General features: G+C 38.5%; 1 protein-coding gene and 1 non-coding gene across 2 annotated transcripts; both read left to right on the top strand.

The window, feature by feature from the left end:
• Window positions 1-32428: 32428 nt before the first annotated feature.
• Slco1b3 (solute carrier organic anion transporter family member 1B3) lies at window positions 32429-93772 on the top strand. Its single transcript, XM_057782978.1, has 14 exons — window positions 32429-32512; window positions 55346-55487; window positions 57898-58030; window positions 61668-61777; window positions 63025-63171; window positions 64156-64254; window positions 65085-65327; window positions 67043-67207; window positions 67993-68188; window positions 69100-69271; window positions 70672-70853; window positions 87677-87741; window positions 91537-91654; window positions 93556-93772. Exons 1-14 carry the CDS (start codon window positions 32429-32431, stop codon window positions 93770-93772), a joined length of 2073 nt encoding a protein of 690 aa, XP_057638961.1.
• On the top strand, window positions 57070-57203 carry LOC130889832 (small nucleolar RNA SNORA40). Its single transcript, XR_009058649.1, has one exon. It is a non-coding gene; the product is annotated as a small nucleolar RNA SNORA40 (small nucleolar RNA).
• Window positions 93773-122907: the final 29135 nt, after the last annotated feature.

Raw genomic sequence — 122907 nt, 5'->3', positions numbered from 1 at the left:
GCTCCCATGGGAAGTCAACAAAGTCTGGCATATTAAGTTGGAGTAAGACCAAGCCCCTCCCCAATGCATTAAGGCTGACCATGGCATCCCACCATAGGAAATGGGTTCTAACAAGCTAGCTCATGTACCAGGGATAGATCCTGGTTATAGTGTTCACCACTGTCTCCCACTTATGGAGGGCCTAGTTTGGTCTTAGGGAGACTCCACAGCTGTTGGTCTAGAGTTCATGAGTTTCCATGAGCTTGGAAGAAATAAAGAAACTAAAGACTTCCTAGAATTCAGTGAAAATGAAGGTACAGCATATTCAAACTTACAGGACACTATGAAAGCAATGTTAAGAGGAAAGTTCATAGCACTAAGTACCTACATAAAGAAGTTGGAGAAATTCCCCACACTAGTGAATTAACAGAACACCTGAAGGCTCTAGAACAAAAAGAAGCAAACTCACCCAGGAGAAGTAGATGGCAGGAAATAATCAAATTGAGGGCTGAAATGAATAAAATAGAAACAAAGAGAACAGTTGGGCAGTGGTGGCTCACACCTTTAATCTCAGCACTTGGGAAGCAGAGACAGGTGAATTTCTGTGAGTTTGAGGCCAACTTGGTCTACAAGAGCTAGTTCCAGGACAGGCTCCAAAGCTATAGTGAAACCCTGTCTCGAAAAACCAAAACCCAACCAAGCAAACAAAACATTACAAAGAATCAATGAAACAAAGATTTAGTTCTTTGAGAAAATCAACAAGATACCCAAACCCTTACCCAAACTAACCAGAAAGCAGAAAGAGATTATTCAAATTAACAAAATCAGAAACTAAAAGGGGTGTGTGTGTGTCATCACAACAGACACTGAGGAAATCCAGAGAATCATCAAAAACCTGCACTTGACAAAAGTGGAAAATTTAAAAGCAATGGAAAATTTTCTTGATAGGTTCCACATACCAAATTTAAATCAAGACCAGATAAGCAATTTAAATAGACCTATAACACTTAAGGAAATAGAAGAAGTCATAAAAAAGTCTCCCAAACAAAAGAAGCCCAGGACCAGATGGATTCAGTGCAGAATTTTACCAGAATTTCAAAGAAGAACTAATTCCAATACTCCTCAAATTGTTCCACATAATAGAAACAGAAGAAACATGGCCAAGCTCCTTTTATTAGGCTATAGTTATTCTGATAATCAAACCACACAAAGATATAACAAAGAAAGAGAATTACAGACCAATCTCTCTTATGAACATTCATGCACAAATACTCAATAAAATACTGGCAAACCAAATCCACATATATGCAAAAAGAATCATTCATCATGACCAAGTAAGCCTCATCCCAGACATGCAGGATTGGTTCAACATATGAAAATCTGTCAATATAATCCACCATATAAACAAGCTGAAAGAAACACACACACACACACACACACACACACACACACACACACACACACAATCATCTCTTTAGATGCTGAAAAAGCCTTTGACAAAATCCAACACCCTTTCATGATAAATCTCTTGGAGAGATCAGACATAAAGCAAAAGATGACCAGACTACAATTCAAAGCTCCAGAGAAGCTAACAAGGAAGACACTAAGAGGGACACAGATTGCCCTGGGAAGGGGAATTAGATGAGATCGCCTGGGTAAACGGGGGGGGGGGGGGGGGACAATAAAGGGAAGGGGATAGGAGAGAGAACATGAGGGAATGGAATGGTTTAGGGGGGAGAGAGATGGAGTGGGAGAGTAAGAAAAGAGAGGTCTTGATAGAGAGAGCCACTATGGGGTAGGGAGAAATCTGATGCTAGGGAAATTCCCAAGAATCCACAAGGCTGACCCCAGCTAAGACTCCTAGCAAAAGTGGAGAGGGTGCCCCAACTGGTCTTTTCCTGCAATTAGATTGATGAATTTCACAACTATCATTATGGAGCCTTCATCCAGTAACTGACTGACACAGATGTAGAGATCCACAACCAAGCAGCAGACTGAGGTCCAGAAACCTAACTGAAGAGAGGGAGGAGGGAATATATGAGCAAGGGCAGTGAAGATCATGTTGGAGAAATCGACTTGTCTTTCTTAAATAGCATGCCCTTGTTACTTACTTCGAGTGACATGTATTGACTGCCTCTGAAGATTAAGACTAAAGTCACTTGCACACCTTCTGTTCTGTAGTCTGTAGCAATGGTGTAATGAATATGGATCAATACTGGTTTTGAGGGACCTACGTGACTTAGTAACTAAGGCACATATATAAGCACAACATGGAAGATTTGCTATTACTATGTTTCATGCGACCTTAAATTTCATATCACACTGACCAAAGCTACTTACTGTCCTCCAGGGAAGCTCTTTCCCTTGTCCTGTGACATACAGGCATCCTCTGTGGTACATTTTTAGGTAACTTGACCACTGACTGCCTTTTTGGGCGCTTTCCTTAACAACATTGACCTAAAACAGGGGTGTCCCTCTCTGTCCCACTAGTCTGATCTCTTCTTAGTAGCAATGTTCACTCTTTCATGTCTTCCTTTTTAACAGTTTATTCTCTGAAAGTCCCACAACGTGCCAAGGGATGTCTATTCCTGAAGTACAATTAATAAAAACTCAGAGAGAGAGAAGGTTCAATCTAAAGATCCGAAAAGCAAAGCAGCCAGCCACTGGCTCTTATCTTGACTTCAGTCCAAAATGGTGATCTTGCCTCCAGGAGTCTCAGAATGAGACTGTGTCTAAGAGTTGTCTCCTCCCATTTCATAATCCTCTCTAGAGTTTTCATTAAAGGTGTGCACCTCTGGGATTAAAGGCATGCACTACTTGGTTTCTATGGCAACTAGTGCGGCTACTTGGATTAAAGGTGAGTGTCACCACTGCCTAGACTATAAGGCTGACCAGTAGGACTGTTTTATTCTCTGATCTTCAGGCAAGCTTTATTTATTAAAATACAAATGAAATGCCACCACATATTTCCAGTTTAGAAATCCAGGAATATGGTGGGAACAAGTGGATGACTGAATGAAACACCCAGGCTGGGAAAAACTGGCCAGTGAGGAAAGCTCCAGGACCTGGGAGATATTTTCATTACTGAACCACCTGCCTTCCCTGAATAAAACTCACAGATGGTGACTAGTCAGCTAACCCCAAAGTTTTGCAGGACAGGCTCTTCACAAAAAGACTTCGTTTGGGTTTCATTAAAATTAATTGCTGAGGTAACCTGGGCGCCTGCACATTTGATCCTTTAGTGAGTGGCATTTTCCAGCATTCTGTCTCTGATCCAGAGACATCTCTAGCTTCCGTAATTCAGTCTTCCAAGCCAGGTCGGACTTGGAGTAAATACATCTTTGAAAAACCACACATCCGATCTATTGGGAGCTCACCAAGGCCAGCTGGACTGTGACTGAAAAAGCATGGGATAAAACCTGACTCTCTGAACATGGCGGACAATGAGAGCTGACGAGAGGCCAAGGACAATGGCACGGGTTTTGATCCTACTTCATGTTCTGGCTTTGTGGGAGCCTAGACAGTTTGGATGTTCACCTTCCTAGACCTGGATGGAGGGGGGAGGACCTTGGACTTTCCACAGGGCAGGGAACCCTGACTGCTCCTGGGACTGGAGAGGGAGGAGAAAAGGAGTGGGGGGAGGGGGAGAGGGGCAGGAGGAGGGGGAGGGAAATGGGAGGCGGGGAGGAGGCGGAAAATTTTTTTTCAATAAAAAAAAAAGAAGAAAAACCACACATTGATTTATTTCTGGCCTAAGGCTAATGACACTGACAAGCACCTTGTCTCCTAAGCATGATACAAAGAGCATAGCCCTCTAACTCTAGGACAGACAGGGAGCCTGACTCGTGCATGATTGCCTTGGTTCAGAAACACGTTGAAATAGAAGAGCGTCGGAATCCTGGCTGTTTGAAAGCAGGAGCTTGCTGTGGGTCTGCCAGTGTGGAGTGTTTACTGCTGCATGCATGTATGTTCTTCTGCATTTTCAGATGCAACTGCTGGTGTTCTAAGTCTGGAACTGGGTTTCCTGCGATCTGGCAAAAGGTTTGGTCTGAACTTGGCACTGTGCGCAAGAACTCCACTCAGGACACTGCTCCTTGACTTGTTGCTCTAATTAGAACATTCTGGAGTTCCTAGGAGTTGCCAAACTACCCGAGGACCCTGGGAACTGTAGATTCACCCTCATTCTGAGGACCTTCCTAATTTGCACTATTCTCACATGTTTTCCCAGCTTGCAGGTTCAAAGGACCTTCAGTCACTGGTGCTTTCTGCAGAGAAAGCATTGAGTTTTGTCATTTTTTTTCCCCCAGGGCCCCGAATCTGCAATAAAATTCTCTAGTTTTCAACTCTCCTGGTATGTCTCATACCCACTAGATAGTGAATTTCCATCTCATGCTAATCTACATGAAAGTAGACAACAATGAAAGAAAATGACTTTTTTGGTCTTAGAGTGCCACCTAGTGTACTGTATCTTTCTGATTTTAGGGTGACAGGTTTCAATTATTGTCAATCACCATGCATGAGACACTAAATGTAGCCTCTGTTCTGTCATCATGTTTGTTGATTCTGTGGTTAGGCATACGCAAAATTACTGTACATATTACTCACCAGGTTGCTGAGGCCCACAGAGGTTATGCAATTACATGTAACCGCAGACATGGAATTCAGTTTTCACGTTCACGTTGTATGACATTTCCTGATAAGGCATGAACAAATGTTTGTTGACCCCAGATAGGTCACCAACAACAGAGAAAAGGAATGATACATCTTGTATGGGCAGACACTGGCCAATTGGGAGTGGGAGGCATTATGTGGTAATTTTCTAACAACTGAGTTACAGAAGGCCTTCAGACCAGTATAATAATTGTATATGTCATAATTTACAACATAGCCTCCTAAAAGGTAAATGCCTGGTTTGTTCACAGTTTCAGATGTTCAGCCCATTATCATCATGATGGAAAGCATGGCAGTATGCAGGCAGATCTGGTACTGCAGTAGCAGCTGAGAGTTTGACATCTTGTAGGAATCGACTGAGACATTTAGAGGTATCCTGAGACACTGGGAGGTAAATGTCCAAGCTCGCACCCACAGAGACATATTTCCTCCAACAAGGGCACACCCACTCCAACAAAGCCACACCTCCTAATAGTTCCACTTCCCATGACATTATGGGGGCCAACTCCACAGAGGGCCTCAAGTCACATAAAAGGCAGTGGCAGTGCAAAAGTCCACTAATGTCATCTAGAAAAATACCAGGCTGGATAAAGCAGCCATTGGAATGAGTTAAGGCTGTAGTGGCGTTTCAATTGTGCTTTAATAACTAAAGCCTGCCTGAAGATCTGAGCGTTAAACTACCCCACTGATCAGCCTTACAGACCAGGTAATGGTAACACATACCTGTAAGCCCAGTAGCTACACTAGTTGCCATAGAAACCGGGTAGTGCACGCCTTAAATCCCAGCCCTAGAGAGGATTATAAAATGAGAAGAAACAGCTCTCAACACACAGTCTCATTGTGAGATTCCTGGAGTCAGGATCACCATTTTTTGACTAAGGTTGAGGTAAGGGTTACTGGCTGTTTTGCTTTTCAGATCTTCTCTCTGAGTTGTTATTAATTGTGTATCATAAGGCTTATGTGACTGAGGATCATAAATAAGCCCTCCCCATTCCATGTATGTATTGGATTGAGGAGTGGGTTTCCAGGCCCCTGTGGGGACATCCCATATCAGAAGGCTCCTGATACTTAAAGAGGATGTGAGAGCCTACAGAGCCTGGAAGCCTAAAGAACCGACAGAGGCTAAGAAATCACACCACGTTGACAACTACCAGTAGGCCTGGAAGCCAAAAGAAGATGAGAACCTGGAAACCTCAGAGTCTGAAAGCCTACATTGTTGAGAGAGTTGGTCATGGGTCTAATAGCTTACAAGGTCAAGGAGTCTAGATGACTCATGATGCCTAACAAACTATAGACCATTTTGTAGAGTATTGTTCTCTGTACCTTCACTATGGATTATGAGCTAAGACAGCATCCCTACAAAGTACTAGTTATCTAAAAAGCATGGTGTCTTAGGTGCTTTTCTATTGCCATGGAAAAACACCATAACAAAGGCAACTAGCAAAACATTTAATGTGTGACTTACAGTTTCAAAGGGTTAGAATCCATGACCATTACGTCAAGGAACATGTCACAAGAGCAATAGCTGAGAGCTTACATCCTATTCACAAGTACCAGGCAGAGAGCTAACAGAAAAGGCCACGAGTTCAGCAAAATGACTGATCCAGATGTCCAGGAAACCTAAAATTAAATGATGCGATCTATTTTATGGTTATTTTAGAAGAGCGCCACTTTTGTGTGACTTTGTATTGATTTGACCTTGAGGTCGGAGGCTGGGGTCTTTGACTTTGACTTCATCTTTGCAGTCCTTCCTGTGAGTGTCTGTGTCTAAGTCTTTCTGCCTTCTTCAATGCTGTATGCTGATCCATAGGTGTATTTATGTCTATATGTGTGTTGTTAGTATGTCCCAGAATACATCTTGGTGCCTGCACAGTTGGTGAGTTCTTGCGCAGTGGCCTTCATCCAAACTAAATTACTCTTGTGGTTTGAAAGAAAATAGCCCCTAAAGGGAGAGAAACTATTAGCAGGTGTGGTCTTGTTGGAGGAAGTGTGTCACTGTGGCAGTGGGCTTTGAGGTCTCTTTTTCTCAAGCTTCCTTCAGTGAGATGGTCAGTTCACATCCTGCTGCCTTTTAGTACCATGTCTGCGTGCCTGCACACTGCCATGCTCCCTGTCATGAAAATAATGAACCGAAACTCTGAGACTGTAAGCGAGCTACTTCAAGTAAATGTTTTCTTTATAAGTTGCCATGGTCATGGTATCTCTTCACAGCAATAAAAACCAAACTAAGACAGTTGCCTATGCCTTTTTTAAAAATAATTTTTCAAGGTTTTACTATTTATTTATTACTCTTAAAGACTGACTTTGCACTCAGACTCAGAAGTAGAAGCACTCAGTGAGGGCAGCCAACTACTCGTGGTAATCCATTCCTGGCATTTTTCCTTCGCTTCCTTCATTCTCTTTGCCAAAAATCTAGAACAATTGCCACCTCCTCCTTGTTCCTCTTAGTGTGTTGTTTCTTCAGAGCAATATGCTGGCACTTGTGTTGCAAGACACCGTGAGTAGCAAGATGCTGAATCTTGGGTGCCTTAGTCCTGGGCTTCTTGCTTTCTTTGTTAAGGGCTTTCTGACAACATATAGGCAGACATCATCTTCTTTAGAGAGACTGAAAAGCAGTTTCTGTTAACTTTGTCCACAAGGTACAGAATTAACTGTTAGCTCAGAAATATCTATAAGGGAGGACTCCCCCTTCCAGTTGGTATAGTGCACACTCAGACACCGAATTCTCAGAAAAAATGATATTTATTACCTCGGAGAGGCAAGGTGGAGGGCTGCCTCTGGAAGCAGCAGACTTCAGGCAACAGTAGCAGCAAGCAGCAGCAGCAATCAGAAAGCATGTGTTTTGTTTTGTTTCAGAAAAAAATGTTTTTTTTAAGGAGGTAAAGGGGGAATTTGTGTTAGGGTGAGTATAAATCCTGATTGGTCAAGTTAGCCGAATAATAAATTTTGATTGTTGGCCCATGGTGTTTCTCTCAGGAATGACTCAGTGGCCATATAAATGAACGGACCATGGAGGGAGGCTACCTTTAGAAATGTATTCTAAAGGAGTTTTAGCAAGGGGGAGGGAAAGGAGGAAAAAGGTAAAGCCAGTCAGCACCATGGTTGTCATGCTTAGCCTGCTAGAGAGCCCTTCATTCCTCCATCAAAGGTCAGGAAGAGTAAACTGTTTCATTTGATGTCCAGGGTCTGCAGGACCATTTGGGGCTAGGAACGTGCAGGCAGTAGGGGAACAATTATGAGGCTGGGCTAATTGGGCTGACGTGCTGTGGAGCTTTCTAGGAGGCAGATTCAAGGGAAACATCTGGGGCTGGTTAGTTGCTGGAGCAGTGTGTAGTCAATTTGAAATCTGAGACAACGGGCAGGAGGTAAAGATAAGGAGCTTAGGGAAAAATTTAATATTCAGTGTCCATTTGAAACTTTGAGTTTTATGGTTCTGGTAATTGGGAGAGGGATGTCCCAAGACCAGCAAAAGTGGGGAGAGAACACCCACTCTTATGAATAGACAGGTAGGGAAATTTAGGCTGTTACTTGACAGAAGTACTTATCTAGAGTCCATTTTTCTCTGATAGGAGAATTAAAGGCTATTTTTTAAAAATGGTAAGAATTTTTTTATGTCTATAAAAGTTTTAGACCTGTTCACTTTACCACTGTTTTCTGTACTAAAACTTATATTGTAGAAAGAGTAGTAGACTCATATCTTTGAGTCACAGGAAAAGTTTGGAGACCCAAAACTGATTCTGGGCGAAAATCACTAAGATCTTTGTAGGACGATAGAGATAGATTGGACAGAGATGTAATGATAAAATGTATTTTTTCAATCTATTTTTAGAAGTCAGCCAAAGGAAATTTATAATCTTAAGCTTGTGACTGTGATAACATTAGTAGTGTTTTATTAGGGTTAGATTAATAGCTTATTGCAATTCTATTGGTTAATGTTAAGATTATGAACTTTTGAAGTTTTAGTATAACAATAGCACAGAGGGAGGGAAGACACCTGAAACAACTTTTCATATCCCTGATATCTCTTTTTCAGATCCTGAAAACTTACTTAAGTTTTTATGTCCTAAGACCTTAAACCATTTTCTTATAACTTGCATTCACAGACTTTTATAATTAATCCTTTATATCAAACCTTTATATCTTATATTTATATACCTTAAAACATTTTCTTATTCTGTAATAACTTCAGACCTATGTAATGTGGTGAGAGGGAAAGGGAGGGCTTGCACACTGGATGTGGGGTTAGTTTGCTGACATCCATTGTAGATTTGGGTTTAGTTCTGTAAAAAGGTTTTATCTGCTGGGGTGAGAGTCGGGTGCACTTGGAGAAAGGATAGAAGGGATTTAGTATTAGAGCAAAATACTTGATGTAAGTAGTGGATAATGTCCTGTGTGGAAGGAGGTTAGATATGTTGGTATCTGGGTTATATAGTAGGGCATAGGTAGGAAAGTGGGGTGTGTTATATGGAATGAAAGGGCAAGTTGGCATCCTGTCAGGATGGCATGATTATTGTGTTTGCAGGTAAGAAATGTAAGTGGTAAGTTCTTGATAAGAGAAGTTTGGAGGGATAAAAACAGGACAGTGGGAATGGATTGGAGTCCTCCATAAGTTAGGAGTTGAGAGAAATTGGCCATTCCCCCCACCAAATAAAAGCAGTTTGGATTTTGCTAAGGGCAGAGATAGGGAACAGAGATGGGTAAGGGGGTCAAAAGAGAGGTGTTTATGGATTGGTGTAAGAGATAATCAAAGATTGATGATTTGGGGAGAGGAGAGTGGAGCTTTGAAAGGTGAGCTCTGGTAACTCCTGAAACTGAGGAAATTGAGCAGTGCGACTGTCAGATCAGCTATAGGTGTCCAGGACTGTAAAGGAAGGGGCCATCTACTTACTAAACAGGTAGGAGGGATAAGAGGGAAGGCAGGCCAGCTCTGTGAAGTCTGAAAGGCAACCTTTTGGATGAGGACCACAGGGTGCAGAGGGATAATAACAGTGCCTATGTAGCAAAGTTCTTGGACTAGGCTAAGGTTCTGTTAATTTTGACTGTCAATTTGGAAGTATGGTAGGGCAAAGAGGTGGCATATAGAAGATGTTTGGAGAACAAGGATTGAATTATATGTTTGAAGTCTTTGAGACTGGTTAAGGGTTGGGGTACATTGGAAGGGAGCAGTATGGGTCAAAGGTGTGGGCTCAAAGAACCAGACTGTCTGTCAATTACAGTGTTCCCGTGAGATTTTGATAGCCAATAGGAGTACAGAGAGTGCAAGGGAAAACCTTGGAGAGGCAGAGAAGCAGGTGGTGACAGGCAGGCTGAGAAACAAGCTTGGACAGGTAGAGGCATAAAGGTAAGGAGAGGAGAGGGAGAAGGAGAGGGGTACTTCTTGCCTCTTTGTGTCCACAAAATTGTAAAGGTTGTCATTTTCTGTGTTTTTTTTAGGGAGTATAAAGGCTATTTTTGAGTGCTAAATTGCATCAGTAATGTTGGGTGTGAGGTGAACTTTTCAGTCCGGATGAAGAGAGCAGATTCCCTTTGCCAATGGTGGCTGTAAGTCAGGGTTGAAAGCCAAAGATATCCCCAGCGGTCTCAACTGACCTCAAGAAAAGGATGGTCATTATTTAAGTTTCATCATCAAGAGAGGGACACAGTGGGTCCAAGGAGAAATCCAAGACCTATCTACACAAGTTTTGAAATGTTAGGAATAAACATGGCTGCTGAAGGCCATGGTGGGGTATGTTCTCCCCACCCCCACAAGATAGAGTGGGGATACCAGACACTCAACAATTTTTACCCAGTTCCTTGGGTGAATGTTTACGACTGGAAAACATGGGAGAACTCACCAATTAGCCAATGTTGGATGAAGTGAATGGGCACCAGCTGGTCTGGAAAGTGCTAGAACTGGATTGGGAATCCTGTAGACCTTTTTGAGTTATGATCTTCTTCATGATCAGAGTTACACAATCAATGGAAAGGAGGAGTGAGTCCCTCAGAGTTGGTACAGGACACGCCCAGACACGAAATTCTCAGCACAAAGGAGATTTATTACCTTGGTAGGGGGAGCAGGAGAGGGTGCTGCCTCTGGATTGGGCAGAGTCAGAGAACAAGCAGTAAACAGCAAGCAGATGATATTTTATTAAGGAGTAGGTTTTTAATGAGAAAAAGAGAGAATCTGTGATAGGGGGAGCTGGCAAATTCTAATTGGACAGGCTAGTCACATAATGAATTTTGATTGTTGGACCTTGGTATTTTGTCTCAGGAATGAGTCAGCGGCCAAATAAGGAAATGGGCCTAGGGGGGCAGTTTTAGAAATGTAACCTAAGGGTTTTAAGCAAGGGAGAGGGACAGGGGGAAAAAGGCAAAAACAGTCAGTGCCGTGTTTGCCACGCTTGACCTGTTAGAGAGCCCTTCAGTATCCTTCTCTCTTTTTATACAATGATCGAGGTGAGAACACGCAGAGTTATCATCCACAGTACATCTGTAAATAGACTTGCACTTCTCTCCAGCTCTCCTTGGTCTATAACAAGAATGGCCCTTACTCAGCAACAGGTGCACTCTGCCATGGGTCAAGACACCTTGCTTCATGGAAAAGCCTTGTTTGTCCTTCCCACCACTGATTCTGACCATATAACTCTTTCACATAAAAGCATGCTGTGGCTCCATGCTTTTCATGGGATGTTTGTGTTAATTGCCCACTTCTGTGAGTTTCTAATAGTCAGTATCTGGGAAGGAGATATTCAGCTTCACCTTGACACTGTTGGCAGCCCAGGAGGTGCCATGAAAAAAGGCCAATAAACTATGTCTTACCTGCTTGTGATTCCTTACATCTTCCCCAACCTTCCTGCCTATCCCTCCCCATAAATCTCTTTGCTTCCTGTATTGGAGTTTGGACCTCACAGGGAAATTATGACTTCTTGCAATTCTGCCTTCTTACAAAAATTTCATAAGTTCTCCTTCTTTTTCTATTTTGTGGAATAGTTTGGGTAGAGCTGGTATTCTTTAAAGATCTGAGAGAATTCTTTAATAAACTTGTTTGGTCCTGGGCCTTTGTTAGTTGAAAGAATTTTTATTATTGTTTCAACATCATTGTAGTGTCTGATGTGTTTTAACTATTTATGTCATATTGGTTTAGTTTTGATAAGTTATAGGCTTCTGGAAACTCATCCATTTCTTTCAGATTTTCCAATTACATTAAATATGGATTTTAAGGCATTTCCTCATGCTTTTCTGAATTTTACTGGATTCTGTTCTAATTCATTTTCATGTCTAATTTTGTTAATTTGAGTCTTCTCTCTTCTTTTGATTAATAGAACCAATACTTTATTTCAATGTTGATTTTTATTTCTATTTCACTTATTTCTATCCTGGTTTTGATAATCTCCCCCTGTCTACTACCACAAATGCTTATTTTGTCCTTCTTTACCAAGACCTTGTAGTATATCCTTAAGTTATTCATTTAGGTTCTCCATTTTTATAATAGCATAATTCTCTATTAATTTTTTTGATATTTCATATTATGTACCCCAGTCCCACTCATCTCCCAGTCTATTTATATCCTCCTCTCACCCCTATAATATCCCCATCAAGAAAAACCTACTTCCAAAATCAATTAAAACAAAACAAAGAAACAAAACCCCACCTTGTTTTTCCATCATTCCATCACCTCTTCAGACATCTTAGTGGCATTGGGCATTAGCTCCACCCACAAAATGTTCATTGCAAGGGGTCAGTGCTCTGGCTCAAAGCCTCTGGCACACCATCACCACTGGATCCTCACCGAAACTCCTCTCAGTTATCTTTCCACAAGACAAGTCTCATCGTACATTCCAGCAAGTCACAGATGGGGTAAATGTTAGCGTTGGCCAACCCAAGGTCCAGGATGTGGGTCTGGATGGTAGATGACCTGGTCAGTCTGGGTCACTGGGACTGCCCCCATCAGGAAAACAGGCATCAGGGTCACTTCTCCCATGCTGCTGGTAAGGGGTGGGGCTATCTCTCCCAAGTTCAGAGGCCAGCTCTCCTGCTGCAATCTTCAGTGAAAGCCAGGGAGGGGTGAAGCTAGTTCAACATGGCCCTCAGATTTCAACATGCATAGTATCTAGCATGCTCTGTGTCAATCCAGGCCATTGACATCATCAAAGACCTCAGTCGCAGCAGGAAAATGGACTCAGAGATAGCTCAACTGGGATGTCACCACGGCTCCAGTAGTAACATAGGCCACTGGCCACCCAGATAAGTATAGCTCCAATAGCAGCAAGACCCTCAAACACCAAAATGATCTCAGGTGGCTGTCCAGATCCCAGGCATCTGCACAGCCCTCATTGCTAATAGGAGCCTTGAACATCAACACAGACCCTGGCTGCAATAGGACTTGGATCCAGACATAGCCCTTGGCAGTGGCCCTATTCCAGACGGCACCATGGCCACAGGTGACAGCGCAGGTCACTTAGGTCAGCATGACCCTGGCAGTGGCGTGGCCCTCGGGTGCCAACAGGGCCACAGGTTGTGGTTTAGACCCTGGACATCCACGTAGCCTTTGATGGCACTACAGGCCATGGATATCAACACTGACCCAGCTGTGGTGGAACTGCAGGCCCAGAGACGGTCCTCAGCGCCATCCTAGCCTCAGATGATACCATGGCTCCAGGTTGCAGTACAGACCATTAAGATCGGCTTCGCCTTTGATAGTTTTAGGAGCCAAAGACATCAACACAGACTCTGGCTGCTGTAGAGCCACGAGGTTCTCCCTTTTTGATGTAGGCTTTTCACACTATAACTTTGGCCTAAGGAATGCTTTCCTTGTACCAGTAGATTTTGATCTGCTGTTTCATTCATATTTAATTCTAGAATATTTTTCTTTCCTTACAAAGTTTTATTTCAATGATCTTCTCAGTCAGTGGTGTATTGTTTGATCCCTATTACTGTGTATTTTTTGTTGTTTCTACGGATGTTGATACTTAACCTTAGCCTGTTGTAGTCAGGTACAAAATAAGGAGGTGTTTCATTTCACTCTATTTGCTGAGACTCGTGGTGTTGCAGTGCACTGTCTACTTTGGAGAATTCCCCCGGATAGGAATGTTTACTTTCTTCATTTGTGTTCAAGTAAACAATTCTGTATATCTCTTTTAAGTCCGTTTGATTGATGAGTATTTCTCTGTTCGCTTTTACTAAATGACCTGTCCATTGGTGAAAGTGGAGTACTGAAGCTTCCTCCTGATACTGTGTTGTGATTGTAATCTCTTCAGTTCCCAGTCTGTATCTTTTGAGTAAAAAAATGAGACCATTAATATTTAGAGTTATTACTGAAAATCTATGTTGATTACTGTCATGGTGTTGATTTTGTAATATTTATTTCCTTGCCATCCTTTCATTATCCTTTGACATAACATTGTTTATTTTTTCTCTGTAGCCCTTTGAATATTCACATCCTTATTTTCAGTCTAAAGCATTTTTCCAATATATTTATTTATTATTTCTTTTTATTCATTTTATATACCAACCATCGTTCCTCATCCCCTTCTCACAGGTTCTGGTGATTATGACTAATGCTGCTATGAATATAGCTGAGCTAGTTACCTTGCGGTATGATTGAGCATCCTTTGGGTATACGCCCAAGAGTGGTACTGCTGGGTCTTATGTAGACTGATTCCCAGTTTCCTAAGAAACTGCCATAGTTATTTCCAAAGTGGCTGTACAAGTTTGCATTCCCACCAATAACGGAGAAATGTTCCTTATTCCACATCCTCTTCAACAAAAGCTGTTCTTAAAGCTATCTTGTTGCTCACAAATTCTATTTGCCTCCTTTTATTGCAGGGCATTTTTCTTCCTCCTTCACTTAGTACAGACAGTTTTCCTGGGTATAGTATTCTGGGCTGACATCTTGGTCTTTCGAAACTTGAATTACATCTGCTTAAGTTCCTTATGTTACTATTAAGCAACTAGTAGCATACTGCTCACAAACCCCTTTTAAGTGCAGGACCTCTCAAAAGAGCCAGAGTTTGTGCTGCCAGCACGAACCAGGATGCTGCTGTTTCTTAAAGAAGCTGTACAGTTTTTGAGTGACTGCTGAGTCAGGAAGCCTTCTCTTAAAGCAATCATGTCTCTGTTTGCCTCTAGCAAACAGAGTCCGCCTGAGTAAATGTTGCTGCCAAGAAGCTGTACTTTGTTCTTTAGTGTCTAGAATTCCTTCCCAAGCTCTCTCAGGTTTTATATGGATGTAGTTATCTCGTGTTGGCAGCATTTTGTAAATGGAGGCTGCTTGTTTATTTCCTGCCCACCCAGACCTATATAATCACACAGATGCTATATTAATTGCAACACTATTTGGCCTATTAGCTCGGGCTTCTTATTAACTAATTCCTACATCTTAAATTAACACATTTCTATTAATCTATATATTGCCATGAAGCTGCAGCTTATTGATAAGGTTCTGGCAGCAGCTTCTTTCTCCTTCGGCAGTACATGGCATCTCTTTGACCCTGCCTACTCTGTCTATATCTCTTCCAACCTTGCTATATTCTGCCCTGCCATAAGCCAAAGCAGCATTATTCATTAACCAATAAAAACTATATATATATATATATATATATATATATATATATCCCACATGAAAGTGTCACATGCTTGTCCAAATATCAGGATAAAGTACAGTTCAATGCAGTGAAAATTGGAGCGGTGTTTGGGGTGAAAGATATGGATACCAGTATAGAAAGGGCTATGTGTGAGGTTCCTATTAACTAATCACAGGAGCAGTGCATCCGATACAGTAATAGTAAAATGTAGTGTTTAGAAGTAAATCAAAATCAGTGAGCAGAATAATAAATGAACATAAATTGCATTTTAGGACATGAAAATTATTGTAGCCACCAAAATCTAGTGGCTTAATTTCAATTAAGATACTAAAGATATTGAAAAGACCATGTAAAGGAGATAGGCAGTGAGTGAAATAAGAGGAACATTATGAGAGATGTGTACTAAAAAATATTCTCATTATGGATGATGATCATCTCTGAAGACACTAGCAACATTCCACATCAGACAAGGAAAAGCACACCTAGCATTGTGTGTATGATCTAGGTCTGAGTAGTCGAGGGGCAAAGTTGGGATAGGGAAACAAGATTAGACCATATTCAAGAGAAAATTTGAAAAAAGAAAATTAAAACAATATAATTACATCAGCCTTCAAAGATTTTTCCACTGAGAAACAAAATAGAAATTAATCCTTTCCTTTTTAAAATTTATTTATTTATTTAAAAAATAATCTTTCCTTTTTTACCTTTTCCCCAGTTCCCACTCTCTCCTTTTCCTGTTCCCTCCACCTTTCCCCCACCATACCCCATTATCTCCTCAGAGAGGGTAAGGCTTTCCTTGGGGAGTCAACAAAGTCTAGCATATTGCTTTGAGGCGGGACCAAGGCCCTCCATACTATATCTAGGTTGAGCAAGGTATTTCTCCAAAGAGAATGGTCTCCAGAAAGCCAGTTCAAGCAGTAGGGCAATATCCTGGTCCCACTGCCAGTGTCCCCATAGACTGCCCCAGCCATATAACTGTCATCCACATTAAGAACATCCTATGCTGGTTCCCTCACTGTTAGTCTGGAGTCAGTGAGCTCCCATTAGCTGTTTCAGAGGATGTCCCCATCATAGTCTTGACCCTTTTGCAGCTCTGCTCAGTGCTTCACTGTGGATCTCTGCATCTGCTTTCATCAGTTGCTGCATGAAGGTTCTATGATGACAAGGTAGTCATCAATCTGCTTACAGAGGAAGGACAGCTCAGGCATTCTCTCCACTATTGCTCAGAGTTTTAGCTGCGTTCATCCTTGTGGACACCTGGAAATTTCACTGGTGCCAGGTTTCTTGCTAGCCCCATAATTGTTTCCTCAATCAAGATATCTCTTTTCTTGCTCTTCCTCTATGTCCTTCTCCCATGTCAACCATCCTGTTCTCTCATGTTCTTCTCCTTGTCCCGTTTCTCTCCTTCTCCTCCTCTTCCACCCTCCCTTTCCCCCACCACACTCTCAATTTTATCATTGGCAAAAAATGTTTCCCTTTCTGTGGGCAGAGTCTCCACTGTTGATTGATTTCTTTGCAGTGCAGAAGCCTTTTAATTTCCTATAACTCTATTTGCCAGTTCTTGGGATTATGTCATGTGATATTGGCATTCTTTTTCAGAAAGTTCTTATCTTGCTGTCTTAAGTGGCTTATTTTTTTCCTCTAAAAGCTTCCAAGTTTTAGATCTTACATTAACCACTTTTAAATTAGTAGACAAGTTTAGAATATTTACTATAACAATAACTGAGAACTATTGGGAGAATCTTTACTTGTTTTTGTGCAGAGTAAGGAATATAAATCTAGTTTCATTCTTCTGAAGTGGATGTAGATTTTCCAGAACTATTTATTGATAAGACTATCTCTTTCCTCATGTACATTTTTGCTACTCATTAAAAATGAAATGTTTGTGATTATGTGAGTTTTTTAGTTAAGAAATGGATTAAATAATCAGGAGATTCTATAGGGGAAGATTGGTGCACTGTGTTACATTTTAAGGTGTTTAGAAAGAGCTAAAATGTTTATTTCTAACATGCTGCTCTTTTCCTCTCCCAGCATACATAGAATAAGGTAACCAAGCAACCTACATGAACAGTCATAGGGAAGCTAATGGTTACTGAATGCACCAGATGCTCCAGTTTCTATGGGTTTAGATCTGGAGTTTTGCTCTTGGCAGTAGAAACAAAGAAGGGACCCAGGCCTCTAAATTATCAGTTCTAGGGTATGCTATTATCACCCATTCAGATCAGGGGAGTGGTGGTTCTTTCTTTAGGTTGCAGTTAATTACCTCTTCTGCTGTCCTCCTTGAGAGTAAAACAAGTAGTAAATTTTCTGAACTAAAACCACCAGTAAACTGAGGTGAAAGTGAGCTTAAGGAGTAAAGAATCTTTTAAGTGGGGTAAAACCAGGGCAGCAGCTTGGGTAGGTAGTAATTCTATGTCCTTGGAGATCTGTGCATATTTTAAATGAAATACTTTATGTCTGTACCCTAAGCACTGACCAAAAGCTGCTAATAGAGATAACTGCAGCAAGGCAGATCTCTGCATTTACGTAGGGGAGAGGAACAAGTCCTGGCAGTGGGAAACTGTTTTCATGAAACAATTCTGAACTAGGGATTAATTCTCAAACATGCAACAGAAAGGAAGTTAGCTACAGTGAAAAATCTACAGCAAAGGACACTCACTTTATTCATAAAGCAATAATGCCAAAAGCCTTACTTTTTGATTTAGCCTTTATCAGATCCCTTGCTTCTGATAAATCACTCATGAAAAGATGGCTGAGCAATTACTATATAATGTTGCGGTTTGTAGCATGCAACTATAGAGTCATGGTATCTAGAGATGGGGGATACTTTGACTTCTTTCATATATATATGAATCCATCCAGCCCTGCCTATACTTTCTTCTGCCTTGCTATTGGCTGTTCAGCTCTTTATTAGACCAATCATGTGTTTTAGACAGGCAAAGTAACACAACTTCACAGTTAAACAAACACAACATAAAAGAATGCAACACAACTTTGTCTAATTAAACAAATGTTACACAGCATAAGTAAATGTAAGACATCTTCAACGAATAGACCACAAAAAGGGAGATCTTAAGAAAGGGTAGTAGAATACACTGATAAGCAAGCAGAGGGGGCACTATTTAGTGTAGTAAGGGAATCACTAAGAGGAGGTCTGAAGTCAGGTGGAAAGTCCAAAGAAGAATAATAGCAATAAAAATACAAGAAGTAAAATAGCATAATAAATAAAATAACAATAAAACATATAAATGTGAAAGTATCCTAATGAAACCCATTATTCTATATTTTAACTTAAAAACGAATGAAGATAAAACTATAAAATATAAAAGAGAAAATTACAATACCTAGAATTTGATACAAATATTTGTATCAAAAAGAAATGCTGAAAAATGAGAAAGTTAAAGAAAGGTTATGTGCTGATGGGGGTCTCACTGGGAGGTCTGGAAAGGGAAAATGAGATGCTTGCAAACACATGGCAAGAGATAACCTGTAAAGAAGTAGAGGGTGTTCTTAGCTGGTGCCCAAGTTACTCAAGACAGAACAGAGGAATCTGTTGCTGTAGATTCACAGCTATAGTGGCGAGCAGTTTTCACATTTACTGGTGAAACTGGTGATGGGTCCCAGCTGGGCTTACAAGCAGATACTTTAGAATTTTGAAGATAAAAATGAATGTACAAAATATTAACTCAGAAGACAAGAAACCATGGATCAGGAAAATACATCTAAATTTTGTTTAAATTCAAGGTCAGAATAGTTGAGATGTATTTCTTCAGTGACTCATGGCTTTACAGAGGAATAGGCAGAGTAGTGTAAGAGCTGAATCTAAACAGCACTATGATTTGAAGCAATTAAAACTTACAATAAGACTAGAATGATTTGTTTATGTGCAGAATAGCTCGTTCTCATGACCATGAAACCTCATGCAGATATGAGAAATAAAATATGAGAAGAAATTGTGAAATATCTGACAAAATAAATGCGTGACTTTTAGATAACAGCATAATTTCTGAGTCTAGGGAGCTGGTGATGCTGTCCTTGATACTGACACAAGGAGTTGCAGGGATGGTATGACAAAGTTTACAAAATGCCCTTAGGAGTCAGTAGACACCAAGCTTTTCCGAGAAAAGAAGATTGAAAGACTAGGGGTCAAGATATTAGGACTGTCTTAAAGTTATGGAAATCAGCAACTGGACTAAGGAGATGGCCCAGTGGGTCAACTCATCAGGCACCGTGTTGATTCTCTAAAACCCATGTAAAGTGTCATAGTGGCACATATCTGTTACCCCAGCACTGGAGATGTTAAGATAGGAGGATCCCTGGGTTTCTCTGGCCGTCCATCAACCAAAATTATAAGCTCTAGGTTTAGTGGGAGACTCTGTCTCAAAAGAAAAAGGAAACAACAACAAAAACGAAGGAAGGTGGAAAGTGATTGAGGAACATCCAATGCCAACATCTGGTCCACATACATCTGTGTGCACCAGATACACATGCAAAGAAAGAAACCAACAGTTGTAATATAAATCACACTTCCATATATTAACTTCATATCAAGTTAAAATTGTCATATGAGTGGGGATGACTTAAAGCTTGCAAATTATTTCAACAAAGGAAAAATGAATTATACTTATTTCTTTATTCATTTATTTGTTTGTTTTATATCCCAACTGCAATTTCCCCTTCCTTTTCTGCTCCCATTCCCTCTGTCGCCTCCCCTTCATTTCCTCCTCAATCTACTCCTCTTCTCTTTCTATTCAGAAAGGGTCAGTCCTCCCATGGGGCTCAACAAAGCATGGTATATTAAGTTGAAGTAAAACTAAGCAACTCCCCTTTTATTAAGGCTTGTCAAAGTAACCCAAGAGTCAGCCAACATGTTAGGGACAGCCCCTGCTCCCACTGCTAGGAGTCCCACAAGTGGACCAAGCTACACAACTGTCACATATATGCAGAGTGCCTGGGTCAGTTCCATACAGGCTCTCTGGTTGTTAGTTCAGTTTCTGTGAGCCCTTTTGAGCCCCTGTTAGTTGTAGGTTTTTATTGTGATATCCTTGACACTTCTGGCTCCTACAATTCTTCCTCCCTCTCTTCAGCAGGATTCTTTTAAGATGAGATTCAAGTCTAGATTCCCAGGGATGTAAAGGGGAAATGGAAAGAATGTAGCAGAGTGATGTAAGTTTGAAAACAGGCCATCTAGGTCTAGTTTCAAATATTACAGTGAAGAGTAGTAGAACAACATCCACCCCAGCAATCACAGTGTGGAAAACGTGACATCTTCAAGGAAGGGCAAACTTTAAGTACCAACAGGAAAATGATGTGAAAAAATTCTGAGAAGAGGCTGAAGATAAAAAGAATTTTACTTATGATTACCCATGAAGATGGGAGACACAATCAGAACTATGAAGCCCCTAGGGAGATTAGAAAAGATGAGTGGACAAGCGGCTCCTTGCTTTAGTGGTGATTACTACAAGAGATAATTGCTGGTGATAAGCTTAGCCTCAGTGACACAAGAACTTTGAGCATCAGTGCTGGATGGAGGTATAGGCTACACATACATGTAAGAGGTAGTTTTCAGGAGATTGTTGCAAAGGTGTGTTGAGTTAGGCAGTGGCAACTTTTCTCTGTACCTGGAAGCTTTCTCTTAAGATGTCTTAGCTGCCCAAGACTCTGAATCCAAATGCTTCTGAAAAGAAATGCCCTGGGTACACTTTTATATGTGCATTTTGTGGAAACTGGCTGCTTTGACATTTGTCTTACATAGCTGCAAGGGAAGGAATGTGACAATGTTTTGACTGCAGAATGTGCCAGGTATGCCAGTTCCTCACTTCAGACATTGGCTTGTTACTTGAGAGACATGGAAATTCCTAGGCAGGTGCAGTTTACTCAGTTAAGGCCTTAATTAAACATCAGACACCAGTTCTTATTCAAATATATCAGACTTCAAAGTCTGGTATTTCATCACTGCTGCTGGACTGCTCTTAAATAAATATTGATAGACGTTAAGGAATGTTTTTGCAACTCCTTTGATCTGTGGCTATTACCACAATATTGATCTCAAAAGGACTTGTGCAATGGTTCTCTCCTGTCCACTACTATTTTCTGCAATAGAAATTTCATGACTTGAGGACTTGAGGAGAGTGAAACAGAGGAAAATGCTCTTTGACCTCAGGGGGAAAAATTCTGGTATTTCACCAGGACAGCTGTTTTTTTTTTTTTTTTTTTTTTTTTTTCTGGAGTTGGGAAGGTTCTTAGTTAATATGTCTTATTTGATTTTCATTCTGTGCACATATTTTGTACAAAGCAATTTTTTTTTGGTTTTTCGAGACAGGGTTTCTCTGTGGTTTTGGAGCCTGTCCTGGAACTAGCTCTTGTAGACCAGGCTGGTCTCGAACTCACAGAGATCCACCTGCCTCTGCCTCCCGAGTGCTGGGATTAAAGGTGTGCGCCACCACCGCCCGGCTTCAAAGCAAATTTGTGTGCCCTAAATGAAACAGATGTTTGAGGACACCAACATAAATTTGCTCAAGCCATCTCCCCATGCTGAATGAAAACATATCCTTTAAAATTGTGGGACAGACTCTATAACTCAGCACCAGAGCCCTCAGAAGCCTGCATTCTGCAGAAATATTTGCATGTTTGTTTAAAATGAGAATCTTTTTCAATGTGGGATGCATGCTTTGTCATCCCAGCATTTGGAAGTGTGAGGCAGACTGACTCCACATTTAAGAGCTACCTGGAATACATAGGTGGATCTCATTTAGAACAAATAAAAGCTGTCCAATGACTTGTTGGATCTGAATCTCTTGTAAGGACCATTTTGTAATAAAGACCACACAAAAGTTCAGGACTCAGAGAGAAGTATTTGGACCCAGGTTTACAGCCTTTCCTTACAGACTCCCCACATACTTCCTAGTCCTTCTCCATGCTTTACCTCTTCCTAATATTCATATGCTTCCAAAAATTAACAAGGGATACTAAAAATAGACAAATGACTGAGAAATGGAGACCAATTAAATGCTATTACAGTTTTTTCAAGTGTCATGCAAGAACGATCCAAGGTAACATTATATAAAAGGGCACATATGCACACACACACATGCACACACAAACGCATGAGAGAAGGGGAGAGAGGCAGTGGAGGGGAGAAGATATTATTATCAGTACATTTAAAACAGAAATCCAGACTTGAGTTATTTGAGAAAGAGAAGTGTTCATGTTATTGAACTGATCATACCTTGAACTTTGTCTTTACTCAAAAAACAAAACACTTAAAAGTGAATGACCATTCTTTTCCTGATTTTGATACAAGAATTCAATTGAGAAAACTAGTATTGATTATTGTTGTCAAGAATGTGTTTGTAATCAGGGAAACCTTAAAAATTCCACATTGGAGAGAACGTTTGGAGACTAGGCCCCTGGCTCCAGACTAGAGAAAACTTTGGATAACCAAACTCTCAACTATGTGTGAATCAGCAAGTACCATATAAGCACAGGCCTCTGGCTCCATTGAGACCAGAATCACAGCAAGCAATATACTCTATATCCCAAGTGTCTTCAAAGGTCAGCCCAGGGCTGGAGATTCAGCTGCAGTGGACCCAGAGTCCCCTGATAACTGAAGCTTTGGCTCAGTCAATCTCAAAGGTCAGTGTGAGATGTGGTCTTTGACTTCTGAGGTCCCAGGAGTCATTGCAGGGCAGAGTCTATACTTCTGTATAGAGTCTCCCTGAATGCACATACACACACATAAAAAAACACAGGTCAAAGGTTTGGCCTCTGGTTCTCAGCATAACTCTAGACAATAAATAGATTTCATCAAGGGTATCTTATATTTGACCTCCTGCCTCCCAGTGGGGTCACATAACCCAAAAAGTGACCAGTCTTTTAACTCTCTCAGGGGTACTTAGAATTCAGCATATAGCCTTAACCTAAGTCCTATTGCCACATAACCAAGACTAGCCCACTTCAGCAACTCCATCTAATTATTAACACCAAGTTTTCCTGGTCCTTATAGCTTAACTTCATACATACATTTCTCTAAGGAAGATTCATCGAAAACCAAAAATCTAAGTAGAGTCAGAAGAAAAGCAAGTTGATGACATCATTCTAACAGACTATAACACAATGTAAAAGGAGCCATGACAAATATTGTGGTGAGAAATATGAAGTCACAATTATTGAAACACAAAATACTAAATAGAACACAAACATTAATACCAATAATCAACAACATGATGACCTATTTGACACATTATATTAATAATTTTAAATATCAGTGACTTTAGTTCTCCAACCAAAAGTCACAGGTTGAGTGAATTGACTAAGAATAAAAATCCACTTTTCTGCTGCCTGTAAGAAACACAGTTTTAAAGTAAGGCACTCTCTTAGAGTAAAGCGATGAGCAAAAGAATGCCAATCAGATGAGGACCAGGAAGCTATCAAGCTTAGCTCTTCTAATAGCTCAGAGATTAGACTACAAACCAAAACTAATAAGAAGTAATAAACAATACCTCATGCTAATCAAGGGGACAATTAACCAAGAAGTTATTGCTTTTCTAAACACATATGCAACTAACTGTAGGGTGTCCTGTTTAATTAAAAAATCTACTACTGGATTTAAAGACATAGATTAACATCAATCAATTAATAGTAGGTGATTTCAATATTCCACTTTCTTGAATAGACCGGTCATCTGGATAAAAAAAGAAAATCATCAGAATTAATTTGCATTATACATCAATTGGACTTAATGGATATGTACAGAATATTCCACCCCAAAGCAATGAATGCACATTCTACTCAGCATCATATCGAATTGTTAAAAATAATCCATATCCAGAGATGCAAAATAAGCCTTTGCAAATCTAAGAAGACTGAAATAATTCCAAGTATTCCTTCCTATCCCAATGCACTAAAACTTAAAATTGCCTGCAAGCAAATCTCTAGTAAATGCACAAACTCATTCAGATTAAACAGCTCAACATTGAGGGATGAATGGGTCAATGCATAAAGTAAGAAAGAAATAAACAGTTTGCTGGAACTAAATGTGAATGTAAACACAACACAACAAAACCTCTGGGACACACCGGAAGCAGTCCTACTAGGAAAATTTATTGCTCTAAGTTTCTATGTTAAAAAATCAGATAGAACACAAAAATGACTTAATGATAAAATTCAAAAAAATTGAACTAACAAGAACAAACCAAATCTACACCAAATTAATGGCAAGAAATAATAAGAATCAGTGCTGAGATTAACAAAAGAGAAACAAATACACTAATACAAAAAAATCAAATAATCTTTGACCTGGTTCTTTGAGAAGATAAACAAGATTGACAGACCTTCAGCCCAACTAACTAAAAGAAAAAAAGGACTCAAATTAACATAATCAATAAATGAAAAGCCGGGCAGTGGTGGCGCACGCCTTTAATCCCAGCACTCGGGAGGCAGAGGCAGGCGGATCTCTGTGAGTTTGAGGCCAGCCTGGTCTACAAGAGCTAGTTCCAGGCCAGGCTCCAAAGCTACAGAGAAACCCTGTCTCGAAAAACCAGAAAAAAAAAAGAACAGAAAAACAAAATTGTCATTATACATTAAATGTACTTAATGAAGCAGAACAGACACCAAATAAATTCTAAATATTTGAAGGGAATTTTTAAAATCCTGTATCCCATTAATCTGGGAAACCTAAAAGAAACAGATAAATTTCTAGATTCAGCCAAACCACCAAAATTAAGTCAAGTCTAGACTAACAACTTAAACAGACTCATAACAAATGAGGAGACTGAAATAATAATAAAAAGCATTATAGCTATAAAAAAGTTTCCAGAGGCATATGGATTCACAGAAGAATTCTACCAGACTTTAAAATAACATCTATAGCCAATTCTTCTGAAACTATTGAAAAGAATAGAAACAGAAGGATCACTACCAAGCTCCTTCCATGAAGCCAGCATCACTTTAATACTAAAGTACAACCAAAAAAGAAAACTGCAGGCCAATATCTCTGATAAATATAAACTAAAATGTTTAATAATATTTGTAAACAGAATACATAAATAGGATTATACACCATAACCAACTTGGTTTTATCCATAAAATGCAGAGATGGTTCAACATACACAAGTCAATAAATGTAACAAACCACATAAATGGACTTAGAGATAAAAACCACATAATTATCTCAAGAGAAACAGAGAAACCTTTTGATAAAATCCAATGTGCCTTCATGATAAAAGTTCTGGAGAATGTAGAACTAAAAGGAACAAAGCTTAACATAATAAAAGTTGTGTATGGCAAAACCCTCTCCCAGAATCATCCTAACTGGAGAATTGAAGCAATCCTTCTGAAGTCAAGAATGAGACAGGAATGTCCACTGTCCCCACTCTATATCCCATACTTGTGGCTTGGTAGAATTAAAATTGTGAAAATGATCATTTTTTAAAAAATAAAATCTCTTTATATATCCAGTCCTAATCCAATCCAAATCCTAATCTCATTCTTGATAGACATAGAAAAAAAATTTCTAAAATTCATACCAAACCACAAAAGATCCCAGATAGCCCAAACCATCCTGAGATAAAGGAATAATGCTGGAGGGATAGCCATTACATACCTTAAGATATATTACAGAGCCATAGGAAAAACAGAACAAAACAAACAAACAACAACAACAAAAAAAACAAAGAACAAAAAACAATATAGTATCGCCACAAAACAGACCAATGGAACAAAGCAGAGGACCAAACATGAGTACACATAACTTCAGCTACTTAGTATTTGACAAAGATTAAAACATTAACTTGAGAAAAGAATCTTCACCAAATAGTGCTGTAAAAACTAGAAGTCCACATAAAAAGGGTGAAATTAGACTCATATCTATCATCTTGTACAAAAACCGAACTTCAAATAGATCAAAGATCTAAATATGAAACCTGAATACTGAAATTGATAGAAGAAAACATAAGGCATACCTTACATGATACAGGCAGAAAAAAGGAACTTTCTGGATAGGATTCCATTTGCTCAAGAATTCAGGACAACAATAGACAAGAGGGATTTAATAAAATGAAAAAGATTCTGCACAACTAAAGAAAGAATCAACCAGGTGGTGAGGAAGCACAAAGAAGTAGAGAGAAACTTTGCCACCTATACATCTGACAGATATACTGAGGATTAATATCCAGATTATATTACACTGACAAGCTCATCCTTTAAAGCCAGTATTAGTAATGTAATGGTACCATGGAAAAGAAAAATAACCAAGTTTGATGAACAGAGATGCAAAATTTCTCTACCAAACACTTGGAAATTGAACTCAGGTAGACATTAAGATCTTACATTATGACTAAGTGGCTTCACTCCAGAAAGCCAAGGGTGGTGTCAACAAATGTAAATCAATAAATGTATTACATAATATAAACCACTTAAGAACAGAAAAGATACAATAATTTCAATTTCTGAAAAGACTTTGGCATTGTTTAATGTGCCCTCATGATGTGCATCCTAGAGACATTAGGAATAGAGAAAGCATGCCTCAGAACAATAAAGGCTATATACAACAAACTTAGGGCCAACATTAAACTAAATAAAGACAAACTGGGAATATATCCTCTGAAACCAGTAACAATTGTGCCCTCTCTTATTTAATATAGTTCTCAAAGCCTTAGCTATAACAATTAGACAAACAGAAGACCAATGGGAAGAAAATAGGAAAGGAAATTGCCAAATTATTTATATTTCCATATTGTATAATTTCTATACTTTAAGATCCTATTGAGTCTACTAGCCAAATCTTAGATCTAATCAAGACTTAAAGCAGAGATGCAAGATACAAAATCAATATAAAAACCAGAAGCCTTAAAGCACACCAGCAATGTACTTTCATATAAAAATAGCAAAAATTCATTCATTATAGCTCCAAAAATTAATAGATGTATACCTAAGTATATATCTAAACAAAGAAATGATAAAATGATGTTATAATTACTTAAAATATTTCAACAACTCTATCCAGATACCAACCAATGGTATAATTTTTTTTTCAAAATAAAACAACCTGGGTTCATTTTTTTCAGAATTCCACTGGGCTCTTTTCTTTTGGGAAGAGTTTTAAGTACCCCAGATAACATGTTGTATTTATATCCCCAAAGAAACTAATGTTTCTTTGTGTTTTGAATAATAATACCTTTGAATAAAACTGCAGGACACTTCTAAAAATGAAGTTTATTATCTTAGCATCAGTGTAAGAAAATGTATAAAACTTGAGCAGTTTTTAATACAGTCTTGAAACACAGGAGTCAGGAACGAATTTCTAACCCAATCTTTGTTTGTTTTTTGCAATTTGTGTAGGACAGTGACCTGAAAAGATAGTTAATCATCATTGGACTGATAGAAAAAACAGCTAAGTGACTTTAAAGAGGAACTTACTGGAAGGATAAATGTTGGACATGCCACAAATGCTGTTGAAGACAGAGTTCAGGTAAGACATTTTGAGACTGCTCTCAATATTACTTCAGTGTACAATATTTCTGTGAAGTACAAAGGAAAGATATGGGGTGTTTATGGTTCATGGAACAAGTTATATGGCCTTGTATCTTCTGTGCAGCTCCCCAAAACAGTTATCAATCCATCCAGGGGAAAAAAAAAGTTATCAATCCATTCTGAGACAGAAATGACTCAGGTTTCCACAGTCTCTAGTTATAGAAAGTAAAAGATAATTGGAAAATAAGAGTTGGCAAATCATTTCCCAGTTCTGTCTGGATAAATGGAACTTCAACCATTTAGAACGATGAGTTGATTCCCCCTTATTTCCTCTCCTCTCCTCTCCTCTCCTCTCCTCTCCTCTCCTCTCCTCTCCTCTCCTCTCCTCTCCTCTCCTCTCCTCTCCTCTCCTCTCCTCTCCTCTCCTCTCCTCTCTCTCTTTCTTTCCGTTCTTGACTTTCTTTGATCTGGGAAAAGGAGGGTGCAGAGCTAGATGGTAGCCAGGAATAAGCAGAGTCTCTGAGCTGCTTCAGTCTCTGCTGCCAGATGAGTGTGTGATTCTTCTGCTGTGTGACTTGGGAAAAAGGAATGTGAGATTTTCCTGGTGCCTTTATCTCCAACTTAAAGATTTTCAATTTCTAGCTAGTTTAGCTCCTAGCACAATGGAGAGCTCCCAGTATGCCACTTTCTGCCCTCATTTTGCAAAGATGATGAGAAAATTGTTACTCTCAATAGAGCACGGGGATCCTCGGGTTACCAGGAAAGGTGTAGGCAGTCCTGTTTTCCTTCTCCTCGGTTCCTTGGGCAGATGGGCTCTTGTCAGTGTTGCATGCCTGTGGCCCATGAACAGTACAACACAGACACACATCAGCAGAGGCCAGATAATTCTGACCCTGCTTCCCCCATCTATCAGGGAAGACTGTGCTCTCCTCAGGGAAGACTGGCAAGGTACATTCAGATGCCTGTGGTCACCTGTAAACTTTGTTTGAAATACTCTTCTTAGTCATTTAGAACCAAGAAACAACACATTCAGATAAAGCATATTCCACGCCCTCAAATGAGTCTTCAAATTCCAAGGTACAGAAAATTGATGTCATATGATTCAAGCCAGAGTGACCATCTCACCTCCACTTTAATTATAAATCAGTTTACAGCTTAGTGTTTATGAGAAAATGAGACCAACGGTTTATCTTTCCACTGTTTGTGTTGCAAGTATTTACCCCCAATATCTAGAAGTATGCCGAGTTAGTTTGTCTTAGAAGAGAGGGAGAATACAGAAGGTAATGCTCAATTAGTGCACACATCCCCAAAATATCAGAACTGCAGCTATTGTTTTCGTGGAGGTAATGGGAATATTGAAAGGAGAAGATTGGGGAAGATACACAATCTATAAGTGAGGAAGGTTTGGGGTGAGGAAGAAACTTCCAAAGGGAGGAGCGCAATCTTCTTGAAATGGTGGCGCCATGTGTGGAGAGCTTTGCAAGTGGATTGAAAATAAAACTTCAAACAATAACTGGGCTTAGTTTGTGAGGACAGAAAGTGGGAACTATAAATTATGTTTTGCATGGTCTAGGGATCTCTGGAAGATTCTGAGGCCAGATGGACTGTGCACGATGAGGCAGGCAAGGATGGAGGATAAGAATTTCATTCAGTCACTGTAGGATGAACCTGGATCGGAGGGTTTGGATGGCTGCCTTTAGAGGTTTGAGAATGTATGTGAAACATTAGGTGTGAAGCCAAGCAAGACAAACTTTACAAACCACGCCAACATGAGATTACCTTGTAAAGGCTGTTTCCTAATGTTAAATATCGAACAGAGACAAGCCTGGGGAAATGCTGGGAAACTTACTGTAGGATTTCTTACAACCTCAACACAACACATGACTGATTTTCTGCTCCTGCCATGCCACCCAGGCACTAAGTTGGCTGGAACATGTAAAGAAAATGAAATCGCTGGAATTCATACATAGGCACGCTTTTCTGTGGTCTGCATGAGCTTATATTTTGCCCAAGCTGGCCTTGAATTGCTAGGCCTACTCCTCTGCCTCATTGCTGCTGGGATTACAGGCATACACCACCAAGTTCAGTAATAACCATGTGGTACGTAATAACTTGATAGAAATAAATTTCAAAATATATGGTCAGTAGAGAGCTAGCTCAACTGGTAAAGTGCTAGGCCTGCAAGCACAGGACATTAATTAATTCCACAGAACCCACATTAAAAAAAATCTGGATGTAGTGGTATGTGCCCATGATCCCAGTACTTCATGGTAGAGACAGATAGGTCCCTGGGCTTGCTGGCCAGCTAGCCTACTTTGCTTATTGAGTTCCAGGCTGGTCAGAGTTCCTGCCAAAAAAAAAATGAACAAACAAACAAAAAACATCTGAGGCTGTCCTCTGACCTTCACATGCACACATGCATGCATGTGCATGTACACACACATGCCCGTGAACTTGCACACACATGCATCTACAGATATTTGAACATGCCTTTACATGCATACATACACTCATAGAAAAACACATGCACTTGCACATAGATGACCATGCACACATTCATACACAAGAAAAGGAAAAATGAAAAATTAATGGGTAATTCACCCAGTTGACCCTCCTTATTTATAAATTGTGTTTCGACAAATTTCCTAATACTGACCTCAAAATCAAGAGTGCTGGTGTTTTGTGGCCAATGGCCAGCATAAACCACATGATGACAGCTTGGGCCATCAGTTGGTCAGTGGAGGGGATAGTTGAGTTCTTGGAGGAGGTCATAGGAGGTGAGGCCACAGTTTACTGTTTGAGTGTGACCTGTTCATAGTGTGTTTGTAGATACTGTGCATGTTGTGGTGTTTTATTGTTTCCAAATTCGCGACTTAAAATAAGACAAACTGTAGTTAAGAGTTCTTTCATGAAAACGTGCATGACAGAGACCAAAACTATATGAGAGAGAGAGAGAGAGAGCATGACAGAGACCAAAACTATATGAGAGAGAGAGAGAGAGAGAGAGAGAGAGAGAGAGAGAGAGAGAGAGAGAGATTGTGTGTAATAACCTTCAGGCTAGTTTGACCTAACATTTTATGCTAGTTTGACCTAACATTTTATGCTCTGCTACTTCAATGTTAATGATGTGAACATATACTCTAGAAAGTACTTTTCAACAGAAATATGTGTGAAAGGTTACTTATTAGTTAGTTGGTTAAACTGTGTGAAACAAGGTGCCCAGGAATCTGCCCTGATATGTCCTTTAGAATCAGTGTTTAGATGTTTACTAATTCCATGTTCTAATCAATTTTGCAGATTGTAAGTAGCATAAGATAACAATCAAACATACGCTTAGCATGGAGTAAACATACTGTGTAATGGGCACATCCACCAAATCATGTTTCTATTTCTCTTTATCTATAGATATTTTAGATACACAAATATGCCTTCATGCACACATGTGTAAATAAGTGCATATTTTCTAAATTTTAGTAAAAAACACATTAGTTAACATAAATGAACTGAAGGAAGAAACTTGTTTACTTTCTTACTCTTAAGAATAGACACTCATGCTTGGTGGTGGTGGTGCATACTTTCAATCCTAGCACTTGGGAAGCAGTGGCAGGTGGATCTCTGTGAGTTCAAGGCCAGCCTGGTCTACAGCGTGAATTCCAGGACAAGCTCCAAAGCTACACAGAGTAACCTTGTCTCGAAAAACCACCACCACAACAAAAAAGAACAGACACTCAAGCTGGGTGGTAGTGGCCCATGCCTTTGATGCCCACACTCAGGAGACAGAGGCAGGAAGATCACTGTGAGTTTGGGATCATCCTGGACTACAAAGGTAGTTTCAGGACAGCCAGGGCTACACAGAGAAACCCTATCTTAAAAAAAAAAAAGAATAGGTACTAGAAAACACTTAAAATATAATTTTTAGTATATTTGACACCAAACACTTGTAGGAATTTACTCTGCAGGTATGACAATTCATAAATATTGTTTCTAATGAAGTAATTAAGTGCATGTCAGTTGCTAATCCACATGGAACTAGTTAAATATAGCATAGACAGCGCAGCCCTTATTCCTGTACAAAAGGACAAGAAGCCCCTTTATACAGATAACATTTAATGTGTTCAGCAAGAGAAGGAGCACAGAATGAAGCTTATCTTACAACACCATCCATGTAATAAAGGAAAAACACTATATATTTAATCAAAGTCTCTGAATACAGTGGCAAAGCCTAGGGAAGGGATCTGGCTGTTTTTAATCTCATGTGTTTTCAATTACCTTTTCTCCTGGGGAATACATGACTTCTCAAGACAAGTCACACGTAACAAGGGTCTCTGATGCACTTGGAACATACCTTACACACACAGTTCACAAAATGTAAACTCTACTGGTTTATCCCATGGTGCTACTCCTCTGTGAAACCATCTTAACAACGTTCTTGTTAGAAGTCATAGTATGATTTCTTCCTGTTCATTTTGAGTATCTGTTATTATGCAAGGCACTATTTGGCACTGTATAAAAATTTAAGGAGAAATTTAATGCACATTTTCTTTCCTTAGACTGTATAATCTACACAGGCAGAATGATATCAAAATCCTAGTTTCTATTATTTAATGTTTTTGCTCATTTCAAATATAAAAAATCATGTACAAGTTTAATAAATGCCACCTTTTCTCTCTTGGTAGGTGATCATTTCAACTGAAGCATTTATCAACAGTAATTACAGACAGTCCCATCACATCCACTATCCAATCATGGACCAGACTCAGCATTTAAGCAAAACAGCAGAAGTCCAACCTTCAAGACCAAGGAAAACAAGGCGCTGTGATGGATTCAAGGTGGGATGGGTGTCAGAGTTTCAAACAAAGATTAGTCAAGAGGGAATTTTTACTTAGAATAAAGGAAACAAGTCATTTGAAAGAACATTGTTTCAAGTTAGAACTTTCATTGAAGTATAAAACTTTAACAACATTATCTATATCTTGACCTAAGTGTTTTAAATTTGGGTAAGGTTTTCCTTTGATGATATTTTTGATGTTTGCATATTTATTAATATTGGAAAGCTAGATGTATTTTGATATTTCCTCTGGTTCTTGATGGGTCATGACATAACTATAAGCATAGTTAAAATAAAATAAAAAATGTGTGTGACATGTAAAATATTCTTAGAATCAATGTAAAAATCTAGAGGCTTAGTATCTATAAGATATTTTATCTTATATATAAGATATATATCTCAAACTATTGAATTATTTTCTCAGTATTTTTAAAAATTCTGTAATGAAAGAACATAGTCTGATGAGACAGAATTTGGCATTAATAAAAAGACCTGACACAAAGATCTAGGTGAAAACTTAATAAAGTCTTATTTTTTTTATCTGAAAATATGATAATTCTGACCTTTGATTTTGTCACAAAACTATGGGTAATTGATGACATCGTCAACTTTAAACACAGGAGAAAGGATTCCCTTAACAGTGTGATGTGAAAAAGTCAAGGAAGGAAAGGGAAGCAGTTACCCCAATCACCCACCTTATAAAATAAAGATGTTGAGCCCATAACAATCTCTCAAAACCTTATAAAGGATGAGACATCAAGCATGGATGCCTTTTCCAGCACATTAATTTCCTGACCTAGCTGACTTTGAGGTCTTAAGTAGCTGAATGCAAGCGACAGAGTTAATAATCAATTGCAAGAATGTTGTAAAAAACATACTGTTCATTTTAACTTTGTCCGGGGAACATAAAGTCTATTTGTTTTCAGTGACTTCTGGCAAAGTCTGGTCTGATGAAATACTGAGTAATGTTTAAACAGAAAGACAGTTCTAAGAAGGTACTGGTTAACATAATACAGTGACAGCTTATCATTAGGGTGTTATGGTGGGTGATTTCATGTGTATAGTGAAATGATACCTCCTACAGAATCTCAGGAAAAGAACCCAAGAGACAAAAGTTAGATGTTTATGTAAAACATGTTACCTGCAGCCTAGTAAAGAAGACAGAAAAAGCAATAGTAATAGTTACTATCATTTATTGACCTCTTACTGGATGTCAGGTGCTAATCTGATCAATGGACTTGTTCTTTATTATAATTCCATCAACTAGATATTACTGTCACCATTTTATAACTGAAGAAAGAAGCTATAGGTGCACAAAGAGAGAATGACTTTCCTTATATCTTGATTGCTTAGGTTTCTATTACTGTAATAAAGACCATGACCAGAGCAGTTTGGAGAGGAAAGGGTTTATTTCATCTTACATTTTCAGGCTATAGTCTATTACTGAGGAAAGACAGCAGAATTTAGCAGGACAGGAACCTGGAGGCATAATTGAAGCAGAGACCTTGGAAAAGTGATCTGATTTGGTTTACTCAGCCTGCCGAAAGATTGTACCATCCCCAGTGGCCTGGGACTCTTGGGTCAACCATCAATCAAGAAAATGTCTTACAGACTTGTAGACAAGCAATCTAATAGAAGCACATTTTTTTTTTACATGAGGTTCTTTACAGTAACTCTAACTTATGACATGTTGACCAAAAACTATCCATCCTAGGATTCAAAGACTGTAGTTGATTATCTTGGTATCTTAGTTACTATTCTACTGCTGTGAAAAGAGGCCATGGCCGAAGCTACTCTTACAAATGAAAAAACGTAATTTGAAACTTGCTTTCAGTCTTAATGTTAATTCATGATCACCATAGTGGGAAACAGACAGGCATGGCACTGTCTCAGTAGTAGCTGAAAGCTTCACAGGCAGCAGGAAGAGAGAGAGAGAGAGAGAGAGAGACAGAGAGAGAGAGACAGAGAGAGAGAGAGAGAGAGAGAGAGAGAGAGAGAGAGAGAGAGAGAGAGAGAGAGAGACTGGTCCTGGCACGGATTTTTGAAACATCACAGCCCACTCCTAGCGACACCTACTCAAGCAAGGCCACACCTACTTCAGCAAGGTCATACCTCCTAAACTTTCCCTAGCAGTTTCACTGACAAGGAAAAAGCATTCAAATATGTGAGGCTATGGAGGAACATTCTCATCTAAACCATAACAATTAGGGAACAAAGGGTGACCTGAGGAAATCTTATATACCAAGCCATTGTCTCAACTCTGTCCCATATTACTAAAGTAACCAGGTTTATATAATGTTAGTACCTGCAAGAGTTTGTGGAAAGTTTAGGATTTGTCACTGGACTGTTTCCTTTTGCTTTCTTTATGTATTTGAAATTTTATCTTCATTGCAAACTTCTCAGCATGAAACATTCATCCGGTTCTCACACTTAATCAAGCCCATGTACACAACCGACATTCATGATTGACACCCACAGATCTAGTGTGTACATATGTCTAAGAGTGAAGTGGATAATGAAGTCACACAGCCATGTGTTTTAATCCATGGCAATATTCTCTTAGTCTTTGCTAGGTTGTAGAGAGTTTGCCACTTGTCATCTCTCTCTTTAAATTCTTGTACCTCTATACTACAATAAACATTCCTCAACACTACAAAACTATTGTATTGTCACCACAAACCAAAAGAAGACAACAATAAAATTCTCCTTTTTTTCCTTTATTCTCAATTCCATTTCTAGATCAGTGTTTGTGAAGGATGCAAATCTTGTTCTTTTTTTTTTTTGAATTTTTTTTTTATTCTTTTTTAATTAAAATTTCCAACTGCTCCCCGTTTCCCATTTCCCTCCCCTCCTCCCACACTTCTTATCCTCCCCACAACAGAATATAATCTTCCACTAATTCAACAGCCCTTACTTGGTTAGTACTTCTTTTGAAAACAAATGCATGCATCTTGACATAATATGATTGCTCAGAATTCCTAGTTGGCATTTGAATTTCTTTCTTTTTTTTTTTTTTGGATCTTTTTTTTATTCTTTTTTAATTAAAATTTCCACCTGCTCCCCGTTTCCTATTTCCCTCCCCTCCTCCCAAATATTGCCCCCTCCCCCCACTCCCCTCCCCCTATCCCCACTCCTCTTCTCCTCCCCCCACACCATTCCCCCTCCCTCTCGATACTGAAGAGCAGTCCAAATTCCCTGCCCTGCGGGAAGACGAAGGTCTTCTATCTAGGTCCAGGAAGGTGAGCGTCCAAACAGGCTAAGCTCCCACAAAGCCAGTTCATGTATTAGGATCGAAGCCTAGTGCCATTGTCCTTGGCTTCTCATCAGCCTTCTTTGTCCGCCATGCTCAGAGAGTCCAGTTTCAACCCATGCTTATTCAGTCCCAGACTAGCTGGCCTTGGTGGGCTCCCAATAAATCAGTTCCACTCTGATTTATTATCAATATTTATTATCAATAAATCAGTGCACCTCTCGTGGTCCTGACTTTCTTGCTCATGTTCTCGCTCCTTCTGCTCCTCATTTGGACCTTAAGAGCTCAGACCGTTGCTCCAAATTGAGTCTCTGTCTCTACCTCGATCCATTGCCAGATGAAGGTTCTAAGGTGATATGCAAGATATTCATCAGTATAGGATAGGGTCATTTCAGGTTCCCTCTCCTCAGTTGCCCAAGGTACCAGCTGGGGACATCTCCCTGGACACCTGTGAGCCCCTCTAGAGTCAAGTCTCTTGACAACCCTAAAATGGCTCCCTTAGTTAGGATATATACTTCGCTGCTCCCGTATCCACCCTTCCTATATCCCAACCATCCCAATCCCCCAAGCTCCTCCCATCCTCCCCTTCTCACGTTTCTCATCCCATTTCCCCTTTGCCCCATGCCACCTTACCCGCAAGTTCCCAGTTTTTGCCCGGCAATCTTGTCTACTTCCCCTATCCAGGCGGATGACTATACGATTTTCTTTGGGTTCACTTTCTTATTTAGCTTCTCTAGGATCACAAGTTATATGCTCAATGTCCTTTATTTATGGCTAGAAACCGATTATGAGTGAGTACATCCCATGTTCCTCTTTTGGGGTTTGGGATACCTCACTCAGGATAGTGTTTTCTATTTCCATCCATTTGCACGCAAAATTCGAGAAGTCATTGTTTTTTACTGCTGATTAGTACTCTAATATGTATATATTCCACACTTTCTTCATCCATTAGGGAATTAAACTTTCTGCAAATTTAAGCATACATATAATGGCATAAATAATTTTTGTATCTAAAAATTCAATTTGCTCTGCCACATGATTTACCCAAACATGGCAGTAATCCTCCTACAATCTGCACAGTTACACCTTTACAGAATGTCACATGATTGAATTCAACCTATCACAGTGGTTACTGTCATCTAACAGCATGCCTTCAGGTTCTTTGGAGAATTCTTTATGAGTTTATAGCACATTTGTTTGTAGTAATTAACAACAGTCTATAGCTACCTCATTTTAGCTTCGTTTGTACTGGAAGACATCACAGTTGCTTTCACATGTTAGAAATTACCAATAAAGCCGGGCAGTGGTGGCACATGCCTTTAATCCCAGCACTTGGGAGGCAGAGGCAGGCAGATCTCTTTGAGTTTGAGGCCAGCCTGGTCTAGAAGAGCTAGTTCCAGGACAGGAACCAAAAAAGCTATGGAGAAACCCTGTCTTAAAAAAAAAAAAGAAATTACCAATAAAATTGCTATTCACATCTGTGCACAGGATTTTGTTTAGATACAATTTTTAGTGCCCTTGATCAAACATGAAAATGTGATGGTTGAATTCTATGCTGAGAGTATTAGTTCTGTGAGGCATAGTTTAGCCATCTTCTAAAGTAACTGTATTGATTATTTTGTGACATAACAAATGTACACTTTCACCAGATAGGGAGCCAACATCTTAAAATAAAGATACCCAAGATACCCAAGTCAAATTTGGTTGATGTTATTTATTGGGGTTACTTACAGGAATATGGGTGAGGAGTTATTTTAGAAGCAGAAATGTTTAAAAAACAGCTGCACCACCAATGCCTACTCACAAAAACCTGAAACACAGAACAAACTGCACAGCCTCATTGTAGGGAGGCCACTTGTTGGTTCCCGGCTGCTCAGCCCCAAAATAATCACACAGAAACTATATAATTTGCAATACAGTTTGGCCAATAGCTTAAGCATCACCACAAGGTCATGGCCTATTAGCAAAGTTTCAGCATGTTTGTCTCTGGTGGAGGTTCCATGGTTTCTTTGGATTCTGCCCATCTTTTTCCCATCATTCACTTTAGTTTTACTTGCCTACGTAAGTTCTGCCCTATCAACAGTCCCAGGCAGTTTCTTTATTGACCAATGGTATTCACAGCATAGAGAAGGGAATTCCACATCCCCTTCCCTTTTCTGTTTAAATTAAAAGGAAAGTTTTAACTTTAACATAGTAAAATTACATATAACAAAACAGGTATCAAGCAATAATTACAATTACAATATTTAAATATCCTTTATCTTTTATCATAACTAAGGACAACTATAACTATAACTATAAATTCTTCAACTCCATTAAATATTCCAGAAGGATATACTATTACCTAAGTAAACAGAAAGTACATTGTAAACAAATTCCAAAACTCTAGAATTGACAGAGACTTCTTGCTGCCTGGATAGTCACCCAAAGTTATTCTGTACCATTGAGGCATCCACCTTCAGCTTAACAGGCCCATAGTATCCAGCAGACTTTTCCATGAAGCAGTAAATTTCAAAGACAGCTCTGCTTATATTGACAGTTTATCTGTCACTTTCTTCTGTGTCCTGCAGAATAGACCTCTAGCAGACTCTTTTATGAAGTAGGAACCCCAAAGGATTGTCTCGTCTTCTTTAGAAAACTTCAGCAGTTATTTTTCCATGGGTCCCGCATGTCCAGTTCACACACCATACCATTAAGCAGGCCAGGCAAGAGCAATTTATTGCCCAAATGGCTAGTAAACTCCATAAGGAGACTCCATGATGCCCATATTCCTCTTGAAGTAATTGGTGCTGCCAGGAACAAATGTGTCTCATTGTCATAAAAAGTCCTAAGTTCTTATACATTTTAAATGCAATATTCTGTAGTCTTTGAAAGGTTTAAAGAACACCTATCCATCTGAAATACATATTTGTCTGTCTAGAAAATCTAACATATCTACATGCTTGACTATTATAGATGACTCTCTATTAACTAATATTTCTTAATTATACATTATATTTTTAAGTAAACTGTATAATCACAATACCTTAATCAAGAGCAGAAATATACAGATACACAGAACAACAAAATTGACCTTAAATTTGTATCAATAAATCAGTATCCATACCAATGCAAATCTATATAGCATATCCCCCTTTAAATGTAAACAAACATTTATAGACAATATTTGGGAATGTGGGTGTAGTTCTTTCCATACTGCATCCTGCTTTTTGTTGGGCAAAGTATTTTGGGGGGTATTTATGACAAACTTTCTGGGGGTTTTGGTACATTAAATCATATTAGTCTGGAATGATCCCATAGGTTCTCATCTTTTGTGGAAACAAAAGTAGAACCTCTTTTTCAAAACAACACATCTATAGACTTGAATTTTGAAGACAAAATACCTTTAAAGTATATATGTTGGTTACTTAGCTCCTTCACAGTCAAAAAAATTCAAAGAAAACACAATAATATACATAATTTAGACTCGCTTTTTATATTCCATCTTTACATGGCTTATTCTTTCTTTATTCCTTTTAATTTATGACTGTCTACACTCTGTCTCTTTAAAAACTTTGTTTTTTTTATAAACCATTTACTTCCCTTTATAACTCTCTATACTCTTTTTCTTCTCTGTCCCAAGTCTGCATATATTTTTTTAAACACTCTGTGTCTTGTTTAAAGGTCTTTTATGTCTGAATCTGTCCTATTGTGTATTTGAAATTATTTTCTGACCAGAAATGCTTCTTAAGATGCTAAGCCTTCCTTCTGCTCTTCTACTGGATCTTGGAGCAGAATATGAGCAAGGAAGTCAGGACCATGAGGGGTTGGTTCACCCACTGAGACAGTGTGCCTGAGCTAACGGGAGCTCACCAACTCCAGGTGGACTGGAAACAAATGAGGATGGGATCAAACTGGACCCTCTGAACATAGTTGACAATTGGGACAGACTAAGGGGCCAGTGATAATGGCATTGGGATTTATCTAGACTGCATGTTCTGGCTTTTTGGGATCCTATTCTCTTTGGATGTATACCTTCCTAAGCCTGAATACAGCGGGGAGGGCCTTGGACTTCCTACAGGGCAAGTTGCCTTGCCCTCTCTTAGGACTAGAGGGTGTGTGGGGGAGCAGAGGGAAGTGGGAGGAGGGGAGAAAAAAATAAAATGCTAAGCCCTTCTTATGAACTAAAGCGACACCATTGCAAGGGTATATATGGCAATGCCTGCTCTCCCTGCCAAGTCCAGCATGACAGAGCTGTTTTCTGACTCTGATAGCCATGCTCACAGCCAGTCTGTGTTGCCATTTTTAGGCACACAGGCAGTCTTTGTTGCCATTAAGCAAGTTGTAGTAGTCTGCTCACAAACCCTAGTTAAATGCTCATTCTCCTGAAAGAGCCAGAGGTCACACTGGCAGCATGGCCCAGAAAGCCAGCATTTCAAATCACATGGCTTTTTTTTCTGCTACTGCTGAATCAGTAAGACCTTTCTTAAAGGTACCACAGCATGCTGCCAGCAAAAGTTCATTCAGGAAAATAAATGCAGCCAAACTTTGTTTTTTAGTGTTTAGAATTCCTTTCTAAGTCCTCTCAGGTTTTACATGGATTTAGTCCACCATATTGGAATGCCAATTTGTTGTTAGTGACCGCTAGTTCATTTACTAGCTGCCCAGCAGCTCAGACCTGAAATAATCACACAGAAACTATATTATTTGCAATACTGTTTGGCCAATAGCTTAAGCATTACCATGAGGTTGTTGCCTACAAGCAAAATGTCAGTGTGTCTGTCTCTGTCAGAGCCTCCATGCCTTCTTTGGAATCCAATCTGTTTTCTTCCAGTATTCACTTTAGTTTTCCCTGCCTACCTAAGTTCTGCCCTTATCAACAGGACAAGGCAGTTTCTTTATTCACCAATAATATTCACAGCATATGGAGGGGAATCCCACATCACAGCCAGTAGGCAGCTTAATTGGTTAGAGGGTAAACTTTCCAGGTAGTTCAGTGTGTCTGAGCCTCTTCCAGATTGTTCAGGTGCTCATTGCTACTTCCAGGCTGCTCAAATTATCTGAACATGCCTCTTTGTACTTACTACCAAAATAGACTTCAGGGAGAAAGGCCTGACGAATCTGGTCATTTTCAGGGACTTCATGAAGACCTTGAGTTGTTTATTTCCCAAACTTAATGAATTTTCCTACAATATGGAAAGTTTCCCCTCCCCTTAGAACATCCTGTAGCTTTACCTCCCTTTTGACATTCTGTCTTTAAGCATACCATAGTTTCACCACTCTTTAACATCCTGTGTCTTAATGAGCATCCCTCCAAGATAAAGGTTTTAATCTCAGAGGAAATGATTCATGGTAATCATCCCCAACAGCAATTGTAAGAACTGCCTTTGGTCTTCATCTTTAGTAATACTTGCCTTTTCAGTGGCCTAGATTTTAACTATTGGAATAGTTTAATCTATGTTTACATCTCTTTTCCATGTGTCTTTCAATGGTAGTACAAACTGTGAAACATTTTGTATGGTTCTCACCGATATTCCTTCTTTAAGAAAATGTGTTTTGTAGCCTCTTTCTTAAATGCCTTAGTCACATTTTTGATGTTTTGAAAAAAAACACAAACAACAAAGGCAACTTAAAGAGTAAACAGTTTATTTTAGTTTATGCCTTTAGAGGGCTAAGAGTTTATCATGATGGGTATGCATGGCAGATAGCCAGAGACATGGTGGCAGGAACAGAAAGTTGAGATGCTGGGGCCAGTGCCAGTGGTGGCCAGGTCCCACAGAGGAAATATGGAGTTGGTGAGGGAAGGATGAGCCAGGCAGAATGGTTGGGAGAATCTTGCTGCCTTACTGACTAGCAGTCAGAGTATTTCTTTATTTATACAGAACTAAGTAAGCATGGATAGATTCATGTTGTTCCACAACATAGATCATACCATTTCTGATTTTGGACATGTGTTTCACTTTTTCTTACATATCTTTTAGTCATCTTGATAAACCATAACATAATGGAATTATCTTTTATAATTGTTCCCCATTAAGTGCAATCATCATTGATAAAGTTGTCTTTTATAACCATCTTTGCTCATTAATCCCATGACACAATTTTAAGAATCTCAAGTAATATGACAGCCTGTTCTCAGGCTGGTAGCTTTTGTGGCTTCAAGGACACTAGATCTAAACAAAATTTCCAAGCCAGTCTGTGCAGATTGCCATGTCCTAAGCAGTGTATTATTAACTCTTAATGGTGAGCATGACCAAGAGAAAGTCTCAGACCAAAGCTGCTGAATTTATTATTCAAATTCTGGCATAATACAATGTTTATATTTTATATCTTTATGAAATTTGTTTATATGTCTAATCCTATCATCCTTTCATTACTTAATCATATGATACCACATTGGCTCTGATGAAAGGTCCTGATACTCATCCTCTTTTCATCTTTACCCTCCATACTTTGCTCATCAGTATAAGTCTCTGTGTAGGGCAGATGTAACTTCAGCTAATCTAACCTTGCTGCTGTATATGCCACATAGTTTCCTGAGTGTATAGTGGGAAGAGGCTTCTGATATGATATGTGGTCAACTGCTGTAGCCCACCAAAACTTGTTGACCTTTTTAAGTTTACTTTTCTTTGATTATCTTGTTCCAGAGTAAGTGCAAGGGCAGACAATTTTAAGAATATCTCATAGTTCCATATAGTCTCTGAGTTATTTATGTGTGCCACAGCTTCCTAAGACACTGCCAAATCTCTGAAGTAGTAGGCTTTCTCCAGAGTCACTTTTGTGAGCAATATCATTTGTATTCTTTATTTAAGTCTGTGGTCCATTCTGAGTTAGTTGCTGGGAAAGGTATGAGGGACAAGAGTCAATTCATTATTTTAAAATTATCTCTTCCTAATTGTAAACAGAGACTGTGCTTTCATTTCCTGGCCACCCAGTCCTGAATAATCACAAAAAACTATACTAATTACAACACTATTTGGCCAATGGTTCAGATATATTCCTAGATAGCTCTTACATCTTCAATTAACCCATTTATATTAATCTGTGTATTGCCATGTGGCTGTGTCTTGCTAGTAAGGTTCTGGTGTCCTTCTACTTTGGCAGCTATTTGGCATCTGCCTGACTCTGCCCTTTTCTTCCTGCATTCCCCTTAGTTTTCCTTCCTAGCTATATTTTGCCTTGCCATATGCAAAGTAGATATTTTTTTATTGAAAAAAATTTTCCCACTTCCTCCTCGCCTCCCATTTCCCTCCCCCTCCTCCCGCCCCTCTCTCCCTCCCCCCACTCCTCTTCTCCTCCCTCTCCAGTCCCAAGAGCAGTCAGGGTTCCCTGCCCTGTGAAAAGTCCAAGGTCCACCCCCCTCCATCCAGGTCTAGAAAGGTGACCATACAAGCTGTCTAGGCTCCCACAAAGCCAGAACATGAAGTAGGATCAAAACCCTGTGCCATTCTCCTTGGCCTCTCATCAGCTCTCATTGTCTGCCATGTTCAGAGAGTCCGGTTTTATCCCATGCTTTTTCAGTCACAGTCCAGCTGGCCTTGGTGAGCTCCCAATAGATCGGCCCCACTGTCTCAGTGGGTGGGTGCACCCCTCATGGTCCTGACTACGTTGTTCATGTTCTCCCTCCTTCTGCTCCTCATTATAACCTTGGGAGCTCAGTCCGGTGCTCCAGTGTGGGTCTCTGTCTCTATCTCCATCCATCGCTAGATGAAGGTTCTATGGTGATATGCAAGATATTCATCAGTATGGCTATAGGATAGGTTCATTTCAGGTTCCCTATCCTCAGGTGCCCCAAGGAACTAACTGGGGACATTGCCCTGGACACCTGGTAGCCATTCCAAGTTCAAGTCTCTTGCTAACCCTTAGGTGGCTCCCTTAACTAAGATATGAGTTTCCCTGCTCCCCTATCCAATCTTCCTTTATCTCCAGTCACCCCGATTTCCCCAGTTCCCTTCATCCTCTCATTCACACTTTTCTCTCCCCATCTCCCCTCACCCCCATCCCACCCCACCCCCAAGATTCCAATTCTTTGCCCGGCAATCTTGTCTATTTCCCATAGCTGGGAGGATAACTATATGTTTTTCCTTGGGTTTACTCTCTTGTTTAGCTTCTTTAGGATCACAAATTATAGACTCAGTGGCCACTATCCATGGCTAGAAACCAATTATGAGTGAGTACATCCCATGATCTTCTTTTTGGGTCTGGGTTACCTCACTCAGGATAGTATTTTCTATTTCCATCCATTTGCATGCAAAATTCGAGAAGTCATTGTTTTTTACCGCAGAGTAGTACTCTAATGTGTATATATTCCACACTTTCTTCATCCATTCTTCCATTGAAGGACATCTAGGCTGCTTCCAGGTTCTGGCTATTACAAATAATGCTGCTATGAACATAGTTGAACAAATGCTTTTCTCATATGATAGGGCATGTATATTGAAGAGGTATGGAGAGAGTGGACAGCCTTGGCGTGTTCCTGATTTTAGTGGAATGGCTTTAAGTTTCTCTCCATTTAATTTGATATTAGCTGTCAGCTTGCTGTAGATAGCTTTAATTATAGTTAGGTATGACCCTTGTATCCCTAATCTCTCCAAGACTTTTATCATAAAGGGATGTTGAATTTTGTCAAATGCTTTTTCAGCATCTAATGAAACGATCATATGGTTTTTTTCTTTCAGTTTATTTATATGATGGATTACATTGATAGATTTTCATATGTTAAACCAGCCCTGCATCTCTGGGATGAAGCCTACTTGATCATAATGGATAATTTTTCTAATGTGTTCTTGGATTTGGTTTGCCAGTATTTTGTTTTTTTTTTTTTTGTTTTTTTTTTTTTGTCAAAGGTTGATTTATATGTATGCATATCTCTCTTTGTGAAATCTGTTAATCACACATGTATTATCAATATTTGTATCAATTTATCTCCATTTTCTTTTTCTAATATCTGTTGATGGATTTTTTTTTTACTTATTTATTTATTTTTATTCTTTTTTAATTAAAATTTCCACCTGCTCCCCATTTCCCATTTCCCTCCCCTCCTCCCAAATATTGCCCTCCCCCCACTTCCCTCCCCCTATCCCCACTCCTCTTCTCCTCCCCCCATTCCCCCTCCCTCTCGTTACTGAAGAGCAGTCCAAATTCCCTGCCCTGCGGGAAGACCAAGGTCCTTCTATCTACGTCCAGAAAGGTGAGCGTCCAAACAGGCTAAGCTCCCACAAAGCCAGTTCATGTATTAGGATCGAAACCTAGTGCCATTGTCCTTGGCTTCTCATCAGTCTTCATTGACCGCCATGCTCAGAGAGTCCGGAATCAACCCATGCTTATTCAGTCCCAGACCAGCTGTGTGCCAGTATTTTGTTGAGGATTTTTGTGTCGATGTTCATGAGTGAGATTGGCCTGTAATTCTCTTTCTTGGTTGAGTCTTTGTGTGGTTTTGGTATCAGAGTTACTGTAGCTTCATAGAAGGAATTTGGCAATGACTCTTCTGTTTCTATATTGTGAAATACATTAAGGAGTATAGGTATTAGGTCTTCTTGGAAGTTCTTTTAGAATTCCGCATTGAAACCATCTGGTCCTGGACTTTTTTTGGAAGGGAGGTTTTTGATAACAGCTTCTAATTCTTCGTGACTAACAGGTCTATTTAGGTTGTTCACCTGGTCCTGGTTTAACTTTGGTATATGGTATTTATCTAAAAAAGTGTCCATTTCTTTTACATTTTCCAGTTTTGTGGCATACAGGCTTTTGTAGTAAGATCTAATGATTCTCTGAATTTCCTCTGTGTCTGTAGTTATGTCCCCCTTTTCATTTCTGATCTTATTAATTTGCAAATTCTCTCTCTGCTGTTTGATTAGTTTGGATAGGGGTTTATCAATTTTGTTGATTTTCTCCAGGAACCAGCTTTTTGTTTCATTGCTTCTTTCAATTGTTTTCTGTGTTCTATTTTGTTGATTTCAGCCCTCAGTTTTATTATTTCCATTCTTCTACTTCTAGGTGAGTCTGCTTCTTTTTTTTCTAGAGCTTTCAGGTGGGCTGTTAAGTCTCCAATGTGTGCTTTCTCTGTTTTCATTAAGTGGGCACTTAGTGCTATGAACTTTCCTCTCAGGAGTGCTTTCATAGTGTCCCATAGGTTTGAGTATGTTGTTTCTTTATTTTCATTGACTTCAAGGAAGACTTTAATTTCTTTCTTTATTTCTTCCTTAATCCAGGTATGGTTCAGTAGTTGACTGTTCAGTTTCCATGAGTTTGTAGGCTTTCTGGGGGTAGCATTGTTGCTGAATTCTGGCTTTAATCCATGGTGATCTGATAAGATACAGGTGGTTATTAATATTTTTTTGTACCTGTGGATGTTTGCTTTGTTACCGAGTATGTGGTCAATTTACGAGAAGGTTCCATGAGCTGCAGAGAAGAAGGTATATTCTTTCCTATTTGGGTGGAATATTCTATAGATGTATGTTAAGTCCATTTGATTCATTACCTCCATTAATTCTCTTATTTCTCTGTTAGGTTTCTGTCTAATTGACCTGTCCATTGGTGAGAGAGGAGTATTAAAGTCTCCTACTATTAATGTGTGCGGTTTGATGGCTGCCTTGAGTTTTAGCAATGTTTCTTTTACGTACGTGGGTGTTTTTATATTAGGGGCATAGATATTCAGGATTGAGACTTCATCCTGATGAATTGTCCCTGTTATGAGTAGAAAATGTCCCTCTCCATCTCTTCTGATTGATTTAAGTTTGAAGTCAACTTTGTTAGAAATTAGTATGGCCACACCTGCTTGTTTCTTAGGTCCATTTACTTGATAAGCCTTATCCCAACCGTTTACTCTGAGTAGATGCCTGTCTTTGTGGTTGAGGTGTGTTTCTTGTAAACAGCAGAATGTTGGATCCTGTTTTCGTATCCAATCTCTTAGTCTGTGCCTTTTTATAGGTGAGTTGAGTCCATGACCAGTGGTTGTTAACTCCGGTCACTTTTTTAGTAGTAGATTTTGTGTGTTTCCCTTCTTTGAGTTGTGCTGGTGAAGGGTCTCTAGATGTCTGAGTTATTGTGGTCATTGTTGGACTCCTTGGTTAGTGATTTTCCTTCTATTACTTTCTGTAAGGCTGGATTTGTGGCTACGTATTGTTTAAATTTGTTTTTATCCTGGAAAATTTTGTTTTCTCCATTTATAGTGAACGAAAGCTTGGCTGGGTATAGTAGTCTGGGCTTGCATCCATGGTCTCTTAGTTTCTGCAGTACATCTATGCAGGACCTTCTGGCTTTCATGATTTCCATAGAGAAGTCAGGTGTAAGTCTGATAGGTTTACCTTTATAAGTAACTTGGCCTTTTTCCTTTGCTGCTCTTAATATTTTTTCTTTATTCTGTATGTTTTGTGTTTTGATTATTATATGGTGAGGGGATTTTTTTTTTTGATCCAGCCTATTGAATGTTCTGTGTGCTTCTTGAACCTTCATAGGTATATCTTTCTTTAGGTTGGGAAAGTTTTCTTCTATAATTTTATTACATATATTTTCTGGACCATTGAGCTGCACTTCTCCTTCTTCTATTCCTATTATTCTTAGGTTTGGTCTTTTTATTGTGTCCCATATTTCCTGAATGTTTTGTGATGAGAATTTGTTGGCCTTGCTGTTTTCTTTGATCAGCGTGTTTATTTTCTCTAATGTATCTTCAGAATCTGAGATTCTTTCTTCTATCTCTTGTATTCTGTTGGTTATGCTTGATTCTGTAGTCTCTATTCGTTTACCTAGATTTTCCCTGTCCAGCAGGCCTTCTGTTTGTGTTTTCTTCTTTGCCTCCATTTCAGTTTTCAAGTCTTGAACTGTTTCCATTATTTGTTTGATTGTTTTTCCTTGGTTTCCTAGGGTATCATTCACTGATTTACTCAGTTCTTCAAACTTTCTGTTATACTTCTCATCCATTTCTATAAGGGCATTTTTTACATGCTGTTTAAGGGTGTCAATCACTTTCATAAAGTCAATTTTTTCTACTTCTTCATGATTAAAGTGTTCATGTCCTCCTGTTGTGAGGTCGCTGGGTTCTGGTGGTTTCATATTGTTTTTCAGATTGTTGGGTGAATTCTTGCATTGGCGTCTGCCCGTCTCTTCCTCCGAATGCTCCCCTATGGATCTTCTTTTACTGGATCAGGTCTCCTTGCCTACTGATGTACCTTCTCAGTGATGGCACTCCTGGTGTTCCAGTGATGCCTCTCTTGGTACCAATATCAGATCTCTGTGCCCAATGATGGCTCTCCTGGTGCTGAATATTCTCATATCTTGGCAATCCAAGAAAAGTTAGTTTTTCAGTTCTCTTCCTTATTTTAAGGATAGGCTGGCAACTTCTTCCTACTGATGCATGTATGATCATGCATGATGATGATGATCCTAATGTCTCACTCCCCAACATTTTACAGTTAGGTTCACTGTCAACCTCTTGTCAATCCAAGACTTATTTTTAAATTTTTATTATTATTTCCTTAGTGTACAAACAAGCATATTATTTCTACATATGTGAGTATTTTCTTAGTCACCTTTTGCTAAGTTTAATCATAAATTTGTTGTAATAGGTGGTGTCTTCCTTTTGAAAATTTCTAAAATTTTCTGATCTGTTGTTATATCATCAATCATCTTTTTGAAAAATTGCATGCTTTGACATTTTGGATGCAGAATTCTATGCTCAAGAGAGAAACCTTGTTACTAGTGTTTCTTAGCAACATGTGCAATGCAGGATCTACTGGAGTTGGCAGAGATGTGATAAGATTTTCTTTTATGCATGTAGATCTATTAATTTTCTAAATGTTTTGAAGCTACTGAAAGAATTATGGGTGTTTTTTGCTGTAGGCCTCTCATTTGGGGAATATCAGTCAGAAACCCATGTTGGGACATCATATGTCAGGGTCTAGTCTTGACAGGGTTCATATCTTCCAGGGGTAGGAGCACATGGATTAGAAATATTAGGCAGAATGAATGGAGATACAGAGATACAGAATAGAATCTAGATGGCGATTCACTCAATACTGAATACTGAATAAAAAAAACATTTATTTTCCATATGCTTATATACCCCAACCCAAAGAGGGGGGAAGAAGGTAAAAGACTGGTTTAACATGATACAAAGAAGAAACAGAGCAATTTACTCTTTAATACCATGAGTTAAGTATTCTGTTGTTTAGGCAGGACATGTATCAACCACAACTTAGGCTAAGCATCCTGTAAGAAGTCACTCCCTGGATCAAACCCCTTGTCATATCCTTGATGGAGCAGGAATAGGCCTGAACTCTCTTACCTTTGGTCAAGGTGGAACAGATGCACCTCTGTGGGCCATCTTAATACCCAAAACACCAAAGTAACTACACCCTAGGTCAAGGTATCTTGTTAATAGTTACACCTTAAATTAAACCGTTCATCAATAATCACGAAGGAGCAGAAATAGGCCTGAACTCTCTGACCTTTAGTCAAGGTAGAACAGACTTCTGTGGGCTCCCACAATTTTTATTTTCTAGGCTTTTATATGTGTATCAATAAGTAGATTTCTTCTCTGCCCTAATGATGATTTGTAAGTCTGTTTAGCTTGCATATCTTCTAGAATTTTTAAAAATATTCAAATTATTTACTTTTATGTTTATAAATATTTTGTTTGTCTGTATATCTGAGCACCACATGCAAACAGTGGCTCAGGAAGCCAGAGGAGGACATTGCATCCCCCAGAAATGGAGTTAGATTGTTGTAAGTCACCATGTGGGTGCTAGAAACTGAACACAGAACCCCTAGTAGAGCAACTAGTGCTCTTAAATGCTGAGCCATCTCTCAATTCTGCTGCAAGAACTTTTTGGTAATTCTGTTTTTATACTCTTTAATAATGACAAAGTCATAACACTTCTGAGTATCTCTTGGGAAAACTTGACTTTCTGCTTTGTCATTCAAAGCATGATTTTCTACTTTTACTTACTTTATAGGGTAATAAAATTAGTTAAGTTTTTGTATAAATTAATTAGGGACTTTTTTCAGACAAAGATTTCATAGAAGGCAAAAAACTTTAGTCACCAGTCAGCCAAAGGCTGGTCTTTCCACATATTTCCAAATAAGCTTTAGTCAGAGTTTCCTGTATTTGTGAGGAACAAGCCTCTCTAGGAGCATAGGAGTGTGGAGAGTGTTGCTTCTAGAAGAAAAATTCCAAACCTCATGATCACAAATCTTTCTTCAGCTGCTCTGCTGAGCAGGACCCTAAGATTTTGGCATTTTATCCTATGAGGTTATGGCCCTCAACTCTGAGCAGCCCAGTAGTTGTCATTAACCTCACACTGAGTAGCAGAGACAGACATGTATTAATACTAGTCAAAATACTAAGTAGCGATGCCTATTAATGGACCAAGTGTGAAGCTATTAGAAGAGAAAGCCAAGACCAAATTAACAGGCCTGGAGTCTAGGGATGAAGGGAAATGTGAAGACAGGCTTATGCAGATTTGATTGAGCAGGTCTCTGGTTACTAAGATTTTCCATATGAGTCAAAAAGTAATAACTTATGCTCAGGTCAAGCATGTTGACACATGTCTGACATCTTAGCAAGTGACAGACAGAGGCAGGACAACTCTAGATACATGGCCAACATAGTCTGTACAATGAGGCCTTGTCATTATATGTGTTTTTTTTTTCAAATCTGCAAATCTAGTATAATTTTAAACATTACATTAAAATTATTATATTAAGGAAACAATTTATAACCAAAAATTCCCATTGTAAGTAAAGCTCTTAATTGTAGGAGGACTGGGAGACAGCTCAGGAAGAAAGGTTCTGTTGAGTAAAGTTGTTGCTACCATGCCTGAGTCTAATCAAATCACAGGAGGTACATATGTACAGATAAGGAGAAAAGGGACTCCAGCAGGTTGTCCTCTGAATTCTACATACACTATGGCATATATGTACCAACATAAACACAACAAATAAATAATAATAAAATTAAAATATAACACAAAAGCAGCGAGAGTTGATGGCATGGGTATTGGTTAGAATTTCACTGAAGGATAAGAATTATGTCCAAGAACACATCAAACATAGGTGAAACTCATCAAATAAAGTGTCTGGAAAGTAAAAGTTAGAAATTTTGTGGTAAATGCTCCAGGAATTAAAGATCTTTATTTGGCTACTTACAAAACACCCCTACCAAAACTCTGTAGCGTCAGATCTGTCTGCAAGACCCCTCTCTTTCCCTGATTTCTTATACCAACACTCCACAGGCAACTCTGGAGAGCAGAAACTACAGAACAAAATCTGCCCTTGCCTGTCTCTATATTACCTTTGTTTCCCTCTGTAACATTCTTGAAACTTATTCATGATTATTTATTCTATTTAGCTATGAGCTCAGCTTAGCAAATAGTTCCTTGCTCATCTCCATTATGGCTCTCAAAATTGACCTACAATATTTTCTCTTGTAAGACATATTATTTGTAAACTTTTTATTTATTGTATATGCATGTATGCGAGATATATGTGCTGTGTGTGTATGTGTGTGTGTGTGTGTGTGTGTGCATGCATGTGTGTGTGGCTATGTGCTAAGGAGTGCATGCCATGCTACACATATGAATGTAAGAGGAAAATATGAAGGAGTTGGCTCTTGCCTTCCTGGAGATTGATCTGAGACCATGAGGTTTGGAAGGAAGTACCTTTGCCTGCTGAACCATATCACATCTTTATGTTACATTTAAAATATGCACTGGCCTCCTGATGCTAGGCCTCGTTGTACCTTCCTACATTCTCTCTTCCTCCCTCCTTTCCTCCTTCCATTCTCTTTCTTTCTCCCTCCCTTCCTATTACCCCATCTCTGCTTTTCAACAGCCCCATGCTCTTCAGTGGCCCAGAAGCTTTCACCTGCTGCCTGTTTCACCCTAAATGCTGTTTCTTCTTTAATGGGTAAATTTCTTTGAGCTCCTAATATTTATTTCATAAATTAATGGCTACATTATAAAAGCTTCACTTGGGAGGGGCTCAATCAATCACTTTTTCCTGAGTATTTCATAACATAGATTTATGGTGGTGTTAGGACTCAGTCCTCATTACACTGTTTGCCTCTGACTCTTTGTCCTCAGGTGATTTTAATTTTCTTAGGCTCCCACAAAGTCATTACATGCAGTAGGATCAAAACCCAGTGCCATTGTCCTTGGCTTCTCAGTCAGCCCTCTTTGTCAGCCACGTTCAGGGAGTCCAGTTTGATCACATGCTCCATCATCCAGCTGGCCTTGGTGAGCTCCCATTTGATCAGCCCCACCATCTCAGTGGGTGGATGCACCCCACGGTCCTAACTTCCTTGCTCATTTTCTTCCTCCTTCTGCTCCTCATTTGGACCTTAGGAGCTCAGTCCAGTGTTCCAATGTGGGTCTCTGTCTCTAGTTTCATCCATTGCCAGATGAAGTTTCTATGGTGATATGCAAAATATTCATCAGTATGACTATAGGATAGGGCCATTTCAGGCTCCCTCTCCTCATCTGCCCAAGGATTCTAGCCGTAAATAAAGAACATTGAGCCTATAATATGAGATCCTAGAGAAGCTAAATAAGAAGGTAATCCCAAAGAAAGACATAAAGTCATCCTCATGATATTGGAAGGAGACAAGATTGCCAGACAAAAATTGGAAACTTGGGGGTGGGGATGGGGTGAGGGTAAGAGGAAATGGGGAGAAAAAAGTGAGAAGGGGAGGATGGGGATGGTTGGGATGGAGGCAGGGTGGATATTGGAGTAGGGAAGTATATATTTTAATTAAGGGAGCCATTTTAGGGTCGGCAAGAGACTTGACTCTAGAGGTATTCCCAGGTGTCCATGGACATGTCATCCCATTATTTCTGAAATAGTGTTCTTTTACTTCCATTTGTTTCTAGGCATTTTCCAAAATATTCTGAAATTCCTTCATGACCCATTAGTTTTTTTCCAAATGTGTGGTTTAAGTCACATATGTGTGATATTTTTTGTCTTTATTCTGCTCTTGCTTTTTTTTTTTAACCTATCTTGGTAAGAAAACTAGTTCATATATTTTAATCTTTTAAAAATTGCTTTTGGCTGGGAGATAACTCAGTCAGTAAAGCATTTTTATTGGGAAACCCATGTTTGAATTCTAGAACTCATGTAAGGAGAATGGTGTGGCAGTGTGCTCTTTTAATCCCAGAGAGATCAGGTTGAGGCAGACTTCCCTGTACTCTCTTGTCAGTTTTCCTAGAATACCTGATAAGCTTCAGGTCTATGAGAGACCTCATTTCACACACACAAAAAGTAGACAATAGCTCAGAAGTAACACTCAAATATGGAGGTGTGGCCTTGTTACAGGAGGTGTGTCATTAGGAGAGGGTTTTGAAGTTCAAAATGTCCATGCCATTCCCACATGGTATTCTCTCAGCCTCCTGGTTGTTGTCTCAACATATGGGTGCTCAGCTACTGCTCCAGAACCATCTTTTCCTTCCTGCAGTTCCTGCAGTCATGTTCCCCACCATGATGATTATGGACTAACTTTCTAAAATTGTCAATAAGCCATAAATTAAATTATTTCCTTTATAAGTTGCCATTTATCATGTTAACTCAACATGACAATAGAAAAGTAGTTAAAACAACATCTTACATTAAATGTCAGTCATTCTTGTTGTCTGCACCACCTCCATTAATTTCCAAGATTTCTATTTACATCCAGCTTCCCCAAAACATGGCTTTGAAAGTATCCTGCCCATCCCTAGATTTGGAATGTACTGCAAATAAGATTAAGCTAAAGTGATACCCCACAGAGATTAGAAATCAGTTTATGATCTCTCAGTTGTAACCAGATATTTTTCTCCTGCCAGACATTGTAACATTGGGGTTTCCTTCTTTGCCCTATGGGCCTAATATGTCTGAAAGACTTTTTTCTGTGAAGCAGGGAATTTTGTCTTGGAAAAGTTCATCAGTTATCTTTGTGTCCTGATGGTTCAGTTTGGGCAGTAATTGTCAGCAATTTGAGGCAAGGGCAATTTCTTTGCCCATAGGGCTAGCTTTTGCCATGAAGAAAACAAACTCTATGTGGAGTTTCTATGACGCCCCTAATTTTCTCTAAATATATTTAAGATTAATTTGTCATTGTTTAGGGAGGTTAATTACAAGTTGTTATTGGTAATGATCAGGAAAAAAGCAGAATAAAGGAGATTATATTCTGGGATCCCATTCTAAAAAGAAAAAGGGAGTATATGGAAATAGGATAAAAGTATAGATTCTTGAATCTACTTTAATCCAAAAACAACTATAATCTTAAATATTTTACATCAGTATGGATTTTGATGTATTGATAAAAATTTAAAGTTAGTTCTGTTATATTGTATGTATATGTCTACTTTTTTAAGGTATTAAGTTTATGCCACTTATTTAAATGTAATGTATAATTAAGAAATACAGATTAATAGTCATCTATAATAGTAAAACTTATAGTCATGTTAATTGTTTGCAAGTCATACACAGATATACTTAGAGAGATGGTCTTTAAATACTTCAAAGACCTATAGAATATGACATTTAAAATGTTTAACAACCTAAGCCTTTTTTATTACAATGAGACACATCTGCTGCTAGTAGCACGAATCTACTCCAGAGATAAAACATGACGGAACAGTCCTTCAAAGTTCCCTACTTCACAGGAAAGTTTGTGAGACATCCTAGGCCTGTAGGCCAGAGTTGAATTCCCCAGTGTTGCAGAGGAACTTTGGATAACTGCCCAAGTAGCTTGAGGTCCCTGTTATTAGATAACATTTTACTCTTCTGGAATCTTTGATGGAGTGAGTTGAAGACTAGATATTTTTAGTTTTCTTCAATTATGCTAAAAGATAAATTAGATACAAAACTTTAAATTCACAGACAGAAGACAGATAACTAAGTATTGCCTCTAGTTTTGCCAAATGCAAATGGATTAGATATTGTTTCTATACTTCTTAATAACTTTTTGTTGTATATAATCTTACTATGTTAAAGTTAAGTCCTTATTTTTTAATTAGATGAAAAGTGGGAACTACTGTGTAATAACCCTCTTGTACACTGTAAATATTAGTCAGTTGAACTGGTTTAATAAAGCATTGGTTTGCCAATAGCCAGGCAGGAAGTATGGACAGTGTGACCCATCTAAGGATGATGGGAAGGAGAAGGGTGGAGTCAGGAGTCTCCAGCCAGATGCAGAGGGAGCAAGAGATGAAAATTTCATGTTAACAATGGTACCACCACATGGCAAAGCATAACTAGAAATATGGGCTGATTTAAATGTAGAGTTTGCTAATAACAAGCCTGAACTATCAACCAGAATTTATAAATATTAAACTTTTGAGTGTTTATTTGGGACTGGGAAGTTGGGACAGGAAATTTTCATTTACAATGTTAACTTTGCTGCTGTAATGATAATCAAGTTAGGAAGTTATGTCAGTTATGTGTTTATACAATGATAAAATGAAAAGAGCTAAGGGAATGCCAAATGCTACTGGGGAAAGACTGATAGGTTGTCCTCAATTAAAAAATAAAATAAAAAAAACAGAAAAACTGTATTTGTAAGGAAAGTAAAAAAGTATGAGTTCCAGAAATAGTATATCCTACTTTGATTAACCTTCCCCATTTGCTTTTCCTTAGATGTTTTTGGCAGCCCTCTCACTCAGCTATATATGCAAGGCACTAGGTGGAATCATTATGAAAAGTTCTATCACGCAAATAGAAAGGAGATTTGACATACCATCTTCAACTGCTGGTTTGATTGATGGAGGATTTGAAATTGGTAATGTTTATTTCTATTTAACTAATAAGACTTAAAGAGGAAAAATATAGTACAGACATGTTCTGTGCCCAAGCGTCTCAAGCAGGGATAACTCTGTGCTTTCTCCAAAATATAGCAATATCTGGAGTCATTTTTGTTGTCATATCTTGGGAAGAAGTGACACTCATGATGTGTAGGAGTTAACATCAGTTATATCATTAAAAATGGTACAAACTGATTGCCAGTCACGATGGAAAGAAGATTTTGGAAGATTGACTCTACACAGATACATTGCTTTCCTACTAATTCCTATCCAAGTACTATCCAGGCCTTACCTTGCATAGCATCTGGGATCAGATGAGACCAGGCTTGTTCAGGGTGGTATAGCTGTAGACTCATATGAACTCCTATGAGGCTCCATCTTCCCTCCCTCAAGAAGACCACACATGAAGAAAAGTTGAGAGAGCTATAGTAACTTTGATTTACGGAACAAAGAACAGCTTGGGAATAATAATATTTGTTGGATTTTTGCTTTTTAAATCTTGTGGGGGTGGTGAAGGTAATTTTGCAGCATTAAGGATGTTACTTTTATCTTCATTTTGACTTTAATATCTCTATTCATCACACTCAAGCTTCATTCAGTTACTCAAAGGGATTCTTATCTTATGAAGCAGCAGAAGCTTAATGCCTCTACTCCTTTTCTGTCTGTCAATTAAATTTGTTCACTTATTTCATAACTCAGCTGTAGTTTCTCCCTCATCCTTTCCTCCCATTCCCTCTGCTCACCTCCCTTCTGTACCTAAGTCCCAAATATAGTCTTTCTCTTTTTCTGTTCAGAAAGGTGCAGGCCTCCAATTGGTGTCAACAGAACATGGCATATCACGTTGAAGCTGGACTAAGCTTCTTTCCTCATGTTAAGGCCGATAAAGCAACCCAGTATAGGGAATAGGTTTCCAAAGGTCTGCTAGAGGGTCCAAAACAGGCTCTGCTCTCACCACTAGGAATCCCATAAGTAGATCAAGTTATTATCATTGTCACGCATATGTAGAAAGCTTAGGCTTAGGTGGGTCCCATCCTAACTTCTTAACTGTCATCCAAGTGTCTGTGAGCTCCTCTGATCCCAGGTTAGTTGCCTATGTGGGTTCCCTTGTGATGACCTTGACTCCCTGGCTCACACAATCCTTACCCCCCTACTTCAATTGAATTCTCTGAGCTTGGTTTAGTTCTCCATTTCCCAACATCAAGCTAGACAATTTGCAGTCAACATGACATTTCAAATAGTTTTTCCTCTTAGAAATTTTACTAAAGCTCTTTGTTCATTGATGTTTTCCTCCCTGTGCTCTGCTCACCTGTTTTCATTTCTAATGTTTTTTTATCATTTGTTTATAATCATGCTCATGGTTTATTCTTTTATAATATTTTTGCCAGGAAATGCCATGACAAGTACATATTAGGACTTTAAAGAATGCCAGGAATGTATAAAATCTGCATTAAGTAATGTTTTTCTCTCACATTAAGAAGACTTTTCTCCATTTGTTTTCATTTATTATAATCTAGTCTGCTTTAAGTTCCTTAAAAGGAAAAAAATATGCTTTAACAATATTGCCATCCAATTTAAGTATGTTTTATTGCTTTCAAAACATATTCCATAGACTGGTGCAAAAATAAATAAATTCTCTTTCGCAACCCAGAACTCAGTGTCCCCTATGAATTTTCATACAGGTCAAAAGAAATATGATGGTATCTAGTTTAAAGTGACTAGGTATTGATGACCATTCCAAAAATAAAATGTTATTCAAAACAAAGGACTTGGAAAATGATCCAATGGTTAAGAATTCTTTTTTTTTTCAATGCAGCAATTTTTATTGCTATATTTGAAAAACAAATAAAACACCCACACAATTATTGTACATGTAAAATCACTTCTCAAGCAAATAAGAATCATGAGTTGTTTGATCCTAAGTAGTTCATGTAGTCATTAGGAAAATTTGTAGAATTTTAATCAATTCAGACTATTATTTCAGAGGAGTATTCTGACTGCTTGTTCTGAGGACTTAGTTTCGTTTATAGGAGCCATATCTGGTGGCTCACAACTAACTGTAACTCTACCTCTATGGGATCTGACTCCCTCTTCTGGCCTCTGTGAGCACTGCACTCATGTGTACACACACACATACATAATTTTACAAAATTAAATAAATAAATCTTCAATAAATAAATGAAACAAATGAAATTGCCTCTGAATATTATAAATCCTATAATTTTCTATGGTCAGTTTAATTAGGGTAAATTTTCCCTCATCATTCAATCTGAGGAAAGGGCCAAATGTTTTCTCTATTTATACTGTTTGAGGCATTCCATTCTACTAGACACATTGACCATCAGCATTTGCTCTGACAAATCAGATTGATATAATTTGGTTTTGTTTTAGGGAATTTGATGGTTATTGTATTTGTGAGTTACTTTGGATCCAGACTGCACAGACCAAAGTTGATTGGAATTGGTTGTTTAATCATGGGCCTTGGGAGTATTATGACTGCAATGCCACATTTCTTCATGGGATAGTAAGTATGCCCTGTGCCTTTCCCACTGACTTGTAACTTAGTAATGATGTTTCATTTATGTCTCTTGGTTTGAGAAACTTCTTAGAGAACTTCATACATGTGTACAATGAAATATAATCACATATACCCACATTTCCCCTCCAACTCCTCCCACACAGCATACACCCTCCTTCAAACTTGCAAATCCCCTTCTTCATCCTCATTTTAAACTTTCTTTTATAACTATCTAAGTCCCATTAGTGCATGAGCATGTGGGCCATCCACTGAAGCTTGGCCAAACTACTGATGGCTACAATGTCAAAGTATAATAATTCTCTTTTCCCCAGATGTTATCAACTCTTGCTATCTCCCCAATAACAACTGGGGCCTGGAAGTCATCTACCCTATCCATGAAGGGATTATAGGAATTATAACTGACTTGATCTTGTGCTGAAAAGAGACTGAGTGCTCACCCCTAAATGGGACTAAAGCTAGAACAGGGGTGCTGAGATACCAGGACCCATTTGTAGCACACACAGACAGAGTTACTTAATCTTTGCTACATTTGGCATCCACATTGTCACCATACTAATGTCATATTCTTCTTACAGTCAACCATTCAAGAATCTTTCCCCCCGTTATTTTCATCATTTTATGCTCTTCAAACTTATTTGTCTATGTGTGACCTCTTCATCATGGCAATACTTTGCTTTCATGGCTAGCACCAAAATGTTCATATCTCTGTTGTCCTATCTTCAGTCAAAATCCCTGTAATAACTCAAATCCAGTCATTAGTCCCACTGTCTAACTGTTTCTAACTATTGGTGTCTACTTATTCATTTACCATGTCTATATATCCATTGGACACTCAAGACTTTCCCAACCTTGTATTACACCATGAACTCTGGTTCATAACCATTCGTTTAGTTGTTGCTCTCACAATTGCAAAGCAATTCAGGCCAAAGCCATAGACTTTATCTTAAGCTCTAAATTTACTGAAATGCAGATAACCAGCAGTTCCCAAGATCTTACCCTTTTTACATACTTCAGTCAGTGTGGACATCAATGTTCTTATCCTGACTGAAGCCAGTCATCTAGATATCTTGCTTTCAGTTCCAGTTCTACTATTTTAGAGACTTATTTATTATTTTTATTTCATGTGTATGAATGTTTCACTTCTGAATAGTATGTGCACCATATGCACATGAAGCTTGTGAAAGACAGAAGAAGGCAATAGATCCCCTGTACCTTGAGTTATAGGTAGTGATGAGCATCCTGATGTGGGTGCTGGAATCTAAACTGGGAACTTCAGGAAGAGCAAGCAATGCTCCTCACTGATGAGCCATCTCTCCAGTCCCTCAGCTCTGGTTTGATCTACATTCAATACAAGAACTAAGTTCTAAATACAAATCAGTTTTCTTAATTTTGTTTAAAACTCCAAACTTTCTAGAACAGGGTTTCAAATTTCAGGTCCCAGTTTATCAGTGGAGCAGCAAAAACTCTTCAGGTTATTGAGAAAACCATGTATTGTAAGATAGACTTGAATAGTATGCAGAGATAGATTCTGTCCTTCCAAGGCATCATTTGAGCTATACATACATTTGTAAGTGTGCATATATATTGTGGTAGGGACACACATTGAAATTATTTTAAGTCACAATAAAAAATATTTAACGCTCTCACCTATGCATCAATTATATTTAAAATTGCTTGTAAATGCATGCTGGTCACTGAGAGGGTCCTTTACTTTCTTAGGTGACCTCACATACAGTTGCTGAGCAACTGAAAAAAAACTGTAGTTCTCCACATGTGAAAATGCTTTACCTTTATTTACAGTGCCTCTGCGGTCTTGTGCACTTTCCTCTGAGGTCTGTCTCTTAAACTCTTTTTCATCACTAAGTTTCATCTCATATGTTCTATACATGGTGACATCTCTAAATATCCACCCCATGCTCAAACTTCCAGCACAGCTAATGATTTTCCCTCATGACAACCTAGGACCTTGGATTTGAACTTACATGATAGAGAGGATGAAGGTTCTTAAGTACAAACACTGCATTTTGATTCTAGCTTTGAACTGGAGTAGAGTGCTCAGCATGCACTGGGTTATCCTGCATGGAGTTACAGGCTATATTAGCATTTCTTGAGTTGTGACATATGTCCCCATTCTTATTCCAGCCCCTTTGTTGCTATTAAATACACCTTGATCAAGTTGAAGTGGATTAGAATTTATTAAAGTTTCAGAATGAGACATTAGCTCATGTATACATGTACATCCATAAAAGAAAATAATGTTTTGATAGAAAAAGTTGATAAATTAGCATACATTTAAGACTGATTAAAAAACATGACTCTCCTGATTTGGACCTTGAGATTTCAGTCTGGTGCTCCAATGTGGGTCTCTGTCTCTGTCTCCTTTCATCACCTGATGAAGGTTAATATTCAGGAGGATGCTTATATGTTTTTCTTTGGGTTCACCTTCTTATTTAGCTTCTCTAGGATCATGAATTATAGGCTCAATGTCCTTTATTTATGGCTAGAAAACAAATATGAGTGAGTACATCCCATGTTCCTCTTTTTGGGTCTGGCTTACCTCACTCAGGATAGTGTTTTCTATTTCCGTCCATTTGTATGCAAAATTCAAGAAGTCATTGTTTTTTATTGCTGAGTAGTACTCTAATATGTATATATTCCATACTTTCTTCATCCATTCTTCCATTGAAGGGCATCTAGGCTGTTTCCAGGTTCTGGCTATTACAAACAATGCTGCTATGAACATAGTTGAGCATATACTTTTGTTGTATGATAGGGCATCTCTTGGGTATATTCCCAAGAGTGGTATTGCTAGGTCCAGGGGTAGGTTGATCCTGAATTTTCTGAGAAACCGCCATACTGCTTTCCAAAGTGGTTGCACAAGTTTGCATTCCCACCAGCAATGGATGAGTATACCCCTTTCTCCACAACCTCTCCAGCAGAGGCTATCATTGGTGTTTTTTTGGGCTGACAAGGGAGGGAGACTTGATCGGGGGAGGGGGAGGGAAATGGAAGGCGGTGGCAGGGAAGAGGCAGAAAGCTTTAATAAATAAATAAATAGGAATTAACTGAGAAGATCAAATAGAAATGATGTGTCTGGCCTGCAAATAGGGTCAATTTTGTATGAGCTCAAGTAAATTCAACAAGGATTTCTAAAATTTGTGCTGCATAAGCCATCATATTATTTACCTTCTGTGTTTAATAAATGTACATTTAGCAAACTCCATGCATTAAAAAAAATAAAAACATGACTCTCTAGCTTTTTAAACATAACTCATAAGGAAGTTTATATTACTGTCATAGTTGAAACTAATTAAGAAGAATTACTGCACTCAGCAGTTCACAAAACAGAAAGGCGAATCCAGGAATGTTTCCATAATAATTAGAGTATCGTCTGTCATATCATCTACCTTGCCTGAGTGACACTGAATGACCTTACTTACTAGGCCTTCCCCCCATTTTACTGTTACTAATTAGTTTTCCTAAATTTGAGGTTGGAAAGTTATCAGGGAATTCTTATTAACCTGGAAAAGAGAGAAACACAATTAAGAGGAAAATAGTTTCTTGAAAAAGTGAAAATACTTGGTAAATAAACCAAATGTTAAGTCTAATGGTGTACTTATAGTTACAGGTACTCAGAAAATGACATCAGCTCTTTAAGCAACTCCACATTGATGTGTTTAGTTAATCAAACTACATCAGTCACTGGAACATCACCTGAGATAGTGGGGAAAGGTAAGATAATAGTAACACTGAATGTCACTTGAATCTTTGTATATATATCTATATAAATTTTTATAAAATATATCAGCAAAATTGATCAAAAACAATATATATTTGACCTTGACATATAAACATAATCATAGTGTGAACATGTGATACAGAATGAGTCTTTAGAAGTGTCTGAGGAGTAGCTAAGGACTGTTTCAATTAGAAGTTGGGAAAGGATGCTTGCAGTTAAAGTTACAAGAACTGACTGTATAAATATCTGTAGTCCCAGAACCCAGTGGTTGAAACAGGAGGAGTGTGACTTTGAGGTAGACCTGAGCCATATACTATAACCCTGTCTCAACAAACAGCTCAAGCAAGCAAGAAAGCATGAGTATGCAAATAAGAGAGAGGTGCCTTATAAAAACATAATTACTCCAATTGAAGATTTTTTTAAAAGTATTCTCATGCAGCAATATAGACATAACACTCTAGATAGTTCTACCTAGTATATCAGATAAGGGAAGATTAAAAGTAAAAGAAATGAGAAGTTAATTCTTTTTTTTGTATTGTTGAGATTGTATAAACTTATCACTGTTTCTAGAAGTCACTTTTTAACATCCATTTAACTAAAGAATACTTACCTAATTCTTTGTAATTATATTGTTATTAATCAACTTTAAGAAAATAATTAGTGAGATGCTTAGAGACTTATTTATAATTATAACCAAGATATCTCTTTGTGACTGAAGGAGAGATTTTAAGTATTTTCTAATTATAAAGATAAAATTAGGGACCAAAAAGATGACTCAACAGTTAAGAGCCAGTGCCAGTGCTCTTAACTGATATGGTTATTTCTCACAACATTGTGAATGTCCTGACACAAAATACAACAAAGGAAAAATAAACAAGGAAGTTGTCCTAACAGAGTTAGCTATAAAAGTGATATTTACTTGCTAGACATTTAATTCTATATTATCTATAAAATATGTATATTTTATTCATGTCCAAAGTATGGAAGATGAATAAAAAACATTAAATTATTTTTTGTGCAAAGATATTTTAGATCATGCTGCTTTCTGTATGTTTTCTGTGCTCTTTTATGTCATTTTCTATTTTCAAATATTGTAGATTGAATAAGAATTATGTAAAATTCAAAAAAGCAAAAGCAAGCAAATGATACATCCCAGGACCAATTAAATATCTGAATTTGTAGAGTTCTTGGTATTGGTGCTGTAATTGATGCTTAAAATAAACACATTTTCTCTACACAGGTTGTGAAAAGGGATCCAAGTCACGCATGTGGATTTATGTGTTAATGGGGAACATGCTTCGTGGCATAGGAGAAACACCAATAGTGCCCCTAGGAATTTCCTATATTGATGACTTTGCAAAAGAAGGACACTCTTCTTTGTACTTGGGTAATATACAGAACTTATGAAGTTCAGTCCTTAATTTTCCTAGGTCTAACCTGGAAATGGTAGCATTACTAAGTTTTTGTTAACTCCTTTCTTCTCCTCTAGTAGAGCTGCCAGTACTCTTCACCATTGAACTGACCTATCTTAACACCTCCTTAAGTAAATTCATATCCCTAAAAAATATTAGAGAAAAGCATTATGTAACATTATACTGTAAAGCCTACTATATAAAAAAAAACAAATAAAAGTTCAAAGTGGACAAAATCCCTACATGGAGACAAGAGTTGGACACAAAGTCCCATCCCTGCATTTGATTGCCTCTGGAAGAGGGAGAGTAAGTTTTCTTTATTAGTGTGGCCTGTGATGGGTTTACCATGCTCTGGGCAAGGCCATACCCAAGAACATAGTGGCACAAGCTATAGCTGATGAGATTTACAAAAGTAGAAGGTGATGGAGGTGGGTCTTGTATTAATCTGTTGCTTTCATTGGTTAATTAATAAAGAAACTGCCTAGGCCCATTTGCTAGGCCAACCCTTAGGTGGGTGGAGTAAACAGAACAGAATGCTGGGCGTAAGAAGCCTAGTCAGTGAGTCGCCATGAATCTCCCACTCCAGACAGACGCAGGTTAAGATCTTTCCTGGTAAGCCAGCTCGTGGTGCTACACAAAATATTAGAAATGGGTTAGATCAATATGTAAGAGCTAGCCAATAAGAGGCTGAAGCTAATGGGCCAAGCAGTGTTTAAAAGAATACAGTTTCCGTGTAATTATTTCAGGGCATAAGCTAGCCATGCGGGCGGCTGGGTGCCAGAGACGCAGCCCCACTGCTCTTATTACAACAAGAAGGCATAAATTTGGGTGGGTAGGGAAGTGAGGATGGATCTTGGGTGAATAGAAGAAGAACAAATACAATGAAATATTTTTGGATGAGAAAAAAATATCACTATATGTTCTTGGACTCTGATTGAATGGTTTTGATATGTTCACAGGTATTCTGAATACAGTAGCAATGATTGGTCCAATCATTGGCTTTATCATGTCATCTGTGTTTGCCCGGTTATATGTAGACATTGGATACGTAGACCTGAGTAAGTAGAATCAGTAAGGCGACCAGGAGAGTGACCTTCAAAGATCAGCCTCTATACCTCCAAGTTACTAGTTTAACTCTTTCAATAGTCTCTTGATTTTGTGTTTTATAAATTATAAGTGGAAAGGATGCATTTATACTGAAAACAAAGTTTATCTCTTGCCTAAACCAAGCTATTGCAAATCAGTATAAAATTGGACATTTTGACCAATCTTATTTTAGACAACTAAATTGAATACAAACTGGTTACATAGTCAAATTAGTTGCATGTTCACAAGTTGTACATTTGATTTAGAAGCACAGGAATTACAGATCGAAGCTTCGGGAAGATGCTGTGAGGTTGTCCACTTGTATTTGGCAAAATTAGAGAAAATACTCTATTATTTATCTTATCACTTGTTTTCAATACAAACCCTTAGTCAAATTACTTCTCATTTGAAACTCTTACAGAGCTGGAGAATTGATTTTTATTGATAATGGAAAATGTTTAGCTATATTTAGAAATAATTATCCATTTTGTTTTAGAATTTTTGGAAATTTGATGGCTACAGATGAATATTCAGATCTCTCTGCATCTCCTTTTATTCAGTAATGGGTGATGTACATTTTATCTGTTTTTGACCCCATAGGTCAAAGGGAGTAGCACTGTTAGGGGTTATGGCCTTGCTGAAGTAGGTGCTATTAAGTTGAAAAAAAAACTAAAAAACAATGATTGCATGTTAGGATTTATAAAACATACTTTGGTTTCTTCATCTGTACATGCCATCTGTCATTATCAATATTGTCTTTCAGGATCATTTCTGACTGGCTTGTTATAATTATTCATTCCAGGCAGCATCCGAATAACTCCTGGTGATGCACGTTGGGTTGGTGCCTGGTGGCTCAGTTTTCTTGTGTCTGGATCATTATCCGTTATTGCTTCCATACCCTTCTTTTTTCTACCCAAAATTCCAAAGACATCGCAGAAGCAAAGGAAAAACTCATCATCTCCAAATGTACTCCAAACAGATAAAGAAAAGAATCACATGACTAATTTGATCAAACAAGAGAAAAAAGCTCCTGCCAACATTACTGGTAAGGATTTCATAGTTAGTCTATGTGAAGATGTTAACCCCACTGAGAGCTGAGAATATTTAAAAACAATATGTTTTATGAAGGAGCCATAATCAAAGTTACAATTTAGAAAAGGTGGATAAAAGTAGCCAAGACAATGAGATCTTAACAGCTCTTTTCAGATTGGAGGAAAGAGAGGGGAAAGATATAGGGAGAGCAAGGGAGAGGGGAACAAATTAGAAAAAATGATATAAAAATATATTAATATAAATGCTTTAATAAAAGTCATATCTTTGAATCCTACTCTGAAACTTTAAAATGGAAGGAAGCAGAGGTAATTGGTGAAATAACAAAATCAAAAATTAAAGCCATTTATATAAAATGGTTCTGGGGATCATGAATTCCATTTTAGCCTGGACTATGAAACCAAGGTAAATTGCTCTCAAAAATACCAGCAACAAAAGCTAAATCAGTAGAATATTTTATGATGGTTTATGTTTATTGTTAATTTAACAGGACACAGAATCACCCAGAAAGCAAGTTCCTGGGCATGTCTATGAGAGTGACATAAAAAAATCACATTACCACATGTTAATAAATAGGAAATATCACATGCAAGATTCATATTTCAGAATATCTCCTAGTACTTAATTCAAAACTAAATATTTGTTGAATGATCAGGAAAAGAATATTAGAATGTAACTTATACTAGGCAAGGGTTCTACAGCCCCAGGGTTTTAAAACTTAACATCGACTTTAAAAAGAACATGTCAGGGGATGGCTGAGATAGATCACTGATAAAAAGCTCTTATTGCTCTTGCAGAGATCCTGTTAGGTTCGCAGACCTCCCACTGTGGTTGATAACTGTAACTCTAATGTAGGGGATCCAATGCCCTTTACACACACACACACACACACACACACACACACACACACACACACACACACACACACCATACATTTGCATGCACGCATGCTCACACACACACAGATATGTCTCTTTTCTTTAAAGCATATCAAGAAAATTATAACCAGGTATGGTTGCACATTGCTCAAATCCTAGCACGTGGATGGCAGAGATGTGTTAATGTGGCCTGCTTCATTATTATCCTCTGCTTCTTGTTGTTTTACCCTATGGTAGGTGACTTCAATGACATCATATTTGCTTGGGCAGTGTTTTGTAGACAAGCTGCATTTCAGGGATCAATGAGTTAGAATCATCACAAATTAAACATGCTTACAACTTCTGAATGTCAGTGTTCTTATCCCCATGGTCAGAGATTATTTAAATTTCTGTTTAATGTATTACTTCCTTGACATAAAATTACATTATTACAACTGATCAATAGGAAGCATCACTTTCAAGATTCATATTTCAAATTATCCCCTGGTACCCAACTCAAAACTATATATTTATTGAATGAACAGGTAATTGTATTGATAGGTATGAAAGACTAAGAGTATGGAGAACTACCAAGCATCCACTGGACAAATCAAACCAAAGAACGGGAGAGACCAAAAACTAATTTTCATAAAAAATAACCAATACATAATATAAATGTGGAAGTTTTGAAGAGATACATTTACAAATCTGTATAGAAAAAGATTTAAGAGTACCCTCTAATTTACTGTTCTGTGTATTTGTGACTTTAAATTACATGTATAATAAGTAGATTAGGATGTAAGGAATGTTTAAGTTGTATTACAATACTTTCTTCACTCTTGTTATTTTTGAGGTTTTCTAAAGTCTCTGAAAAGTATCCTTACCAACCACCTGTATGTTATATTCTTGGTACTGACATTACTACAGTTCAGCAGTTTCATTGGCTCCTTTACTTACCTCTTCAAGTTTGTAGAACAACAGTTCTCCCGGTCAGCATCAGATGCGAACTTTGTATTAGGTAAGGCAGACTGTTTCCTATTTTGTTTTATTGATGATTGATGACGAGGTAAAAAGGGCTAGAACTAGCATAGACTTCGAAATGTACAACAGGTAGTTGTGATACTGAGAAAACATGGATGTTGGTGTGAGCTTTGATATGCTAATAGTCACCACAGATAGCCAGCTATGTGTTTCTTCTACCAGTGCTAAGAGAAATGACTCCTCTTGATAGAGGGGAACCAGCTTCACAAGTTCCCAAGGAATGCCAGGTTTTATCTTTCTTAATCACCAGAAATCCATCTATAGTCCAGGTTGAGCTTATTTCTGGATAGTTGGACTGCCTTTTGGAGTTCGAGGAATGAGAGTTCCCTTAGAATCTGACAAGTATTGCAGTACCAAAGCACACCTGTACCCACGATCACCCCACTCATGCAGACACACACACACACATCCACATAAATAAATAATGAAATAGTTCCAATCTTAAAAGACTTTTAGGTGGCGAAGCTTAAAATATATTTTCCTTATTAATTTATAGAAGGGAGTGTTCCTCATAAAATTCACCTGTTAAAAAGACAACTTCTGACTTCTTTTACCAGGAAATGAGGCCCTTCTTTTAGGCAGGAAGATATTATTTTTTTTTATTTTTCCAAATTGGGGATGGTTTTCCATCTTTATTCTGGTCATTAATTTCTACTTAAGAAGCAACAAAAATGAAGGGCTTATGTAGGCACACTGTATTTCATTATGTAAAGACAACGGGCAAACTTTATTTATATAATGACATCTTTCTCTTACTTACAGGAGTTATAACCCTACCTGCTATGTCATCTGGGATGTTTTTAGGAGGATATATCATTAAAAGATTCAAATTGACTGTGATTGGAATTGCCAAGTTTGCATTTTTCACCACTTCAGTGTCTTATGTGCTTCAGCTGTTAAATTTTCCTTTAATCTGTGAAAACAAATCATTTGCTGGTCTAACCTTGACTTATGATGGGTTTGTATATATCATTTTATCAACAGAGTGATGCATTGAATCCAATTAGAAGACTGCATATGAAGAAAAAAAGGGCTGAAAACAGTTTCCAATAACTTCACTTAGTCAGTTAGCAAGAATTCAGTTAGTTAACAAGTTAATAACAATTAATTACAATTCATAAATTCCCCCAAACAATCACTTTTTTGAGAGTTCACAAAATCAGTTTTTATTTCTTCTTTAAAGAAAAGCTGGGTTATGGTGATCATGTCATTTTTAGAGTGTTTACAATCTGTCTTGGGTACCTTTGTCATGGGCACATTTTCCCCTTAAACAAAGTTTATACAGCCAGCCATGCCTAGACAATTACCTTGCTGGCTGTTATTGACTCAAATTTGGAGTTTTGGACTTCAACACTCTTGGTTTTCCCCACTGCATCTTGGCTAGGATGTGAATATAGGTGGAGGGAAACCTCACAGCCATGGCTGTGCAACCTACATCTAGTGTTCATTTTAACAGACACCTGTACGAGCGACCAGTTCCTTACATTGCTTTCCCACTGTTACCACATAGTGAAAAGTATTACTGATACTTTATCTGCCCTAAGGCCAGGGCTTGGGGTCTCTTGCACAGCTTATCTCTATCAGTATCTAGCAGCTTAAATAGGCTCACACGCCAGTAACATGCACAGAATTCTCATCAGTTCTCTTTTGGGTAGGAGTTTTCAGGCTCGCTAGTCTTTTCCTTCTTCATTTTCCTCCCCTCTGCACTGGCTTCATCATTCCCTACCATTTCCCCTCTTGCTGTTTTTCTATTCTTCCTCCTCCTCTTTCCTTTCTTCTATATCATTTTCACTCTTTCCTTCCTTCCTTCTGTCCTTCTCACTTCATCTCTGTCTTCTCTTTGACGTGTCTCTCATCATGTGTCTCCAGAATGAACTCAGTGGACTCTCACATAGATGTACCACTTTCGTATTGCAATTCAGACTGCAGTTGTGATATAAACCAATGGGAACCCATCTGTGGGAAGAATGGAGTGACCTACATTTCCCCTTGTCTGGCAGGATGCAAATCTTCTAGTGGTAATAAGAACTCTAATAGTACGGTGAGTATCAGTTTTCATTTTGTCACTTTCCTTACTCATAACTGCACTACAGATTTCACGGTTACTTATCAAATCTTTCTAGAGCTAAGATATCCAATAAAAAGATTCAAGAATAGGTTAATATATGATCTCTGTTGTGAAGGATGGGTGATTAACAAGTCTCCACATGAAATCCTGCTTGGAACAGTATCCTAATTATCTGTTTCTCAAATTATGATTCCTTAAATTCTAATACTTCATTTCCAAATTCTCATTTTCAAGAGTCTGAATATTGACTTTGGAAACCTGGAAATAGGCTTTCTGAAAGCACTTTTATGACTCAAGCAGTTAACTGTCATCCGTGAGAATTCCTTAAACCTCAGACATTGAAGAAGAATCTTAACTAAAAACATGAACAAAACATACACTGTTCTGCAGACTTTTATGATTATGACTCTGGGCTCCTTTCCCTTTTGACTCTGAAAAGCAGTGCTGACTTCATGCTTACTTGACAGTCCAAGTCTAACCTGTCAATTGCGAATTTCCCAAAGCTTGTGTTTCTACCCAGAAATTATAATATCATTTTCACATATGCCTAATGTATCCCATAATAATCCACTTTGTTTAAAACATCCCCTTCCCTATTAACTATGAATTATCCTTAGTCAATTGCTGACTACCAATCATGAAAATTGTTATGGTGTTGTACGTATTGCTAATCTATTTAAAATCTCAGAAAGTTGGGCAGTTTTATCCTTTTACCTTTCCCTAATTCAAACATTGGATATACAATCAGTTCTGACTTTCTGTGATGAGACAGGACCTTAGTATGTAGCCAAGGCTACCCTTACACACAGGATCTTCTTGCCTCAGCTTCTTAAGTTCTGGAATTGTAGACATGCACTCCCATATATGGCGTGATCCCTGCTTCCGACCCAACCCTGTATGGTTCAACATGTTTGTGTAGGTGGTTTTCATTTCAGATTTTGGCCCCATGGAATCTATCAAATGCCTTTAGTCTCTGGGAAACTCTTCCACAAGGCATGTGACTGACACATTGTAGGAAGTATTAAATGGAGTAAGTAAATGTAATACAGAAGATAAAAGTTAGAGAACAACAACTATGGAAAAGAACTTGTCTGAATGAAGAAACTATAAACAGTTTCAAACATCCTTTTTTCAATTCTTTCATAACTTTGACATTAGAAATGAATTATTAGGAACAATTAAATTTTCTTGTCTAGAAATAAATACAGAGAATTATATTGTTTTTCAGTTGTTAAACAGCTATGTTTTAGAAGTTTTAAAACTGTAAACACTCTTTAAGAATGGAAGAAACTTTAAAAAATATAATGGGACATATTTATAACAGTTTCACATTTTGCAAGCATGTTCTGTAACTTTTCAAATCTGTCTCTTAGGTATTCTATGACTGCAGTTGTATCAGAGATTCTGATCTCCAGAACAGCAATTTCTCAGCCCGTTTGGGTGAATGTCCAAGAAACAAGTGCAAAAACAACTATTACTTTTATATAGCTTTGCAAGTCTTGAATTCTTTCTTTCTTGCATTGGGAAGCATCTGTTTTATGATGATTCTGATGAAGTGAGTATATTTTGTTTTTTTCATACATGTGTGTGCATTTCTGTGTTGAGTGCACATGTGGAACAGGCTCATGTGTGGGTGCCCATTTACAGTTCAGATAATTATGTCTGGTATCAGTCTTCAAGTACCTCCCACTCCTACCACGGAGATTAGGTAAGTTGCCTATGCTTTCAATAACCTGCTGTTACCTATATGATCACAGATGGAGACACACCCTCAGATCCTTACATTTACTTTTGTCCCCTCAGTATTAATATTATCTTTATTTTACTAACAATATAAAGGAAACATAAAAAAAGTTGAGTATGATTTTTACAAGGGTCAAAACTGGGTATTCAAGTACTGACATGAGGCTCTTGGTCAAAAAAAGCAACCATGATGTCCCATGTAGTCTTCCAGTTTTTCAAGCCAAGTGTGGGCTGAAACCTTTGTACCATAGTCAAAGCAAAGTTTCCTGGAACTTGGTCTAGGAGGGTACTTCTAGGTCATGAAGTATATGTGAGAAACAGAAGCAGTCTTGTTCCATGTGCAAATCTCCATGCTGCTGTACTCTGGTACTGACGTAAGTCAGTCAACATGCCCTTGACCATTCACTTCAAGCACACCTTAAACAGTTGCTCTGCCCATACTTCCTAGCCTGTATTTTAAGACATTGTGGTAAACTGTGTTATTTTTATTCATCATTTTTTTATTTATTTTACATACCAACCACAGTTCTCCCTCTTTCCTCTCCTCCCACTCCCTCCATCATCTCCCCTCCACCCCCCATCCAATCCTCCTCTATCTCCATTCAGATGGTGTAAGGCCTCCCATGGGAATAAGCAAAGCATGGTACATCAACCTAATATAGCTCCTCCTTGGGCACCAAGACTGAAGAAGGCATACCACCACAGGGAATAGGCTACAAAGGGACAGCCCTTGTATCATGGACAGGTTCTGTTTTGCCAGTCGCCCCATAAGAGGATAGGTCACACAACTGTCATCCAGATGTAGAGGGTGAACATGGATCCCATGCTAGTTCTCCAACTGTCAGTCTAGAGTCTGTGAACACCAACATGCTTAGTTCAGCTGTCTCTGTGGGTTTCCCCATTATGATCTTAACCCCCTTGCTCATATAATCTCTCTACTCTCTCCTCAACTGGAATCCCAGAGCTTGGCCCAGTGGTTGGCCGTGGATCTCTACATCTACTTCCATCAGATACTGAACAAAGGCTCCATGATGTCAATTAGAGTTGTCACCAATCTTATTACAAAGAAGACCAGTTCAGGCACCCTCTCAACTCTTTGTTGGAGGGAGTGGGTTGCTTGTTGGTCCCCGACTAGCTTAGACCCAAAATAATCACACAAAACTGTATTATTTAACTCACTGCTTGACCAATTAGCTCTAGCCTCCTAATAGTTAACTCTTACATATTAATTTAACCCATCTCCATTAATCTGTGTATTGCCACATGGCAATGGCTTACCAGCAAAGTTTTGGCATGCCTGAGTCTGGTGGTGGCTCCATGGCTTCTCCCTGACTCTGCCCTTCTTTCTCCCAGCATTCAGTTCCATCTTCCCTGCCTACTTCTGATCTACCCTGCCATAGGCTCAAGCCAGCTTTCTTTATTAACCAATCATATTCACAGCATACAGAGGAAAATCCCACAACAACTCTTTCCAGGAATCCTAGTATCATTCTTGTGGACTCCTTAGAGTTTTCCTGGCACCAGGTTTCTCCTCAACCCCCAAATTGCCCCCTCTTTTAAGGTATCTCTCCTGTTACTCTCTCCACTCCCAACTTGACTCTCTTTATCCCTCTTTCTTCTCATCTACTCTCCCCACCCCCAGTTTACCCTGGACATTTTTTCCATTTCATCTTCCCAGGGATATCCATAAGTTCCTCTCTGGGTCTTCCTTGCCACCTAACCTCTGTGGGGTTGAGGACTGCAGACTGGTTATCCTTTGCCTAACATCTAATATCCACTTGTAAGTGAATATATACTGTATTTCTTTTTCTGTGTCTGGGTTACTTCACTCAAAATTATTTTTCTAGTTTTACCCATTTGCCTGCAAATATCATGATACCATTGTTTTTTTTTTTACAGCTCAAAAACAAGCCATTGTGTAGATACATCACATTTTCTTTATCCATTTTTTGGTGGAGGACCATCTAGGTTGTTTCTGTGTTCTTGCTATTATGAATAATATTGCTATGAACATAGTTGAGTAAGCATTCTTGTGGTATAGTTGAGCATCCTCAGGGTATATGCCCAAGAGTTGTTTTGCTGGGTCTTGAGGTAGATTGATTCCTAATTTGCTGAGAAATGGCCATACTCATTTCCAAAATGACTCTAAAAGTTTGCACTCCCACCAGCAGTGGAGGAGTATTCCCCTTACTCAACATCCTCTCCAATATAGACTGTCATTAGCATTTTTGATCTTATCCAGGTGTAATATTGTATCTCAGAGTAGTTTTGATATTTGCATTTCCCTAATAGCTAAGGATGCTAAACACTTCTTTAAATGTATCTCAGCCTTTTGAGATTCTTCTGTTGAGAATTCTCTGTTTAAGTTTGTATACCATTTTTAAATGGGATTATTTTGTAATTTGATGTCTAGTTTCTTGAGTTTTTTTTATGTATTTTGGAAATCAACCCTCTGTCAAATGTGTGGTTTGTGAAGACCTTATTCCATTCTGTAGGCTGCTGTTTTTTCTTATTGACATTGCCCTTTGCATTACAGAAGTTTTTCAGTTTCATGAGGTCCTATTTATTAATTGTCAATTTCAGTGTCTGTGCTATAGGTGTTATATTCAGGAAGTAGTTTCCTGCACCAACATGTTCAAGGATACTTCCTTCTTTCTCTTCTATTAGCTTTTGTGTAACTGGATTTTTGTTGTGGTCTTTGGTCCATTTGGACTTGAGTTTTGTGCGCAGCAATAGATATGGATCTATTTGCTTTCTTGTACATATTGCCATCTAGTTATGCTAGCACGATTTGAGAAAGATACTTTCCTTTTTCTGTTATAAATTTTTGAATTCTGTGATGTGGGAGTTCCCTCTGTGTGTTGTGATTGCCATTAATGAATAAAGAAATTGTCCTGGCCTGTTGATAGGGCAGAACTTAGGTGGGCAGGGAAGATGGAACTAACTTCTTGGAGGAAGAAAGCAGAGTCAGGGAGATGCCATGGGTCCTCCACCAGAGTAAAATATGCTGCCGAAACTGAGCCGGTAAGCCACTGTCACATGACAATACACAGATTAATAGAAATGGGCTAACCTAAGATGTAAGAGTTAGCCAATAATAAGTTAGAGCTAATGGGCCAAGCAATGATTTAATGGATATGGTTTCTGTGTGATTATTCTAGGACTAAGCTAGCCAGGCTAAGCTAGCTGGGTTAAATAAGCAGGCCCTCCTCCTACAATTCTGTGTCAAATATCAGGTGTTCTTTTATTTATGTGGGTTTATATCAGGTTCTTTGATTCAATTCCATTGATCTACTTGTTTGTTTTTATGCCAATACAAAACTGCTTTTATTACTGTAGCTCTATAGTAGGGCTTGAAGTTAGGATGGTGATGGCTCCAGATAGTTCCTTTATTGTACAGGTGTGTTTTAGCTATCCTGGGCTTTTTATGTTTCCATATGAAGTTGAGTATAGTTCTTTATAGGTCTGTGAAGAATGATGTTGGGATTTTTATGGGGATTGTGTTAAATCTGTTGACTGCTTTTGGTAAAAAGGCTATTTTTACTATGTTAATCCTACCTATTCATGAGCATGGGAAATCTTTCCATTTTGTGAAATCATCAATTTCCTTTTTCAGTGACTTAAAATTCTTGTCTTATAGGTCTTTCACTTGTTTGGTTAGAGTCACCCCAAGATATTTTATATTATGTGTGACTATTATAAAGAACATTGTTTCTCTGATTTCTACCTTGTTCCATTTATCATTTGTACATAGGAAGGCTACTGATGGTTTTTGCTTAATCTTGCATCCAGTCATATTATTGAAGGAATTTATCAGTTATAGGAATTCCCTGGTAGAATTTTTGTGGTCATTTATGTATACTATTGTCAACTGCAAATAGTGAAAGTTTGAATTCTTCCTTTTCAATTTGTATTCCCTTGATCTCTTTTTGTTGCCTTATTGCTCTAGCTATAACCTTAAGTACTATATTGAGTAAATATGTAGAATGTGGAGAGCCTTGTCTTGTCCCTGATTTTGATGGAATATTTTTGAGTCTCTCTCCACTTACTTGATGTTGGCTAATGGCTTGCTCTATGTTGCCTTTTATTATGTTTAAGTATGCTCAATGTATACCTGTTCTCTCCAGAATCTTCATCATAAAGGGGTGATTGATTTTGTCAAAGGCTTTCTCAGCATCTAATGAGATGATAGTATGGGATTTTTTTCCTTTCACTTTGTTTATTTTGTGTATTACATTGACATATTTTTGTATGTTGAACCAACTCTGAATCTTTGGGATTTAGCATACTTGGTCATAGTGGATGGTTTTTTTAATGTGCTCTTGGATTCAGTTTATCAGTATTTGCTGAGAATTTTTGCATTGATGTTCATGAGTGAGATTGGTCTGTATTAACTTTTCGCTGTATCATCTTTGTTTGATTTGGGTATCAAGATAACTGTAGCCTCATAAAAAGAATTTGTCAATATTCTTCTCATTTTTATTGTGTGGAATAATTTGGGGAGTATTGGTATTAGCTCTTCTTTGAAATTTTGATAGAATTCTCCACTGAAACTTCATAGTCCTGGGTTTTCCATGGTTCAGAAGATGTTTAAGTCTGCATCTTTTTCCTTAGGTGTTTTAGGTCTGTTTAAGTTGTTTATCTAGTTTTGATTTAATTTTGGTTTGTGGTACTTATCAAAAAAGTGATTCATTTCTTTTATATTTTCCAATTTTGTGGAGCACATAACCTGATAATTCTTGGAATTTCCTCAGAGTCTGTTATTATATCTCTCTTTTCATTTCTGATTTTGTTAATGTGGACATTTGCTCTCTGCCTTTTCCTTCATATAAATAAGGGTCTGACTATCTTGTTGATTTCCTAAAGAAGCAACTCTTTGTTTCAATTTTATTGATTTCAGACCTGAGTTTGATTATTTTCTGCCATCTGTCACTTTTGGGTGAGTATGCTTCTTTTTATTCTAGAGCTTTCAGGTGTGCTGTCAAGTCACTAATGTGAGATTTCTCCAAATTCTTTATGTAGGTACTTAGTGCTATGAACTCTTGTAATGAGGCTGCTTATTAGTTTCTGGCTGTTCAGCCCCAAAATGACCATGCAGAAACTGTGTTAAATAAATCACTGCTTGGCTCTTTAGTTCTAGATTCTTATTAGCTAACCCTTACATCTTAATTTAACACATTTCTAGTAATCTGTTTATCACCACGTGGTTGTGGATTACCGGGTAAAGTTCCTTCTGGCTTCAGTGGGCATACATGACTTCTCCCTGACTTCACCTCTTTTCTCCCAGCATTTAGCTTAGTTTTCCTTGCCTAACTAAGTTCTGCCCTGCTATGCATCCAAAGCAGTTTTTTATTCATTAATGGTAATCACAGCATATAGAAGAAGATCCCACATCACTTCCCTTTTTCTGTTTAAATAAAAAAGAAGGTTTTAACTTTATCATAGTAAAATTACAGATAACAAAACAAGTGTCAAGCAAGAATTACAACTACAACATTTATATCTACATTATCTTCTATCATAACTAAGGAAAACTAAAATTATTACTATCTACTCTTCAACTCCATCAAAGACTCCAGAAGGATATAATATTATCTAAGTAAATAGGAAATGTATTGTATGCAACTTCCAAAACTCTATAATTGATAGAGACATTGTGCTGCTTGGACATACACCCAAGGCTCTTCTGTAACATTGGGACATCCATCTTCAGCCTACTGGTCCTTAGTATTGGGCCGACATTTCCCTGTAGTTGGAAATTTCAGCCACTTTCTTCTGTGTCCTGCAGAATGTCTAGCAGACTCTTTCACGAAACAAAAATCCCAAAGGATTGTCTCCCATTTAGTCAAGTTCAGCAGTCATTTCTCTGTGGATCCTGCATGTCCCAAGCTGTTCAGGCAAGAGCAATGTTTTGCCCAAATGGCTAAGCAATGCCATAAGGAGCCGCTTCAATACCCATCTTTCTCTTGAAGTAATTGGTGCTGCCAGGAGGAGATGTGTCTCACTGTCATGAAAAGTCTTAATTTCTTAAAACATTTAAATGCAATATTCTGAAGGTCTCTGAAAGATTTGAAGAATACCTAACTGAAATACATCTCCATGTATCTTTAAAACCTAACATGATTATAAGCTTGAATATTATAGATGACTATTTATTAACCTATATTTTTTAATTATACATTTCATTTTTAAATGAAATATACTATACTTTAATCAAGAGCAGAAATATACATATAACAGAATTGAGCTTTAATTTGTATCATTAAACCAAGGTCCTAACCAAGGTAAAGTATCCATCTCTATAGTCTATCCCCCTTTAAATATAAACAAACACTTATAAACAATATTTGGGATATGGGCATAGTTTTCTCCAAACTGCTTCCTACTGTTTATTGAGAGAAGTAATTTTTTGAAGAAGGAGTGTTCAAGGTAACTTTTCAGGGGCTCTTGGTCCATCAAACCATACTAATCTGGAAGCAATCTACAGGTTCTTATCCTCTGTGGAAACAAAATAAGAGCCTCTTTTCTAAAGCAACATATCCTTAGATCCACATTCTGAAGTCAAGATACCTTTATAATATATATGCTGGTTTAGTTTAGCAGCCTGTACAATGAAATATCTCTCTGTACTTTGCTACTTCACAGTCAAGAAAAATCAAAGAAATCACAATAATATATACAATCTAGACTCTGTCAATTTTCCATCTTTATATGACTTATTTTTCTATACTCTTTTTAATCTAGGACTATCTGTACTCTGTCTCTTTAAAGACTTTGTTTTATTTTTTTAAACTACTTCTTTTTCAACTCTCTATACTTTTTTCTCTTTCCCATGCCTACATACTATTATCCAACATCATGACCCATTTAGAGTTGTTTTTTAAATCTGGATTTTTCTTTATTACATATCTGTAGTTACTTTCTGACCAGAAACCTTTCTTAAGATCCTAAAGAGCTTAGTCTCAGTGGCCTTGGGAGCTGGCTCTACGTCTCTCAGGCATTAAATATGGTGGAGGTAATTCACCTCAGGCTCTAGCACTGCTGGATGGGAGCCATCCTTACCACCTAAACTTTGGTTAGCACCATGCAGCATATAAACCTTTTTTTCTGAGTAAAAGCTAAATGTGCCATGCAGCACACTACATGGCCTGATAATATCTCTGTGTATGGTGGCAGAATTCTGCCATGCTCTCCTGCTTGTGCATGCCTAGTAGACCTGATTCTGCCGCCTGCTCAGGTGGGGAGAGCTGAGCTATGGGCATGATTCCAAACACCTTGGCCCAAAAATACCATACAAATGCTTCATAGCCAGAGTTTGTGCTGGCAGCATGTCCCAGAAAGCTGTGTTTTAAAATGCTGCAGCTTTTGTTCTGCTATAGCTGAACCACTAAGACCTCTCTTAAAGGAGCCACAGCTTGCCACCAGCAAGCATAGCCCACTTGGAAAACCAATGTGGCTATACTTTGTTTTTTTAGTGTCTAGAATTCCTTTGCAAGCCCTCTTAGATTTTAAGTGGATTTTAGTTGGCTACATCAGCACTGATTTGTTGTAATGAGGCCTCTTGTTGGTTCCCAGCTGCTTAGTCCCAAATAACCACACAGAAACTGTATTAATTAAATCACTACTTGGTCCATTAGCTCTAGCTTCTTATTGACTAACTCTTACATCTTAATTTAACCCATTTCTAGTAATCTGTGTATTGCCATGTGGCTGTGACTTACTGGCTCCAGCAGGGCTATATGGCTTCTCCTGACTCTTCCCCCTTTCTTCTAACATTCAGTTTAGTTTTCCCTGCATATCTAAGTTCAGCCCTGCTATAGGTCCAAAACAGTTTATTTATTCATTAATGGTAATCACAGCATACAGAGGGGAATCCCACATCAATGAACTTTTCTCTTATCACTGCTTTCATTGTGTCCCAGAAGTTTGGGTATGTTGTGGATTTCTTTTTTTGTTGAATTCTGGGAAATCTTTGATTTCTTTATTTCTTTCTTGACCCAGCTGTGGCTCACTTGAGAACTGTTCAGTTTTCATCATTATTTTGTAGGGTTTTTTTTTTTTTCATTTGTGTTGTTGTTGAACTCTAACTTTATCCCATGGTGGTCCAGTATGATACATAGTGTTGTTCCAACTTTTTAAATATATGTTGAGATTTTCTTTGTGACTGAGTATGTGGTCAATTTTAGTGACAGTCCTATGAGGTGTTGAGAAAAAGGTATATTCTTTTGTGTCTGGGTGAAATGTTCCATAGATGTCTGTTAAGTCCATTTGAGTTATGGCATCTGTAGGTTCCCTCATTTCTATATTCTATTCTATACTCTATTCTATATTCTATTCTATTCTAGCAGAATGTTTCATTGGTTGAATGGGGTATTGAAGTCTCCCACCATTAATATGTGGGGTTTGATTGTGATTTAGGCTTTACTAATTTTTTTTTTTTTTTTACAAATGTGGGTAACCTTGTGTTTGGAGCATATATGTTAAGAATTGAGACTTCCTCTTTTTTTCTTTCTTTTTTATTAATACTTAAAAAATACCAATCCAAATTCCCACTCCCTCCCTTCCTCAAGTCCCCTCCCTTTCCCTCCACAAACCCTTACCCCACCCCTAAAAGAGTTCCATGCACCCCATCCCATAAAACGTCCAAGGCCCTCCCTACTACACTTAGGTTGAAAAAGGTTTACATCCAAAGAGAATTGAATCTCATGAAGTAGAGACACATCCCAGTGTCACTATCAGTGGTCCCTCAGTCTTCCCCAGTTGTCAACCCCCTTCAGAGGGACTTGGTTGTACCCATGCTCATTCACTTTCAGTCCAGTTGTAGTTGGTGGGCTACTATTAGCCCAAGAAAACTGTCTCAGTGGTTGACCCCCTCATGGTCTTGAATTCCTTGCTCATACTCTCACTCCTTCCTTTCTTCAACTGGATCTTGGGAGCTCAGTCCAGTGCTCCAATGTGGGTCATTGCCTCTGTCCCCATCTGCTGTTGGATGAAGTTTCTATTGTGATATTTTAGATAATCATCAGTCTGAATACAGGATAATGTAGGTTCAGAACCCTCTCCTCTATTGCTTAGGGTCTTAGCTGGGGTTATCCCTGTAGGTTCTTGGGCATTTTTATAGAGCCAGGTTTCTTGCTAACTCTATAATGGCTCCCTCAATCAAGATATCTCTTTCCTTGCTCTCATATCTGTCCTTCTTCCATCTTAACTATCCCATTCCCTCAAGTTCTCCTCAACCCTTCTTCTCCCCTTCATCTTGCCCACTAACACCTGCTCCCAAATTTTTGTCTGATTCTTATTTCCAGGTGGGTCTATATATGTTTTTCTTTGAGTTCACCTTATTACTTAGTTTCTCTAGGATCCTAAACTGTAGGCTAGTTGCCCATTGTTTATGATTAGTATCCACTTATAAGTGAGTACATCCCATGTTCATTTTTTTGGGTCTGGGTTACCTCACTCAGGATAATGTTTTCTAATTCTGTCTATTTGCATGCAAAATTCAAGATGTCATTATTTTCCTCTTGGTGGATTTTTTCCTGTGAGAATATGAATGTCCTCTATTACTTTTGATTAATTTTAGATTGAAGCCTAATTTTGTTAGATATTAAGATAACTACATTGGCTTATTTTTTAGGATCATTTGATCGGAAAAAATTTTTTCATAACTCTTTACTCGGAGGCAATTCTGTCTTTGAAGTTGAGGTATGTTTCTTTTATGCAGTAGAAGGATGGATACTGTTTTTGTACCCATTCTCTTAGCCTGTGTCTTTTTATTGGTTAATTGAGTCCATTGATATTAAGATATGTTACTGACCAGTGATTGTTAATTTCTGTTTTTTTTTTTTATTTTGGTGGTGGTGACGGTAGTGTGTGTTCCTCTTCTTTGGGTTATGTTGTTGTGAGATTATCCCTGTGTTTTTGTGGATATAACGGAGCTTCTTGGTTTAGAGTTTTCCTTCTAGTACTTTCTGTAGAGCTGAATTTGCAGATAGGTATTGTTTAAATCTGGTTTTGTCATGAAATATCTTGTTTTCTCCATCTATGTAGATGGAAAGTTTTACTGGATACAGTAGTCTAGGCTGGCAACCACAGTACCTTAATTCTGTAAAACATTTGTCCAGGACCTTCTGGCCTCCAGAGTCTCCATTGAGAAATCAAGTATAATTCTGATAAGTCTGCCTTTATATGTTACTTAGACGTTTTCCTTTTCAGCTCTTAAAATTATTTTTTATTCTCTATTTTAATGCTTTGGTTATTACGTGTTGAGGGGACTTTATTTGGGTCTAGTCTATTTGGTGTTTTGTAAGCTTCTTGTACCTTTATAAGTATGTCCTTCTTTAGGTAAGGAAAGTTTTGTTCTATGATTTGGTTGAATATGTCTTCTGTGTCTTTGAGTTAGGATTTTTCTTCTTCTTCTATCCCTATTATTCTTGGGCTTTTTTTTGCATGGTGTCCCAGATCTCCTGGAAGTTTTGTGTTAGGAATTTATTGGACTTAAATTTTTCCTTGACTGATAACTCTATTTCCTCTATTTTATCTTTAATGCCTGAGATTCTCTTCCAGTTCTTGTATTCTGTTGGCTATTCTTACATCTGTAGTTCCTGTTTATTTACTCAATTTTTCATTTCCAGAATTCTCTCAGCTTGTGAATTCTTTATTGTTTTTATTTCAATTTTCAAGTCTTGAACTATTTCTTTCACCTGTTTACTTTTTCTTGGCTTTCTATAGGGGATTTGTTGATTTCGTCCATTTTTATTTTCTTTTTCGAGACAGGGTTTCTCTGTGGTTTTGGAGCCTGTCCTGGAACTAGCTCTTGTAGACCAGGCTGGTCTCGAACTCACAGAGATCCGCCTGCCTCTGCCTTCCAAGTGCTGGGATTAAAGGCATGCACCACCACCGCCTGGCTCGTCCAATTTTTTGTTTGTCTTTTTCTCTACTTCTTAAAGGCCATTTTTCATTTCCTCGTTAAGGGACTCTATCATATTCATAAATTAATTTTGAGCTCATTTCCTTGTATTTCAGTTGCATTGGAATCACCAGGTGTTGGTGTTTTAAGATCACCGGGTTCTGGTGTAATCATATTGCTCTTTCAGTTATTGAATATATTTTTACACTGGCATTTTCTTACCTTTTCCTCCAATTGTTGTTGTTCTTGCCTGTGCCTGCTTTTCCAGCTAGTGTCATTTTTGCCCATGCATGTATAGTTTTCTGGAGTTGCGGGGGAAGGCTTGCCAGGGAGGATGTTCAGCTGTGCGGAGTTGGGCAGTGGAGTGGGTCTTGGTGTGATAGCATCCAGTGGGTAGTGACAGTTTGAATACAACCTAGAGACAGGTCTCTCACCTGCCTGCAGGCTGGTAGGGACTGCTCCAGAGCAGTGGAATTCCACCAGAGTTTTGGGCAAGGTTCAGCTGCCTTGCTGGTGTTGGGATGGGAGGTGAGAGGGGCACAAGATGTGCCCTGAGGTTTAGTTAGGGTCTGGACATTGGGGCAGTCTAGTTCAGAACAGATTCTTACATTGTAGGACATAAGATTTACTGACTGAACCTTCAGCCCCGTGTGAGTATGAATTGTTAAGAAATTTATATTAGTCATGTATATTAGACTATAAATATACTTACTGATATTTATTGTCTTATATTTGGGATCTAAACTCATATATTGTCCAATTTAATTATCTGAGAACGTATTTTCATAATTATTTTATTAGTTCAGCATTGTAAGTAGTAATTTTGTGTATGCTTTTTTCATTAGGAAATCTTTATTCCATGAATGCTCATCATCTTGCTGAGACACTTAGAATATAGAATTACTGTCAATTGTCTCAATTGGAAGAATCTGTCTGTGCTTTTATAAGAACTTTTGTGCTCAATACCATTCTGCCCTGAGATTCATTTACTGATCTTAATGAAAATCTTTTGAAAACCCGATAAACTTAAATTTCAGTCAATAATAACATTTCCAGGATGGAAAGATGTCTTATCAATTAAAGGCACTTGATATTCGTTAAGAGGGACTTATTTCAGTTCCCAGCATCCTCTTCAAGTGCCTCACAACCACTGGTAACTGCAGCTCAGTGGACTCTGACATCATCTTTTTGTCTATGAGGTACTCAAACACACCTGGCACACACCCATGGAGAGACATATACACATAAATAAATGAAAACATATCATTTAAAAATTTTATAATAATATTAATATTTCAAAAGTTTTAATTTATCTACAGAATAACTTTTGATCCACTATTCCATAGCCTATATAGAGAGAAGAAAATATGTGAAAACAGTTAATTCATTCATTTTTTTAGGCAATTATTTCGGCAAGATACTCTGCTTGAATAATATCAAAATATAAATTAACAAATAAGTTCTTGTGACCATACATACAAGAGCACGATAGCAAAGAATACCATAAAACAAATTATCACTAAAACAGGCACATAATTCAAAAATGACCCTAACCCTATCAGGGAAGTGTTATTGTGGAGATGAGGAAAAAAGGACCTAGTGGTGATCATTTCAAAAATACATCTCAAAAAGTTTGTAGTTTGATCCCATTATCTGAAAAAGTGGTCAGATGAAGGCTTTAGGGGGAAATGTGTTCTGGTCTTAAATCCTGATGGAAAGAGGTGAAGTGTTAGGAGAGGAAAGAAAGTTGACAGCAGGCAGTGCTGAGAAGAGTGTGCAACAAGTGAGATGGGAAGGTTGGGAAGGGAGCAGGTAACACAAGCTCCATTAGACCATCTTCATCATTCCGTCACACCTAAAACTAAACACAGGTACAACTTGTGTGTGGATCTTTAAAATGTATTTATCTAAGTATGGTGACCTGGGTTAATATCTACTTATACTTTTCAGTTATGTGTTCATTAATATTTTCCTAAAGGCCAAGAGGAAGAAAAAAAGAGGCTTTAATTTTTGTTGAAAAGAGAATATACATTTATAAACCATTTATACTGATTTAAATCCTACTCCAAGCCTGTATTACATTAAACTGTTTCACACAATCAACCCACCCTATGTATAATTATCTACTTACCAAGGAAAGCATTCCTTATTCATTAAAGATTAACTAAGTTGCACAAAGTCTTCTCAAAACTCTTAGGCTTATGATGAAAATATTAATCCCAAATTCCCAAAGAAGAGCTGTTTCAGAACTTTTTAAACTTAAATTTAATGATGTGAATCAGCCAGGAAATGGAAAGAGTTTTATCTTTCACAAACAATAAGACTGGCATCAGCCTCCTGGCTGCCTATCTGACTGGGTGTCCTTGGATCTCAATTAAAAGTCACATCCTAGAGAACTTAGACAACAATGAGGACACTGAGAGAAATGTACATAGATCTAATCTACCTGGGAAGTAGAAAAAGGCAAGATCTCTTGACTAATTTGGGAGCATGGGGTCCTTTGGGGAGGGCTGAAGGGAAGGGAGAGACAGGGAGGGGAGCAGAGAAAAAGGTAGAGCTCAATAAAAATCAATAAAAAAGTCATCTCCTAAAACAATGTGTCCTGGTGTCTGATTGTCATGAAAAGGAGAAGCAGAGGTTAAATTCAGATTTAATTTATTCTATCAAGCAAACATTACTCAGTAATTAAATAATCTGGGAACACATCTAGCTTCTTGGCATTCTATTTTATTATTCTGACATGCTCACACTGTACTGACACACTCCATATGAGATGTGTGTTAGAAACTATGCTTGACAGTAGATGCCTGAATCTGTATTGTGTGTGTCAACATTAACACAAGTAAGTACACCAGTGAATGTGCATGCACGTGGCCAGGTGTGTGTATCATGCATACAGATGTGGGAGAGTATGTGGATTTATATGCACTTCATTCTGTCACAGAGATATCATTCTCATTAAGTTGTTGAAGTTGTCCAGCCCACTTTCAGCCAAACATTAATCCTGTCATCTAAGTCCTCCCCACTCTCCAGTAAGCTAAGCACTCTCCTGGAGTGAAGGCGCACATGGATCATAAAAACAGTTCAGCTTTTGCATTTCTAATATATAAGCCAAGTTCACCCTTCAAAGATCAGAAACATTGGGGGCTGGAGAGATGGCTCAGAGGTTAAGAGCACTGGCTGCTCTTCCAAAGGTCCTGAGTTCAATTCCCAGCAACCACATGGTGGCTCACAACCATCTGTACTGGGATCTGGAGCCCTCCTTTGGCGTGCAGACATACATCGAGGCAGAATGTTGTATACATAATAAATAAATAAATCTTAAAAAAAAAAAGATCAGAAACATTAAGGCTTAAGGACTCAAGCGGGAATGGAGTAAAATCCTCCCTTCCCCAAGTGCCTCTTGACAAATATAACATTTGAGAAAGACATTTCAGGGAATAAGTCAAGTTACCCTTCCTTCTGACTTACTTTATCTCATTTACAGGATAAACAAAACACAGTCAAAATCAAAAACCCATATTCTTGAACTACAGTCATGATTTGTTTCCCTTGGGAACAGTGTGCTAACTTTGGGTCACTCTCCTTCATCAACTATTCTGCATTTGCTTTTTATTCTAACATATAACTATGTACCATTGATCCAGTATTTCAGGAAGAATATTTAAGCAGGAGTTACATTCCATCCACCCATGGTTCCACATAATTTCACCCTTGTCAATATAGATTTTATTTTTAACAGACCTAGGAGTGTTGCCAGCCTGATAAACACAGAAAGTTGGAATTATGGAAATGACTTTATAGATATAAGAATATGTTTCTTTTTTTATAAACTCATTGTTTGAGATTTATTTTACATTTTACTTATGCATATGTGTGTTTCTGTATAGGGGTATCTGTGTATGTGTGTTTCTGTATGGGGGTATCTGTATGTGAGTGCAGGTGCCTGAAGAGGCCAGAAGAGGGTGGTGCATCCCCTGGAGCTAAAGTTACAAGTGATTATGAGCTACACAGTGTCCCTACTGGGAACTAAGAGCTGATCTTCCACAAGAACAGCAAGGATTCTTAATGCCATGTCACTTCTCCAGCTCTGAATGAGTGTATTACTGAGAATGATGATAAATGTTCTCTATCTTTAACATAATGGCTGTATACAAGAGAGTCCAGAATACATAACTTTCTGGACTCTTCTGGTTATAATATGTGATTTGTGTACCCACATTAATAAACGTCTCTGTTAACATCAGCAATAGAAATTAGGAAACAGAGTGTATGCTGATACCTATATCTAGATGCAAGCATCTGATATTTTTCCAGGTCCAGGGCTGAATGGGCCATAAGAAATCAATGTCTAAACCTTACTACAGATATTCTTGCAGCATGTTTACAGAATAAGGCATAAAAATGCAACCTGGTTTGGTTACTCACATCTGTAAGCTCAGCAATTTAGGAGGCTGAAGCAGGAGGGTTACTGTGAGTTCAAGGTCAGCCTGGGCTACTGAGTCACAACATAATTTTTTTTTTTTGATTAAGTGAAATGTTGTGCTGGACTCCCTTGAAATCATAGCACAGTGAATTAGTGAATTAGAGTAATTCTTATCACAGAAATACTCGCCTCTCAGAGCTTGGAATGATACTTATCCCTAGAGGGCTTTCATCTAGCCGTAAGGAAAGATAAACCAACAACAATTTCAAGGTTAAATTTAGCTAGAATTTATTTTGAAGATGTTTAAATGTTTCTTTGCTTTTTTTTATTGAAAAAAAAATTTTCTGCCTACTCCCCGCCTCCCATTTCCCTCCCCCTCCTCCCGCCCCTCTCCCCCTCCCCCCACTCCTCTTCTCCTCCCTCTCCAGTCCCAGGAGCAGTCAAGCTTCCCTGCCCTGTGGAAAGTCCAAGGTCCTCCCCCCTCCATCCAGGTCTAGGAAGGTGAACATCCAAACTGTCTAGGCTCCCACAAAGCCAGAACATGAAGTAGGATCAAAAACCCATTGCCATTGTTCTTGAGTTCTCAGTAGTCCTCATTGTCAGCTATGTTCAGCGAGTCCGGTTTTATCCCATGCTTTTTCAGTCACAGTCCAGCTGGCCTTGGTGAGCTCCCAATAGATCGCCCGGCTGTCTCAGTGGGTGGGTGCACCCCTCGTGGTCCTGACTTCGTTGTTCATGTTCTCCCTCCTTCTGCTCCTCATTAGGACCTTGGTTTCTAGCCATGGATAGGGGGCCACTGAGTCTATAATTTGTGGTCCTAAAGAAGCTAAACAAGAGGGCAAACCCAAGGAAAAACATATAGTTATCTTCCTGGCTATGGGAAATAGACAAGATTGCCGGGCAAAAAATTGGAATCTTGGGGGTGGGGTGGGATGGGGGTAAGGGGAGATGGAGAGAGAAAAGTGTGAAGGAGAGGATGAGGGGAACTTGGGGAAACGGGATGATTGGGGATATAGGAAGGTTGGATAGGGGAGCAGGGAAACTCATATCTTAGTTAAGGGAGCCACCTAAGGGTTGGCGAGAGACTTGAACTTGGAGTGGCTACCAGGTGCCCAGGGCAATGTCCCCAGTTAGTTCCTTGGGCACCTGAGGATAGGGAACCTGAAATGAACCTATCCTATAGCCATACTGATGAATATCTTGCATATCTAGCGAAGGATGGAGATAGAGACAGAGACACACACTGGAGCACCGGACTGAGCTCCCAAGGTCCTAATGTTTCTTTGCTTTTATCTTATTGCAGGACTGTCCAACCTGAATTGAAATCACTTGCAATGGGTTTCCATGCGCTGGTTGTTCGTACACTAGGTATGATAAACATGTCAAATTCAGTTAGTAAATACCCATGCCAAGCTTAAAGGCTGAACATTCTAAAGAAACTTTAAAGATTTAAAAATCATTTCTATTTTTAGTAAATTAAAATAGTAGGATATAAAGGAACCTCAGTGACCTGAAAAAGAGTTTGATTAGATAACTGCAAAGATTAGGCTATACTACGGAATCCTCCTGTCTGTAGGACATTATCACAAGGAGTGAAGTTTCCAAAGTCTTTTCCAATGCACCAAGGAGCAGGCAGAGTTAAGGGCCATTTCCACACATGGCATTTTTAGGTAATGGCTCATGTGACTTGGGAATATTGGAAACTTGGTCAATTTGAGTGTGTCCAGAACAGAAACTGAGCCTGATGGTCTGGCTTCCCACTATCTGGTTCTCGAGGTTCCGGAGACTTTATTAGCAGCTTAGCAAGCAAAAGCAAAGGAGAACCTACAATCTAGAACCCATCATCTTTGATAAAGAGTAAACTTTAACTGAAAGCAAATGCAAGAAATTATGAGTTTTATGTTAAGATTAGAACCCTAAGCTCCAAATTTATAAATTTTTAAAGGATGTAATTGACAGAGAGTTAAGGAAGTGCCTTATAATCCTTTGTCTGCTGTTGTCTGCTGTTACTTTCGCAACTTCTAACATTACCATCTCTATAAGATTTGTAGACATCAAATGCTTATATATAAGAAAATTAAGAAAAATAAAACTCAATCACCTAGGGATGGAGCAGAGGGCTAATTAGAGGCAACTAATATTTAAAGATAAATTTAAAGATCAACAAAGGAGATAGAAGGGATGTATTCCCAGACGAAGGAAAGAAACAACTCTGGCTGATGACAGTGGAGATAAATTGTTCGAGACTTGTGTAAGAGACACCACCTTGGATCTTCAAAGGGGGACAAAAGAATGATAAGTGAGAAATGGGGCAGGGAGGCTCCTGGGGTTTCTCTGTGCTTCTTCAGGCTGGAAGTTTCTATACATACCAGCAGCCCCCCACCTCCAACTCCAGGTGAAACTCCACAAAGCTAACTGCACCTAAAACCTACATGTTATATAGTTAATATGCCTCCTGATGGGCTAAGGGGAGAGTTGAAGAATAAAAGAAGTACTTTTAACACATCATAAACCATAAAGAAAGGGAAGCTTGCCATCATAGTTAGGAACTTTCTGTAAAGATGTGTTCAATGCATGAAAAAAAGTGTATGTTAACAAAGCATTTTAAAAACCATATTTGCAGTGTTTGAAGAACATTAACATACCTCTTTGATCTTGAAAACATATGTAACCTATCTACAAATTTGATTGTTATAAATGACTTTTAACCTATGTTTCTTGATTATCCTAAGTAGTTTATAGAAATAGCCTCAAAAACAAGAATTTTACCTTACATTTTTTAATGAACCACATAGGTACAATACCCTAATCAAGAGTAGAAAAATATATACAGTGTAGCAAAAGTAACTTTAAATATGTATCAATATACTATATTCCTCTAAATGATAAAAAATATCCATAATCCACCAAATAAGCAAAGACCACCCACACCTCCTATCTTTTGAAAATATCATGTCATTTTCTCTAGACTACTTCCTATTTTTTGTGGGCAAAGACATTTTAAGGATCTCTGAGATAGATTGAGATAATGGTCAAGTCCTGGGAAGTCCATTTGCTGATATATATCACGTGTCAAGTTTCAGAATGTCTTCCTTGATCAAACCTGATCCGTATTATTTCTGAAGGAATCCATAGCCTCTCATCACCCATGAAAACAAAATTCCAAAGCAGTGTTAACTTTCATTTAACAAATATGTTTTTTAAATTTCTTTTACAAAGTTAAGATAGTCCTAAAGTATCTTTGCTGGTTCAACTTTGCAGTCCAGTTCACAATCCTCAGCAGCTGTTGTTAGCTCATAAACATTGAAAAAATTTAGAATCTGCACAATACTATACAGGATCCAGGCTCCTTGTACATTTCCCATCTTTACATGGCTTTTTCCTTTATAATACTTTTACTGTCTCTAAAGACTTAATTTCTAAAACTACTAATTTCTTTCAGACTGTCTACAGCCATTTTCTTTTTCTTTTCTTTCTTAAGCCTATGCACCTTGAAAAACACACTAGAACCTGCTTACAGATTTTTCCAGCTGGATATCTTTCACTGCTGATTTTTAGCTCTTTTTCTGCATGAGAAAAAAATACCCTCTGCTAAACAGTGAGGCTAGGACCCCCACACAGCTTTGGTGGCTGGCTCAGCCTGCTTCTCAGGTCAGAAAAGCTAAGCCTAAGGCTCATGCTTGGTAGGAAGTTCATAACCCAGAGGTGCATTAAACCTTCCTGGCTATGGAAACCTATACCTGGGTTGTCACTACTGGCTTTTGCTTAGCTTGACATTTCTAGTTTCTATTTAGCACTGCTAGCTGAACTGCATCACTTTATAAAGGAGCCATGTCCCTTCCTTCCCTTCCCTTCCTTCCTTCCTTCCTTCCTTCCTTCCTTCCTTCCTTCCTTCCTTCCTTCCTTCCTTTCCTTCTTTCTTTTCTCTTTATCTTTCTTCCAGCTTTCTTAGGCCCTGCATAGAAATTTTTGCACATGTTGGTATGCCAAAATGTTGTTGGCTTTTTTTTTTTTTTTTTTACTCTTTTGTCTCTTTGTCTCTTCGGGAGGCACATTACTCAGCTCCCAAATAAATACACATGGAAGCTTATTTTTACTTGCCCGACCTTTGCTTGATTTATTCCTATCCAGCTTTTTTTAGCTTAAATTATCTCATCTATCCAGCTATTCAAGCCTTGCAATCAGAAGACACAAAAACAAAATTTACCCACAAGAACCCTAAGTTGAAGTGTTTGAGACACTTCAACAGATATTTAAACATATATGAAATCAGTGGAAAGAACATCCCTGGTTGCAGAGTCAGAGCACACCAAAACAGCAGGTAGAGTCTGAATTTAGAAGCCAGCATCCCATGGCAGGAGATGGATATTCTGTGATGTTGGGTCTGCACTTCTAAGGCAAGATATTCCTGGTATAAGAATTTAATTTTTAGTTTTTGTTTTTCACCTTTAAACATTTTTTTAAATTTTATTTGTCTAGTTAGTTTTAATTATATGTATGTGTGTATGTATGTTTTTCTGTATGTGCACCACCTGTATGAAATGACATGTAGTCCAGTGGAGAGAATCAGATCCACTGAAACTGGAATTATAGGCATCACTTCCCAGATGTAGATGCTGGAAACTGAACGCTGATACATTCAAGACCAGTAAGATGTCTAAACCATTGAACCACCTGTCCAGCATTTTAGTTTTCTTAAAAAAAAGGAGAGAGAGAGAATAAGCTCCTGCCTCTATAAGATTTTGATAAGTGCTATTTCCACTAGTCATAAACTTAAAATTCTACTCCAGTTATTCCAGATCATTCAGATGAAGAAAAAAAAATAGCATGTAGGCATGATTTACTAACAGCACTCTCCTTTTCACTAGCTAGGTTTCAGCTAATTGGTGGCATAAGAACAGAGTTTACAGAAACTGGAATTTCTTCTTCCTTATGTGTGTTGGAAGAGTAGGAATAGACAAAAGACGTTTATGATATTACTTCATGGTATTATCTTTTGAGAAATCTCCTAATATTAATTCTTGCAAAAATTTGCAGAGACAGTGGAATTAGCTTAGAAAGTTTTCAACTGTTCCTTTCTTCATAAGGTATCAATGTGATACACCTCCTACCTACATTTGAAGTGTGTGTCTTGGGTTGATAGCTTTTTCTCTCATGTTGTAGGAGGAATTCTAGCTCCAATCTATTATGGGGCATTAATCGACAAAACGTGTATGAAGTGGTCTGTCACCAGTTGTGGAGCACGAGGGGCTTGTAGGGTATATAACTCTACATTGTTTGGGTGAGTTGTCATATACTTCATTAATGGATTTTGTCTTTTGACTATGCAAATTGATAAATGGTGTCATTTACTTTTTTAAAGTTTTTTTTAATATGTACTAGTTCCTTTACCTACATGCATGTGTGTGCACTACATGTGTGTAGTGCCAGCAGAGATCACATGAAGTCAGATTCTCTAGAACTGGAATTATAGATGTTTGTGAGACAGCATGTGAGTCCTGAGGACAGAACCCAAGTTCTCTGCAGGAGTAGTCAATGCTCTTGATTTCTGAGCAGTCTCTGTAGCCCCATATAAAATTATTTTCAAAACAATAATAAATTAACAACTATCATTATCATTAAGCAACCCTTACTTTGGATTCAGTATTGCACCAGGCAATCTCATTTAATCATAGTAGAAGTAATAGTGAATTTATATTTATATTTTTACCTTAAATATAAAGATAGAAAGGTTCAAGGGTAGTGAATAACTTGCCAAAGTCATGCAGTTTGAAGTAAAAAAGATACATTTTTGCTCAATTATGTTTTTATCTCTTAAACCTCTGCTCATACTTGAAATATCATTGGCGCTGCATTCTGTAGCAGGACATGAAGGGGAAAAGAGAGAACATTCATGTTATATTCTTGGGGAGAGAAGACAACTTAATGGTAATTTGGAAGAACAAATTGAAACAATAATCTTTAGAAAAAAATTAATTGTAATTTTAAATACTGATTAATTATAAATCAGATATTACTCAAAGTAGAATTTTTAAAACCTGCTTGGGATGCAGGAGTATATTTTTATAATGACCCAGCTCCTTAAAATTATAGCAGAAAATGTTAAATTTTAAAACTCTCCAAACAAAAAATAATTTAGGCAACATGTGAAGGCAAAATACAAATTGGAAGAAGAAACTGGATCTAATCTTTCGGTCACAAGGAAGTTTTCTAGATCCATTGAACTCCCCAAAAGAGTAAAATGACAGTAAATACCACAAAGAGGCAGAACTACAGAGGTGGCCTTCCATTGCTAATGGATATAAAGTGATACATGTCAGAGAAGAATATGTCTCCATTATTCTAGTTTAAAAGACCCTGTCAGGCTATCTTCCAAACCATCTTGCCACCAACCAAAAATAAGCGTTCTTCTTGTTGAAAATCATTGTCACTAGTATTGTTGTCATGGTGGAGCTGGTATCATGATGGTGTTGATGTCACATAGTATTGGTGTCATGATGGTAGTGAAGTCATGGTAGACCTGGTGTCACTATGAAGTTGGTGCCATGCTGCTTGCTAGGGTGTTGTTAGTATCATGTCCAAATTCTGACAATCTCATCATTCTGACATATCAACAACTAGGTTTGAAGACTATTCATTCTCTTCAAGCCAGGAAGCCATGGTTATCATTTCCTTCTATTTTGAGTGTTTCTGGTTCTTTTCTTGAAAATTAGACATAAAGTGTTATAGTAAAGAGACTACTATAGACCTTTAGGGTTTTGGTATAAGGCACAAGTGGGAAGGTGGCTTTCTATAATCTTATGGTTAAGTCTCAGTCTCAGTGGTCCTGGATATATGGACTGTGAAACTCAATTGTATTTCTTTCTTCTTTCTCTATTCATTGAGTGAAATGTGATGTCTTGGTGGGGGTTGTATCCGAATATTCCTCTATTTCAGTATCAGAAACTTAGAGACAGCAGAGTTTATTTTTTTCTGTCTTGAAAATTCTTTAGAAATAATCTCAATTTCTTTGTGACTCAATGGACAAAATCCCTAAAACTGTTTCTTTTCTAATTTTATAACTTAAGGAATTTAATATTTTTATAAATAATTTAATTTTTCCATTATGGTCTGAATACTGGAAATAAATACTATAAGCTATATCACATAATATAAAGTAATATTTATACCATTTTTCCCTAGAACCATCTATTTGGGTTTGAATGTTTTGATAAAGACTCCACCACTTATTTTATATGTTATATTAATTTATGCCATGAAGAAAAAATATGAAAGGAAAGACAACAAGACACTGGGAAATGATGGGAAAGTGATAGATGAAACAAATCCAGAATCTTTAAATAAAAATGGATACCATTCTGTGCCTGCTGGTGGAACATGCAATGAGACACCTCTTTAAAGAAAGAAAGAAGACACACCTGTTGCTGTGCTTCCAAACAATTTTCTTGTCCTTTCATTGAAGATTTTCATATTTTACATGTGATGAACAATGGATCAACTATGACTTTGTAATGAGAAAAAACTACAAATCAAAAGGAACAGGAGCATTGTTCTTAGGGTATAGCTGTGCATTTGAGGCTAGGTTTGGAATATATGGTCTGTACAAATGTAAAGCATGAATGTTTGTTAGTTTACAACAGAAAAACAAGTATTCACTTAAACATTCACAACTCAATAAAATAAGTGACTAGGATTGTAATATATTATCTGTACAAATTTAATGCATGAAAATTAGTTCACAATAGGAAAAAAAGGTATCCAATTAAGCATTCATAACTCAATAAAATAAGTGTCTAGGATTTGCAGAGTGGCAAAGGAAGGAGAGAAGTTGGTTGTCTGCATATCGAGAAACACTGGGTTTCTTTAAATATCAAAGTCTGATTAGTTTTATGCTTGCCTGAAGTCTCTGCTGATGGGCATCATGACATAACATCTGTAACATCCTCTGGTGTCCATGTTAAGTTTTATATTTTAAAGAATTACTCATTTGAAAATGTGTTTCACAGCACACACATCTTCTTTGAGCATGCTGTCATATTATTGAGAAATAAAATAGAGACATTAGAAAATGAAAAAAAATATTTTCAGAAAACTTAACACAGAATGTATTTTAAGAGCCACAGGAATGGATTGGAAAACTCCACATTTGCTGAAGAAAGAAAAGACCATAGAATAAATGAGACTTCACTCCTCTTGTCAGCTCTCTGAGACAAGTGTATACCAGAGAAAGTGTGTAGGAGAAAGCATCAGAGTTCATCATTTATCGGTGTTGTATTTGTCTGTTGTTTGTTTTGGATGTGATACATATATATGTATATATGTGTAAATAATCACTGAAATAAAGATATGAAATAGAGCAAATAAGACAAAAGTCTTTGGATGTTGTATTTTCTAGTGAGATTGGATCTAGTATAATGGGTGGTAGTGGTTCTACTTTTTTATTCCCATAGATTAAAACGTTTTGTTTGCATTAAAATTGCCTATTACATTAGTGAATTTTCTGTTGGTATGATAAAACACATAGACAAAACAGTAACCCAGAGGACAAAATGATTTATTTTGTCTTGCAGTTCTATGCTTAAGGAGCAGTTCTAGAGCTATAGGGTCCATCCTGGTGGTAAAGACATGGCAATAAGCAGAGGAGGCATGGTATCATATCAGAACAGGAACTGGAAAATTGCTGATTACATTTCATCCACATGCAGGAAGCAGAAACATAGTGAACATGAATTGATGCCAGATTGTAAAACCTCAAAGTTCTCTCCCAGTGATATATATCCTCCAGTAAGTCTCTGACTGCAAAAGTTCTACTTAATGCCCACCAATGGTGACAAAATGTCAAAATAAATGAGGTATGGGAAATAACTTTTAATCAACTGTCACAGAGGGGCACACACGTGCGCGCACACACACATGTGTGCCCATATTTTACACATATGTGAAAAACTATAGTCCTACTCTGGAGATTATGATTCAAAACATCTCAAATATAGTCTGATAATCTTTCATGTGACAGGATATTTTAGCAGAGCTAGTATACCAAAGCCTTGCAACATGAATCTTGCTAGTAGCTGGGAACTAATCTAGAAGTTGCACATGGTAACCTATCCTTCCACTGTGGGACTGAGAACAGATTTCATAATCATGAATAGAAATCTGGAGAAAAACCAACCAGGTAGGTCAGTGAGCATTATTCTTTTCCAGGAAAAACAATATATTTTTGTTTGTTTGTATGTTTAGCTCAAGGATAACTTATTAGAGTCTTAAAGAAAAAACCCAGGACAAGAAAGCTGTAAATCTCAGTGACTACTGAAGGAGGAAGATTGAGGAGAGGAAGAGAGAAAAACATGACATTTAAAAGTAACCAAGTGGGGGGTCAGAAAGAAGAGATGTTGGGAAGCTTTGGAGAGAAAGAATGAAATGGCCCAGCCTGTTCCATAATGTGAAACACACAAGGCTATAATGCTTCATTTTCTGTGGCTTTGAAAAAACACTAACTAAAAGCAACTTGAGAAAGGAACAGTTTATTTGAGCTTATAAGTCATAGTCCATAATTGAGGGTATTTACAGCAGGCACTCCAGGCAGAAACCTAGAGGTAGGAACTGAAGGAGAGCCCATACATGAACACTGTTAATGGGTTGACCTCCAAGGCTTGCTCAACCAGCTTTCTTCTATATCCCAGGACTACTTGCCAAACTGGGGCACAACCCACAATGGACTTGACCTCCCTCATCAATCATAATCAAAAAATGTCCTACAGACTTGCCTACAGTTCAGGATGTTGGGATCATTTTCTTGATTGAGATTCTGTCTTCCAGATAACTCCAGTTGACAAAAATCTAACAAGGATAGGATGGTTATTAGATCCTTATCTGAGTGGTTCATCTGTCCCTCCTACCCACCACAGCCGTATTCACTTCTGCTCCAGTTTCATAGTCTTAGGAAATGTTAGATAATGTAGAGGCTGTAATGTTACATACAGGAGAGTCTCCATCTATCAACTCTGGGAAGTCAACAATCTTTCTGGGATGAAACCTTTTGGTGATATGCTCTTTCAAGGTACCCACATTCTGTTAACCTTTCATCCATGCTTCTGTAAGAGCCCACCAAGCTCACTGGCTCATCAAGGTAGACAGTGGAATTGTTACTTTGGTCTGTCACTGGTATCTTATCTGGAATAAACAGACATTTGTATGCATCACCTCAGAAAAGCTATTTGTGCATGGTGTCTCTTGAGAGTTTCAAGGCAGATGATAATATAGGAGTGTGACTTCCTTGCTCACCTTCCTGGACCTAAATAGAAGTGGGAAGACCTTGGTCTTCCTGCAGGGCAGGGAATTTGTACTGCTCTTCAGTATCAAGAGGGAGGGGGAATGGAGTGGGGGGAGGAGAAGAGGAGTGGGGATAGGGAAAGGGGAGTGGGGGGAGGGGCAATATTTGGGAGGGGGGGAGGGAAATGGGGAACGGAACAGGTGGAAATTTTAATTAAAAAAAGAATAAAAATAATTTAAAAAATATAGGAGTGTGATTAAGTGTGGGAGAGATCACATGGTGAGATAGGAGGCCAGAGAAACCAAGGGGCCAGGTTTGCTGTTTTTGTCAAAGCCTACTCTCCCAGGAACTAAGTAGATACTCTAAAAAGGAATTATCCCTTCTGAAAGCAACAACCTCAGTGACCGAACAACCTTGATGATATCACACCTCTTCACATCAAGACCTTGAAAATTAAAGATCATAAACACGTCAGTCGCCCAGACAATCTCCATCCAAATACAGTACTTATCAACTAGGCAGCGATGAACTCATCTTATCTGTCTAACTCCTTCAAGATTTGAGTTAGCTATCTGCCAAATAACATCAGCTTATTGCTAAGGTTAAGAAAGGTTACAATTTGGATTTTACAAATGAGCAATTTTGCTATTGTAGTACATAGCTGAAACATTCTTACTGAAACCAGAAATCTCTTTTTATTATACTTTTGTAATGGATATTTTGCCATTTATTTTTATGAATTTGAAGATCAATTTGAAGTACATCAGAATATACTGTGATACTAAAATAACCCCTTCATTTATGCTAGGAATCCATCTTGGTATTTTCTAGTCACTTGTCTTTGACTTTAGTACCTGGAAGAAAAATTTCCAGGAATGGCTGGCTCAGTAAACCCTTCTACTCATAAATGTGTAGTTGTGACCATCTACTTGTTATGTTATCCTGACTACCTGCATTTTTACTTCTGATTCTTGCTTATGCACACATTCATGTCACTTTGACTGCCCAGTGTTGGCAGAGGAAAACAGCTCTTGGCTTGTTTTACAGATACTCAAGATCTTCTTGTGATTTGCACATTTAAAAATCTTTCCCTTGCCCCCTTTCTCATGGCAATCTCAAGTATGTCTCAGAGACTGTTGTCCTGTTTGCAGCAATTAATAAATCTTTTAATTGTTGTTGGATTGAATCCATGATATTTTCCCAGATGTCAGGCCCTCCACAAAATGTGGAATCCCCAGTAAGAACCCTCGGAGATGCCAGATGCAGGACTGGGGATGGTTTCCAGTGTAAGTCCAGTGGATTTGGATATCTGGGAAGCCCAAGGACAGGGCAGCCACAAATTAAAGGTCACTAGTAGGTGATAGGCCCCAGATGGAGCAAACCCAATGTAGGTTGATAGGCCTCTGGAAGCCCAGACTGCAACCACCTCAAATTTGCAAATTGAAAGCAATAATAAGAATTGCCAGCCTATGTGTTTCTGAAAGTCAGTCTGATTTGTGAGTTCTTCTGTTTTTGGAGTCTGGACATTTGCAGAGACAAGGGTTATATCAGATGCCATCATTGATTCAGTCTCTGGAACAGAGTAGATACCATATTGTCTTGGTTTTGGTGTATGAGTGAAAGTGGCCTTCACATGTCTGAGTTCATCTGGAATCACCTAATTGCATTGCTGTACTGTTTTTCCGTTGTTCTCTGTTGTCTGTCAGATTTGTGTTCTCAAGTTTTGTTGCAAAGGCGGGAGTCAAATGAGCACAGCCAAACTGCCACTGAGTTTCATGCTACAAAAATTTCAGGGTTTTGTCCCAGACCCAAAAAGATAAACATGGGATGTACTCACTCATAATTGGTTTCTAGCCATAAATAAAGGACATTGAGTCTATAATTTGTGATCCTAAAGAAGCTAAATAAGAAGGTGAACCCAAAGAAAAACATATAGTTATCCTCCTGGATATGGGAAGTAGACAAGATTGCCGGGCAAAAAATTGGGATCTTGGGGGTGGGGTGGGATAGGAGTAAGGGGAGATGGGGAGAGAAAAGTGAGAAGGGGAGGATGGGGGAACTTGGGGAATTGGGATGGTAGGGATAAAGGAAGGATAGATATGAGAGCAGGAAAGCACATATCTTAATTAAGGGAGCCATCTTAGGGTTGTCAAGAGACTTGAACCTAGAGGGACTCCCAGGTTCCCAGGGAGATGTCCCCAGTTAGTTCCTTGGGCAGCTGAGTATAGGGAACCTGAAATGGTCCTATCCTATAGCCATACTGATGAATATCTTGCATATCACCATAGAATCTTCATCTGGCGATGGATGGAGATAGAGACAGAGACGCACATTGGAGCACCGGAATGAGCTCCCAAGGTCCCAATGAAAAGCAGAAGAAGGGAGAACATGAGCAAGGAAGTCAGGACCGCGAGGGGTGCACCCACCCACTGAGACAGTGGGACTGATCTATTGGGAGCTCACCAAGACCAGCTGGACTGGAACTAAAAAAGCATGGGATCAAACCGGACTCTCTGAACGTCGCGGACAATGAGGGCTGATGAGAAGCCAAGGACAATGGCACTGGGTTTTGATCCTACTTCATGTTCTGGCTTTGTGGGAGCCTAGCCAGTTTGGATGCTCACCTTCCTAGACCTAGATAGAGGGGGGAAGACCTTGGAGTTTCCACAGTGCAGGGAACCCTGACTGCTCTTCGGACTGGAGAGGGAGAGGGAAAGGAGTGGGGGGAGGGGGAGAGGAGTGGGAGGAGGGGGAGGGAAATGGGAGGCTGGGAGGAGGCAGAAAAAATTTTTTTAAATAAAAAAAAGAATAAACTCCTTTAAATATTTTCAGAGATGAAAAAGCAAAGTTAGATTTATCTAATTCTATCTAAAAAGATCATGAAATATCTATTTCTTATCCTGTACCATTCATATTTTTCTGCTTTTAGAAAACCGTTTTATATCTGATTGTAAATAACCTTTGTGTAAAGAACTACAGATCTACTAAATATATCCAAATGATGAATTTATTTAAAATATGTTGTCTTGTTCCAGCTAATGATAATTTATTAAGCACTTACAGGTAGCAGTGTAATATATTAGGTATTTCATAATATGGTACTACCTGTAAGAAAAGGAGTGATATATTTTTTATTGATTTTTATTGAGCTCTACTTTTTTTCTCTGCTCCCCTCCCTTTCAACCCTCTCCCAAGGTCCCCTTGCTCTCATTTACTCAGGGGATCTTGTCTTTTTCTACCACCCATGTAGATTAGATCTATGTATGTCTCTCTTGTGTCCTCATTGTTGTCTAGGTTCTCTGAGACTGTGATTTGTGGGCTGGTTTTCTGATGACAACTTATGTTGGAGAGGTTGTGGGGTAAAGGGAACACACCTGCATTGCTGGAGGGAATGTAAGCTGGTACAGCCCCTTTGGGTGTATGTGTAAAAACCACTTATGAGTGGTACATGTGATAATTGTCTCTCTGTTTCTGGGTTGCCTAATGCAAAATGATGTTTTCTAGCTCCATCCATTTGCCTGCAAAATTCAAGATGCCTTTGTATTTTTGTCTGCTGTGTAGTACTCCATTGTGTAAATGTACCACATTTTCCTTATCCATTCTTTGGTCAAGAAGCATTTAGGTTATTTCCAGGTTCTAGCTATGACAAACAATGCTGCTATGAACATAGATGAGCACATGGCCTTGGGGCACAATTGAGCATTCATCGGATATATATCCAAAAGTGGTATTATTGGGTCTTGAGGAAGGTTGTTTCCTAATTTTCTGAGAAATTGCCACACTGACATTCAAAGCAGTTGTGCCAGCTTGCATTCCCACCAGCAATGCAGAAGTGTTCCCTTTTCCTCACGACCTCTCCAGCATAAGTTGTCATCAGTGTTTTTGATCCCAGCCATTCTTACAGGTGTAAGATAGGCAATAAACATCTACTGAATAAAGTTGTACTAAAAACAACAGCAAAAAAAATTTCAGGGTTTCTAAGAGGCAGACTGCTCTCTCTCTGTCCCTGTCATTGGCCCTCTGCAGTCTGCTGTTTAAGTCCCACAAGTACATCAGACAGTTCTCAGTCCTCTGTTTGTAATCATTTCCCCTTACTCTGCTTCTGAAGGATGTGGTCTAGCTCCCATCTGGCTTCTGTCACTATGGAACTCTGGCTACTGCCACATTCACTCTGTGCCTGGAGAGATGCAGGCTCCCCACAGGTCTATGGTAAGTCAGAACCCCCAATTTCTAATCCTGTTGCACATCTGGTCATGCTCAGAATTTATTTCTAAGCCTTCTTTATTCTGGGCTTGCTCTGACCTCTCCCTCTGATTACTAGAAACAGAAGAGTCATTGCCAAACTCCTCTTATGAAGCTACAGTCACCCTGATACCAACACCACACAAAGACTTAACTAAGAAAGAGAATTACAGACCAATCTCACTCATGAACATAGATGCAAAAATTCTTAATAAAATACTGGCAAACAGAATCCAAGAACACATCCAAAAAATTATACATTATGATCAAGTAGGATTCATCCCAGAGAGGCAGGGTTGGTTCAACATATGTAAATCTATTATTGTAATCCAACATATAAAAAAACTGAAGAAAAAAAAACCCATATGATCATTTCTTTAGATGCTGAAAAAACATTTGACAAAATTCAACACCCCTTTATGATAAAGACCTTGGAGAGACTAGGGATACAAGGTTCATTCCTAAATATAATAAAAGCAATATAGAACAAGCTGACAGCTAACATTAAATTAAATGGAGAGAAACTCAAAGCCATCCCACAAAACTCAGGAACAAGACAAGGCTGTCCACTCTCTCCATACCTCTTCAATATAGTGCTTGAAGTTCTGGCAATAGCAATATGACAGCATAAGGAGATCAAGGGGATTCGAATCAGAAAGGAAGAAGTCAAACTTTCATTATTTGCAGATGATATGATAGTGTACATAAGTGACCCCAAAAACTCTACAAAAGAACTCCTACAGCTGATAACCACCTTTAGTAACATGGCAGGATATAAGATCAACTCCAAAAAACAGTTGCCCTCCTATACACAAAGGATAAAGAAGCACAGAGGGAAATCAGAGAAACATCACCTTTCACAATAGCCACAAATAGCATAAAATATCTTGGGTATAACTCTAACCAAGGAAGTGAAAGATCTATTTGACAAAAACTTTGAATCTTTGAAGAAAGAAATGGAAGAGAATACCAGAAAATGGAAGGATCTCCCTTGCTCTTGGAGGATCAACATAGTAAAAATGGCAATATTATCAAAGCAATCTATAGATTCAATGCAATCCCTATCAAAATTCCAACAAAATTCTTCACAGATCTTGAGAGAACAATAATCAACTTTATATGAAAAAACAAAAAAACCCAGGATAGTGAAGGCGTAAGTCATAAACAATCCCATACCAGTTTGGAATTATGATTAATAGGGTGGTATTTATTTAAAGGAGAAAAAACTTACAGATCACCATCCCAGCCCTCTGCGCAATCAGGAAGAAGTCTAGTGGCCGGAACCAGAGCAGGAAGTAAAGAGAGCGAGAAGGGAAGTAGGCGCTTTTTTAAAGGGAGAGAGACCATGCCCCAATGGGCTGGTATCTCAGCGGCTATTGGCTGGAGGAGCGGAAGGACCTCCCGCAACACCTCTCCCTTTTGTTTAAGTAAGAGAGTTCTAAACCTAGTATGAAATTATATACAATAAGTACAAATATCCTATTCTAACTAGATTAGGTCTTGTATAATAAATAACTTGGCCAAGTCATGAGAAAAAAGTAACTACATTTATATAGTCTTCAACCCCATCAAAGATCTGAGAAGGGAAATAATGTTACCTGGGTAATTAGGAAGTTCAGTAAAACAACTCCCAAAACATGCAACAAATCACAGAGACAACTGGCTACCTGGGCAATCACCCAAAGTCACGTTGCAGCGTTGAAGCAACCAACTTTGGCTACGGTCTAACATAACTGACGTACCATTTTCAAAGGCAAGCAACTTTTCAAAACTATCTTACCCTGTCTTGGCAGGATATGACAGTCCTGTTTTATCCATTGATGCACACTCTGTATCTATGTCAGTGGTTGAGATATGGGCATTTCTTTGCCCAAAGGCCAGTTCTGCCAAAAAGAAAGACTCCAGGTGGAGTGTCTTTGGTGCTCAACATTCTCTCGGGAATAGAGCCGTGTTGCCAGGAGCAATTGTGTCTCACTACCACAAAACTCTGAGTTAGATTAGAGGCCATTTTCTACAGCTCTTTGAAGAGGTTGAAGATTTTCTATCTATACTGAGTATAATGTCTATGTATCTAGAGGACCTGATTAGTCTAATTACAAATGACAAACTTAGAATACTATTGATCTATATAATTCTCAATACCTATCTAACTTAAAGACTAAGGCAATAAACGACTGGGAAACAAATGAGGACAATGACCTCCAAATATAAACAATGTACAAATATACATTGCAATATGGTAAATATATATCAATACACAAACAATATATAAGTATCTTAATCAGAGGTAGAAATGTACACTGCAATATGGTAAATATATACAATATATATCAATATAATATATGTCAATACATAAAAATGTTTTAAAAAGAGGTAGAAACATGCATGCATACAGTAGTCAATATAATTTAACTTTGTATCAATATACAAGAATCTATACCAATATATTTGTCTAAAAACAGTAACTCACAATTACAAATCTATTATCCCATCATCCCTCTTTTTTTTTTCAAAATGATCCCTGAGCTTATAAAATTTCTCCCCCAACCTCCCAACCCCTAAATGATGTCCCTAAACCCAAGGGAAACTTTACTGGGAGAGGGGACGTCGTCCTCTAGAATTACTTCCAGCTGTCATGGGGGCGACGTTCTTTCTGGGGGATCCTGTGAAAGTAAAATGATAGTTAAATTTCAAGATCAATGTCTTTTAAAATTGCAAATAGTTTCTGAGTAATTTTGTGCAGGTCTGGCCAGAATGTTGTATAAGATGTGCACCATTTCAGCTAACCAAGTTGGGATCGTCTTGTGCAGCTGGTACCCAAAACAGGTCTTGTAGAAGCGCTATCAGTATCATGACATCATATCAACCAGGTGGAGTTGTTGTTATGGGGCCCCATCTTCTTCCTGGAAACTTCAAATGTCACTTCAGGAATAACTCATTGTTCATTGAGAAAAACTTAAACATTAATCATATAGACACACACACACACACACATATATATATATTCAATGAAAGGCATGATAGATATATTCAATGAAAAGTATGATAGATATGAAGATAAGCAAGGATGTTTTCTAAACTCATATTTCTTTCTGTCCCATATCATGGCTCTTGACATGAGACAGAAACTCCAGAAGCTCTGGGTTTTTCTCTTACTAACAGGCTTGGAATTGGAGAGGGACTGAGCCAGAGTCCAACTTCAAAACCAGCTCTATAAATTTAGAAATACGGTTTAATATATTTTACTTACACAACCTATTTAGTTTTCTTGATATTTCCTATTGGGCAGGTATTTTTCCATCTGTCAGTATCCAAACATTCAGGGTCCCTTGAATTTTTCAAAGATGAATGTTTTCCTGTGGAGATAAGAACAGAACCCTGCCCCCATTCTATATGTTTTTCTTACAACCTGTATGAATATCATCATTGTGGATGAGTTGCCATTTCTCCTTTCCAAGAGGTTTCTCCTCTTCAAATGGAACCTTTATTAATTTTGATGGTATCCACAATTTTTCTTCTCCTGTGGGAACAAGAGCAAAACCCCTTCCCCAATGTAGCACATCTCCTGGCTTCCATTGAGAGGTCAGCACATCTTTGAAGTAAATCAGTTGATTTAGTTCAGCAGACTTTTCCATTATCCAATGTCTTTCTGCTGCTGTTGTTCCTTTCTCATTAGCGTTTAGAAAATTCAAGGTTAATAAAGCATTATGTAATCTATTTCTGGGGGTATTTTCAGTCCCTTTCTGTTTGTTCAGCATATACTTTATAGTACGATTTGATCTTTATATAATTGCCTGACCTGTAGGTTTTTTTGGTATACCTATAATGTGTTTTATATTATAATAATCAAAAAAGCATTTCATTTTCTTAGATACATATGCTGGACCATTATCTGTCTTTATTTGTGCAGGTATACCCATGATGACCATAACTTCCAATAAATGTGTGATTACTGAATCAGCCTTTTCTGATCTCAGAGCAGTAGCCCATTGAAAACCTGAATACGTGTCTATGGTGTGGTGTACATATTTTAATTTACCAAATTCTATAAAGTGGAACACATCCATCTGCCAGATTTCATTTCTCTTAGTACCCTTTGGGTTACTCGCTGCAGGCAACGGTGTTTGATTATAGAAAGAACAAGTAGGACATCTCTTTATAATGTCCTTAGCTTGTTGCCAAGTAATGGAAAATTCTTTCTTTAGGCCTTTACTGTTGACATGATGCTTTTTATGAAATTCTGAGGCCTGCAACATGCTTCCAATTAATAATTGATCAATCTCAGTGTTGCCTTGTGCTAGAGGACCAGGCAGACCTGTATGGGACCGGATGTGTGTTATGTACATCAGACAAAGCCTATTCCTGTTTAAGCTTGTACCTGGATAAACAATGAAGTCAACTCTGTGTCATCTAGTATAAATTCAGCAGTTTCAATATGCAAGATAACTCTTTCTGCATATTGTGAATCTGTAACTATATTAAGAGGTTCTTTAAAAATCCCTTTGCACCATAAGAATGGCATATAATTCTGCCTTCTGGACAGAATTATAGGGGCTTTGTTCCACCTTACTCAATTCATCTGACTTGTAACCTGCTTTCCCTGATTTATTTGCATCAGTATAGAATGTATGGGTCCCAGTTATTGGAGCATCACATACAATTCTAGGAAGAATCCAAGAAGTTCTCTTTATGAGGTTAAGTCTACCACTTTTGGGATAGTTGCTATTAATTTCTCCCAAAAAATTAGCACAAGCTCTTTGCCATGGTTCATTGTCTTCCCATAACTTTTTTATTTCTTCAGTAGTAAAAGGCACTATAATTTCTGCTGGGTCTATACCTGCTAGTTGACGAAGTCTCAGCTTGCCTTTTATAATTAATTCAGAGACTTTTTCCACATAAGTTTTTAATTTTTTACTTGGTTTATTAGGTATAAATATCCACTCTAAAATAATATCTTCCCTCTGCATTAGAATCCCTGTAGGAGAAATTCTGGAAGGCAATATGACTAGAATGCAGCTAAGATTTGGGTTCACCCTATCCACATGTGCCTCCTGTAATTTTTCCTCAATCATTGTCAGTTCCTTTTCTGCTTCAGCTGTCAGTTTTCTTGGACAATTCAAATCTTTATCACCATCTAAGGTTTTGTTTAAATGAACTATTAGATCAGGTGTTATCCCAAAAGCTGGTTGTAGACTGGAAATGTCTCCTAACAATCTTTGGAAGTCATTAAGAGTCTTTAACCAGTCTAGCCTAATTTGTGCCTTTTGTGTTTTAATTTTCTCTAACCCTATTCTGTAACCTAGGTAATTAATAGAATTCCCTCTTTGAAACTTTTCAGGGGCAATTTGTAATCCCCACCTAGGCAAGACTTTCTTTACTTCTTCAAACATCCTTTCTAAAGTATCTTTATTTGAATCAGATAACAAGATGTCATCCATGTAATGATAAATTATGGACTTGGGGAATTGTTTACGAAGTATTTCCAATGGCTTACTTACAAAATATTGACACAATGTGGGACTATTGAGCATACCCTATGGGAGGACAGTCCATTGATATCTCCTAATAGGCTGAGAATTATTATAAGTAGGCACTGTGAAGGCAAATTTTTCTCTATCCTTTTCTTGTAATGGTATAGTGAAAAAACAATCTTTCAAATCAATAACTATAAGAGGCCATCTTTTTGGTAACAGAGAAGGCAAAGGAATTCCAGATTGTAATGGGTCCATAGGTTGAATTACCTTGTTGACAGCTCTTAAATCTGTCACCATTCTCCATTTACCAGATTTCTTTTTTACAACAAACACAAGAGAATTCCAAGGGCTGGTTGATTCTTCAATATGTTGAGCATCTAGTTGCTCTTGCACCAGCGGTTCCAATGCCTGTAATTTATCTTCAGCTAGAGGCCACTGTTTGATCCATATTGGCTTCTCAGTTAGCCATTTTAAAGGTAGGGCTGTTGGTACCTCTAAAGGTTTGGTATTTGCTGTATGTTCTTGTACAGCCTGAATGACTGGTGACCTTTTTCCATAATACCTCATCATATCCTTCCCAGAATTATGAGTTCCTGGAACTACAGGAATGTTAATCTGGGTATTCCATTGCTATAGCAGGTCACAGCCCCATAAATTTATTGCAATATTGGCTATATATGGCCTTAGTCTTCCTATTTGCCCTTCGAGTCCTATACATTCAACCCATCTTGTGCTTTGTTTTACACGAGATAGGGTTCCAATTCCCAGGAACTGATCATCTACCTCTTGAAGAGGCCAATTCAGATGCCAAGATTCTGTGTTGTAATAAGAGCGGCGGGGCTGTGTTCTGCCACCCGGCTGCCCGCATGACTAGCTTATGCCCCGAAATAATTGCATGGAAACTGTATTCTTTTAAACACTGCCTAGCCCATTAGCTCCAGCCTCTTATTGGCTAGCTCTTACATTTTGATCTAACCCATTTCTAATATTCTGTATAGTACCACGAGCTGGCTTACCAGGAAAGATCTTAACTTGCGTCTGTCTGGAGTGGGAGAATCATGGTGACTCCCTGACTTGGCTTCTTTCTCCCAGCATTCTGTTCTGTTTACTCCACCCACCTAAGGGCTGGCCTATAAATGGGCCAAGGCAGTTTCTTTATTAAATGAAAGTAACTCCTCCATCATTTCCCCTTTTTCTGTTTAAACAAAAAACAAAGGCTTTAACTTTAACATAGTAAAATTACATATAACAAAACGGTTATCAAGCAAGAATTACAGTTACAACATTTATATCTATTTTATCTTTTACCATAACTAAGGAAAACTATAACTATAATTAAACATTCTTCAATTCCATCAAAGACTCCAGAAGGATATAATATTACCTAAGTAAACAAGAAATAAGAAACTTCAAACTTTAGAAATGACAGAGACATCTCGCTGCCTGGACAGTCACCCAGAGTTCTTTTATACTGTTGGGGCATCCATCTTCAGCCTTCAGGCCCATAGTATCCAACACACATTTTCATCAAGCAGGAAATTCCAAAGACAGTTCAGTCACTTTTTACTGTGTCCTACAGAATGTCTCGCAGACTCTTTTATGAGTCAGGAATCCCGAAAAACCATCTCACCTTTAGGCAAGTTCAGCAGTCCTCTTTCTGCGGGTTCTCTGTGTCCAGTTTATAGAACAGTCCAGGCAAGAGCAATTTCTTGCCCAAATGGCTATCAAACTCCATAAGGAGCCTCTTCGGTGCCCATCATCCTCTTGAAGTAGATTGGTGCTGTCAGGAACAGATGTGTCTCATTGTCATAAAAAGCCCTAAATTATTAAAACATTTAAATGCCATATTCTGTAGCCTTTGAAAGATATGAAGAATGCCTATCTGAAATATATCTATGCATATCTAGAAAATCTTACTAACATGACTACAAGCTTGACTATTATTTATGATTATGCATTAGCAACCTATATTTCCTAATTATACATTACATTTTTAAATGAACTACACAATCACAATACCTTAATCAAGATCAGAAATACATATACATATAACAAAATTGACCTTAAAATCTATACCAATGCAAATTATTCATATCTATATCATATCCCCCTTTAAATGTAAAAGAATATTCATAAACAATATTTGGGAATATGGGCGCAGTTTTTTTCTCTCCAAACTGCTTCCTGCTGAATGGGGGCGCTGTATTCAGATCTTTCATGGTTTAACCTGTGTGTCAGGGTCATCTCAGTCGGCAGTTGAGTGAAGTAATTTTCTGAAGGTGTTCACAGCAACCTTTCAGGAGGGCGTGGTCTATCATACCATATTGGTATAGATGCAATCCACAGAGTCTCATCCTCTGTGAAAACAAAAGAAGACCCTCCCCAAGGCATCATATCCTTAGACCCATATTCTGAAATCATAATACCCTTATATCCATTCTGGTTTAGCTTGGCAGCCCATATAATGAAATGTCTCTCTGCACTTAGCTCCTTTACAGTCAAAAATTTTAAAGAAAACACAATAATACAAAGAATCCAGACTCTCTGTGAATTTTCCATTTTTACGTGGCTTATTTTTCTTTATTTTTTTAATCTATAACTATCTGTACTCTGTCTCTTTAAAGACTTTACCCTTTTTTTAAGACATTAACTTTATTCTTTATATATATATTTCTCTCTCTCTCAAGCCTACGTACATTCATCCAATAGTGTCTGAATCAGTTCTATTGTGAACCTGTAATTTTTTTACTATCCAGGAGCATTTCTTAAAATGTTAAGCACTTCTTAAAAACTTAAGTTGCACCATGTACAGATAATATGGTACCACCTGTGTCCTGCCCAGTCTAAACCTTAACTGTGCTGTTATTATGGTAATTACGGTAGTTCCTGCCTGAGACCAGCACAGTTCACCATGGTGGAGCTGAGCCCTCCTGCCTCAGAGCCACACACAGTTCCAGGCACACAGCAGTCCACATTGCCATCAAGCAAGCCATAGCACTTTACTCCAAATGCTCCATTCAAAAGTTCTGTCTCCCGCAGGAGCCAGACAGAGATCACGATGGCGGCACAGCCCAGAAAGCCGGCATTTTAAAACAGTTTTTTCCTGCTGCTGAGTCAGGACAATTTCTTTGTGGCACGCAACCCAGAAACAGCAAAAAGCTGTCTTAAATTATCTCTCTCTCCTTTTTAAGCCCTCTCAGGTTTTATGTGGAGTTCATTAGCACGTTGGGTGCCACTCTGTTGTAATAAGAGCAGCGGGGCTGCGTCCCTGGCACCCGGCCGCCTGCATGGCTTATGCCCCAAAATAATTACATGGAAACTGTATTCTTTTGAACACTGCCTAGCCCATTAGTTCCAGCCTCTTATTGGCTAGCTCTTACATATTGATCTAACCCATTTCTAATATTCTGTGTAGCACCATGAGCTGGCTTACCAGGAGAGATCTTAACCTGCGTCAGTCTGGAGTGGGAGAATCATGGCGACTCCTTGATTCAGCTTCTTTCTCCCAGCATTCTGTTCTGTCTACTCCACCCACCTAAGGGTTGGCCTATCAGATGGGCCTAGGCAGTTTCTTTATTAATTAACCAATGAAAGCAACAGATTATAAAGAAATCACTCCCACATCAATTCTGGAGTAATGATACTTACATCCGCACTTATGTCTAATAAGCCTTCAATACAAGTGCCATTTATACAGACTCTTAGTTTTGGTCTTTGATCAGTAATAGAAGTCTGCCAAAATATATGTTTACTCTGTCCTACTGGGTTTTTTGACTCATCCTCCATGCATAATTCATCATTTAGACCAGTATTACTTTTTACAGCAGAAATTGGAGCTTTTAATTTTCTTGGTGAGGCACGTTCTCCACTGTGAATGGGAATGACTGGGCCACTGTTGGCTTGGGGGCCTGCAAGAGGCTCCTCAAGGAGTTTCCCGATGATATCGGGTTTCCCCGTCTATCTGTTGTTGACCTGTATTCGTTGGACCAATGCCGGCCTTTACCACATCTCCTACATATACCTGAAGGCCGAGGTCTCCTATTTTTGTCATTCCCAGAAGAGATATTATTCCTAGAAATTCTGTGCCTGCAATCCCTTTTCAGATGTCCTAATTTACCACAATTAAAACACTTGGCAGTTTGATGTCTCCTCATATCTTTGGAAATCGCTTCTCCTACCCAAGATTCATCATTATAGCTAAATATCTCAACATTCATCGTATGCTGAATCCATTCATCCATAGGTGCTGATCTAGACTTTAAAGGCCCAATTATCTTTTTCCATTCTATGTTTGCATTCTCAAAAGCTAGAGATTCAGGAAGTATTCATTTAGCTTCTGGGTCTGTTACCCCTATGTCCAGAGCCTTAATTAATCTTTGCAAAAAGTCAATAAAGGGTTCTCTCTGTCCCTGCCTAATTCTGGTGTATGATTCAACCCTTTTTGCTGGATCTTGTATCCTATTCCAAGCCTTTAAATCTGTTTGGTGACATAGACACAGTACTTCATCGTCATAAAGAGCTTGGACCTGTGGATCAGCATATTCTCCTGCACCAAGAATTTGATCTTGGGAAACCTCAACACCTTTTACTCTTCCTTGCTGTTCCATATGTTTGGATTCTTCTCTGAAATAAATTCCAAACATCAAGGAAGGTCCATTATCTAAAACTGCAGACACTAACTGATGGAATTCATGGGGGGTAGCTCTAGCATTAGAAGCCCAAGTCCTTATCATTTCCTTTACATATGCAGAGTGCAAGCCAAAATTAACAATAGCTTGCTTAATTTCTTTTAGATCATTCATTGCTATTGGTGTCCATCTAGCTTCTCTGACTTCCTTTGAGCCTTTAGAAGTTGATGCTTTGTCAGAATTAAGTATAGGGTATGTCGCTAAAACCCTGGGTAAGCCAGTTCTAATAGCTGGTGGAGGGATTGTATCCTGTCCTTGTGCCTCCTTACTCTGTTCACCAGCTCCAATAATTTCTCCAATCTTTTCAAATCTTTTTATCATTGTCTCTCGTAAATCCTGGATCTCCTGACTTGTATATGTTGCCAGTGATTTCACTGAGGTATCAATTTTTTGGTCCCCATTCTGCTCCTGTGATTCCAAAGCTTTAATTTTTTTCCTTCAAAGATAACATGTCCTCCTTAAACTTTTCTTGTATATCATGTAGATTCACATCTTGGAGGTACATTCTGTCTGTTACCTCATCAAAACTTTGTGATAAAGTCTGAACGTCAAATTCAACAGCCTGAACCCTTTCAGGTAACTTTCTAGTACCCTTGGATAATGAGAACTCTGAATCTAATCTTTGTTTAGAAGGCTAGCTGAGGGCCATAACATTCAGTTCATGTTGGGGTCCAAGTGAAGGTATAAAAAACCAACTTTTTAAAGGGATGTAACTCACAGATAGAGTAAGAAAAAAGTCACTACTGTTCCTGTGCCACTTCTCTGCCACTTGGTTTCTCCCCATGCCAATCACGAGCCAGGGCAAGATGGTGAACATGCTTTCCCCTTCAGCTTATCTGTCCTCAAGTAGCACATAGGACACACCCGAAAGTCTGCACCCCAAATCTACCGGCAGAATAATAATTTCCACAATAATCTTGCATCTGAGGCCACAATGTTTGAAAACAATATTCAGTGGCCAACAAACAAAGCTGGTCATGATCCAAGTTCTTTGGACATGGCTGATCTTCAATGAACATATCCTTTGCTCCTACAGAGATTGCCTTTATTTTAACAATTGTCATCAAATGTTGCAGGAGATTTTATTATATTTTCCTTATATTGTTGCTTCAAGATGGCCAATGAAATTGAACATTGGTTCAGAAGACAGTCTATATTCAGCTGTCTGGAGTGGACAATATAGTTTCTGTCAGACTCAGAAGAAGATAGAGGGACATACTGGGGTAATAAGGAAGGATCAGAAGAGATGTGTGGCTGTTTTTTATTGGGGGAGGTGGAAAAGAGGGTGAGGTGATCATTTATCCATTACTCCATGGATCTTTTAGTTTTATTCCCTAGTATCTGACTCCTGAGATTTATTTTTTAATAAAGCAATAAATAAAATGCAACAATCAAATCATTTTATCTTTAAGGGTGACAATTATGATGCTGCATTTTCTTTCAAGGGCTCAGTCCTTTGAACAAGGCTTTCCTTTTAAAGAGAGGACATTCTAGCATCAGTTTGAGGGAACATGGACATCAAGTACATCAGTCACACAGGTCAGGTACATAGGGAAGTCCATGCATTACTGAGGAGCAGTCAATCCTGCTTCACTGGCATATTCTAAAAACTCATCTGCTTTGTATTTTGAGTCATCAGTAGGGGCTTTGAAATGTGTTGAGTTTTTGGCTTGCTTGTTCTTATTTCGGCTGCAACTGTGGATTGAATCACCAAAACTGTATGTCAAAAACAGCATATAAAAATCCTGCATAAACAGGATAGCCCCCTGGGGGTACAAGAGATGGGGTGTAATATGAAGGGGCCCAGCCTGTTTGTTGTTGGGGTTTTTGTCCTGCCCAGTTCCCCAGCTGTTTAGTCCCAGAGAAAAATCACACATAGGTCTCCATAAATTATAAAGCTGATTATCCCATTAGCTCTAGCCTCTCACTGGCTAACTCTCACATCTTGATTAACCCATTTTTCTGATCTATGTTAGCCATGTGGCTCAGTACCTTTTTTCAGTGGGGCAGATCACATCCTGCTGCTTCGGTGGTCTAGGCAGGAGTGAGAGTAATCAACCTCCTCCTTCCCAGAATTCTCCTGTTCTCATTACATCATTTCTACTCTCTGTCTAGTTTTTCTGCCTATATTTTCTGCCTGGCCAATCAGCATTTATTTATATGATTGACAGAATACAGACAATTCTCCCGTACCACTCCCCCCTCTTTAAAAAAAAAAAAAGAAAAAAGAAAAGAAAATACTCATAGTCCATTTTTTGGGAATGTGGGCGTAGTATTATAGGCTACTTCCAGTTGGTTGGGGGCGCTGATAATCTTATGGGGACCTAAAGAAAATCTAGAGTTATGATCAAGTCCTGACTGAAGTATCCTGTGAGTTTTGATCATCTCAGGCAGCAGTCTTGAACCTATTCTGGATGAAGAACTCAGACATTTGGGCCATCTGTTCATGCTGGAGACTTCTCAAGTGGTCTTCCTTGATCAAACTGGATTTTTCTTAACTCTGAATGAATCAAAAGCCTCTCATTTTCTGTGTAAACAAAAGCAAAATCTCTTCTCCAAGGTAACATACCTTTTGACTTCAACTGTGAAGCCAAGGTATTTTCAAAATACCTATCTTGGATTAATTCTGCAACATTTATAAGCAAATATCTTTTAGCAGCTGTTGCTCCTTCCTCAGCATTCAAACAATTCAAAGAGAGCATAATAACATACAGTATCAAGATTTTCTGTGTATTTTCCATCTTTACATAGCTTTATTTTAACCTCTATTTCTTTTATTTTTACTTTTAACTTTTGGCTTCCCTCTGTAAACCAGGCTATCCTTGAACTCAGAGATCCATCTGTCTTTGCCTCCCAGGCTACTCTCTTTCTTTCTTTCTTTCTTTCTTTCTTTCTTTCTTTCTTTCTTTCTTTCTTTCTTCCTTCCTTCCTTCCTTCCTTCCTTCCTTCCTTCCTTCCTTTCTGTTTTCTTTCTTTCCTTCCTTCCTTCCTTCTCTCTCTCTCTCTCTCTCTCTCTCTCTTTCTTTTTAGAACTTTAATCTTTAGCCTGTATATATATTTTAACACACTGTAAACCATTTAGAGGTTTTCTTACTCTTTGAATCTCTCTTTACTGTATATCTCTCTTTTTCTGACCACAAGGGTCTTTAATTTGCTAAGGAATATAGAGAAGTTTTTTTTTTTTTTTTTTTTTTTTTTTTTTTTTTTTTTTTTTTTTTTTTTTGCCAGAACTCTATGGCATTTTAAGGTCTTTGCCAGCAAGCAAGCTGCAATTCTGTGTCCATAAACAACAGTAAAAAACTCCTATGGCGTTTTCTTGCCAGGAAGCAAGCTGCAACAATGTATCCATAGCTCCATAGTCCAGACTGCCTGCTTGAAAGAGTCAGAGTTATCTTTGGCAGGAATCCCTAGAAAGCCTGCATTTTAAAACATCTCAGCAAAATTCAAGAAGTCATTGTTTTTTACTGCTGAGTAGTACTCTAATATGTATATATTCCATACTTTCTTCATCCATTCTTCCATTGAAGGGCATCTAGGTTGTTTCTAGGTCCTGGCTATTACAAACAATGCTGCTATGAACATAGTTGAGCATATACTTTTGTTGTATGATGGGGCATCTCTTGGGTATATTCCCAAGAGTGGTATTGCTGGGTCCTGGGGTAGGTTGATCCCAAATTTCCTGAGAAACCACCATACTGCTTTCCAAAGTGGTTGCACAAATTTGCATTCCCACCAGCAATGGATGAGTGTATCCCTTTCTCCACAAACTCTCCAGCAGACGCTATCATTGGTGTTTTTAATTTTAGCCATTCTGACAGGCGTAAGATGGTATCTTAATGTTGTCTTGATTTGCATTTCCCTGATAGCTAAGAAGGTTGAGCATGATCTTAAATGTCTTTTGGCCATTTGAACTTCTTCTGTTGAGAATTCTCTGTTCTGGGTCTGAAAAAGCATGGGATAAAACCAGACTCGCTGAACATAGCGGACAATGAGGACTACTGAGAACTCAAGAACAATGGCAATGGGTTTTTGATCCCACTGCATGTACTGGCTTTGTGGGAGCCTAGGCAGTTTGGATGCTCACCTTACTAGACCTGGATGGAGGTGGGTGGTCCTTGGACTTCCCACAGGACAGGGAACCCTGATTGCTCTTTGGGCTGACGAGGGAGGGAGACTTGATCGGGGGAGGGGGAGGGAAATGGGAGATGGTGGCGGGGAAGAGGCAGAAATCTTTAATAAATAAATAAATAAATTAATTAATTAAAAAAAATCTCAGCTTTTTTCTGCTACGGCTGAAAACCAAAATTCTTGAATCTTTCCCAAGCTTTCTCAGGCTTTATGTGGATGCAGTTATCCACCTGGGCGCCAATTTGTAACATGAGGTGCTGGCTTGTTGTTGTTGGGGTTTTTTTTCCTGCCCAGTTCCCCAGCAACTAAAATCATCAGAAAACTGAGGTGAATTTAAGGGTAAGGTGTTGGAAATCTTTTAATAAAGGTTAGTTTGGGCTCACTGTATTCATTATTTATAAGTGAGATAAAACCAGGACATGCTTATTTTCCTATCTATGTGAGTAGCTATGAATCAGCAGCTTGGGCAACAAGTATTCTATGTCTTCAGATATTGGTGAATATCTTAAATGCAATGTTCTTGTCTGGACCCTAAACACTGACCAAATGCTTGCTAACAAAGAGAATTGCAGGAAATCAGATCTCTGCATTTACCTAAGAGAAAGGAATGAAGGCTTGGCAGTGGGAAACCATTTTCACATGTAGCTAGAGGAGTGTGATCAATAAGCCCCAAAGGAAGAGAAAAGAGTTCTGAACTGTGGAAATTAATTACCAAATATATAGCAAAAGGGAGTCAGCTACATCAAAAATCTAAAGCAAAAACCAGCAATTTTATTCATAGAACAATAATGCCAAAAATTCCTTGATAAATTGTTTGTGAAAAGATGGCTGAGCAATTAATGTATAATATTGTGGCTTGTAGCGATCTGTGCACACAGGGACCCGAAGTTTGTATAACAAAATTTCTCATACTTCTGATATACATTATTCATTAATGAGGGTCTCTACACATCTGAGAAATGGAAAATAAGTCCACCAAAAGTGAAGCCTGAAGAACTAGCTTCATCTTTCAAATTTATCTGTTACATTCCATACCTGCTGTAGTGTGGGCAGTGTAACAAGCTTGTCAAAGTTATTGCTTGTAATCAAAAACATGGATGGTTTCCTCTGTCTCTTAAAATATGCAACCTGATAAAGAAGGGGCTTATTGAAATGCTATGTGTAGTAGGGAGCTGCGGGCCTCTTCCCACAGCCCGGCTCATGGCTGCCTGGCTAGCTTATGCCCCAAAATAACGACACACAAACTGTATTCTTTTGAACACTGCTTGGCCCATTTCTATTCATCTGTGTAGCACCCCAAGTGCGCTTACCGGGAAGATTCTAGCCTATGTCCATCCTGGGTTGGAGCTTTATTGTGTCTGCCGGGGAGAGGGGAGCATGGCGTCTGCTCCAGAGAGCAGAGCTGTCGAGTCTGAACTCACTTCCTCTTCCTCCCAGCATTCTATTCTGTTTACTCCACCCACCTATGTTTTAACCTATGAGGGCCAAGCAGTTTCTTTATTACTTAACCAATGAAATCAACAGATTGATATATGACACTCCCACATCACTTCCCCCTTTTCTGTTTAAACAAAAAAAGGAAGGCTTTAACTTTAACATAGCAAAATTACATATAACAAAACAGTTATCAAGTAAGAATTACAGTTACAATATTTACATCTATTTTATTTTTTATAACAAAGGAAAACTATAACTAACTATTCTTCAACTCCATCAAAGACTCCAGAAAGATACAATATTACCTAAGCAAACAAGAAATAAGCAACTTTCAAACTCTAGAAATGACAGAGACATCTCACTGCCTTGACAGTCACCCAAAGTTTCTCTGTACCGTTGGGGCATCCATCTTCGGCCTACAGGCCCATAGTATCCAGAGACTTTTCCATGAAGAAGGAAATTTCAAAGGCAGTTCAGTCACTATCTGCTGTGTCCTGCAGAATGTCTCGCAGACTCTTTCATAAATCAGGAACCCTGAAAGATCATCTCACCTTTAAGCAAGTTCAGCAGTCCTCTCTCTGCGGGTTCTTTGTGTCCAGTTTATGCAACAGTCCAGGCAAGAGCAGTTTCTTGCCCAAATGGCTATCAAACTCCATAAGGAGCCTCTTTGATGCCCATGTTCTTCTTAAAGTAGATTGGTGCTGCCAGGAGCAGAGTGTCTCATTGTCATGAAAAACCCTAAGTTATTAAAACACTTAAAATGCCCTATTTTATAATCTTTGAAAGATATGATGAATGCCTATCTAAAATATAAGCATGCACATCTAGAAAATCTAACATGACTACAAACTTGACTATTATTGATAATTATCCATTAACAACCTATATACATTACATTTTTAAGTGAACTACACAATCACAATACCTTAATCAATATCAGAAATACATATACATATAATAAGATTGACCTTAAATTAATATTAAGAACTTTATCTTTCAGCCTGCATATATTTTTAAACACACTGTAAATCATTTAAAGTTTTCTTTGTCTTTGAATCTCTCTTTACTGTATCTCTCTCTTTTTCTGACCACACGAGCCTTTAAATTACTGAGCAATATGGGTAGGATTAAAGCCGTGGCTTTGCCAGCTAAATCCAGGCCATTCCTTAGCTTTCCAGCCTCATGGTGGAGGTACCGGCTGTAGCCATGTTTACCACCACAACTCTGTGGCGTTTCAAGGTCCTTGCCAGCAAACAAGCTGCAATACTATATCCACAGACAACACTCAAGTCCTCTCTCTGTAGTTGGCCCTCCTGCCTCAAACAGTCAGAGTTTGCCCTGGCAGGATGGACCAGAATGCCAGAGTTTTAAAACAGCACAACTTTTTTCCTGCTACGTCTGAAAACAAACAAGTATGCAGTCAGCTTTTATCAATACCTTTTAAGTGTTTCATGGCAGGACCTCTTAATGAGCTGCAGGGTTCTGCAGCTGAAGCTGAGTCAGGAAGCCTCTCTTAGATGAGAGCACTTACTTGCCTCTAGCAAGCAGAGCAGACCCGAGAAATTGATGCTACCAAGAAAACATGCTTTACTCTATTCTTTCCCAAGCTTTCTCAGGCTTTCTGTGGATGCAGTTATCCACGTGGGCGCCATCTGTAGTAGGGAGCTGCGGGCCTCTTCCCACAGCCTGGCTCATGGCTGCCTGGCTAGCTTATGCCCCAAAATAACGACACACAAACTGTATTTTTCTGAACACTGCTTGGCCCATTTCTATTCATCTGTGTAGCACCCCAAGTGCGCTTACTGGGAAGATTCTAGCCTATGTCCATCCTGGGTTGGAGCTTTATTGTGTCTGCTGGGGAGAGGGGAGCATGGCATCTGCTCCAGAGAGCAGAGCTGTCGAGTCTGAACTCACTTCCTCTTCCTCCCAGCATTCTATTCTGTTTACTCCACCCACCTATGTTTTAACCTATGAGGGCCAAGCAGTTTCTTTATTACTTAACCAATGAAATCAACAGATTGATATATGACACTCCCACATCAGCTATGTTAACTGATACATTTCCACCCAAATAAATCTTTCTAAAAATCAGCACTGCATGTCTTCACTAACAGAACAGATTTTCGCCCTTCTTTACGCAATAATTTAGATACCCCAAACCAATATCTGGTGGACTCAGTTTCTTCCTCTTATATACAGGGCTCTACTTATTAGTAATCTTGTTTTTATTATGCATAGTTCTTGATAAAAAATTTTAATTAGGTTTTATTTGGATTGAGGAAAAAAATTAAAGCACCTAAAAGAAATTAAACTGAAAGGCCAATGCTTTGTTCATCCTGCTGACTTTCATAATGGCCCAGACACAATCCCTTGAAAGATAGCATGCATTTCTTTGGTTCATATGGTAGTGTACTCAATTATGCTAACCAACACATACTGTGGAATATTAACCTATCATGTTCAATTCTAAGCTATGGAATACAACGATAATTATTGCCTCTCCATCTTCCATTTATTCTTCCAGCTTCTGTGTTTCTGAAGTTGAGCTTTCAATTTCTTGTAATATTGGTTGCATTGGAATTATAGCTAAACCAGTGATAAACTATCATGTATTCTGTTAAGTTTAGAAACATAACCTTGCTAAATGGGAAACTGATCTACCCCCATGTCTCTCTGCCTCTTCTGTCACTCCTCTCCTCCACACATGTCTGCTGTGCTGTGATCAAACCCTGAAGAGAACAAAGCTCAGAAGAATAAGCCTTATCCTCAAGCTTCCACAATGAGGAGTTGCCCAAGCATTCCAATGCCCATGTTTTCTCACTGCTTACCCCCTAAGAAGTATTGGTGTAGGAGGGTCTTCTGTCTATGTGGTACTTTCATTGGTTAAATAAACTGCCTTGGCCTTTTGATAGGCAAGCCCTTAGGTGGGTGGAGTAGACAGAACAGATTTCTGGAAGGAAGAAGGCAGTGTGGCAGACGCCATGGCTCTCCTCTCTGAGATTGATGCTGGTTAGACTCATGCCAGTAAGCCACAGTCAAGTGGAGATACACATTAATAGAAATGGGTTAATTAAGATGTGAGAGTTAGTCAATATGAGGCTAGAAATAATGGGCCTGGCAGTGTTTAAATTAATACAGTTTCTGTGTAATTATTTTGGGTATAAACTAGCCAGGTGGCTAGGATGCAGGCTCCCACACCTTTTTCAACAAAATATCAAGTAAACACCAGTGATCTTACAGTTGAATGAGCACCTCCTTAATATGAGGGGATGCCCAGGTACTGGGTATATCATGTGGGTATAGGTACTGGGAAGTTAAAGGAATGAGATCTCCCAGAGCTGGGGTCACAAGTGGTTGTGAGCCTCTTGATGTGGGTGGTGGTACCCAAACTTAGATCCTGAGCAAGATCAACACGCGCTCTTAACTTCTGAGCCCTCTCCATCCACATAAAATGTTCCTTTTTATAAGATACATTTAATACTTTAGAAAGTCATAATAACACAAAGGTAACTATAGAAAACCCATCAGTTAGGTTGTCTACATTCTCTTTTCTGTTGTTTGGATTTGGAGAACCCCTAGTGGCCCACATGTTAAAATCTTAGTCTTCAGCAAGATGTTGCTGAAAGGTGATTGAGACATTAAGAGATGGGGCCTAGAAAAAGGAAGTTGAGTCCATGTTGATAAGCCCTTGAAAGAGATATACTAGGCTAGGGGCTGTCAATGCCTCTCTTTTTTGATTCCCAGCCTTAGTGAGATCAGTGAATTCATTCCTATGAGTTTCTTTCACAATGAACCACACAGATACAGGCCCAAAGCAGCAGGGCTGGCTGATCATGGCCTGAGTCCTCTGGAAGTATGAGCAAAATAAGTCTTTCATTATTAGAAATGGACTTCAGTTCAAGTACAGAAACTGTCAACTCTCCCATAAACATTCTGGTTCTTTCAAAGAGCTTCTAAGATTGTACCTGCCTTCAATCTGCTCTACTAGATAGTCTCTCTTTACTATATTAATAACCACACTATGCTGTCTTCCACCTCACACATTTTCCTCTTTCATCTTCCCCATCTTTAGGGATTTATGCCATTTTTATATTATTGATTTTCATTACCAAGGGAATAAAAATGAGGAACAACAAGAAATAGTTTTGACCATGATCTTGAGCCAGCACTCTAATGGGAGCTCACCAGGCCAGCTGGACTGGGACTGAACGAGCACACGATCAAACTGGACTCTCTGAATGTGGCTGACAATAAGGGCTGACTGAGAAGCCAATGATGACACCAGGTTTTGATTCTACTGCATGTACTGGCTTTTTGGGAGCCTAGGCTGTTTGGACACACACCTTCCTAGACCTGGATGGAGGGGAGAGGACCTTAGACTTCCCACAGAGCAGGCCACCCTGACTTCTCTTAGGATTGGAGAAGGAGGGGGGAGTGGGAGGGAAATGGGGAGATGGAAGGAGGTGGAAATTTTTAATAAAGAAGAGTCATCACTGTAAAACAGCAGAAAGGCTTGTTATTCTTTAAAATATTTTCAATCTTTATCTGCCACAAAATAAGATGATTTCTGTATCAGTTACTTTTCACTGCTGTGATATAACACCAAAAAGCAACCTATAGAAGAAGAGTTTATTTTTGCTTATGATTCCAGAGGGACAGAGGACTCTCATGGCAACCAGGCATGACAGGAAACAGCAATCATGGTGACTGGGGCAGGAAGCTGAGATCCCACATCCTTTACCCAAGCACAAAGCAGAGAGTGAACTGGAAGTAGGTGAGGCTTTTAACTCTCAACACCCAACCCAGTGGTGCACTTTCTGAATTAAGGATGCTCCCCTAATTCTCCACAAGCAGAGTTATCAACTGGAAATCAAATGTCCAATTGCCTGAGCCTATGAGGGACAGTTCTCAATCAAACTGTCACAACTTGATTTCGCTTTTAATGTAGACCTTCAATATTATTAATTTTAATTTTATAGCATGTCTCTCTTTAAAAATTTATAATTTTTATCTGTTTATTTATTTGCTTGTTTGCAGGTGTGGCATATACACCACAGTACAGGAGGAGATGGCATAGGATAACTTGGTTCTCTCCTTCCACCATGTTGGTCACAGGGATCAAACCCATCTTGTCAGGCTTGGGAGCCAAGAGCCCTTTCCACTGAACCATCTAACTCATCTCTCTTTAAATGTTTTGCTCTAAGATTGTAGGGATAAGTCCTGCCCCTTAGGGGGCGTGTTCGCCTCGGGCTAATATTTACCTCTAAATCTGGCAAGCATGCTCACAGCGCTTGCTTCTGCTTTCCTGGTCTCCACTGAAACGGTGGTTCTGTAAGTCTACTTCCCCATTAAAGCTGTATATATTTTTACAATCTGTCTGCATTCGTTTACACCGTTACATTTTGGCCCCCAGGCTTTCTGTGGATGCAGTTATCCACGTGGGCGCCATTCTGTAGTGTGGGCTGTGATGCGCTGCGTTCCAGCCGCCCCGGCTCCCGCATGGCTTCCCGCTAGCTTATGCCCCGAAATAACAACACACAACCTATATTCTTTTAAACACTGCCTGTCCCATTTCTATTCATGTGTGTAGCACCTTGAGGTGTGCTTGTCAGGAAGATTCTAGCCTATGTCCATCCTGAGTCGGAGCTTCATTGTGTCTGCTCTGGAGCACACCTGCATGGCGTCTGCCCCAGAGAGGAGAGGAAATGCCGTCTGAGCTCACTTCCTCTTCCTCCCCACATTCTGTTCTGTTTACTCCACCCACCTATGTTCTAACCTATGAGGGCCAAGCAGTTTCTTTATTATTTAACCAATGACCTTCCTCCATCATAAGATTATTTTGAAAATTAATAGACCTCAATGTGTCTAAGGACACATGAGTAAAAGGAACAATAGGCCAAAGAGACCACTTGAATATGAAATAGTAGTCTTTTGAGAACATCTCATACATAAAAGCTTAGTTTATTTTTATTTTATTATTTTGTTTAATCTCATTTTATCTTCAGTTGTTTACTCTACTTTGGGGTTAAAACCAGGGCCTCACACATGCTAGGCAAGCATTGTATCACTAACATAATGTCCCATCTCTACAATGGTCATTGAAAGGACTGGCTTTCTCAAATACTTGCTTTTAAGAATGAGTTTCATGACCTGCCTTGAATTGCTATGGAAAAGAAGTTATTAAAATCAGATTTTCAATAGCATGATTAAATTTCTCAGTGCTCTAAGTTATCAAATTGTGGCATGAGTAATGAAAGAAGGAAAGAAAGCAACAGATGATACATTAATGAGA

The sequence above is a fragment of the Chionomys nivalis genome, chromosome 1 (assembly GCF_950005125.1).
Source record: "Chionomys nivalis chromosome 1, mChiNiv1.1, whole genome shotgun sequence".
Classification (NCBI taxonomy): domain Eukaryota; kingdom Metazoa; phylum Chordata; class Mammalia; order Rodentia; family Cricetidae; genus Chionomys; species Chionomys nivalis.
This window is presented reverse-complemented; position numbering and strand designations above follow the sequence as displayed.

What these genes read in the sequence shown, in the direction of transcription:
- Slco1b3 (XM_057782978.1), top strand. Translation starts at nt 32,429, where the DNA reads ATGGACCAGACTCAGCATTTAAGCAAAACAGCAGAAGTCCAACCTTCA. An exon ending in ACCTGAGATAGTGGGGAAAG is followed by an intron (nt 61,778 to 63,024) that starts GTAAGATAATAG and finishes TTCTCTACACAG; the next exon opens with GTTGTGAAAAGGGATCCAAG. An exon ending in TATAACTCTACATTGTTTGG is followed by an intron (nt 91,655 to 93,555) that starts GTGAGTTGTCAT and finishes ATTTTTCCCTAG; the next exon opens with AACCATCTATTTGGGTTTGA.